This window comes from Oncorhynchus mykiss, chromosome 6 (assembly GCF_013265735.2).
Source record: "Oncorhynchus mykiss isolate Arlee chromosome 6, USDA_OmykA_1.1, whole genome shotgun sequence".
In the NCBI taxonomy this organism is placed as follows: domain Eukaryota; kingdom Metazoa; phylum Chordata; class Actinopteri; order Salmoniformes; family Salmonidae; genus Oncorhynchus; species Oncorhynchus mykiss.
Genome location: NC_048570.1, coordinates 28,276,400 through 28,383,302, shown reverse-complemented (window position 1 = coordinate 28,383,302; position 106,903 = coordinate 28,276,400). Strand labels below are relative to the sequence as shown.

At 41.9% G+C, this 106,903-nt stretch overlaps 3 protein-coding genes and 1 long non-coding RNA gene across 8 annotated transcripts; 3 read left to right on the top strand and 1 right to left on the bottom strand.

Annotated features, from left to right (window-relative positions):
* Nucleotides 1–10,035: 10,035 nt before the first annotated feature.
* LOC110525669 lies at nt 10,036–12,602 on the bottom strand. The gene is made up of 4 exons (XR_002473807.2): nt 11,906–12,602; nt 11,492–11,812; nt 10,747–11,321; nt 10,036–10,628 (listed from the first exon to the last, which is right to left on the bottom strand). It is a non-coding gene; the product is annotated as an uncharacterized LOC110525669 (long non-coding RNA).
* A 684-nt stretch (nt 12,603–13,286) lies between these two features.
* On the top strand, nt 13,287–27,265 carry LOC110525668 (DNA-directed RNA polymerase III subunit RPC4). The gene is made up of 9 exons (XM_021606003.2): nt 13,287–13,468; nt 20,312–20,480; nt 20,579–20,622; nt 25,044–25,201; nt 25,330–25,454; nt 25,551–25,719; nt 25,809–26,059; nt 26,140–26,292; nt 26,615–27,265. The coding sequence occupies exons 2-9, from the start codon at nt 20,313–20,315 to the stop codon at nt 26,732–26,734; spliced, it is 1,188 nt and encodes a 395-aa protein (XP_021461678.1). The 5' UTR covers nt 13,287–13,468; nt 20,312; the 3' UTR covers nt 26,735–27,265.
* Nucleotides 27,266–30,553: 3,288 nt separating this feature from the next.
* LOC110525666 (glycerol-3-phosphate acyltransferase 4) lies at nt 30,554–69,990 on the top strand. 2 transcript variants are annotated; one of them, XM_021606002.2, is made up of 13 exons: nt 30,554–30,848; nt 38,567–39,258; nt 45,879–45,948; nt 46,057–46,357; nt 56,705–56,779; nt 56,905–56,994; nt 58,637–58,730; nt 58,962–59,077; nt 59,631–59,686; nt 59,824–59,909; nt 63,483–63,611; nt 66,306–66,385; nt 68,144–69,990. In XM_021606002.2, exons 2-13 carry the CDS (start codon nt 39,085–39,087, stop codon nt 68,250–68,252), a joined length of 1,380 nt encoding a protein of 459 aa, XP_021461677.1. In that variant the 5' UTR covers nt 30,554–30,848; nt 38,567–39,084; the 3' UTR covers nt 68,253–69,990. The 2 variants fall into 2 exon arrangements, with proteins under 2 accessions (XP_021461677.1, XP_036835671.1); XM_036979776.1 differs by lacking the exon at nt 38,567–39,258 and having other exon boundaries at nt 30,557–30,848.
* Nucleotides 69,991–73,575: 3,585 nt separating this feature from the next.
* On the top strand, nt 73,576–106,640 carry LOC110525665 (inositol polyphosphate-5-phosphatase A). Of its 4 annotated transcripts, none has more exons than XR_005052052.1 (16): nt 73,576–74,350; nt 80,508–80,549; nt 80,896–80,996; nt 81,314–81,401; nt 88,195–88,258; nt 88,884–88,987; nt 89,233–89,285; nt 91,673–91,792; nt 91,995–92,079; nt 92,224–92,319; nt 92,417–92,491; nt 92,745–92,818; nt 92,903–93,014; nt 99,658–99,715; nt 100,478–101,711; nt 105,265–106,640. XR_005052052.1 is itself a non-coding variant. In XM_021605999.2 (16 exons), exons 1-15 carry the CDS (start codon nt 74,291–74,293, stop codon nt 93,368–93,370), a joined length of 1,185 nt encoding a protein of 394 aa, XP_021461674.1. In that variant the 5' UTR covers nt 73,576–74,290; the 3' UTR covers nt 93,371–93,386; nt 94,159–96,795. The 4 variants fall into 4 exon arrangements, 2 of the variants coding, with proteins under 2 accessions (XP_021461674.1, XP_021461673.1); XR_005052051.1 differs by having other exon boundaries at nt 100,474–101,711; XM_021605999.2 differs by lacking the exons at nt 99,658–99,715; nt 100,478–101,711; nt 105,265–106,640 and adding exons at nt 93,133–93,201; nt 93,329–93,386; nt 94,159–96,795.
* The last annotated feature ends 263 nt before the right edge of the window (nt 106,641–106,903 follow it).

Below are 106,903 nucleotides of genomic sequence, written 5' to 3'. Positions count from 1 at the left end.
GTCATACCGCTCAGGAAGAAGACGCGTTTTGTCTCCTAGAGATGAATGTATTTTGGTACGAAAAGTACAAATCAATCCCAGAACAACAGCAAAGGACCTTGTGAAGATGCTGGAAGAAACAGGTACAAAATATGTATATCCACAGTTAAACGAGTCCTATATCGACATCACCTGAATGTCCGATTAGCAAGGAACAAGCCACTACTCCAAAACCGCCATAGAAAAAGCCAGACTACGGTTTGCAACTGCACATGGGGACAAAGATCGTACATTTTGGAGAAATGTCCTCTGGTCTGATGAAACAAAAATAGAACTGTTTGGCCATAATGACCATCGTTATGTTTGGAGGAAAAAGGGGGGAGGCTTGCAAGCCGAAGAACACCATCCCAACCGTGAAGCACGGGGGTGGCAGGATCATGTTGTGGGGGTGATTTGCTGCAGGAGTGCTCCTCACAAAATAGAGGGCATCATGAGGGAGGGAAATTATGTGTATATATTGAAGCAACATCTCAAGTCATCAGTCAGGAAGTTAAAGTTTGGTCGCAAATGGGTATTCCAAAATGGACAATGACTCCAAGCATACTTCCAAAGTTGTGTCAAAATGGCTTAAGGACAACAAAGTCAAGGTATTGGAGTGGCCATCTCAAAGCCCTGACCTCAATCCAATAGAAAATGTGTGGGCAGAACTGAAAAAGCATGTGCGAGCAAGGAGGCCTAAAAACCTGACTCAGGAGGAATTGTAAAAATGTCAGGAGGAATGGGCCAAAATTCACCCAACTTATTGTGGGAAGCTTGTGGAATGGATCAAAGTACAGAGAGATCCTTGATGAAACCCTGCTCCAGAGCACTCAGGACCTCGGATTTGGGGAAAGGCAATGCTACCATTCCTTCCGCAGGCAATCAAACAAGCTAAGCGTCAGTATAGAGACAAAGTACAGTCGCAATCCAACTGCTTAGACACGAGAAGTATGTGGCAGAGTCTACAGTCAATCACGGACTACAAGAAGAAAACCAGCCCCGTCGCGGATCCCGATGTCTTGCTCCCAGACAAACTAAACAACATCTTTGCTCGGTTTGAGGACAATACAGTGCCACCAACACGGCCCTCCTGCGGGCTCTCTTTCACTGCAGCCAACGTGAGTAAAACATTTAAACGTGTTAACCCTCGCAAGGCTGCCGGCCCAGATGGCATCCCTAGCCGCGTCCTCAGAGCGCAGACCAGCTGGCTGGTGTGTTTACGGACATATTCAATCAATCCTTATCCCAGTCTGCTGTTCCCACATGAGGGCCACCATTGTTCCTGTTCCCAAGAAAGCTAAGGTATCTGAGCAAAATGACTATCGCCCCATAGCACTCACTTCTGTCATCATGAAGTGCTTTGAGAGACTAGTCAAGGGTCATATCACCTCCACCCTACCTGATACCCTAGACCCACTCCAATTTGCTTAACACCCCAATAGGCACTACAGTGGTAGGCTTGATTACCAACAACAACGAGGGAGGTGCGGGTTCTCGGAGTGTGGTGTCAGGAAAATAACCTCACACTCAATGTTAACAAAACAAAGGAGATGATCGTGGACTTCAGGAAACAGCAGAGGGAGCAGCCAGCCCCCTATCCACATCGACGGGACAGCAGTGGAGAAGGTGGAAAGTTTGAAGTTCCTCGGCGTACACATCATGGACAAACTGAAATGGTCCACCCACACAGACAGCGTGGTGAAGAAGGAGCAGCAGAGCCTCTTCAACCTCAGGAGGCTGAAGAAATTCGGCTTGTTACCAAAAACACTCACAAACTTTTACAGATGCACAACCGAGAGCATCCTGTTGGTCTGTATCACCGCCTGGTACGGCAACTGCTCCGCCCACAACCGTAAGGATCTCCAGAGGGTAGTTAGGTTTGCACAACGCATCACTGGGGGCAAACTACCTGCCCTCCAGGTCACCTACACCACCCGATGTCACAGGAAGGCCAAAAAGATCACCAAGAACAACAACCACCCGACCCACTGCCTGTTCACCCCACTATCATCCAGAAGGCGAGGTCAGTACAGGTGCATCAAAGCTGGGACCGAGAGACTGAAAAACAGCTTCTATCTCAAGGCCATCAGACTGTTAAACAGCCATCACTAACGTTGAGTGGTTGCTGCCAACGTACTGACTCAAATCTCTAGCCACTATAATATTAAAAAATTGGATGTAATAAATGTATCACTAGCCACTTTAAACAATGACACTTTATATATTGTTTACATACCCTACATTACTTATCTCATACTTACAGTGGGGAGAACAAGTATTTGATACACTGCCGATTTTGCAGGTTTTCCTACTTACAAAGCATGTAGAGGTCTGTCATTTTTATCATAGGTACACTTCAACTGTGAGAGACGGAATCTAAAACAAAAATCCAGAAAATCACATTGTATGATTTTTAAGTAATTCATTTTATTGCATGACATAAGTATTTGATCACCTACCAGCCAGTAAGAATTCTGGCTCTCACAGACCTGTTAGTTTTTCTTTAAGAAGCCCTCCTGTTCTCCACTCATTACCTGTATTAACTGAACCTGTTTGAACTCGTTACCTGTATAAAAGACACCTGTCTACACACTCAAACAGACTCCAACCTCTCCACAATGGCCAAGACCAGAGAGCTGTGTAAGGACATCAGGGATACAATTGTAGACCTGCACAAGGCTGGGATGGGCTACAGGACAATAGGCAAGCAGCTTGGTGAGAAGACAACTGTTGGCACAATTATTAGAAAATGGAAGAAGTTCAAGATGACGGTCAATCACACTCGGTCTGGGGCTTCATGCAAGATCTCCCCTCGTGGGGCATCAATGATCATGAGGAAGGTGAGGGATCAGCCCAGAACTACACGGCAGGACCTGGTCAATGACCTGAAGAGAGCTGGGACCACAGTCTCAAAGAAAACCATTAGTAACACACTACGCCGTCATGGATTAAAGTCCTGCAGTGCACGCAAGGTCCCCCTGCTCAAGCCAGCAGGGGGAAAGTTGGCGGTTGCACAATGCACTGTTCGGATGCTGGATAAATTTGTGTGAAGGGAACCTAATTTTTGAAGTGTTTTGTTTTACAATCAGATGAAAACATGTTCATGGCACATAAACCTTTTCACACATACCAACAAATGGTACAGGGTGTATGAGTTGATATACACTGCTCAAAAAAATAAAGGGAACACTAAAATAACACATCCTAGATCTGAATGAATGAAATATTTTTATTAAATACTTTTTTATTTGCATAGTTGAATGTGCTGACAACAAAATCACACAAAAATTATCAATGGAAATCAAATTTATCAACCCATGGAGGTCTGGATTTGGAGTCACACTCAAAATTAAGATGGAAAACCACACTACAGGCTGATCCAACTTTGATGTAATGTCCTTAAAACAAGTCAAAATGAGGCTCAATAGTGTGTGTGGCCTCCACGTGCCTGTATGACCTCCCTACCATGCCTGGGCATGCTCCTGATGAGGTGGCGGATGGTCTCCTGAGGGATCTCCTCCCAGACCTGGACTAAAGCATCCGCCAACTCCTGGACAGTCTGTGGTGCAACGTGGCGTTGGTGGATGGAGCGAGACATGATGTCCCAGATGTGCTCAATTGGATTCAGGTCTGGGGAACGGGCGGGCCAGTCCATAGCATCAATGCCTTCCTCTTGCAGGAACTGCTGACACACTCCAGCCACATGAGGTCTAGCATTGTCTTGCATTAGGAGGAACCCAGGGCAAACCGCACCAGCATATGGTCTCACAAGGGGTCTGAGGATCTCATCTCGGTACCTAATGGCAGTCAGGCTACCTCTGGCGAGTACAAGGAGGGCTGTGCGGCCCCCCAAAGAAATGCCATCACACACCATGACTGACCCACCGCCAAACCGGTCATGCTGGAGGATGTTGCAGGCAGCAGAACGTTCTCCACGGCGTCTCCAGACTGTCACGTCTGTCACGTGCTCCGTGTAAACCTGCTTTAATCTGTGAAGAGCACAGGGCGCCAGTGGCGAATTTGCCCATCTTGGTGTTCTCTTGCAAATGCCAAACGTCCTGCTGTAAGCACAACCCCCACCTGTGGACGTTGGGCCCTCATGGAGTCTGTTTCTGACCGTTTGAGCAGACACATGCACATTTGTGGCCTGCTGGAGGTCATTTTGCAGGGCTCTGGCAGTGCTCCTCCTGCTCCTCTTTGCACAAAGGCGGAGGTAGCGGTCCTGCTGCTGGGTTGTTGCCCTCCTACGGCCTCCTCCACGTAGCGCCTCCATGCTCTGGACACTACGCTGACAGACACAGCAAACCTTCTTGCCACAGCTCCCATTGATGTCCCATCCTGGATGAGCTGCACTACTTGAGCCACTTGTGTGGGTTGTAGACTCCGTCTCATGCTACCACTAGAGTGAAAGCACCACCAGCATTCAAAAGTGACCAAAACATCAACCAGGAAGCATAGGAACTGAGAAGTGGTCTTTGGTCACCACCTGCAGAACCACTCCTTTATTCGGGGTGTCTTGCTAATTGCCTATAATTTCCACCTGTTGTCTATTCCATTTGCACAACAGCATGTGAAATTTATTGTCAATCAGTGTTGCTTCCTAAGTGGACAGTTTGATTTCACAGAAGTGTGATTGACTTGGAGTTACATTGTGTTGTGCAAGTCTTCCCTTTTTTTTTTTGAGCAGTAAATAAAACGAAGCAAGATTCAAGACTGTTCAGCTAAAATTATTATATTGAATTCTTGCCATCAACAAAATGTTTAATATTTGGGCCATAAAATCATCGAAGCTCTGCAGATTTTGTTGTGAGGATACATAATCAATAGACCATTTGTTTTTGTATTGCTCTCAGGTAGCCTGTTTCTGGTCTCAGGTTCAGGAAAGGCTGAAAATGTATAACATTGATCTAAAATTGACCCTAGAAATAGGGGGGTCTGCGGTTTGGGTAATGGAATCATTTTTATTTTTAATAAAAACATTCCTTTGGAGAGGGGGGGACTGTGGGAGGGGTCTCGGATGGTTGAGGGACAGCTCTTGGTGAACTGTGGGGGGGATCTTGGAGGGTTCGAATCTCCGTTTTTGGCCTTGTGGGAGATCTGTCGAAGTGCCCTTGAGCAGGGTGTGATTACAAAGTTATGTCCTGAATGTGACCAGTTTATTTTGGATGCAATGTTCAGACATGCACAGAAGTAGCGACAGCATACACAATCATCGAAACGGAAAAAGTAGGCTACATTAGTCCTAGCGTTAACTGAGGAAAGATAGACGTAACAGAAGCGGTCATATTTAGATAACTCTCGGCTGGCAGAAACCACAATATGAATTAGCAAATAGCAATTACTGTTTATAATTATTCACATCTCGGGTGAGCTCAACATTGATCTCAATAATTGAGTAAAACCCTTTCTAGAAATCGAAAGTAATCCTACGAGGGGTACTTTCTACGCACCACCATGTTTGTTTTTTCGTATCAACCAAAGATAAGAGTAGACAAGATGAATCTGGTCTGTTCGCAGTATTAATGTTAAAAGAGGTGTGTCATCTACAATCATTCACTTCCGGAAGTTTACTCGAAATATGAGTGAACCAATCTTTCACCTTACATCTTTGGTCTGACAGCCGTTTACGTAACACCCAGAATGCGTTGTTTATTGTCAACAAACATGGCGCAACACATAGCTGGAAAATAGCTCGACATTAACTTATTATAATCAGTACAACCTTCAAATAAGTATTTTACGCACATCATAGCTGTCCATTACAATCTATGCAGTAATCGGGATGAATTATTTGTCACCAGTACTTGAAAACATTAAAAAAACAAAAAATAAATGTGACAAATTAAATTTGACATCAGATTTCAAATAGCCTAATTACGCCAGCAAAATTGGTATTATTTCACTTACCAATTTTGCTGGCGTAATTAGGCTATTTGAAATCAGTTATGAACAAAATCTTATTTACAATGACGCCCTAGGAACTGCCTTGTTCAGGAGGCAGAACAACAGATTTTTACATTGTCAGCTCGGGGATTCGATCCGGCAACAGTTACTGGCCACACGCTCTAACCACTAAGCTACCTGTCGCCCCACATGCACCGTGAAATGCTTACATACAAGCTCTTAACCAACAATGCAGTTCAAGAAATAGAGTTAATCAAATATTTACTAAATAAACTAAAGTAAAAACATGTGGTCAATCAATACGTAACACAAGAAATGTACTAGTCAATCAATACGTAACACAAGAAATGTACTAGTCAATCAATACGTAACACAAGAAATGTACTAGTCAATAAGGAGGCTATATACAGGGGGTACCGGTACCGAGTCAATGTGCGGGGGTACAGGTTAATCGAGGTCATTTGTAAAGTGACTGTGCATAGATCATAAACAGCGAGTAGCAGCAGTGGGGGGGATTAAATCTGTTAAGGAGCCTATTGGTACTAGACTTGGCGCTCAGGTACCGCTTGCCGTGCGGTAGCAGATTGAACAGTCCATGAGTCTTTGACAATTTTTTGGGCCTTCCTCTGACACCTCCGAGTATATAGGTCCTGGATGTCAGGAAGCTTGGCCCCAGTGATGTACTGGGCCTTACGCACTACCCTCTGCGCCTTCCCAGTTGCCATACCAGGCGGTAATGCAACCGGTTATGATGCTCTCCATGGTGCAGCTGTATAACTTTTTAAGTATCTGGGGACCCATCACAATTATTTTCAGTCTCCTGAGGGGAAAAGGTGTTGTCGTGCCCTCTTCACATCTATCTTGGTGTGTTTGGACCATGATAGTTAGTTGGTGATGTGGACACAGAGGAACTTGAAACTCTCGACCCACTCCACTTCAGCCCGTTGATGTTAATGGGGGTTTTACAGATACAAGTATCCTGTGTGTATTTCTTTTCTCTCCTTCTCCCCTACTCACAGCTGGCAATCATCATTCCCTAATCGGTTTAAAATCGGTTTAAAAGTATCCCAATCAGTTCTCTCTGGAGATCTCTATTTTGTTTTTGCACCTACATGTCACTTTGTCTGTGATCATTGCATTGTTATGGTGTATGGCTGTTTGTTGGTGGGAAAAGGGGATAACCAGACAAGTTGCCCATGGGCCTACATTACCCGCAGGAAAACAGTGTCTACATACCCTAGTTAGAACTGGGCAGACCACCCACTGTATTTTTGGTTAGTTAGCTGTTCTTAAAGCAGGCTAGACCAGCTTAGGGGTTTGTTTGGATATTTTATTTCTTTCCTTGGGTCCAGCTCGGCCCCTTTTTTCCCACACCCCAATTTACTGTGTGTTTGAAATAAACCTGAAGTGTTTGACAGATTTATGTTGTCTGTGGCTTTTCGTTCTCACGGTTACTTTTTCACTGGTGTGATTTGCATGAGATATGTTACGGGTCTTGTTTCCATCCCCCCTAGACTACAGGAAAAAAGGGGTTCGTAACAGGGGGCCTGTTCGGCCCTCCTCTTCCTTTAGTCCACGATTAGCTTCTTTGTCTTGCTCACATTGAGGGAGATGTTGTCCTGGCAGTCTCGGACCTCCTCTCTATAAGCTGTCTCATCATTGTATAGGCCTACCACTGTTGTCAACAAACTTAATGATGGTGGTAACAGGGAGTACAGGAGGGGGCTAAGCACTACCCCTGAGCAGTCCCCGTGTTAAGAATCAGTGTGGCAGATGTGTGGTTGCCTACCCTTACCACCTGGGGGCGGCCCATCAGGAAGTCCATTTATCCAGTTGCAGAGGGAGGTGTTTAGTCCCAGGGTCCTTAGCTTAGTGATGAGCTTTGTGGGCACTATGGTGTTGAACGCTGAGCTGTAGTCAATGAACAGCATTCTCACATAGGTGTTCCATTTGTCCAGGTGGGAAAGGGAAGTGTGGAGTGTGATTGAAATTAGGTAAAACGGATTTAAATTTGCCTGCATTAAAGTCCCCGGCCACTAGGAGCACCGCTTCTGGATGAGCATTTTCTTGTTTGCTTATGGGCTTATACAGCTTGTTGAGTGTGGTCTTAGTGCCAGCATCGGTTTGTGGTGGTAAATAGACGGCTACAAATAATATAGATGAGAACTCTCTTGGTAGATAGTGTGGTCTACAGCTTATGAGGTATTCTACCTCGGGCGAGCAATATCTCGAGACTTCTTTAATATTATACATCGCGCCCCAGCAGTTATTGACAAATAGACACACACCCTCGCCCCTCGTCTTACCAGACGTAGCTGCTTTGTCCTGCCGAAAAACGGAGATAGCCAGCCAACTCTGTCGTCGTTCAGCCAAGTCTCAGTGAAACACAAGATATTCGTTTCTAATGTCCCGTTGGTAGGATAGTCTTAATCGTAGATTGTCCAGTTTGTTTTCCAATGATTGCACGTTGGCCAATAATACAGAGGGTAGTGGTGGTTTACTCACTCGCCGACTAATTCTCACAAGGCACCCAGACCTCCGCCCCCGGCATTTCCGTCTTTTCTTCACGCGAGCGATAGCAATTTGGGCCTTGTCTTGACAAAGCAGCATATCCTTTGCATCGGACTCATTAAAGAAAAAATATTTTTCTAGTTTGAGGTGAGTAATCGCTGTTCTGATGTCCAGAAGCTCTTTTTGGTCATAAGAGAGCAACATAATGTACAAAATTAGCTACAAAAAAATGACAAAACAAACAAAATAGCAGTTGGTTAGGAGCCTATAAAATTGTAGCCATCCCCCTCCAGCGCCATTAGCGGTTCAGTGTATCTTTGAAAATAAATGTAAAGTTCAATGAGGGCTATGCATTACTGGACAGTGTTGAATATAGGCTAAGTCATAAAATGAGAATAGGCTATAATGAAATGCCCCTTGACAAAAATAATCACATTTTGTCATGTTAGCATTGTGCTCACGCTGCTAGGCAAAAACAGTAGATCTTGCCTATGTAGATTAAGATGATGGAAAGGTTTTGTAAATCAGCTTCAACCACCTGAAGATTGATATTCATTTGATTATTTTTTTTTAAATGTGGGGTAATTTGTAGAATGGGAAATATAGATCAGAGATGGGTGGTTAACTACCTCTAGGCAGGTCCTATTTGTGACTGACCAGCTAAAAATCTGTTTTATGTCGCAAATTTTGCAATAGTTTTTAAATATTTTTTTTTTACATTGGATAAAAGCAGAGACTCAGAGCTACAAAATGGTATATCATACACTGCATTTTTTAGGAGCAATGGGAAAGTTGAGAAAAGGGCCTTTGAAAGTTGTTACATACTGGAGAGCTCTACTTTGTCTACACCCATTCAGCATTGTTCACACCCTCTTAAACCAGCCCCACCCATCTCTTTAAGGATTCACATGTGAGGTCATGTGCTAAACAGTGTGTAGTAAAGATTAAGACTAAAAGTGGTAGTAGCCTAGATTAAGACTAAAAGTGGTAGTAGCCTAGATTAAGACTAAAAGTGGTAGTAGCCTAGATTAAGACTAAAAGTGGTAGTAGTCTAGATTAAGACTAAAAGTGGTAGTAGCCTACAATGAGGAACAATTCCATGTAAACAGTGTCCAGATAAAAATGTTCTAAATATTAGATGATACGTTCCCAGAGACACTTGTCTAAATTGATGGGTCATGCGAAATAAATGCTATAACCCCCAGCCACATCTAGTGGTGGAAAAAGTACTAAGTTGTCATACTTGAGTAAAAGTATAAATAACTTTAAATGCCTCATAAAACCAGACGGCGCAATTGTATTTTGATATTGACGGATAGCCAGGGGCACACTCCAACAATTTACAAAGTAAGCATTTGTGTTTAGTGAGTCTGCCAGATCAGATGCAGTAGGGATATTCTCTTGATAAGTGTATGAATTGGACAATTTTCTTTTCCTTCCTTTCCTTCATTTTGGGTGTCAAGGAAAATGTATGGAGTAAAAAGTACATTCTTTTCTTTACGAATGTAGTGAAGTAAATTGGCCAAATATAAATGGTAATGTACAGATACTACTTAAGTAGTACTTTGAAGTATTTTTACACCACTGCCCAAATGCCTTCACACCAGTACATTAGCATACTTTATATACTGTTACACATATCACATAAGTTAAGGACATGCAACCTGAGTTGAAACCTGCATGAGGTGCACATGTACAGTACATAAACAGATTCATGCGCCATATTTGTGGTGGACATGTGATACGGTCACATATTTTTGTGGTATGTCAAATCATGTTACGACCACACATATCAATATTTTGCTAAGTCTTGCTAAGTGACTGGTCTCTACAGAAGGTGTACACGGTACAGCCAAATGGTTACTTGCAATATCAGAAATAGATATATTGTCAATATACATAAAATATACAGTATGTACAAGAACAATACCAATAACGATATCAGTGATAGACAAGAGTTAGCAGCAGGATAAAAAAAATTGTAGCAGCAATGGACGGCGTGTGTTGAGAGTCATTTGAATAGAGGTAGTGCTAATGACTGGTCCATCCGAACCACGCATGAACAAAGGAATCTATATTCAGAGAGCCCGTTCCTTCCTATGGGAGGAAGAATGTCAGCGTTGGAAACCTGGTCCCAACTGAGCGCTCCAACCAAACGCTCCTTGGCGACAACACCAGACTCCAGAGCATCGAAGCTGTAAAACAGGAAATAAAAACTATTAGAAGACATTACAACCTTGCACAACATCAATGCACCTCCCAATTTTAGATAATAAGAATAACCTCATACAATGCAATGAAAATTATATTCACCTGAAGAGCTGGTACTGCTTGATCTGTGGCAGTGGCCTGAAGTATGGAGTCGTACGAAGTTAGGTGTTGTTGCCAGCCATAGCTTTCCACCAGCACCGTACCATCCTCCAGTCCAACCAGCTGTGGGATGTTGACCCGTCACAGTGCTGGTGTTGTGAAGGACAGCAATCTCAGACAGTGTTCACTCTGGTCTTTCTGAAGCGCTGCTTGATGAGGTCGAAGCAACAGTCGGGGGCAAACTTGGTGTGGCCTGTGATCAGGAAGTGAAGGTCCAGACCGTGGTGGAGCTAGTGCATGGTCCACCAGGCACAATACCAGAGCACAAACTTGTTCTTGTTTTGGCCACTGCAGTTATCACAATTCAGGTCCACACGTGTTTCCTCAACTCTGTAGTTGGTGAAACAATGGTGCATGTAGTTGATGAATGTACTGCTGCCTTTACTGGATGACATGCATTCATCAATCAAGTAGTTGACTTGTGGTATTCCTTCACAGCAGACACCAAACAAGCCACACTTGCGAAGAGTTAAAAAGTAGATTGGACCTGGCTGCATAGGGTCAGAAGGATAGTGCACCTGCAAACAACAAAAGAACATTAAGATAAATTGCAATTAATTGTCTCACCTCTGTCATTGTCTTTACATGTTGAAATGTATTTGCCTGCCTCCCATATTATATATTTATTATCTGTTTTTTGGTGTATATCTATGTCCTTAATCAGTATAAAGGAGGACATGTTGCTTACTTGTTGAGCAAAATTAAAGATGCAATGCATCCTGATGTCTTTGCTTCCTGGTTCAGTAGGGGCCCACTGAGACAACTGCAGGTCTTGACAACTGGTCTTGCAGTCAGCAACCACCTACTGGTAGACAGACCGCTCACTCTGAACAAGTAGGAGATGCTGCTCTTGCTTCTTCAGCTTGGCTGACTTAACAGCTTCTGGCAGATTTGATAGTTGTTCCTCTGGCACTGCCAGCACAGGTCTGCCCTCGGTTTAGTGCTTGAGATGTGGGGCAGCAATTTCTACACAGATTCCTGAAGGAAGACAGCCCGACTACATGTACCTCTGGAAAACAGACAAAATGTGAGATCAATAAAAGTAGTGCTAATCATGTTGGAGGTCAATTAAATAATCAAAATGTGTTTATGTTTTACATACCAAGTGTTGTCATCGATTCCTTGTAGAGACACCACACCACTGCCTTTGTCACATGAGATGGCAGCAGCTTTCCACCAAAGTGTTTGTGTCCTGGGTGGCATCCTGGTAATACTATTGCATTATCCTCTGCATAGTTGTTGATGAAGTTCACCACTCGCAGCAAGTCCTCATGCTTCAGGTGTAAGCAGCAAGCTTTACCTTGGAGTCTTTTGTTTAGACATGTAATATTAGCTAGCTAAAAAAATGAACAAAAATCCCAATCCATAAAGTAACGTTAGCAAGCCAGCCATCTAACCTCCGCTAACGTTAGCTAGTTTACAGCACGCTTTAACTTGGACTCTTTTGTTATTAACACATGTAACGTTTTTACCTAAATCAGGGATTTCCTCATCGTCTGATTCATTTTCAGAGTCAGAGAGAGTTAGCATGGCACAATCGTCCTCCAGAAAGTAGTCCATCACAACTTTTTCCCACTGACCTTTGTTGATAGCGCCTGATAAATTCAGGGCAGAAGTGTTATTGAGAGCAGTAGTAACATATTTGCAGTTCTCCATGGCTAATGTTATACGGTATCTTTCAAGAGACACAAGTACAACACCGCAGATCAATCCAAACTCCTCTCTCGGCATGTCCAGCCCACTCATTATCTCAGCCAATCATGGCTAGCTGGAAGGTTCCTGCTTTCATTGTGGCTAAACCAACTAGGCTCGTATTTTAGCCATTTTATTTGTATTTACAGATTATATAAAAAAGAAATGATATTAAGGCACATGAAAGTTCACATGTTCGAGAAGGCATTTCTGCTAAAAAAAACGCATTTTGATAAAAACATATTTTTTATGTCCAAAAGGCTCTCCTGTGAAGTCGTGATTTGCGACATATGCCTAGTTTCCTGAATTGGGTCACATTTCAGAGGGATAGTTCAGCCAAATTAGTAATATGTTGGTTTCTTGTAGACAAGAAGAGACTGAAATAAATCCTATGGCTACAGTATCATTAATATTAGCATGTTCTAATGAAAGAACAATCTAATTCAATGTCCCCCAGTTAGCATACTATAAAGCGCATGCCCAAATAATCTCAAGGTAACTTCAAACCAAGTCATCGGGTTTTGAGTGTGTATTACATTTTAAAAGAATCGTGATTTTAAAAAAATGCTAAAATGTTTTGAAATCTATCTCACCTAGGTCATGGGCCTAAACCATATGAAAATATGTAGAATTGTAGAATCCCCCCCCCTCACAATAGAAAATATCACTCCAAACTACGGGATCTTCAAAAATTAGCAGCACTGGTGATTGATTTACACACTCCAGTACAGTAGGTGGCGACATGCACCCCCAACCAACCGCCATATTGAAGTAGAAGAAGAATTCCGCGCACGTGATCCGTGAATAACACAAGTCTGCCAGGACTAGCAGTCATGGCGCTGTACTGCAGATAATGCCGACTTTTCTTGTTGACCAATGACGTAAGAAATCGCCACGGATTTGCTTATTGAAGGGGTGCAGTCAATTTAAACGCAATTCTCTTGGTTTGGTGAACATCTAAAGAAGCAATCAGGTAATTTGAATAAGGCAACAATATCGAAAACGCATTGTCAGAGTCATAGCTAGCTAGATAATGTAACCAGCATGCATTGCTGACATGTGTTGACAGTAACTCCTTGATTAGCTGTTATACCAATGGCCTAACAAAAAGGCCCTGTAAAACTTGAATCATTTGGTATCAAAGACAAACATTAAAGGCGCGCTCTGTATTAGCGCAAAAAATACTTTTTATGTAGCCTAACTTTACCCTTTACTCCTTAAGGTCCAAAGACCTTGTACGTTAGACGTGGACTGGTTCTGGCAGCCAAATACTTCATATAAACGTAAATCGATTCTTTCAATTGCGATACGCCTATGGCGTTGTTTCTAGAACCGTATCGCAATTGAAATAATCGATTTACGTTGAGTCAAGTTTGGGGGAGTACATTTTCACCATAAAAATAAAGCATTCCATGTATCATCGCATTTGCTGACTTATGTAAAAGAGCCTACTATTCGTAATGTGATGAATAGATTGGATCGTCCTGATTTAGGCTAATAATATAACTCAATCACTGTTAGTTCTGTTGGTTCCTACAAGAGTACAAAACATGTACATTCTAGCCATCTTTGAAAAGCAAGTCAGGTAAAGAGCTTTTTTTGTTTTAAAGGGGCAGTGTTAAAATCAAATTGTAATTGTCATTTGCACCGAATACAACAGCTTTAATAGACCTTACCGTGAAATGCTTACTTACAAGCCCTTAAACAACAATGTACTTCAAGAAGTAGAGTTAACAAAATATTTACTAAATAAACTAAAGTAAAACATTTAATCAATAGGTAACACAAGAAATGTACATAACAATAACGAGGCTATATATACGTATATACTGGTACGAGTCAATGTGCAGGGGTACTGGTTAATGGAGGTAATTTGTAAAGTGACATAGATAATAAACAGCAAGTAGCAGCAGTGGGGACAGGGGAACACAATAAAATAACAATAACGAGGTTATTAACAGGGGATACCTGTTCTCTTGCCATAACTGATTTGACTGAGAAATATCAGGTAGATAGGATAGCCAGCTGCAGCCATAACCAAGCTATGCCAGATAGCTTCTGTCAGCTTGGCTAAACACAAGGTCAGCGCAGGCTTTAGCCTAAGCATAGAACTGAATCACACCATCCCCAAACCGGACACGCGCAAATTGATTTTTGTCCCCCACACCAAACATGATCACGACACGCAGGGTGAAATGTCAGAACAAACTCTGAACCAATTATATAAATTTGGGGACAGGTCGAAAAGCATTAAACATTTATGCCAATTTTGCTAGCTAGCTTGCAGTTGCTAGCTAATTTGTACAGGGATATAAACGTTGAGTTATTTTACCTGAAATACACAAGGTCCTCTACTTCGACAATTAATCCACACATAAAACAGTCAACCAAATCGTTTCTAGTCATCTCTTCTCCTTCAGGCTCTTTCTTCTTTGGACTTTATATGGCGATTGGCGTCTAACTTTCATAAAGGTGTATTACCACGATCGACCGACCTCCGTTCATCTTCCAATCATCCACGTGCCATCTCCTCATTGGTTATCTGCTTCAATAAACCAATGAGGAGATGGGAGAGGCAAGACTTGCACCGCGTTCAGCGTCACAAATAGAACTGACTTCTATTTTAGCACTTGGAAACGCAGACGCTCGTTGGCAAGCGCGAGCAGTGTGGGTGCAATGATTGACTAACATGTGTGTGTACATTTATTTTGCAATGCTCACGCACGCGACGTGATCGGTGTGGTCAGCATGTCAGGGTCCTCAGCTTCTAAACTTGGTTCTTTCCATTGCAAAGCTAACTTTGCTTACCTTGCTGTACTCACTACTGCCCTTGTGTGTATCTTTGCCATTCAATCACAAGCATCAAACAACACCCCCAAGACAACTCTTGTTTGCCTGCAGTCTTGGCCTTTCTTAATGAACATGGATGAAAAATGAGGCCAAATCAGGAAGTGCAGTCGCCCTTTAACAAAACTTGCCCGGCCAGAAGAGATACTATGGTCTATAGGCGCTAAAGATAGTAGCGTCGATAAATGGGTTACATGCATATACACTCCCCGTCATATTTATACTCCAACATTTTGGATGTCGGATACAATGTTTAATATGAGAGAACAGTGTTTCCCAACCCAGGTCCTCGAGTTGCCCCAACAGTACACATTTTTATTGTAACCCTGGACAAGCACACCCGATTCAACTTGTCAACTAATCATCAAGCCCTCAATGAGTTGAAGTACTTTTTTTTTATATATATAAGTATTTGGACAAATTCACTTAGTGTATTAAAAGTTTAGTATTTTGTCTCCTATTCTTAGCATGCAATGACGACATCAAGCTTGTGACTCTACAAACTTGTTGGATGCATTTGCAGTTTGTTTTAATTGCTTCGGATTATGTTTTGCTCAATGAGAACTGAATGGTAAATAATGTATTATCATTTTGGAGTCACTTTTATTGTAAATAAGAATAGAAGATGCTTCGGAACACTTCTACATTAATTTGGATGCTACCACAGTGGTTACCTTAGGATTTTCTTCGGCAGCAGTGTCAAAGTTGGCGTGGGGGGTGGTGGGCATAGCTAATGGCATAGTCTCCGACCAAAATTTGAGGCCCCCTCTTGGCCGCAGAGGCAAAATGTTGCTGTTACAAAGTTAATTTCCTTCAATTCAACATGTTTTGCATGCTTTTAAATTGTCAGCAAAAAATATATATATTTATATATACAGTGCATTTGTAAAGTATTCAGACCCCTTCACTTGTTCCACCTTTTATGTAACAGCCTTATTTTTAAATGGATTAAATAGTTTTTTTCCCCCTCATCAATCTACACACATTTTTGCAAATGTACTAAAAATAAAAAAACATATCACATTTACATAAGTATTCATACTAGGGATGCACTGTATATCGGTGAACATATCGGAAGCTTCCGATATTAGCTAAAAATGCCAACATTGTTATCGGCCCGATGTCTAGTTTAACGCCGACGTTAACTGATGTCATAGATGGCGTGCATACCTATATAACGTAGGTACATTACGTAATGACGGCACGTAACATTTTGCATTACACGTGCAACACAGCATTCCTAACCTAGCCCACACAATGTTGACTGCTCGATCCACACAGTCAACAAGTCGAGCAGTCATTTGAAAGAGTAAGAATTTCAGCGAGACATCTCAAAGGCGAAATCCATTAAAGCCAAGATAATGGAATTCATTGCCCTTGACAATCAACCATCCTCTGTCGTGGGTGATGTTGACTTTCGCTGACTGGTCGAACACAGGTACACACTACCAAGTGAGCTATTTTTCAGATGTTTCCCTACCGGAATTATTACACTGTAATAGCGTCACTGCTATTAGCTTCACGACATACATACTATGGAACGCTGTTTGGGTCTTTGCGTGTCAAAAAAGATACAGTAGCACTGTCGAAGCTGTACAAAAAAGTCTGCAAACACTGGCCACGAACGATGTGTTTACAATACGACGTTGGTAATAAAGCATAATTTGTTTGACCGCAACTTCTGGGGTAGCTAGATTTAGCTCGGTACCAAGCTAGCACCATTACAACCAGCCTGAAAACAGTGACCAGTAGAAACTGCAGTCATTTTCATTATTCTTATTAATGATTTAGGAATCCTTGTAAGTCTTAGCTAGGTTGCCACTTGTTGTTCGCCTATTGAAATTAAACTTCAGTTCCTGAAAATAAATAGCTAGCCAGCTACTTAACCCTGCTGCCCAAAACTAACATTATAAGCAGCCAGCTAGCTTGGTCTGGCTAGTGAGACTCGACCGGACAGGGTTACGTGTTGTGAATCTACCACAATAAAGATAAGCATAATAGTGGAATTTGCGGTTTGCCTTCAAAATTAAAGTATGTCATTGACAGTGATGCAAATTAATACAAATAGTAGAATTATGCCATACTTTTAATTTGAAGGCTACCCCCAAAGTCCACTATTGTGGCTAATCCTTATTGTGGCTAGCTTCACACAGATGGGTCCGACCACCATTAATCAAATAAGAACTGTCTTATAAATTAGGGTTATTTTAATGACACCTAGCTATATAGCTACTGAAACAGATGATGTTGTGTATTTGACGCGTGTCGTCAAACATACACAAAGACCCAAACGGCGTTCCATAGAAATCCTGGTTGAGAATGAAATGACTGAACAACGAAACAGTACAGCAAATAAGTGAAAGAAATTGGTTTTGATATATGTTTTACTGGTAATGGGGACATATGTAAATGCCAACAAAATAACTTTTTGGTGTGTCTGTGTAACCTTTATTTAACTAGGCAAGTCAGTTAAGAATAAATTCTTATTTACAATGACGGCCCGGACGACGCTGGGCCAATTGTGTGCCGCCGTAAGGGACTCCCAATCACGGCCAAATGTGATACAGCCTGGTTTCGAACCAGGGACTGTAGTGACACCTCTTCCAGACGCGTCCGTCTCTGTGTGTGTGCTAACTATTTAACTGTACTAGAATGCTTAAACGGCCACAAAAAAAATAAATATCAGTGATCGGTATCTGGGTTTTTTTGGCAAGGAAAATGTCATATTGGTGCATTACTAATTCAGACCCTTTACTCAGTACTTTGTTGAAGCACCTTTGGCAGTGATTACAACCTCGTCTTCTTTGGGTATGACGCTACAAGCTTGGCACACCTGTATTTGGGGAGTTTCTCTCATTCTTCCCTGCAGATCCTCTCAAGCTCTGTCAGGTTGGTTGGGCAGCGTCACTGCACAGCTATTTTCAGGTCTCTCCAGAGATGTTCAATCGGGTTCAAGTCCGGGCTCTGGCTGGGCCACTCAAGGACATTCTGAGACGTGTCCCGAAGCCACTCCTGCGTTGTCTTTGCTGTATGCTAAGGGTCGTTGTCCTGTTGGAAGGTAAACCTTTGTCCCAGTCTGAGGTCCTGAGCGCTCTGGAGCAGGTTTTCATCAAGGATCTCTGTACTTTGCTCCGTTCATCTTTCTCTCGATCCTGACTAGTCTCTCAGTCCATGCCGCTGAAAAACAACCCCACAGCATGATGCTGCCACCACTATGCTTCACTGTAGGGATGGTGCCAGGTTTCCTCCAGACGTGACACTTGGCATTCAGGCCAAAGAGTTGAATCTTGGTTTCATCAGACCAGAGAATCTTGTTTCTCATGGTCTGAAAGTCCTTTTGGTGCCTTTTGGCAAACTCCAAGTGGGCTGTCAGGTGCCTTTTTTACTGAGGAGTGGCTTCTGTCTGGTCACTCTACCATAAAGGCCTGATTGGTGGAGTGTGCAGAGATGGTTGCCTTTCTGGTAGGTTCTCCCATCTCCACAGAGAAACTCTGGAGCTCTGTTCACCTCCCTGACCAAGGCCCTTCTCTCCCGATTGCTCAGTTTGCCTGGGTGGTTCCAAAGTTCTTCCACTTATAAATTATGGTGGCCACTGTGTTCTTGGTGACCTTCGATGCTGCAGAAGTTTTTTTTTATACCCTTCCCCTGATTTATGCCTCGACACAATCCTGTCTCGGAGCTCTACAGACAATTCCTTCGACCTCAGATGTTGTTCCACTTTTATCAAGGGGCCCAATGTGTGCCATGAAAAAGCACCCCACACCACCACCACCAGCCTGCAACGTTGACACACAACATGATGGATGCATGTATTGTGGTTTCTGCCATACCCTTGTCCTCCCATCAGCGTAAAACAGCAGGATCCAGGCTTCCTCAGTCCAGGCAATGTTTTGGTTTTCATTCCTTAGCCCACTACAACCGCAGTTTCAGCAAAAAAAAGAACGAAGTGGAACTCTTTGGCTGCCATACCCCATTTGTGTCAAGGTACGATGAGTTGTGCATTCTTTTATGGGTCTTTGGTCACCAATGTTGTACTGGACTGTCAGTTGACTAACTAGTCCATCTGTTGCTCTGAACAAGTCAGCCTCCTTTGTCCTTTTTCATCAGTGAACTGTTTTTCGACCACTGGTCTTGATTGATTTTACAGGTGACATCGATAATGGATCATAGCTTTATCCCGCATTCACCTGATCAGTCTGTCACGGAAAGAGTTTTGTTTTGTACACTGTGTACATCATTGGTTTTGCCAAGGGCCGAGAAGATTCTTAGTTTGAGCTAGTTTCCTGCAATCCTACACATTTGCCATGAGGTTGAGAGAAAATTTGCAGTTTTTTTAGAGACAAATTTCCTGAAATTCTATATCTGAGTGACTAAAATATAATAACAAAATCAATGAGGCCTCATGCCATGACATTATGGGAATTTTAGATTCTCCCTGGCAGTCTCTAGTTTTTTTATTTTGGTGATTGTAGGTTCTCAAAGATCTTATTGAAAAATAATTAACTCCAATATATTTTCTACTTTATATTTGGTTTGAGTCGTTTAAGTTTACACTGAATGTGTTACCATCCGAGTGGCCTGCCACTGCTAAATGAATATAGGGGAAAAAATGTACCATGAATATGGATAATTATGAATGAATCCAGAATAATGATGAATGACAAAGTAAGAGGAACAATGATCATACCCCCTAAAACATTGTGACCTCCACTCTTTTTGGCAATGGTGAGAGGATAGCAGTTTTGGAGACGCATGATCTTCAGATAAAATCGGCTGATATGAAACATTTGATCTCAAATCCAAAATGCTGGAGTATAGAGCCAAATCGGCACATTTTTAGCTTAACTATCCACATAAATACAGAGGGGAGTATAGGTGTTCTTATGAAGACTTCTTGAATAAAGGTGTGTGGATAGTTGTCATCTGTTTTTAACTTTTCAAATAAATAATTTCTAATTGCGTTGTCCAGGATGGCTGAGCCAGGCTCAAGCAATCCCGGTGGCCCTTCTCACACTCCGGCAACGCCCGGAGGGAGTGGCAGGGGTTTGGTGATGGGACGCCGGCTACCAGCTACTATCTCCCCTGGCCGTCTCCCTTCCATGCGCTCCAGAGACCTCACCCTGGGAGGTGTGAAAAAGGTAGGCTCAGTGAATTGTATACCGTGTTTAATGGTCCCACCAGAACTTTTGTATTTGTTTAATGAAGTAAATCTTGACTCCCATGTTTTATCTTTCAGAAAACTTTCACCCCTAACATTATTGGCCGCAAAGCTAAAGAAGAGTAAGTTCAGTTGTTCAGTCTGTGACGATATATGAAGCTCTTCCTTTGTCCTGGGTGGAACAAGAAATTGCCAAGAAACTGAAGATGTTGTACAACGCTGTGTACTACTCCCTTCACAAAACAGTGCAAACTGGCCCTAACCACAATAGAAAGAGGAGTGGGAGGCCCCGGTGCACAACTGAGCAAGAGGACATGTACATTATGACTCTGGGATGCTGGCCTTCTAGGCAGAATTCCTTTGTGCAGTGTCTGTTATTTTGCCCATCTGAATCTTTTCTTTTTATTGGCTAGTCAGAGATATGGCTTTTTCTTTGCAACTCTGCCTCGAAGGCCAGAATTCCGGAGTCGCCTCTTCACTGTTGACATTGAGACTGGTGTTTTGCGGGTACTATTTAATGATGCTGCCAGTTGAGAACTTGAGGCGTCTTTCTCAAACTACACACTCTAATGTACTTACTTGTCCTCTATCTCAGTTGGGCACTGGGGCCTCCCACTCTTTCTATTCTGGTTAGAGACAGTTTGCGCTGTTCTGTGAAGGGAGTAGTACGCAGTGTTGTACGACATCTTCAATTTCTTGGCAATTTCACATGGAATAGCCTTAATTTCTCATAACAAGAATAGCCTGACCAGTTTCAGAAGAAAGTTCTTTGTGTCTGGCCATTTTGAGCCTGTAATCGTACCCACAAATGCTGATGCTCCTGATACTCAACTAGTCTAAAAAAGGCCAGTTTTATTGCTTTAATCAGAACAACAGATTTCAGCTGTGCTAACATACAATGGGGCAAAATATTATTGTCAGCCACCAATTGTGCAAGTTCTCCCACTTAAAAAGAAAGATGAGAGAGGCCTGTAATTTTCGTCATAGGTACACTTCAACTATGACAAAATTAGAAAAAAAATCCAGAAAATCACATTGTAGGATTTTTAATGAATTTATTTGCAAATTATGGTGGAAAATAAGTATTTGGTCACCTACAAACAAGCAAGATTTCTGGCTCTCACAGACCTGTAACTTCTTCTTTAAGAGGCTCCTCTGTCCTCCACTCCTTACCTGTATTAATGGCACTTGTTTGAACTTGTTATCAGTATAAAAGACACCTGGCCACAACCTCAAACAGTCACACTCCAAACTCCACTATGGCCAAGACCAAAGAACTGTCAAAGGACACCAGAAACAAAATTGTAGACCTGCACCAGGCTGGGAAGACTGAATCTGCAATAGGTAAGCAGCTTGGTTTGAAGAAATCAACTGTGGGAGCAATTATTAGGAAGACATACAAGACCACTGATAATCTCCCTCGATCTGGGGCTCCACGCAAGATCTCACCCCGTGGGGTCAACATGATCACTAGAACGGTGAGCAAAAATCCCAGAACCACACGGGGGGGGACCTAGTGAATGGCCTGCAAAGAGCTGGGACCAAAGTAACAAAGCCTACCATCAGTAACACACTACGCCGCCAGGGACTCAAATCCTGCAGTGCCAGACGTGTCCCCCTGCTTAAGCAAGTACATGTCCATGCCGTCTGAAGTTTGCTAGAGAGCATTTGGATGATACAGAAGAAGATTGGGAGAGTGTCATGGTCAGATGAAACCAAAATATAACTTTTTGGTAAAAACTAAACTCGTCGTGTTTGGAGGACAAAGAATGCTGAGTTGCATCCAAAGAACACCATACCTACTGTGAAGCATGAGGGTGGAAACATCATGCTTTGGGGCTGTTTTTCTGCAAAGGGACCAGGACGACTGATCCGTGTAAAGGAAAGAATGAATGGGGCCATGTATCGTGAGATTTTGAGTGAAAACCTCCTTCCATCAGCAAGGGCATTGAAGATGAAACGTGGCTGGGTCTTTCAGCATGACAATTATCCCAAACTCACCGCCCGGGCAACGAAGGAGTGGCTTTGTAAGAAGCATTTCAAGGTCCTGGAGTGGCCTAGCCAGTCTCCAGATCTCAACCCCATAGAAAATCTTTGGAGGGAGTTGAAAGTCTGTGTTGCCCAGCAACAGCCCCAAAACATCACTGCTCTAGAGGAGATCTGCATGGAGGAATGGGCCAAAATACCAGCAACAGTGTGTGAAAACCTTGTGAAGACTTACAGAAAACATTTGACCTCTGTCATTGCCAACAAAGGGTATATAACAAAGTATTGAGAGAAACTTTTGTTATTGACCAAATACTTATTTTCCACCATAATTTGCAAATAAATTCATTAAAAATCCTACAATGTGATTTTCTGGATTTTTTTTTGCATTTTGTCTGTCATAGTTGAAGTGTACCTATGATAAATTACAAGCCTCATCTTTTTAAGTGGGAGAACTTGCACAATTGGTGGCTGACTAAATACTTTTTTGCCCCACTGTAATTGCAAAAGGGTTTTCTAATGATCAATTAGCCTTTTTAAAATTATAAACTTGGATTAGGCAACATAATGTGCCATTTGAACACAGGAGTGATGGTTGCTGATAATGGGCCTCTGTACACCTATGTAGATATTCCATGTAAAAATCAGGCATTTACAGCTGCAATAGTAATTTAAAACATGAACAATGTCTACACTGTATTTCTGATCAATTTGATGTTACTTTAATGGAATTTGTTATAGCTTTTCTTTCAAAAACAAGGACTTTTCTAAGTGACCCCAAACTTTTGAACGGTAGTATGTGTGTGTATATATACAGTTGAAGTCAGAAGTTTACATACACCTTAGCCAAATACATTTAAACTCAGTTTTTCACAATTCCTGACATGTAATCCTAGTAAAAATTCCCTGTCTTAGGTCAGTTAGGATCACCACTTTATTTTAATAATATGAAATATCAGAATAATAGTACAGAGTGATTTATTTCAGCTTTTATTTCTTTCATCACATTCCCAGTGGGTCAGAAGTTTACATACACTCAATTAGTATTTGGTAGCATTGCGTTTAAATTGTGTAACTTATGTCAAACATTTTGGGTAGCCTTCCACAAGCTTCCCACAATATGTTGGGTGAATTTTGGTTCATTCCTCCTGACAGAGCTGGTGTAACTGAGTCAGGTTTGTAGGCCTCCCTGCTTGCACACGCTTTTTCAGTTCTGCCCACAAATTTTCTATAGGATTGAGGTCAGGGCTTTTTGCTGGCCACTCCAATGCCTCGACTTTGTTGTCCTTAAGCCATTTTGCTACAACTTTGGAAGTATGCTTGGAGTCATTGTCCATTTGGAAGACCCATTTGCTTCAATATATCTACATAATTTTCTTCCACATGATGTCATCTATTTTGTGAAGTGCACCAGTCCCTCCGGCAGCAAAGCACCCCAAAAACATGATGCTGCCACCACCGTGCTTCATGGTTGGAATGGTGTTCTTCGGCTTGCAAGCCTCCCCCTTTTTCCTCCAAACATAATGATGGTCATTATGGCCAAACAGTTCTATTTTTGTTTCATCAGACCAGAGGACATTTCTCCAAAAAGTACAATCTTTGTCCCCATGTGCAGTTGCAAACCGCAGTCTGGCTTTTTTATGGCAGTTTTGGAGCAGTGGCTTCTTCCTTGCTGAGCGGCCTTTCAGGTTATGTCAATATAGGACTCGTTTTTACTGTGGATATAGATACTTTGTACCTGTTTCCTCCAGCATCTTCACAAGGTCCTTTGCTGTTGTTCTGGGATTGATTTGTACTTTTCGCACCAAATTTCCTTCATCTCTAGGAGACAGAACGTGTCTCCATGCCTGAGCGGTATGACGGCTGCGTGGACCCATGGTGTTTATACTTGCGTACTATTGTTTGTACGGATGAACGTGCTACTTTCAGGCATTTGGAAAATGCTCCCAACCATGAACCAGACTTGTGGAGGTCTACAGTCTTTGCTGATTTCTTTTGATTTTCCCATGATGTCAAGCAAAGAGGCACTGCATTTGAAGGTAGGCCTTGAAATACATCCACAGGTACACCTCCAATTGTCTCAAATGATGTCAATTAGCCTATCAGAAGCTTCTAAAGCAATGACATAATTTTCTGGAATTTTCCAAGCTGTTTAAAGACGCACTCAACTTAGCGTATGTTAACTTCAGACCCACTTGCAATTGTGATACAGTGAATTATAAGTGAAATAATCTGTCTGTGAACAATTGTTGGAAAAATGACTTGTCATGCACAAAGTGGATGTCCTACCCGACTTGCCAAAACTAGTTTGTTAACAAGAAATTTGTGGCGTGGTTGAAAAACAAGTTTTAATGACTCCAACCTAAGTGTATGTAAACTTCTGACTTCGTGTGTGTGTGTGTATACACACACACACACAGATCTCAAGATGAATGCGCTAGCTGTAGGTCTGCTAAGTGACAAATTGAAATACAGTGCATGATTCTAAAAATGTTCCAGCACATACTGGATCTTAGGAATGACCATATGTTGAGAGTTTGACTTTCGTCTACCATAGGCAGAAGGTTGAGGGTGGACAAAGGAGGGAGAGGAGGGAGAACGATCGGGGTCGTGAGCGAGGTGGTAGGGGCGGTCGTGGCCGGGGACGTCCAGAGGTCATCCAGTCCCACTCTATCTTTGAGCAGGGGCCTGCAGAGATGATGATTAAGAAAAGAGGTATGGCCGGGTCATTCATTCAGCTGGGATTCCATTACATGTTATATGGTGTAATATTTTGTGTAGACCATATTGATGTATTGTGATTTGTGTTTTAACCCATGAGTTTCTTCCTGTGCTCCAATCAGGTGGCTATGAAGGTGAGAGAGATGCACCAAGTGTGGGTCCCTCACCCATCATCAACATCAAGAAGGAGAAGAGGGAGACCGAGGAAGAGACCAAAGAAATTTTGCGCGCTCTGGAACGAGACAATGTGAGTCCTCCATGTACTTATGTCTCATCATGCTGTCTGCCTGTGCATTTATTCCTTGCCCACTTACTTAAAAGTAATTTAACTAATTCCCACCAGTTCCTGGATGACCCTCACCTTAGGAGTGATGTAAGGAGCTGTCCTGTCCAGCTGCCCCTGGCTGTGTCAGGGTGGGGATTCAAGGAGGAAAGTGATGTGACAGCCTCCTCCAAACCAGACAAGTCTGAAGAGGATAGTGAGGCCATGGATGGCATAAATGCAGTCAAAGGTAACAATAATACATGTCAGTTAAAATGAAACAATATGGCAAAACAATGGGCTCCAACTGTCTAGCCATGTGTCTCCCTCTCTCTTCAGTGAAACAGGAGCCAGAAGATGCGCTAGAGGTAAAGAAAATGGAACCCACTTTCAGACCACCACCTCTCCCTGAGCCTGAAGTTTTATCTGAGCTGCTGGAGAGCTGGAGTCAGACCAAAGAAGAGGAGCTGTTCTTTATTCAGCTTCCTGACTCCCTACCAGGGCAGCCGCCCACCCAAGAGGTCAGGCCAGTGAAGACAGAGATGCAGTCAGAGGATGGACAGTCCATGCTTTTGAAAACGGAATCTCAAGTAGGTATTTAAATATGTGGTTCAGAGAGCAAGACTACTGTGTATACGATCAGTTTCCATGTCTGTCCTCTGTGGAATAGGAGGAGCAGCAGGAGGAAAACAGTTGTCATCTGAGGGACCTGCAGGAGGGTCTGGTTGGACGGCTGTTGGTGCGGAAGTCTGGTCGGGTTCAGCTCATACTGGGGCATGTCACACTAGATGTGGCTCTGGGAACCTCGTGTGCTTTCCTCCAGGTCAGAGAGAACAACTTTTGGCTTCTCATAGTTGGTTAAAATCATATGATGCACACCAGATGATCAGTATCAGGATGATGTCACTGGAAATACTTATCTTCCATCTTTTTTACTACAAAACATAGAAACCTGCCGTTTTCATGTTGATGTTGGGGGTGGTGCTGATGTTCTTTCAAGTTGATGTTGAAAGAAGTTGAATTTCCCTTTAAATCTTCACTTCTCTGTAGTTTTATAGTTGTACAGTATGTAAACATATACATATTATTTTATGTTTGCCTTGTATGTCATTGTCTGACAAGCCCCCCCCCTCTAATTCCATTAGGAGCTGGTGTCAGTTGGAACAGGAGAGGGCCGGACTGGTGACTTGTCAGTGCTGGGACACATCAAACACAAATTGGTCTGCTCGCCAGACTTTGAAGCCCTGTTGGAGAACAGAGTGTGACGAACCATTAGGCAATATCTACACTACAGTGGGGACCTAATCCAGAAAGACACACAGACCATGCAGTGCTGTATCAGGTCTATAAGGACAGTAGTACCACAAGCAGACAACACCCAGCTTTTTTCAGGTGTCCAATGTGGTTAATTGGTCCTGGAAAGTCGCAGAATGTGTAATAGAAAGTCAGAGCTCCTACCACTATTTTGTAAGAATAGACAGCTTGTTTACGGAACATTGTATTTATTTTTCTCTCTGCAGAAAGTGATAGGAGAATATATTTTGAGATGTGTTCTAAAAAAAGATGTGCTAAGTGACTCCAATAAATGGAAGGTACAGTATTCTCTTCATGAATGTGCCAAATTCTAAATGGCCTATTCCAGTGTTATAAGCAGATCCCTATCAGTTCTCTGCTCGTGAGGGATAAGTGGGAAAAGTAATATTGCCCCTGTAGTATCCTGTAAACGCATACCTAAATTACTGGATGTAAGATGACATTTTACTTGGATGTAAGATGAATAAAAAGAACAAAGAAAAGTTCCTGTGTGCTTTATGTATTCTTCAGACCCCTTGACTTTTTCCATATTTTACGTTACAGCCTTATACTAAAATGGATTAAATCCAAAATGTTCATCAATCTACACACAATACCCCATAATAAAAATAGCAAATTTATTAAAAAGAAAATTTAATTAAAAATAAACATACCTTATTTACATAAGTATTCAGACCCTTTGCTATGAGACTTGAAATTGAGCTCAGGTTCATCCTGTTTCCATTGATCATCCTTGATGTTTCTACAACTTGATTGGAGTCCACCTGTGGTACATTCAATTGATTGGACATGATTTGGAAAGACACACACCTGTCTATAAGATCCCACAGTTGACAGTGCATGTCAGAACAAAAACCAAGCCATGAGGTCGAAGGAATTGTCTGTAGACCTCAGAGACAGGATTGTGTCGAGGCACAAATCTGGGGAAGGGTACCTGCAGCATGGAAGGTCCCCAAGAACACAGTGGCATCTATCATTCTTAAATGGAAGAAGTTAAATGGAAGAAGCCACCAAGACTCTTTCTAGAGCTGGCCGTCTGGCCAAACTGAGCATTCGGGGGAGAAGGGCCTTGGTCAGGGAGGTGACCAAGAACCTGATGGTCACTCTGATAGAGCTCCGGAGTTCCTCTGTGGAGATGGGAGAACCTTCCAGAAGGACAACCATCTTTGCAGTACTCCACCAATCAGGCCTTTATGGTGGAGTGGCCAGACGGAAGCCACTACTCAGTAAAAGGCACATGACGGCCTGCTTGGAGTTTGCCAAAACGCACCTAAAGGACTCAGACGATGAGAAACAAGATTCTGTGGTCTGATGAAACCAAGATTTAACTCTTTGGCCTGAATGCCAAGCGTCACATCTGGAGGAAACCAGGCACTGCTCATCACCTGGCAATACCATACCTACAGTGAAGCAGGGTGGTGGCAGCATCATGCTGTGCAAATATTTTTCAGTGCCAGGGACTGGGAGACTAGTCAGGATCGAGGGAAAGATGAACGGAGCAAAGTACAGAGAGATCCTTGATGAAAACCTCCTCCAGAGGACTCAGGACCTCAGACTGGGGCTACACTCGCATTAACATCTGCTAACCATGTGTGTGACAAATACAATTTGATTTGAGGTTCACCTTCCAACAGGACAACGGCCGTAAGCACACAACCAAGACAACGCAGTAGTGTCTTCGGGACAAATCTCAATGTCCTTGAGTGGCCCAGCTAGAGCCCGGACTTGAACCAGATCAAACATCTCTGGAGAGACCTGAAAATAGCTGTGCAGAAACGCTCCCCATCCAACCTGACAGAGCTTGAGAGGATCTGCAGAGAAGAATGGGAGAAATTCCCCATATACAGGTGTGCGAAGCTTGTAGTGTCATACCCAAGAAGACTTGAAGTTGTAATCACTGGCAAAGGTGCTTCAACAAAGTACTGAGTAAAGGGTCTGAATACTTATGTAAATGTGATATATCCGTTAGATTTTTTTATACTTTTGCAAAAATGTCAAAAAAACTGTTTACTTTGGCATTATGGGGTATTGTGTGTAGATTGAGAGAGGGGGAAAAAACATTTAATCAATTTTAAAGGCTCTAATGTAACAAAGTGAAAAAAGTCAAGGGGTCTGAGTACTTTCTGAATGCACTGTAGGTTGGTCATTTAGGTTTGTACCTGTAGACTTTCCATCACCATGGAGAAAAACGATGCACGATATAGTAATTGAGTACATTGAGACATCAAATCTATTTATATAGCCCTTCTTACATCAGCTGATATCTCAAAGTGCTGTCCAGAAACCCAGCCTAAAAGCCCAAACAGCAAGCAATGCAGGTGTAGAAGCACGGTGGCTAGGAAAAACTCCCTAGAAAGGCCCAAACCTAGGAAGAAACCTAGAGAGGAACCAGGCTATGAGGGGTGGCCAGTCCTCTTCTGGCTGTGCCGGGTGGCACATAAATGACCAGCATGGTCAAATAATAATAATCACAGTAGTTGTCGAGGGTGCAGCAAGTCAGCACCTCAGGAGTAAATGTCAGTTCGCTTTTCATAGCCGATCATTAAGAGTATCTCTACCGCTCCTGCTGTCTCTAGAGAGTTGAAAACAGCAGGTCTGGGACAGGTAGCACGTCCGGTGAACAGGTCAGGGTTCCATAGAGAGCATACTTAAAATCACGCAGGACACCGGATAAGACAGAAGTACTCCAGATATAACAGACTGACCCTAGCCCCCCGACACATAAACTACTGCAGCATAAATACTGGAGGCTGAGACAGGAGAGGTCAGGAGACACTGTAGCCCCATCCGATGATACCCACGGACAGGGCCAAACAGGCAGGATATAACCCCACCCATTTTGCCAAAGCACAGCCCCCACACCACTAGAGGGATATCTATCAAGTGCTTTGTGAAGTAGCTCAGTTAGTAGAGCATGGTGCTTGCAATACTAGGGTTGTGTTTTTCAAGTCCCATGGGGGAGCATTATGGAAAGATGTGTGCACTCAACGCTGTGAATAAGAGTGACTACTAAAATGAAACAGGAATTAATAGACAATTTCAGTTTCACATAGAAATAAGTTGCATTTGCAAACTATTTCAAGAAACTGGAAAACATATCAATCAAGCAAGTATTTATATATTCCACAAGTATTATCAGACTCAAATTTCAAATCCTGGTAAACACTCAAATACATTTAGTTTAAATATTTTTTTTCTGAAAAGTTGTGCACTGGGCCCAGACCAATATAGGCATCATCGGCATTGCAAAGAAGTTGCAGCACTCCCACCCCCAAACTACTTCCCGTGGCTATTTGGTTAGCTCTTGTGCTATGTGGTAACCTCTCGTCTTCCATAAAAAGGCGCTGTAACATATGGCCATGTGGGAACACTAACTGTATCAAGGCGTATATCAATTTAACCTTTTGTATTTTAGACAATTATTTCTCTCTGATATGAAAGATCATTATGCTTCCAAAACCGTACCGTAAGCAACGCGTGTTAATGTTACATTTGAGAATCGAGGCTCTTAACAAATCTCCCCCATACTGAAGACGCCTTCGTCCAATGACTCTCCTGTGTAATGTAATGGAACTCAGTCATCAATGTTTGGATCGCTTGTTATACTTGATACATTTTTAGTGTAAACCATATATGTTCAACTGTAAATCATGATGTGAGATTATGATTTATATTGAGTCTAGCGTGGATTGCTTTAACTAACTAAATCAGATGTATGATTGCCCTCAATATTGGACCTACTGTTACGCGTTGCAAATGTGTCTTTTGTGGTCAGTACCCAGCCATGCTTCAGTGTTTCCACGTCCCACCACCAGGTGTCAGTTTAGAGACACTGAGGGAGGTGTTTTTGTTCTTGCTGATAAACACGAGACACCAAAACCAACGAGATTATCGCAGGAACATCTGATGTGCAGCATCATAGTTCGTCCAGAAATACTTTCATCACGTTGCATCCACGCAACTATCCGATAGCCACCGGGTGGAGACAACAATGTGAGAGGTCCGAAACAAAGCCCGATACAAAGACGGCTAACATCGTTGCTGATCGGACAACCTTGGGTACCAGTGAGTACATTAATTGTAACTAAACACGTTTCAGTTAATTGTTCTTATCGTGTCAACGTCGTCTTCCATGATAGAAAGCTAACGTTAGCTAGCTAGCACTCAAAACCCGACAGTTTAATATTAGCCTAGCTTGCCAGCTAGTAGTGTGATGTTGATATATGGGGATGGATGCATGAATCGTGACACATTACTGTAGCTAGCAACTCTGTAAAATCTTAAAGCCTATCTGTTACTAATGACATCACTTTTTTGTTAAATGTACCTGCATCATTTTATCGATTATCATACGGTACAATAGCAGCCCCCTCTATTTCTACACCCCAAATAATGTAATTATACTGTAAATAGCCAGCCAGCCTAGCTAGCTATATAGCTTTCATGGCTAGCTATAACACCAGAAACGGCTGGTTAGCTGTACGTTAGTCTGATTTGATCTGGCTGTGTAAACACAATTAATTGGTATGTAACTACACCCTGAAACGAATACCTGTAAAATCGTGTAAATATTCATACAAGCCATAATGTTAAATACAATTACATTTAAACGTACTATATCGGTTGTCTGTGCGGTCTGTCCGAAGGTTCAAACAATATCCAAAGGAAAGTAAACTTTTAGAGAGCATATATATATATATATAGGTATATGGTTCGGTTAGGCACTGAGGTAAGAATTTGTTTTATATTTGGATATTCGGTAACGTAACTCTCTCTTAGACAGCTATTTTAACCAAGCATGACAATGAACATTTTATATTCGGAATCGGGGGAGGATGGAGAACAATCAACAAATTGTTTTTATGTCCATAAAAATAAACGATTTCAAACTTTATTAAAGGTGCACTATGCAGAAATCGCTCCGCCATTACCTGGTTGCTAGAATTCTAATAGTTTGCCCAATTTCAGTTTGTGACGAAACAAGCAAGTATAGTGTAGATAATCACTGTACCATTTAAACCACTGTGAAATATATTTTCCATAAACAAAAATATTTTATTTTCAGTTGTTTGAATCTAGTGTATAAAACTGGAAGTAGAAGAGCAAAAACAAAACTTAAGAACAGGAAGCATAGAACAGCGCACATAGAACAGATCTACCACTTATTATGCTTGCTTTTAATGATTGACTGATCTACAACACATTCCTATATGAATTTGGTCATATTGCCCAAAGATGTACATATGGCAGTTTTCATTATTATAATTTTTTTCTCCAAAAAGTGTAGATAGTTCTCCATCCTCCCCTGATTTAAAATATACTATTTTCATTGTTATGGAATGCTTGGTTCAATTGTCATTGAGGAGATAACCAAATATACAATATAAAACACATTTTACCTAGGTGCAGAATCAAACTGTATAGATAGATAAAGTGCCTTCAGAAAGTATTCCCACTTAGTTACTGTGTTTTGCATTTGTAGGGCATTACACACGATACCCCATAGTGTGGTGGAATTTTGTTTTTCGAAATTTGTACAAATTAAGCTGAAATGTCTTGAGTCAATAACCTTTCAACCCCTTTGTTTATGGTAAGCCTAAATATAATCAGGATAAAAAATTTGCTTAACAATTCACATAATACACTATATATACAAAAGTATGTGGATTCGGCTATTTCAGCCACACCTGTTGCTGACAGGTGTATAAAATCGAGCACACCGCCATGCAATCTCCATAGACAAACATTGGCAGTAGAATGTCCTTACTGAAGAGCTCAGTGACTTTCAACGTGACACCGCAAGTGCTGTTATTGTGACGTGGAAACGTATAGGAGCAACAACGGCACAGCTGCGAAGTGGTAGGCCACACAAGCTCACAGAATGGGACCACCGAGTATTGAAGTGCATAGCATGTAAAACATAGTAGTGAGTGTTGCAACCGAGGACAGACTGAGTTCCAAACTGCCTTTGGAAGCAACATCAAGAACAGTTCGTCGGGAGCATCATGAAATGGGTTTCCATGGCCAAGCAGCCGCACACAAGCCTAAAATCACCATGTGCAATACCAAGCATCAGCCGGAGTGGTGTAAAGCTTTCCGCCATTGGACTCTGGAGCAGTGGAAACTTGTAGGAGAGCGCTTCCTGCTCCAATGCATAGTGGCAACTGTAAAGTTTGGTGGAGGAGAAATAATGGTCTGGGGCTGTTTTTCATTGTTCAGGCTAGGCCCTTTAGTTCCAGTGAAGGGAAATGTTAATGCTACAGCATACAATGGCATTCTAGACTATTCTGTGCTTCCAACTTTGTGGAAACAGTTTGGAGAAAGCCCTTTTCTGTTTCAGCATGCCAATGCCCTAGTGCACAAAGTGAGTTCCATACAGAAATGATTTGTCGAGATCGGTGTGGAAGAAATTGACTGGCCTGCACAGAGCCCTGACCTCAACCCCATCAAACACCTTTGGGATGAATTGGGACGCCGACTGCGAGCCAGGCCTAATCGCCCAACATCAGTGCCCGACCTCATTAATGCTCTTGTGGCTGAATGGTAGCAAGTCCCTGCAGCAATATTCCAACATCTAGTGGAAAGCCTTTCACAGAAGAGTGGAGGCTGTAATAGCAGCAAAGGGGGACCAACTCCATATTAATGACCATGATTTTGGAATGAGATGTTCAATGACCAGGTGTCCACATACTTTTGGTCATGTAGTGTATGTTGGATGGACTCACTCTGTGTGCATTAATAGTGTTTAACATGATTTTTGAATGACTACCTCATCTCTGCAGCCCACACATATAAATTATCTGTAAGGTCCCTCAGTCGAGCAGTGAATTTCAAACACAGATTCAACCACAAAGATCATGGAAGTTTTCCAAGGCCTCACAAATAAGAGCACCTGTTGGTAGATGGGTCAAAAACAAATACACATTGACAATCCTTTTGAGCATGGTGAAGTTATTAATTATAATTTGGATGGTGTATCAATACACCCAGCAATACAAAGAAACAGGGGACCTTCCTAACAGTTGCTGGAGAGGAAGGAAACCGATTAGGGTTTTCACCACGAGGTCAATGGTGACTTTAAAACAGTTACAGAGTTGAATGGCTATGATAGGAGAAAACTGCAGATGGTTACCCCACAATACTGACCTAAATGACAGAATGAAAAGAAAAAAGCCTGTACAGCAGGGGTTCCCAAACGTTTTTGGCTCACGATCCAATTTTGATATCTGAAAATTCTTGAGACCCCAACTATGTGAAAAAAATGATGTAGCCTAATTATCAGCCAATGTTAACTTTTTTTATTTGGTGCTATGGCAGTCAATTAAAAAACATTCTGACCATATTTCTGATTGCAAATTAGTCAGACATAAGATACATTATCTCACCAACACTAATGAGATGGGTGTGCTTGATGCATGTCGAGTCGGAGATTCTGAAAGTCAGGGGGCGTGGTCGACAGTGCGCACCTCATCTCTGCTGTCAAATCCAACTTGGATCGATATTTGGTTTTAATGCAGACAAGAGCACTGAATCTAGCTTCCCACAGATATGAGCTGGCGAAGGGTACCAAGAGTTTTATGGTGCTTTCAAAACAAATGGCAACTTGGAAAAATACAAGGTGAAATCATGACGTCAGTGATCTTCAGGTCGGAAAGTCTGAGCTCTAAAGTCGTGTCCAAAAGTTTTGAGAATGACACAAATATTAATTTTCACAAAGTCTGCTGCTTCAGTGTCTAGATATTTTTGTCAGATGTTACTATGGAATACTGAAGTATAATTACAAGCATTTCATAAGTGTTAAAGGCTTTTATGCAAAGAGTCAATATTTGCAGTGTTGACCTCTGCAATCCGCCCTGGCATGCTGTCAATTAACTTCTGGGGCAACATCCTGACTGATTGCAGCCCATTCTTGCATAATCAATGCTTGGAGTTTGTCAGAATTTGTGGATTTTTGTTCATCCGCCTCTTGAGGATTGACCACAAGTTCTCAATGGGATTAAGGTCTGGGGAGTTTCTTGGCGATGGACCCAAAATATCAATGTTTTGTTCCCAGAGCCACTTAGTTATCACTTTTGCATTATGGCAAGGTGCTCCATCATGCTGGAAAAGGCATTGTTCTTCACCAAACTGTTCCTGGATGGTTGGGAGAAGTTGCTCTCGGAGGATGTGTGTTGGTACCATTCCTTATTCATTAGGCAAAATTGTGAGGATGCTTTACTGTTGGCATGACACAGGACTGACAGTAGCGCTCACTAGAGGTTGACCGATTATGATTTTTCAACGGCGATACCGATTATTGGAGGACCAAAAAAGCTGATACCGATTAATCAGCCTATTTTTTTATTTGTAATAATGACAATTACAACAATACTGAATGAACACTTATTTTAACTTAATATAATACATCAATAAAATCAATTTAGCCTAAAAAATGTGAAACGTGTTCAATTTGGTTTAAATAATGCAAAAACAAAGTGTTGGAGAAGAAAGTAAAAGTGCAATATGTGCTGTGTAAAAAGGATAACGTTTAATTTCCTTGCTCAGAACATGAGAAAATATGAAAGCTGGTGGTTCCTTTTAACACGAGTCTTCAATATTCCCAGGTAAGACGTTTTAGGTTGTAGTTATTATAGGAATTAAAGGACTATTTCTCTCTATAAGATTTGTATTTCATATTCTCATAGGCACTTTACTATTGCCAGTGTAACGGTATAGCTTCCGTCCCTCTCCTCGCCCCTACCTGGGCTTGAACCAGGAACACATCGACAACAGCCACCCTCAAAGCAGCGTTACCCATGCAGAGCAAGGGGAACAACTACTCCAAGTCTCAGAACGAGTGACATTTGAAACGCTATTAGCGTGCACCCCCGCTAACTAGCTAGCCATTTCACATCGGTTACACCAGCCTAATCTTCAGGAGTTCATAGGCTTGAACTCATAAACAGCTCAATGCTTGAAGCACAGCAAAGAGCTGCTGGCAAAACGCACGAAAGTGCTGTTTGAATGAATGCTTACGAGCCTGCTGGTGTCTACCATCGCTCAGTCAGAAGTCAGACTGCTCTATCAAATCATACACTTAATTATAACATAATAACACAGAAATACGAGCCTTTGGCCATTAAAATGGTAGAATCCGGAAACGATCATTTCGAAAACAAAACGTTTATTCTTTCAGTGAAATACGGAACTGTTCCGTATTTTATCTAACGGATGGCAACCCTAAGTCTAAATATTGCTGTTACGTTGTACAACCTTCAATGTTATGTCATAATTATGTACAATTCTGGCAAATTAACTACGTTCTTTGTTAGGAATAAATGGACTTCACACAGTTCGCAATGAGCCAGGCGACCCAAACTGCTGCATATACCCTGACTGCTTGCACGGAACACGAGAGAAATGACACAATTTCCCTAGTTATAAGAAATACATTTTAGCAGGCAATATTAACTTAATATGCAGGTTTAAAAATATATACTTGTCTATTGATTTTAAAGAAAGGCTTTGATGTTTATGGTTAGGTACACATTGGTGTAACAACAGTGCTTTTTTTGCAAATGCGCTTGTCAAATCATCACCCGTTTGTCGAAGTAGGCTGTGATTCAATGAGAAATTAACAGGCACCGCATCAAATATATGCAATGCAGGATACGCTAGATAAACTAGTAATATCATCAACCATGTGTAGTTAACTAGGGATTATGTTAAGATTGATTGTTTTTTATAAGATAAGTTTAATGCTAGCTAGCAACTTACCATGGCATGCCTGCCACGCAGGCTCCTTGTGGAGTGCAATGTAAGGCAGGTGGTTAGAGCTTTGGACTAGTAACCGGAAGGTTGCAAAAACTAATCCCCGAGCTGACAAGGTAAAAATCTGTCGTTCTGCCCCTGAACAAGGCAGTTAACCCACCGTTCCTAGGCCGTCATTGAAAATAAGAATGTGTTCTTAACTGACTTGCCTAGTTAAATAAAGGTGTAAAAAAATGGGCAAATCGGTGTCCAAAAATACAGATTACCGATTGTTATGAAAACTTGAAATCGGCCCTAATTAATCGGCCATTCCGATTAATCGGTCGACCTCTAGCGCTCACCTTGTCTTCTCCGGACAAGCTTTTTTCCGGATTCCCCAAACAATTGGAAAGGGGATTCATCAGAGAAAAAACCCCAGTCCTCAACAGTCCAATCCCTGTACCTTTTTGCAGAATATCAGTCTGTCCCTGATGTTTTTCCTGGAGAGAAGTGGCCTTCTTGACACCAGGCCATCCTCTAAACCATCCTCCTCATTGTGCGTGCTGATGCACTCACACCTGCCTGCTGCCATTCCTGAGCAAGCTCTGTAATGTTGGTGCCCCGATCCCGCAGCTGAATCAACTTTAGGAGACGATCTTGGCGTTTGCTGGACTTTCTTGGGCGCCCTGAAGCCTTCTTCACAACAATTGAACCGCTCTCCTTGAAGCTCTTGATGATCCGATAAATGGTTGATTTAGGTGCAATCTTACTGGCAGCAATATCCTTGCCTGTGAAGTCCTTTTTGTGCAAAGCAATGATGACGGCATGTGTTTCCTTGCAGGTAACCATGGTTGACAGAGGAATAACAATGATTCCAAGCACCACCCTCCTTTTGAAGCTTCCAGTCTGTTTTTCAAACTCAATCAGCATGACAGAGTGATCTCCAGCCTTGTCCTTGTCAACACTCACACCTGTGTTAACGAGAGACTCACTGACATGATGTCAGCTGGTCCTTTTGTGGCAGGGCTGAAATGCGGTGAAAATATTTTGTGGGGATTCAGTTAATTTGCATGGCAAAGAGGGACTTTGCAATTAATTGCAATTCATCTGATCACTCTTCATAACATTCTGGAGTATATGCAAATTGCCATCATACAAACTGAGGCAGCAGACTTTGTGGAAATTAATATTTGTGTCATTCTCAAAACTTTTGGTCACGACTGTAGAATGAGGCCTGTGTTTCCGAGTTGGAATTCCGAGTTTGATGACTGTTCAAAAATAACCCATTACTTTTTTTATTTTTTTTATACATTTGCAAACATTTGTAAAATACTTTTTGCTTTGTCATTATGGGGTATTGTGTGTAGATTGATGAGGAAAACAAATAATTTAATACATTTTAGAATACGGCTATATTGTAACAAAATGTGGAAAATGTCAAGGGGTCTGAATACTTTCCTTATGCACTGTTTTAAGAAGCAGAAGAAGTGAAAACAGCATCATTGTCATCAACATTGACCATGCAGACTGAATGCAAGTGTCTCATGGTCAAGCATCAACAAATGCGCTCCTTGAGTGACGAGGCGCGGCTAGATCTGTGTGGAAAGCGGCATGAAGAGGGAGAGCGGAGAGAGATGACTCAGATAGCTGAGTAAACTATAAAAACAGACGTTACACACGGCGTATCACATTTAACAATCCAAACATTAAAATACCGTTATAGAAGGTAAAGTAAAAACCCCAACCGTTCTGTGCATCAATACCGGTTTACCGTAAAATACGGTATACCACCTAACCCTAGGCCAAGGTCCGGAGCCTGCTGGTTTTCTGTTCTACCTAATAATTAATTGCACACACCTGGTGTCCCAGGTCTAAATCAGTCACTGATTAGAGGGGAACGATGGAATGGAACTGGCTTTGAAGTGCAGAGTTGAGTTGAAGGCCTAATACCTTTGGGACACCTGGGAGTTTTCAATGGTTGCAACCCAGAGTCCTTTGCCTTTGTTAACAAACAGAGTAGACTAACCTTCCTTTTTTGTTTACATTTCTTTCAGGTGCATGGGATGCTCAACTGAAGAGGCTTGCTACTTTTGGATCATTTCAACACAATATTCTCAATCCCTTTCAGGCTCCAAAAACAAAGGCTTATGTTCTATTGTTGACACATTTGAAACAATTCTTTAAAAAAAAAATTTTTTTAGAGTAGTGCAGGATGGAATTATTATTTTTTGTTGAGTTCTTCTCAGTTTTTCATTGTCGACCAATGCACCACATTAAGTTTGAATGATAGGAAGCTAAAGAAAATAACTTGACTGGAAGGCCCAGTTGCTGTAACATATTTCTAAAGCTGGGAGAGGCAGTAGCAAGATGCTGTCCTCTACAGCCATGGATTCACTGGCCAGTTGGAGGAGGAGTCTGGTCCCTCAGACGTCTTAATGAAGGCCGTGTTCTGGCTGAGAACTGAGACCAAGGTCCTAAAAGGCTAACAAGTGAGGCACTGTCCTCTCCTGCTGTTGACTTGCCTTTATATTCTGTGTAGTAGGATCCCCACACTTCCCCCTAAAGCCTCAAGATGGGCCTGTTCTTAGACTTCAACCCCTTTGATAACCTGCTGTGCATTCTCCTGGGCATCTCCTTCACGGTGTGGTTCACCCTACTGCTGGTCTTCATCATCGTGCCTGCCATCTTTGGAGTGTCCTTTGGCATTCGACAGCTCTACATGAAAACACTACTGAAGATCTTTGAGGTGAGTGTGAACCACTTGAGTGTTTGCAGGGGTTCATTGATGTTATCAGTTTCTGGTCAGAGAGGACATCACATCTGACATTTGCACATGTATGATTAATATGAATGATCACTAATGGATGCTAGGCATATACATTTCACACAACATTTATGACTGAATTAGACTTGAGTGGAGTGCATGGATTATGCTCACCGTGCAGTGATGTGGCAGTTCCCCGTGTGAACGTGCACTTGACCTAAACTGGGGCTTAGGAATGGGAATGCAGTTTTCTGTAGGTCATGCGCTTACTCCCCATCTCCAATCCCTCACCTCCTACATCAAAGCTCCATTGTGTGAGTTCAGTTCAGGTCTGTATTTTCACTGTGCTTCATTTCCTTCCCATGAAGTCTTGCCAAACCCGTATGTTGTCACAGGGAGGCTGAGGCAGAACATGTGGTGTACACTTTATATAAGGAGTGTGTAATAGCACACAAGAATAATCAATGACTCAACAATGTCATGCTTGTCAATATAATGGGCTACTGCCAAAAGAGTAAGCTTTTGATATTGATTCGTACGAAACCTTCCGCACATATTTTCCCATTGTACAAGTGTTCAGAAAGTTACTTTTTGGACCTGAATGCCAAAACATTTGAGAGATAAAGATGCTCAAAGTTTACCATGAGACATGTCTAAATCACTGGAAAATATACATTTAGATTTATATTAGAGGTCGACCGATTAATCGGAATGGCCGATTTAATTAGGGCCGATTTCAAGTTTTCATAACAATCGGAAATCGGTATTTTTGGGCACCGATTTGCCCATTTAAAAATATATATATATTTTTTTATATACCTTTTATTTAACTAGGCAAGTCAGTTAAGAACACATTCTTATTTTCAATGATGGCCTAGGAACGGTGGGTTAACTGCCTTGTTTAGGGGCAGAACGACAGATTTTCACCGTGTCAGCTCGGGGGATCCAATCTTGCAACCTTACAGTTAACTAGTCCAACGCAATAACGACCTGGCTCTCTCGTTGCACTCCACAAGGAGACTGACTGCCTGTTACACAAATGCAGTAAGCCAAGGTAAGTTGCTAGCTAGCATTAAACTTATCTTATAAAAAACAATCAATCATAATCACTAGTTAACTACACATGGTTGATGATATTACTAGATATTATCTAGCGTGTCCTGTGTTGCATCTGACTGAGCGGTGGTAGGCAGAAGCAGGCGCGTAAACATGAATTCAAACAGCACTTTTGTGCGTTTTGCGAGCAGCTCTTCGTTGTGTGTCAAGCATTGCGCTTTTTATGACTTCAAGCCTATCAACTACCGAGATGAGGCTCATGTAACCGAAGTGAAATGGCCAGCTAGTTAGCGTGCGTTAATTGTCATTGTGTTGCTGGTTCGAGCCCAGGGAGGAGCGAGGAGAGGGACGGAAGCTATACTGTTACACTGGCAATAGTAAAGTGCCTATAAGGACATCCAATAGTCAAAGGTTAATGAAATACAAATGGTATAGAGGGAAATAGTCCTATAATTCCTATAATAACTATAACCTAAAACTTCTTACCTGGGAGTATTGAAGACTCATGTTAAAAGGAACCACCAGCTTTCATATGTTCTCATGTTCTGAGCTTGGAACTCAAACGTTAGCTTTCTTACATAGCACATATTGCACTTTTACTTTCTTCTCCAACACTTTGTTTTTGCATTATTTAAACCAAATTGAACATGTTTCATTATTTACTTGAGGCTAAATAGATTTTATTGATGTATTATATTAAGTTAAAATAAGTGTTAATTCAGTATCATTGTAAATGTCATTATTACAACAACAAAAAAACACAAAAAAACGGCCGATTAATCGGTATCGGCTTTTTTGGTCCTCCAATAATCGGTATCGGCGTTGAAAAATCATAATCGGTTGACCTCTAATTTATATAAATTAAAAGTTTATGAACAGGGTTGTCGAACTACTTTATAATTTCTTTCAATAGTTTAAAATAAAAATGGTGCAAAAATAAACGTGTAAACTCAAATTCATATTGACATATGTTGTAGCTTAGACCCTATTTTACATAATCTGTTTTTCTGTTGTGCCAACCATTTCTTTAGACACAAAATGCTCTTGAATGCAGGGTGGGCGTCATGTTTTGGCTGATAAATGTACTAAAATGGAATTCAATTGAAAGTTCAACTTTCAAATGGTAACACTAAGATGGTTAGAGGTCCACACATCAGAGAATGTTGACTTGAATGCCCTGGCAGTTTTGTATCCAAATATTGTTTGATTTGCTTGCCATCTACAGTGGTGATGACTGTATTCCGACTGACAACTTTACCCGGACGAGGATTCGCCGATGTCAAGCTCTTTCCAAAAGCCTAATCTCTGACTAAGTAAGCTAAATGACACATGTTGTTGGCTTAGCTAGCTAGCTACATGCCAAATGGATAGAATACCCAGCCTCATGTATCTGAAAATACATTGATGTTTACTGATCATGAAAAGCAGGCAGTTACTTGCTGTACAAGAATTTCGCTACAACCGCAATAACATCTGCTAAAAATGTGTGTGACCAATAAAATTTGATTTGTATAACTCTGATAGAACTTAATGTTGACTAATCGTTCTGACTATCCTTTTCAAGAGGGGATGATATTAAAAACCAAATATGTATAATATTTAACAATCCCTTAAATGGCATGTAGTTGTCAATGGTTTTAGCGGAGCTGGGGGTCTCCTTGCCCTCCCCAGCAGCTTAATTGAACGCTCTGCACCGTTTTGTGAAGTTTTTTTGATATCAACCTATTCAAGAGCATGTTTTGTCTCAACCTATGGCGGGCACAACACAAAACCCTTAGAAGATGTAAGGTCTAAGCTACAACATATGTGAATCTGATAATTGACGTTAAAGGGTTAAAGGGATAGTCAAAAAGTGATTGAATTCAAATGGACTTACCCGTTTTAAATTCTTATGTCAATCTCAATGTGACTCATATTTAAAAAGAATAGTGCCGAGACTGGAGCAAAAAATATGGTCATAGGAAACCTTCTCTAGCCCATGTTTACATAAATCCAATTATTTTTTAACTTTAGCAGTACATCTAAGAATCAAGTTAGCTACCTAGATAATGTTTAGCTAGTGATAGTGATCAGAGATTATCTATATGCTGACCATATACTGACCACTCTAACAATGGGAATAAATGTCCACAAAAGCGGAAGGCAGGCGGGATCAGGCGAGACATTCTAGATGTTCGATCGGGTTCAAGTCCGGGCTCTGGTGAGCAGTACACTTGTAAAAAATATTATATAAAACACTGTTATATACATACAGTATGTACAGCAGCTAGCAATATCTATACCACAATGCAATTGTGACCATACTAGGAATTCTATATTATACTACAACATCAATGTAACTGAATATGGATGTTGTGTTGGTTGAATGTTCAAGGCAGGTTCTAGAATGTTCTTCATCTGGTGAATTTTTTTGTGTGTTTGGTAATAATGGCAGCTGGTTTAACAGGCTTTGGCACTGTGGCGATGTTGGCAGAGATGTTGGGTTTTGGGGGTAGTGACTCTGGCTTCTTGTAGACAACAGACTTGTCCTTTCTGCGCTCCACAGCCAGGTGGACAATCCTCTCATACACTTTTTTCATCACCCACTGCTTCGAACTCTTGCAGATGATTTATTTGTACACGCATTAGCTAAATGTAGCTTGCAAGACAAGAACACAGCTAGCTAAACAGTCTAACACGTAACGTTAACATATCAAACATGAACGTTTACACCTCTCATACGAATATAAAAGTATAGTTTCAGCTTATTAAAATGACCTTAAAACAAATTACTGTATGAATGTTGGGCTCAAAGAAACAACTGTTTACACTGCCCTGCTTTGAGGCGGGCAACTGTCGGGTGATTGTTGTGTGCAACCTCCGGAGGTAGCGTTCAAGATGTGAGAAATACGCACGTTAACATTGCAGTAATGTCTCTCGACAATCGATACCTCTCGAGAATCTCTAAAAAATTATCCTTAATTCTTGTCAATGAAAATAGACCCTTAGGCATGAAGTTTACTTTGTAGGATCTGTGCTTCTGACCCTACTTGATCAACCATTCTGGCCTTGTTTAGCCTACTGATGGGTTAAAAAGCATCTCTCAATATGATGAATCTGAAGTTTCAATGGTTGGTGGGAGCCTAGCTGCCTGGTCACATCTCACTAGGAGCCCTTGCTAAAACTGAACTAGAGCTGAAACCAGAGAAGGTTATCACCCTCTTTCTTCCTTTTCTTTCTTAAGTGTCGAAAGTAAGCCTGTCAGCAGTTTCCAGCGAACCCCTTTGAGAGTGAATTCTAGTGCCAAAAATAAATGGTCCGGAGGGAGATGGCAGGGGCTTGATATATGAGAGCTTTTCAGCTCGCAGTAGTGCCTAGTCTAGTCAACCAGCATTTGTATGGTAGAAGTAAAGGGTTAAAATGACAGATTGTTGGAAACTAGGTGATTGTATGACAGGTTATATTTCACTTGGTTTCTGCAAATACAAGACCTTGGTATTGCTTCAATGATTAAAGTCTCCAACATGTGGAAATCACATCCTGTGCTGCTGGTAACTTGAGTCACGAATGTAACCTCATAACTGGTATATGTGCATGTAGCAGCCTATGTGTGAGCTGGGCTCTGGGAATCGTCTTGCTATCCAGGGAAGGATCTCCCAACTGGCAGCTGGCGGGTGGTTTTATCAAAAAAACGTTTATTTTATTATTATAATTTTTGGGGGACATAAAATACTTTTAAACACCAGGAAATCAGCTCCAAATTATTTTAATTTAAGAAATCTATTCCCAAGTATTCCCACACATAATAGAGAGACACATGATCGTATACAAATGTAAGCAAGGTTTGAAAATATTATTTATGTTTTGGCTTCTGGCGGTCAATTTGTAGTCTACAAATGATTTATAATTAAGTTCCGGCCCCTCGATCATCCTCTCCAGAAAAAATTGTCCCGCGGCTGAATCCAGTTGATGATCTCTGATCTAGGGTATGGACAGGAACTTACTCTCCATGCTTAGTATATCAGATCTCATGCAGAGAAGGGTAATATTGCAAAGATATACCTGACTCTCTTGTATACCAGACTGATGACATAGCATCAGCAAGATTACATCAACTGCAGAGTAGAGAATGGACAAGGGAGCTTGGAACTCAATCTAGCCTATGCAGTGAGTATGTAGAGGTATCAAACACCAGCAATGTTTTTGCATAATCCTAATCATGTGCTACCACACCCCTCTGCCGTAATTGATGTGTTGGCCTTGCTTTTCCTTGTTCCAGTTTACTGACTCAACAGGATTGCTATGCTCCTCCTTTACTAGCCTACACCCAAACATACACATTGGTGTCCCTATAAGCTGCCCTTTAGTCTTATGATTCACATGTCATGGTATTTTGATGTCAGTAATGATTTTGTTGTAAACAACTGTAACATCTCCCGTCGGTGAACAGTGTTCTTTCAAAAGGCATAACGGTCAGTTTCAGTTTCTAAAGAGAACTGTGTCCGTCTGTAGCGCTGTTGACATTGGCCTTGCACCACGTAGTAGCAAAGATGCTTCGCCTCTACCTCTGTTGAAATGATCTTCTCCACAGGTGGTCAGTCTAGTAAATGTCCAGTCCTGTCAGAGGAATGTTGTGCAGCAGTTGATCAGATGAACCTCACCTACTGGCAAGGCCAGTTGCCTGGTAGAGCCTTTTAGAATGTGAACACCTTCTTTTCTTAGCATTTTTGTTAGCTAGGTGCTCTGAGCTACTTCCATTAGCCATTTGGCTCTCAGAACTGTATTGGAGTATCGTGGATGTATAAGATGGATGCTTGAGCAGATTGGAATGTTCTGGCAGCAGAATTCTGCTCTGTTGTCTGTCTGTCTTTATGAACATCAGGATCTTATAATGATGTAATGTGTTGTGTGAACTTGCTCAGTGCCTGGGGTTGAGTGAAGGTTGAGAACAGCAGATCCCCTCCCACTTCATCCTTCCTGTTCTGACTGTTATTGCCAAGGCATGGGGAACACTCTGTTCTTTTCCAGCCTCTTACTAGATTAGTATTTGTCTTAAGTGTGCACATACAGATACAATTTTCACATCTGCAGTGCGTTCAGCTTAGGTGACTGTTCTTTGAGGACTACATAAAACGAACAACAAATATGTGTCCCTCACAATATCTGTCTGCCTTGGAATTGTAACACCAGCTAATATCAATAACTTATCATCATAGTAGCGTTAACAGATTTGATGTTCTACTGTTTCAGTTTCTGAAATATAGGCCTATTGAAAATGGCACTTGTTGAGATAATGTCTGCAATTTATTGCAAGTCTTTATGAACTCAAGTGTTGTGGATAAAAGACAATGGACATATCTATATAGACCTAGCTGTCATTTTATTATCTAATCTGACAAACCAACATCATTTCTGTAATAAGGCATGAAGCTGTTTGTCATTTTATGACATTTTATTTGGTCAGTCTATTGTTTAGAATTTGATTATTGTCTGAATGAGCCAGAAAGTTTTTTTTCTCTGCAAAATGTAAGCTAACATCTGTCTACTTTAAATGACTCTGCTTGTAGTGGGCCACACATAGGATTGAAAGAGGAGCCAAGGACAACAACCATCTCTTGTACAAGCCTTACTCTAATGGTGAGTGACGGGCTCTGTGTATGAGTGTGTTGTTGTTGTTAATGAGTGTGTCTGATGGGTAAATTGGTAGTGGTTAACCATTTCTCATGTCTCCCCGGTGCATTTCAGCCATCATCGCCAAGGAGCCCACCTCCCTGGAGGAGGAGATAAAGGAGATCCGGCGCAGTGGCAGTAACCGGGACCTGGACCATGCCTCCGAGTTTGAGATGTCCGACATCTTCTACTTCTGCCGGCAAGGAGTTGAGAGCATCATGGACGACGAGGTGACCAAGAGGTTTTCTGCTGAGGAGCTGGAGTCATGGAACCTGCTGACCCGTAGCAACTACAACTTCCAGCACATCAGTCTGAGGCTGACTGTCCTGTGGGGGCTGGGGGTGGTGATCCGCTACGGCTTCCTTCTGCCTCTCAGGTAAGACCGGGTCAAGGTTAGGGGAAGGGATCAGACTGGTTGGTTCAGTAATAACACTCTCTGTTTTATGACATGTGTAACCAAAGATGTACAGGCTGACCTCAGAAACCTCTCCTTGTTTCTCCTAGAGAACATATGACACACTCTTATTATATCATGGGAATTCATTGTAATCTGTGTACAGTGCATTTGGAAAGTATTCAGACCCCTCGACATTTTCCACATTTTGTTACGTTACATCCTTGGTTAAATGTTTTTTTAACCTCATCAATCTACACACAATACCACAAAATGACAAAGCAAAAACAGGTTTTTAGAAATGTTTGCAGATTTATACAAAATTTAAAACAGAAATACCATATTTGTGACTGACCAGCTCGATTCGGTTTTATTCAGCAAAATTTGAAATGGTGTTTTTTACATTGGATAAAAGTAGAGACTCGGAGCATACACTACAGTTGAGGAATAATGGGAAAGTAATTTTGCTTTGAAAGTTGATAAACTTGTAACCTCACTTTTGAGAAAATGGCCCTTGAATGTTTTGGTACCTACAGGAGAGCTCTTCTTTGTCTACACCCATTCAGCATCGTTCACACCCTCTTAAACGCTTTAGCCCCACCCATCTCTTTAAATATTCACATATGAGGCTATGTACTAAACAACCAAAGACTTCAAGACACCTAGGTTGGTTTATACTACGGGTGTGTTCAAAAAATTAATCTGGAGTGCCAGTGTGCTCTGGGCTTTGATGTCGGATTCGCCGTTCGTAAATTCTGAGCATTTCGCTCTTGGGGCGTCCAGAGCGCACACTGGATGCTCTTGATGAAAAGTAGGGTTGATCCGAGCGTTCTGACCTAACAGCAACAGTCAAGCATTCAAGCTAACTGGCTAACGTTGGCTAGCTTGCTAGATACTTCTAGACACAAATAAGAGAACAGCTCACTCTGACCATTTTATTTGCCCTAGCAGAGCTGTTTAGGCTGTTTTTATGTTATCTGTTATCCGTTGGTGACTGCAACTGTGCTGCTGGCAACAATTTAATTACGCTTGTTTTAAAAAAAAAAGTACCAATTTCGTGGTATCGAGTTGGTAGTTAAAGTCTTGTCTCATCGAGAATCGTACTCGCTTTCCCTGAAACGCAACCCAACCAAGCTACACTGCTTCTTGACACAATGCCCACTTAACCCGGAAGCCAGCCGCACCAATGTGTCGGATGAAACAGCGTACACATGGCGACCGTGTCAGAGTGCACTGCGCCCGGCCCGCTACAGAAGTTGCTTGTGCGCGATGGGACAAGGAAATCCATGCTGGCCAAACCCTCCCCCAACTCGGATGACACTGGGCCAAATTCGCAACGCCTCATGGGTCTCCCGGTCGCGACACAGCCCGGGATTGAACCCGTAGACCGCTGCGCCACTCGGGAGGCTTGCCTGGTGGTTTTAATTAAAGTCATTGATTGGGGAGAGTCCTACCTGCCGCCCCATGGGTCTCCCGGTCGTGGCAGAGCCTGGACTCGAACCCAGAATCTCTAGTGGCACAGCCTTAGACCACTGCGCCACTCGGGAGGTCCCCTAAATACGCTTTTTTTGCCACGGTTTACTGACACAGGCCATATTCAACCGGTATTGAGCGTTTGTAAATGTGTCAGATATTCTGCGCTCTGGCACACTCAGACTAGAGTGCTCTGAAATCTGAGTAGATAGCTAGAATGAATTTACCAGCTACGTCTATCGACAGTTGTCGCAGTGACATCATAAACATTCTATGGAAATAGTTACTTGCATAGTGGAGTCTTTTTAGCTGACTAGCTAAACAATGAACCATAATTTCAACTCATAACGTTACTACCCTGCATGAATATGCAGGTAGCTAACCAATCAGGTTCAATGTTAGCTAGCTAACATTAGACTATAACTAGCAATGCAAATGGCTTTGCGATAAGAATAATATTACTAAACAGATCATACAAGTAACGTTAGCTAGCTAAACAGCCAGCTAACATTAGCTAGCTAGCTAACAGTACATTTTAACTTGAAATGAAAACGACTTTCTGACAAAATTAGAAACGTGTAATATCAGAAAATGGAGCTAGCTAGACTCTCTTACCCGTATACATGGATGGACGCTTCTCCCTCTGTCACGGATGCCATGGTTTCCCTTAGTTTGAAGATGTAATCCGGAGACAGGTGTTTTATACAACAGCCTTCTGGGTGTTCTCTTTTCGACTCTGTCTGCATATTTGCAATCAAACGCCAGAATTTTCTCAATTTCCTTAGCTACATAATTACATTGATTTCCAAACTCGGTCTTCCAGAAAGTGGAGAGCAAAACGTATGCAGTTCTACTATCTTTCAAAAAAGCAGTGTAAGAAAGGATTATCTACACATACTGACCAGCTCATATTATAAACAGAAGCATGCTTACATGGGAGACCAATCCAAACTAATCTCTCGGCATGACCAGACCACTCATTATCTCAGCCAATCATGGCTAGAGGTAATGTTGCTGTCTTTTTCCATGGCTAAACAAGCTAGGCTCGTAATTTAACCATTTTATTATTATTTACAGATGGCATACAAGTTTGTTATTAAGGCACATGAAGGTTCACATGTTCCAGAAGGCATTTCTGCCATTCCGTTCAAATTGTGCTCCTGTGATGTAGTGATGTGCGACATGCCTAGTTTCCTGAAACTAGTCACATTTACCTACATTTTCAGACCCTTTGCTATGAGATTCGAAATTGAGCTCACGTGCATCCTGTTGCCATTTATCATCCTTGAGATGTTTCTGCAACTTGATTAGGGCCCACCTGTGGTACATTCAATTGATTGGACATGATTTGGAAAGGCTGACACCTATCTATGTCAGGTCCCACAGTTGGCAGTGCATGTCAGAACAAAAACAAAGCCATGAGGTTGAAGGAATTGTATGTAGAGCTCCGAGACAGGATTGTGTCGAGACACAAATCTGAGGAAGGGTACCAAAACATTTCTGCAGCATTGAAGCTCCCCAAAAACACAGTGGCCTCCATCATTCTTAAATTGAAAAAGTTTGGAACCACCAAAACTCTTCCTAGAGCTGTCCGCTCGGCCAAACTGCGCAATCGGGGGAGAAGGGCCTTGGTCAGGGATTTGACCAAGAACCCGATGGTCACTCTGACAGAGCTCCAGAGTTTTTCTGCGGAGATGGGAGAGCCTTCCAGAAGAACAACCATCTCTGCAGCACTCCACAAATCAGGTGAGGGAAAGATGAATGGCGCAAAGTACAGAGAGATCCTTTATGAAAAGCGTCTCCAGAGGACTCAGGACCTCAGACTGGGGGTGACGGTTCACCTTCCAACAGGACAACGACCCTAAGCACACAGCCAAAACAATGCAGGAATGGCTTTGGGACAAGTCTCTGAATGTCCATGAGTGGCCCAGCCAGAGCCCGGACTTGAACCCGATCAAACATCTCTGGAGAGACCTGAAAATAGCTGTCCCATGCTTGCATTTGCAAGAAGTGAACATAGAGAGAAAAATCACTTTCCCATAAACAGCTGTTTTATATGAAAAACAATAAGCAATTGCCAAAGGTGCTTCAACAAAGTACTGAGTAAAATGTCTGAATACTTATGTAAATGTGATCGTTCAGTTTTTTTTTATGTGTTAAATTGTCTAAACCAGTTTTTGCTTTGTCATCATGGGATGTGTAGATTGATGAGTATATGAAAATATATATATTTCAGAATAAGGCTGTAACGCAACAAAATGTGCAAGAAGTCAAGGGGAATGAATACTTTCTGAATGCACTGTATGTACGTTTTCACTGCGTTCAGCTGAGAGGAAGCCATCACTTTCCATTAAGTATGGAGATATCCCCCCCAGGGCCAGGAGTGAGAGAGTTCGCTAGGCAGACAAAAGGGCAGTGACCCAGGACTAAACCAGTCTGGCCTGAGTCCAATCACCCATGAGCCAGCCAGGCCACCATTGTAGACCCAGACACACAGTCTCCCTCTCTATAGGCTACTAATAAGCCCCTGCTGCACACAGAGACTGAGCTGATGCACTTGGCCTCGCTGTCCCATGCTTGCAGTTGCAAGAAGTGAACATAAAGAGAAAAATCACTTTCCCATAAACCGCTGTTTTATATGAAAAACAATAAGCAACTTTCATTCTGATTGTATTTGTTTCAGATACAGCCATTTAGGGTTTGTTCTCATTGATGAGAATTAAGAAGAATTTTGATAGGTAGCGATTCTCAAGAGACATGTAAACTTCGGTATTTCTCACATCTCTAACACTACTTCTAGAGGTCTCATCCAACAGTTGACCCGCTGTAAGCAGGGAAGTGTTAACAGAATTGTCTCGTTAAGACCAACATTTATACAGCACAAATACTAATAGCAGAGCAATGTTTTTGAAACAGCAGAAATGTATAGACATTTTCATTATATTTGAGACTTGTTTTTATTGAGTTTTCACCTGAATCTGCACTAACAGCCTCTTACATTCTAAAAATGTTGCTGTATCTGTAAGAAATGGGAAGCACAACTGTGTTTTTCCCCACTTGGCTGCTCCAGGAAAGAAGTATGCAGCAAGACGCTGATCACCAGGGGAATTATCACCGTTTTCAAATCAAAATCAACGTATATTTGTCGCGTACACAGATTTGTGGATTTTATCACAGGTGCAGTGAAATGCTTATGTTTCTAGCTCCAACAGTGCAGTAATATCTATCAATACACACATTCTCCAAAAAGTAAAAAAAAAAAAAAAATGATTAAGCAATGTCAGAGTCCGGAATATAAATGTGTATATATAAATGGTGTGTATAGACAGTATATGAATAGAAAAGGTGTGTACATCAATAGTTATATAAGATGAGACATGAGACTAGAATAAAGTATATACATATAAAGTGGGCAAAACAGTAGGTAAACATTGCCAAAGTGATCCGTGTTCAATGTCTCTATATACGTACAGGGGGCAGCAGTCTCTTAAGGTGCAGGGCAGAGTACCGGGTGGTATCTGGCTAGTGATGGCTTTTCAACAGTCTGATTGCCTGGATATAGAAGCTGTTTTTCAGTCTCTCTGGCCCTTTGTTGTACCTGCCCTGTCTCCATCTGCTACATAGTAGCATGGTGAACAGGCCATTGCTCGGGTGGCTGAGGTCCTTGATGATCTTCTTGGACGTCCTATGACACTGGGTGCTGTAGATGTCCTGGAGGCAGCGTGCCCCCGATGATGTGTTGGGAGAGCCATGCGGTTGCGGGTGGTAGAGTTGCCCTGCAAGGCAGTGATGTAGCCCCTGGCACCACTCTGCCAAGGCACCAACCTCCTCCCTGTAGGCTGTCTCGTCATTGTTGGCTATTAGACCTACCACTGTTGTGTCGTCAGCAAACTTGATGATGGAGTTGGAGTCGTGCGTTGTCAACCAGTCATCAGTGAACAGGGAGTACAGGAGGGAGCTGAGCACACACTCCTGGGGGCACCCGTGTTGATATTCCTCTTGTCAAAGGTGGGATAGGGCAATTTTGCATTTACCTTATGGAATTACTTCCATATTGATAGCATTAAGCCTGGTTTGTTCGTATGTAACTTTAATACACTGAAACTGTACTTTTATATTCATATGAGAGGGGTAGATGTTCAATATGCTAACGTTACTTGCTAGCATAGCTAGCTAGCAGTGTTATTGTCTTGCAAGCTACATTTAGCTAATGCGTGTATAAACGAGAAAATAAACCCTTTAATTGTCTGCATATGCTTGTGAATTGTTGCATTATTCAAGAGCGTAATATGGTTTGGTTGCATTATTCAAGAGTGTAGCTAATATGTTTTAGAGCAGTTGCTCACGTAGTTTAATAATTTGCAAGCTTAGTGGCTACTGTAATGCTGATAATTAAAGTACATTTGGAGCTGCAGAGCAAGAATGTCACATTGCCAGACACAATGAAAGGTAAGGCAAAGATGTAATGTAAGATATTTAATGTAAAAGATGTAAATGTACGTCAATGAGAATAGCCTAGTAGGCTACAGTTTGTCCCATATGAAAAGTGTTGAGATTGCATTGCAAAGTATCTGGTCATAGTATCAAGTATTTTATGGCTTGACCATTGCCATGGAATTCCTGGTGATATCTCATAGGTGCCTCTTGTTGTTCCCACGGTAGTTTGTAAGTTTAGTCACTTTCATCTCACTGTCGTCATTTTGTGGTGAATCTCTAGAAAAATTTAGCTTTAGGCTAAGTAGCTCTGTCTAATGACTATTACATGGCAATAGCTTTTCATTTAAGCCCCCTAAAAGCATGCCCAACAGCTGTCATCTGGCTGTGGAGTGGGAAGAGGTAAAGGTGTCCTTTTACTTCTTTAGGACATCAGGGGTGAGTTCAGATTGTAATCTGGTTTATGCGTGGGGGGCAGGTAGGACTCTCCCCAATCAGTGACTTTAATTAAAACCACCAGGCAATCCTCCAGAGTGGCGCAACGGTCTGAGGCGTCAATACAGAGCCGGGTTCGATCCTGGGCTGTGTCACAGCTGGCCGCGACCAGGAGACCCATGAGGCGGTGCACATTTGTCCCAGTGTTGTCCGGGTTAGGGGAGGATTTGGCCGGCCGGGATGTCCTTGTCCCATCACGCTCTAGCGACTCCTGTGACGGGCTGGGCGCATGCATGCTGACACAATGGCCAGTTGTACGGTGTTTCCTCCGACACATTGGTGGGTTAAGCGAGCTGTGTGTCAAGAAGCAGTGCGGCTTGGCAGGGTCGTGTTTCAGAGAACGCATGGCTCTCGACCACCTCCTCTCCCAAGTCTGTACAGGAGTTGCAGCGATGGGACAAGACTGTAGCTACCAATTGGGGAGAAAAAGTGGTAAAGAAAATAAATAAACACCAGGCAGTGAGCCCCTACAACCACTGTGTTCTGAGTCTGTTAGCCTCGATCACCTCCTGCTTACACACTCACCTTTCCTCACATGCGATATGGAGCTAATGAGCTCTGCTAAATCCATATCTGCACCTTCTCCTCCAGCCCAGCCGTGTGTAGTTGGGATTCACCTGGATTAGACTTGCTGCCTGCCTGCCAGCTTTACCACACATGGCCACATGGTTCTTATTAATGAGAGTAGGCTTCACTTGGGTAATCAATACATTTATGTGTATCCAGAGAGAAAATCTGTGTCCAATTGACACCTACCGTTAGTAAGAGGGTAAATCCATTTTAATTCAATCACTTTTTGACAGCACCCTTTTTGATATGAACGAACCCTTCAATACATATTTTTACATTGTATAAGTGCTCAGAATGTGACCTTTTGGACCTGAATGTCAGACTATTCAATAAATAAAGATATATTATTTTGCATTCCCCAAATAATATGCATATCTTATATTCTTGGCATGAGTAGCAGGGAGTTGAAATTGGGCACGCTATTTATCCAAAAGTGAAAATGCTGCCCCTTATACCTTAAGAAGTTAAACAACATGGTCATTACTAGGGATGCACGATATATCGGTGAACATATCGGAATCGGCCGATATTAGCTAAAAATGCCAACATCGGTATCGGCCCGATATCTGGTTTAACGGCGATGTTAAAAACCGATGTCAAAGCTACTGTGCATACCTATATAACGTAGGTATGTGACGTAATGACGCCATGTAAAGTTTTGCGCTGCACGTACAACACAGCATTCCTAACCTAGCCCACACAATGTCTGCTATGTGGATCGAGCAGTCAACAAGTCGAGCAGTCATTTGAAAGAGTAAGAACATTTCAGCGAGACAACTCAAAGGAAAAAATCCATTAAAGCCAAGATAATGGAATTCATTGCCCTTGATAATCAACCATCCTCTGTCGTGGGTGATGTTGGCTTTCGCCGACTGGTCGACACACTACCAAGTGCGCTATTTTTCAGATGTTTCCCTACCCGAGTTGCATAGTAATAGCGTCACTGCTATTAGCTTCACGACATACATACTATGGAACGCTGTTTGGGTCTTTGCGTGTCAAAAAAGATACAGTAGCACTGTCGAAGCTGTACAAAAAAGTCTGCAAAGACTGGCCAGGAACGATGTGTTTGCAATACAGCGTTGGTAATAAAGCATAATTCGTTTGACCGCAACTTCTGGGGTAGCTAGATTTAGCTCGGTACCTAGCTAGCACCATTACAACCAGCCTGAAAACAGTGACCAGTAGAAACTGCAGTCATTTTCATTATTCTTAGCAATGATTTAGGAATCCTTGTAAGTATTAGCTAGGTTGCCACTTGTTGTTCGCCTATTGAAATTGAACTTCAGTTCATGAAAGTAAATAGCTAGCCAGCTACTTAACCCTGTTGCCCAGAGCTAACATTATAAGCAGCCAGCTAGCTTCATCTGGCTAGTGAGGCTCGACCGGACCGGGTTATGTGTTGTGAAGCTAGCCACAATAAGTATTAGGCACAATAGTTGACTTTGCGGTTAGCCTTCAAAATTAAAGTATGTCATTGACAGTGATGCAAATGAATACAAAAAGTAGAATTATGCCATACTTTTATTTTGAAGGCTAACCGCAAAGTCAACTATTGTGGGTAATCCTTTTTGTGGCTAGCTTCACATAGATGGGTCCGACCACCATTAACCAAATAAGTGCTGTCTTATAAATGAGGGTTATTTTAGATGACACCTAGCTATATAGCTAGCTAGCTAACTATAGCTACTGAAACAAATTGTCGTTTTGCTATGTTTTTGCTGAAGAACATTGTTTGCATCCATGAGCCAGCTAGCTTTTTTTTGTGACCAGCACTGTAGGTGCACGAGACAACTTTACCAGCATCATAGCATATGTATCGATGAATCATTGTGACATATGAAATACGAGTGATAGTGTAATCAATGTGTAATAACTACGTAAAAAAATAAACGTGTTAAATTATTATGTGACGTGCAGTCATATTCAGGTCCTGATTGGTCAACAAGCTTATCTGACACGTCAAATAGTGTTATTTGACTTGTATCTTTTTTGACACGCAAAGACCCAAACGGCATTCCATAGAAATCCTGGTTGAGAATGAAACGACTGAACAAATCAACAACGACACAGCACAGCACAGCAAGTAAGTGAAAGAAATAGGTTTTGATTATGTTTAACTGGTAATGGGGACATATGTAAATGCCAACAAAATAACCTTTCGGTTATTGTGGTGTGTGTGTGTCTGTGTAACCTTTATTTAACTAGGCAAGTCAGTTAAGAACAAATTCTTATTTACAATGACGGCCCGGACGACCCTGGGCCAATTGTGTGCTGCCCTATGGGACTCCCAATCATTACCGGTTGTGATACAGCCTGAATTTGAACCAAGGACTGTTGTTACGCCTCTTGCACTGAGATGCAGTGCCTTAGATATAATCTGAGGTTTTTCTGTTGTGCCCACAATCGGTTGAGACACAACATGCTCTTGAATACAGATCAGGTGTCATGTTTTGGCTGATAAATGTACTAAAATGGGAATAAAATAAAAATGTCTACTTTCAAATGGTACTACAATGATGGTTGGAGGTCCACATATCAAATAATGTGTGGACTGTTTTAAATGATACTGTCAATTCTCCATAGGAAACCTATTAAATAATATAAAGATAGATAATAGAATAAACATGACCATTTTAAGTTGGCATTTGACATTGGGGTGACCCGCGGCCATCTTTGTGGTAGTATTTAGAAGTTACAATTTTAATTCAATTTACATTTCAATGGTATACCAGCCAAATTGCAGTGGTCTGAAGGGATAGGTCCATTCTATGAATTATATTTCTATGATTTGAAATGACATCCACTGTATTCAAGAGCATGAACAAAAACCAACGATGATGTAAAGTAGGGTTTAAGCTACAACACATGGAATTTACGCGTTTTAGATAACTGACGTTGATGGTTAAAACGTTTCAGAGTTTGTATTTAAAAAAACGGTATTAAATTATAAGATAGTTTGACAACCCTGTTGTAAGCTTTTAAATTCTATAAAACTCAACCGTTAATATTTTCCAGTGATGAAGACATGGTATGGTCTCATGGTATGGTGGGGTATTCAAAATGGACCAACTTTGAGCATCTTTATCTCCTGGATGTTTTGGCATTGTGGTCCAAAAAGTATCTTTCTGAACACTTCTTCCATGGGCAAACTTGTATGGAAAGTTTTGTTTAAATCAAAAGGGATGCAATCAAAAAGTGATTGCATTCAAGAGTGGAAAGCACTGCCAGCTGTCGGTTTAGAAACCTTGAATAGGCCTATACTCTGTATGTTCTCTGATATGCACAGACGTCTATGATTAGACTGGGTTGTAATGGGCTGTGTTTGACTGGAGCTCTGTGTGTGTTCTCTGACAGGGTAACTCTTGCCTTCACCGGGGTGGGTCTTCTGGTCGTACTCACCTCCATCATCGGGTTTCTTCCAAATGGGAGGTAAGACAGGATTTCTCATAATTGTAACACTTTCCTTATTACCTGAGTAGTAACATTGTAATTAGGGTAGGAACAACATAGTAAGTGTTGAGACTCAGGCCCTGTTTTCTGTGGTTTTCCTGAAGGATGAAGAACTTCCTCAGTGAGCAGGTGCATCTGATGTGTTACCGGATCTGTGTAAGAGCTCTCACTGCCATCATCACCTACCACGACAGGTAAGCAGCAGAAACGACACTCAACACACAGAATATTCATGCAAAACACGTAGAAAGCATTATTAGGAACGACATGCACTATATACCTTGGTTGAAAGATGAACACTACTGGTCTGTGTACTAGAGCCCACATCAATAAATCAGTTTGAATTCTTGAGCAATGAGTGGAGTAGTCGCTGAGAGCCAGTAGCAATCTACATTCATGTCCACTGTGCTGAGCAGAGTCCGCTTAGGTGAAGTTCAAAAGCCTGTAGCCACGACCGCCCGGCGCCCACACACACAAAGCAAGGGCTGCTCCAACAAGGCCATCTCATTCCATTTAGGTCTGGGGTAGAGTACCCTTAGAGGCATCCAGCACAAACTGCTGCCCTGGACATTACCAGGCTAGGTGTCACCAAAGGGACAGGGCCAGAGAAACATGCAAATCTATCATTCTTCAGGCATTAACATCCACAGTGTGATAGTCTGTGCTGTGGGAGAACAGTCCAGACACAGCTAAGCAGGAAGTAGTACTGGAAGTTAATTGGACTAATTATATTTACCCAGACTACACTACACCACTCTACCCTAGACAGTTTATGCTACAGTGGACATTTCCTTTGACATGATGCAGGCAGTTTTCTGTCAGGTTCAAATGTCATCTGATGATGAATTTGTATTGATCCTCAGTTGTTGTGGTGCGAGACAATGCCATACACTGCCCCCTGACCTGTCTCGATGTGTTGATTTGAATAAGTGCCGTAGAGCACCGCCTTTACAAAACCACTAGTCACATGTTTGTTTGACAAAGCCCTTACTAGCCAATGCTGATTCAAATGAGATAAGGTAAAGAAGAATATTTGAGGAAATGTTGCAAAAAGGGAAACGTCTCTATCGAATTGAAAAAATACAGTCCTTCTCATCCCCAACTCTAGGTCAGAGAGGGAACTTGTCATATGAACTTGTCAAGATACCCTTTGTTTTGCAGTTAAAGAAAATAAAAAAAAGAATATGAGCCGTCATAGTCGGGGAGTGTAATTAAACAATAGGCCTAGTCATTCAAATAAACCGTTAAGTCCAAGACCAGAAGGGTTAAGATAATCTCTGTCTGTGAAATTGTCCTTCAGAGCAAATGTTTTGAAAGACTTATCCATTAGGATGAAAATAACTGATCATAAACTAAAGACGTTTACTACTAATAATAATAGACGTTTCTTTATAGGAATGTGGTGTATTCAGTATGCATTATGTCCCGTCTTGCTCTGCCTGTTTGCCCTGAAGAAATCTACATGTAGTGCTGGGCCTGTTACACCATGTGCCTCTCTAGTCTGGGTGGGGCTAAAAATACAGAAGTGGTGTAAGATGGGCTCTCTCTTTTGGTAACACGATCAGCAACGTTATCTCTTCGGAATTTGGGCTCCTACCAGAGTCCAGCATGCTCAGGGGGTCTGGCTTTGAACTCCAACATCATTAGCCTCCTCCCACTTTCATGTTAATTAGGGAGAGGTGAAGGAGAGGGCGCTGAGTTTCTCCCTCAAACCCATTAGGACTATATTTTCCATCATCTACTGAGTTGCTAGGCTCTAGCTTACACTGGAATAGTAATTTCCTGATACTCACTTGTCCCCTGACACTCATCCTGTCTCTCTCTCGATCCTCCCAGTGAAAACAAGCCCAAGAATGGAGGGATCTGTGTGGCCAACCACACCTCACCCATTGATGTCATCATCCTGGCAAGCGATGGCTGCTATGCAATGGTAAGGCCCAACACCCATGATAAATGGCACAACAGTCAAACACAAGGCTACCTACTACAGCACTGAATTACAGAATGATATGTGTCGTATTTAGAAAGTTTTTGGTGTGCTACTACCATAAAACAAACATTTAGACAGCTGAAGCAAGCACTCCAATTCTGTGAGATCTGAGACCTGTCTCATCAGATGTTTGTTAAACCACACCTGTATGTGTGTCTGTTTGTGTTCCAGGTTGGGCAAATCCATGGTGGTTTGATGGGCGTGATCCAGAAGTCTATGGTGAAAGCCTGCCCACATATTTGGTTTGAACGCTCTGAAGTCAAAGACCGACATCTAGTGGCCAAAAGGTAGTAATGCATATGTGCACTATGTTTAATGCTTTTTAGCTGGAAGTCTCTCAGCTGTAGTCTGGCTGATACTAAACTCAAAGTCCTTTTGACTTCAGAGTCTGGGGAGGCTGTTTAAAGTTGACGGCACGATGTGTTGATAATGAAGCTGTGCTTTTACTGGTTGGTTCTCCTTTGTGTCTTTCTCACTTAAACACAAACATGTACAACCACACACAACTGTTGGATTTTCAAATCCAAATAAGCCCCTAGGAAATAATTGTTTTGTTGAAAGAACCAATCAAAGCTTGCTTTTTTCTAAGTGAATATTGCACCAACAAACCAATCTCCTGACCAGACAAGTGGGGCACAACACTCCCACTCCACATGGGTCGCGTCAGCCAGAGACATTTAAAGAACTTAAATGGATAATTGACAACTTTCAATTAAAGGTTACTGTGACCAAGATGTTTGGATTAGACTTCATATGGGGATTAGTGTTTGTGTATTGATAAAGCTAGTCAAACTGGATTGAATCAATGTACTGTAAACGTACAAAAATATATTGTTGCAGATTGAGTGATCATGTAGAAGACAAAACTAAACTGCCTATTCTCATTTTCCCTGAAGGTGAGTAGTTTTAGTTTTTTTCCTTAGTTACTGCTTTGAACATTACTACGGTAGTTTCTATTACTTGGTTTTTACTGTTACGCTTCCTTAATAGAATTTCCTATCCCCATTTGTAAACACTAACCTTTTCCCCATAGGCACCTGCATCAACAACACTTCAGTAATGATGTTCAAAAAGGGCAGCTTTGAGATTGGCTCCACAGTCTACCCTGTGGCCATCAAGGTGAGAGAGTGTGTGTGTGTGTGCGCGTGCGCGCGTGTGTGTGTCAGTAGGGCTGTGGCGGTCACAACATTTTGTCAGACGGTTATTGTCAAGCAAATAACTGTTGGTTGCACTGTAATTGCTCGTTAATTAATTAACATAAACACATTTAGCATCTCCTGGCTTCCACACAAGCCACTGATGCAGACCTTTGGAACATCTATGTTTTAAAAAGTCTAATAAATCCATGTAACATAGCCTTCAACTTCACAATAAATCCATTATTTATTGTAGACAGGTCTAAAGAAACATGATATGAAGAAAATGTAGTCTATTTCAGAAGAACAGAATAGCATACCATGAGTTGTCCTTCTGTTAGGTCCTGATCTGGCTATGTCAAATGGCTGTGGGCTACATTAGTTAATTTAGCAGACAAGATTTGTTTAGAATTCCGTGGCATTATTTTATAGTATGAAGAATACAATTGAACAAAGCTGAATAAAATAGAAAGGATATTTTCTACAAACAATTTGAGTGTTAAGCGGTTAACAAAGAAATACGTACTCCTATCTGCTTAATTTTGAGTTATAAATGTAACGTTAGTTGTTCTACAAACGTTGGCCTATATGTTTAGATTTTTAATACATTTTAAGGCTGCATGATGGATGACTCTAATGATGATTTGAAAAAAATAGCTTGAAAAGAATGAGCTCTGCTTTGTTTTTTGCGCCAGCTGTACACACTACATAAATCACTCATTCTCAATTTGACAAGCACTTGATAATGCCCAGAATTTTAGGGTGGCATCCCCTTTGTGTGGCCGTAATGCATCCTAAAAACATCCATGCCTTTTGCGGCCAACGGCCGTTGTGCGCTTTTCCCTGACTGCTGAGCTCTCTGAATCACCTCTAACTCACATGGCTCACCATCACATGATCGGGTCTTTCTCACAGGCTACAAGTGAAGACAGACACATCGGGGATGCAACTGCGCGCGTCTTTATCCAATTCCAAGGTGCATATTGAAGATATTGGAAGAACTATCCACATTTACTTTTCGTCAGCCAACAAGATGAGGAGGCCTAACGAACAGCAAAAGCACTAGCCTATGTCAATATACTATCCCCCATAGTACAAAAATCGACGCAACAGATCAGAATATTTAGCTTAAAATGTTGATAAACTATTAGGCTATTTCTTCACATTATAAGCAGAGCAATACGCACACAGCAGTAGGCTAAAAACGCAAATGTCCCATTAGCGGAAAACATTATCAAAGTGACCGCAAATGCAATTATTCATGTAATGCTTTTATTATAAAGGTGAATTTTTATGGTGAAAATTATCTTTCCCAAACTTGAAACTCACGTGCTGCTTATGTATGCCAGTTAGACTCTATGCCCGTTGTAAAGCAGATTAATGTGCTCAATTTTAAGAAGTTATTTGGCCACTTTATTTGTGATACAAACCTTATCAAAACATATAGGCCTATGGGCTAGGCTACATGAGGTGTGTGACTATGATTCAAAAAAAGTCACACAAAAAAAAGGCATTATTTCTTATGCTGTGAATAATTCACGAGTGAGAATATATCATTCACAAGTGATAGGCTAATATTGTCACTCATCAGACTATTCTTGATTTAGTCTTGTCTTTACATATACTAAATAATATACAGTGGGGCAAAAACGTATTTAGTCAGTATTTAGTCAGCCACCAATTGTGCAAGTTCTCCCACTTAAAAAGATGAGGCCTGTAATTTCCATCATAGGTACACTTCAACTATGACAGACAACGAGAGAAAAAAGTCCAGAAAATCACATTGTAGGATTTTTAATTAATTTATTTGCAAATTATGGTGGAAAATAAGTATTTGGTCAATAACAAAAGTTTCTCAATACTTTGTTATATACCCTTTGTTGGCAATGACAGAGGTCAAACGTTTTCTGTATGTCTTCACAAGGTTTTCACACACTGTTGCTGGTATTTTGGCCCATTCCAGAAAATCACATTGTAGGATTTTTAATGAATTTATTTGCAAATTATGGAGGAAAATAAGTATTTGGTCACCTACAAACAAGCAATATTTCTGGCTCTCACAGACCTGTAACTTCTTCTTTAAGAGGCTCCTCTGTCCTCCACTCGTTACCTGTATTAATGGCACCTGTTTGAACTTGTTATCAGTATAAAGGACACCTGTCCACAACCTCAAACAGTCACACTCAAAACTCCACTATGGCCAAGACCAAAGAGCTGTCAAAGGACAGCAGAAAGAAAATTGTAGACCTGCACCAGGCTGGGAAGACTGAATCTGCAATAGGTAAGCAGCTTGGTTTGAAGAAATCAACTGTGGGAGCAATTATTAGGAAATGGAAGACATACAAGACCACTGATAATCTCCCTCGATCTGGGGCTTCACGCAAGATCTCACCCCGTGGGGTCAAAATTATCACAAGAACGGTAATCAAAAATCCCAGAACCACACGGGGGGACCTAGTGAATGACCTGCAGAGAGCTGGGACCAAATTAACAAAGCCTACCATCAGCAAGGGCATTGAAGATGAAACGTGGCTGGGTCTTTCAGCATGACAATGATCCCAAACACACCGCCCGGGCAACGAAGGAGTGGCTTTGTAAGAAGCATTTCAAGGTCCTGGAGTGGCCTAGCCAGTCTCCAGATCTCAACCCCATAGAAAATCTTTGGAGGGAGTTGGAAGTCCGTGTTGCCCAGCAACAGCCCCAAAACATCACTGCTCTAGAGGAGATCTGCATGGAGGAATGGGCCAAAATACCAGCAACAGTGTGTGAAAACCTTGTGAAGACATACAGAAAACGTTTGACCTCTGTCATTGCCAACAAAGGGTATATAACAAAGTATTGAGAAACTTTTGTTATTGACCAAATACTTATTTTCCACCATAATTTGCAAATAAATTCATTAAAAATCCTACAATGTGATTTTCTGGACTTTTTTCTCTCGTTTTGTCTGTCATAGTTGAAGTGTACCTATGATGAAAATTACAGGCCTCTCTCATCTTTTTAAGTGGGAGAACTTGCACAATTGGTGGCTGACTAAATGCTTTTTTGCCCCATTGTATGTGTGAAATTTGTTGTGATTTAGAATAGACCATTATCATATATCGAAACAGGGGCGGCGGGAAAAACTACATGTCATCTATGCACTCAAATAGCGAATGGAGGACGCGTTTCACTTGGTTAATTTTCATGCCAGCCAGGTAGGCTATACTCCTGTTGTAAATATAAGCAATATGCTTAATATTAGGAAAGTTGAGAAATAGATATAGTAGGCCTAGCCTATAGAAAGCTAATGAGTGCTGAGTACCAGGCAGTTAGCACGTTTGGTAGGCTACTAATGACCAGCAGCAGCATCAGAGCTTGGAGAAGCCTAATTACCTTGGCTAAACGGTCACATGGAATTTGACTGCCTTCATGAGTCGTGACCGCCGGTGTGGCGGTAATACGGTCACCGCAACAGCCTTTTGTATGTGTGTGCGCATGTGTGCATGTACATGTGCGGTGTGTTTTCCCCTCTGTCTTCCAGTATTAATCAGTATTACGTTCCTGTCCCCAACAGTACGACCCCCGCTTTGGAGATGCCTTCTGGAACAGCAGCCAGTTTGGGATGGTCAACTACCTGCTGAGGATGATGAGCAGCTGGGCCATTGTGTGCAGCGTGTGGTACCTGCCACCCATGACCAGAGAGGTTAGTTTGGGAAAAAACTCACCTTTTTATTTTAAATTCTATTTTTCTCAGAAATATCACTGACAGGTTGGAGGATAGCTGTGACATTTATTAAACACCCTAACAGGCTGACCACACCACTCGCGTCGTAAATTTAGGAATCAATGTTTTTCAATTATTGCACCCACAATGCTTGCGCGCATCAACGAGCATCTGCGTTGCCAAGTCCTGCCTCTCCCATCTCCTCATTGGTTTATAGAAGCAGGTACCCACGTGCCATCTCCTCATTGGTTATACCCACGTGGGTGATTGAATGACGAACTGTGTTGCCAGTCAGTGTAGTAATACTATGAAAGTTTAGATGCCAATCACCAGATAAGTTCAACGATGAAAAGGCCTGGAAGGAGGAGAGATGACTAGAAACGAGTCAGTTGACAATTTTATGTGTGGATTAACTGTCGGAGTAGAGGACCTTGTTATTTTACCTGAAATGCACAACTCAATGTTTATATCCCGGAACAAATTAGCTAGCAACAGCAAGCTAGCTAAATAGGACAAATTAGCTAGCAAGTGCAAGTTAACTAGCTAAATTGCCATAAATGTTTAATGCTTTTCAACCTGTCCCCAAATTAATGTAATTGGTTCAGAGTTCGTTTTGATATTTTAACCTGCGTGTCGTGATCGCGTTTGGCGTAGGGGGACAAAATAAATTGATGCAAGGTGGCGCAACGCGCAGCCGGTTTGGGTTCCGTGTAAGAGCTTTTGTTTTTTCCTGGCCATTGTGCATTGTTTGATGGCAGTTAAATGACATTTTATTAGCACGCTCTAGCCCCAGTGAAGTTAATACCGTAGTCAAGCTAACCTCCCTGAAGTTAGCTGTTTCGTGTGGTTAATATTAGTACCATTGCACAGCCTCTCATTTCAATCCACCAGTGTTACTAATATTGAATGGATGCATATGTTGCACTCCTTTCTTTGACCTCATCTTGGCATGTTTTACCTAGGACATGCTCAAGTCACCCAGAGTTTGCATTTCTGATGCAAATAAATCCTGGTTTGAGTCGGTTTTCAAATCAGCATTCACCTCCTTTAATATTTAAGGTTGAGATGGCCTCTCCCAGCTCCCACCCCTGATTTAAGGAAATGTGATTCAAAACAGTATTTTGAGAGGCTAGTATGGCTGCCTCCTTTAGACATGCAGGCTTATACACTTGCTGGTTTGTCTCATGTTGGGTTGTCTTTCAATGTTATTTGTCACATGCACCTAATACAACAGGTTTAGACCTTACCTTGAAATGCTAACTTACAAGCCCTTAACCAATAATGCAGTTCAGGAAATAGAGTTAAGATAATAATAATAATAATAATAATAATAATAATGTAAATATTACAGGTGGCCATTTGATTAATTGTTCAGCAGTCTTATGGTTTGGGGGTAGAAGCTAATAAGGAGCCTTTTGGACCTAGACTTGGCGCTCCGGTACCACTTGCTGTGCGGTAGTAGAGAGAGCACTCTGACTTAGGTGACTGTCTTTTTGGGCCTTCCTCTGACACCGCCTAGTATATAGGTCCTGGGTGGCAGGAAGCTTGGCCCCAGTGATGTACTGGGCCGTACGCACTATCCTCTGCAGTACCTTACGGTCAGATGCCGAGCAGTTGCCATACCAGGAAGTGATGCAAACAGTCAGGATGCTCTTGATGGTGCAGCTGTAGAACATTTTGAGGATCTGGGGACCCATCTTTTCAGTCTCCTGAGGGGGAAAAAGTGTTGTTGTGCCCTCATCAGGACTGTCTTGGTGTGTTTGGACCATGATAATTTGTTGGTGGACACCAAAGAACTTAAAACTCTCGACCCGCTCCACTACAGCCCTGTCAATGTGAATGGGTGCGTGTTCGGTCCTCCTTTTCCTGTAGTCCACAATCAGCTCCTTTGTCTTGTTCACTTTGAGGGAAAGGTTGTACATTAAGGCTGATTGCACAACCAGAGCTTGACAAAGCCATCTGTGCCAGGATTGTGGATGTGCACTTAATGTATGTGACTTGGTGCAAGGAATTTAGATAATGATTTTAGAGTCTTTTGAGCCGGGTGTGGATGTGAACTTGGTCAGGCCTCGCTCATGAAAAACAGGAAAGGGTTGTGTACAACCACCCACTTCTAAAACATGGTGTTCAGAGGCAGGGGTTGGCCAGCTTTGGGGCTCTGGCCATTGACTGATCGACCATCCCATCTTGATGTAGAAAGCAGGAGGGAAGTTTGGGAAGTTTTCCTTTCTCTAAATGTCAGAGTGGAAGGAACTCAGTGGGCTAGGATCCAACTGGTCCTCAGAGGTGTCCTGCCCTTTGATCAAGTGTTCCACCTGCTGTTTGAACTAGTACTTAGAGCAGGCTTTTGGAGCAGCCTCCAGTCTCTCTGTCACCAGGGGATCCTAGTTACACAGCATCAGATCAATCCATATTTAGAGATTATTCTCTTTCCTCTGATGCATGGCCCATGAAATGCATTGTGCTTTATTCAATATCCCAGTTTATCAAACTGTACTTGAAACTGCACTACATGCCAATTTAGCCCATTAGTGGCTGTAGCCAATAGAAAGGATTTATACAATATGTGCAATAAGACCCTTTCCAGGACATGTCTGATGCTCAGATGGGCAAGCCCCCTTTGTGTGTCGAACTGGTCATTCATCTATGATCTTTGTTTTCCTTTCTGAACAGGAAGGAGAGGATGCAGTCCAGTTTGCCAATCGGGTTAAAGCAGCTATCGCCAGGCAAGGAGGGCTGGTGGACTTGCTATGGTGAGTAACCCATAGCAAACATCTGAGAACATATGTTCACATGGGTTATACAGTGCCTTTGCGAAGGTATTCACCCCCTTGGCATTTTTCCTATTTTGTTGCCTTACAACCTGGAATTAAAATAGATTTTTTGGGGGGGGTTGTATCATTTGATTTACAAAACATGCCTACCACTTTGAAAATGCAAAATATGTTTTTTTGTGAAACAAAAAAACTGAAAACTTGACCTCGCTTAACTATTCACCCCCCCAAAGTCAATACTTTGTAGAGCCACCTTTTGCAGCAATTACAGCTGCAAGTCTCTTGGGATATGTCTCTATAAGCTTGGCACATCTAGCCACTGGGATTTTTGCCCATTCTTCAAGGCAAAACTGCTCCAGCTCCTTCAAGTTGGATGGGTTCCTACTGGTGTACAGCAATCTTTAAGTCATACCACAGCTTCTCAATTGGATTGAGGTCTGGGCTTTGACTAGGCCATTCGAAGACATTTAAATGCTTAAACCACTCAAGTGTTTCTTTAGCAGTATGCTTAGGGTCATTGTCCTGCTGGAAGGTGAACTTCCATCCCAGTCTCAAATCTCTGGAAGACTGAGACAGGTTTCCCTCAATAATTTCTCTATTTAGCGCCATCCATCATTCTGACCAGTTTTCCAGTCCCTGGAATGATGCTGCCACCACCATGCATCACTGTGGGGATGGTGTTCTCGGGGTATTGAGAGGTGTTGGGGTTTGTGCCAGACATAGCATTTCCTTGAAGGCCAAAAAGCTTAATTTTAGTCTCATCTGACCAGAGTACTTTCTTCCATATGTTTGGGGAGTCTCCCATATGCATTTTGATGAACACAAAACATGTTTGCTTATTTTCTTCTTTAAGCAATGGCTTTTTTCTGAACACTCTTCTGTAAAGCCCAGCTCTGTGGAGTGTACGGCTTAAATTGGTCCTATGGACAGATACTCCAATCTCCGCTGTGGAGCTTTGTAGCTCCTTCAGGGTTATCTTTGGTCTCTTTGTTGCCTCGCTGATTAATGCCCTCCTTGCCTGGTCCGTGAGTTTTGGTGGGCAGCCCTGTATTGGCAGGTTTGTTGTTCTTTCAATTTTTTAATAATGGATTTAATGGTGATCCGTGGGATGTTCAAAGTTTTGGATATTGTTTTATAACCCAACCCTGATCTGTACTTCTCCACAACTTTGTCCCTGACCTGTTTGGAGAGCTCCTTGATCTTCATGGTGCTGCTTGCTTGGTGGTGCCCCTTGCTTAGTGGTGTTGCAGACTCTGGGGCCTTTCAGAACAGGTGTATATATACTGAGATCATGTGACAGATCATGTGACACTTAGAAATAGGAAAAACGCCAAGGGCGGTGAATACTTTTGCAAGGCACTGTACATATCAGGTCTGTATCATTGTTAAACCCAGCTCAGTTTTGCTCTAATGTATCACCTTGTGGGCATCACAGAATACTGTGTAATGCAGGGTTCCCCAAAATAAGACTGTAAAAACACCAGCGATTGGAATTTTGGAAATCTTTTCCAAATTATTCCCACATATAATGGAGAGATTTGAAATGAAATTATTATGTTTTTGTCAAATATTATATCTGTTTTGGCTTCTTGTGGTCAATTTGCAGTCTACAAATGATTTGTAATTATGTTCCGGATCGCTTTACCCCATACTCAAGAAACAATCGTCCCTTGGCTAAATCTAGTGGATGATCCCTGGTGTAATGGATTTGTGAATTATGTTGTTGTTTCTTTGTAGGGATGGAGGTTTAAAGCGAGGGAAGGTAAAAGACACCTTCAAAGAGGAGCAACAAAAGTTATACAGCAAAATGCTAGTGGGAACCCAAGAGGACCGCAGTCGTTCTTGAAGACAAATGCAAGGAGTTTAAGATGATCAAGACCCACTTGGGGACCACCGAATGGACAGTAAAGGAGTTTTTGACTTGGAATACTCCCACCCTCATGTCAGGAATATTTCACTTGGCTTTCTCGGTCACTGCCTCAGCTTGGCATTTCAAGTTCTCATCGCTGTTACAGCCCATTCTGGGCCTTGTCTCTGTTTCTAATGAACTGGCCTCTACTGTACCAGTGTGTCATGAAACTGCTCACTAAGATGGTTTGTTGTCTTCCCTGATGGTGACAAAACTGTCTTTTGAGTGACTAATGTATGTATGTCCTTCATTGAGTTAATGTATATGTCTTGTTCTTAACATTTCTCTTTTTTTTGTATTTTTTATTTTTTTAATTAATAATGACAGTTATTATCATAATTGTTCTTTAAGTTACAAGAGATATGTGTGGAGATGTACTGTAGCAATGCAACATAGAGAAGTACTGTCAAGTTTGTACTGAAGGGGAAAACTGTGACCATGTTGGGAAATGCATGAATGGCTTGTTCCCAACACGACCAAGATGGTGAGGTGCCACGGTAAACATGTTTCTAATACTTTTTTATTGTTTGTTTTTTTAGATGAAAAAAGCCTTTTGTTTTAAAGGTCCAATGCAGCTGTTTTAATCTCAATATCAAATCATTTCTGGGTAGCAATTAAGTACCTTACTGTGATTGTTTTCAATTAAAATGGTCAAAAAGAAACCAGGAAAGCTTCTTAGCAAAAAGCAATTTCTCAAGCAAGAATTTTGCTAGGACTGCCTGGGAGTGGTGAGTGAAAAATCGAAAACTGCCTGTTATTGGCAGAGAGGGCTAGAACTCTTATTTATTGGTCTATTAACTGATTTACCTCCTAGTGATGTCACCAGGCAGGCCAAGACTCCATCCTACCAAAACTTCAGGCGGTCTTTTGAAACAGCTTACACTAAAAGGGCATTATTATCATTGTCACAATTTCACAGTATTATTCCCACCTCATAATGTGGAAATATATATAGAACACAGGGAAATCACATTTGACTGCACTGGGCCTTTAAGCATTGTATTCATGTGTAAAATATAGGAGTTGTGTTAAAGTGGAGCTTGTTTTGTTTTTCTTTGTTTCTGTTGTGAAGAATATACATTCTCAGTGACTGGTGGGGGTTGTTGAAATGTAGTAGATACTCAACTTTTGTCACATCTAAACTAGCCTACCTTATCTCAATTAACACTTACTTCTGCCTCCCACCCTTATCTACCGTGAAGCTACTTTCTGAGCTGTGTAAAGACTGAGGCCCCTGCCATCGACACCTCACGATAGCTGTGGTTTAAGCAGCATTGTGTGCTTTTAATTTGTTTACTTACTAATTATTTGTTATAACATGGTTAAAACGTGATATCATACCAGGCCATGGATGTGAAAAGTATGCCTTGTTCCCTAGCTGCTCTATTAATACTTCCATGAAGGCTTCTCATCATCTACTGTGGGAATTCTCATGCCAAATGCACTCCAGAAAGTGAGGGGGCCTGAAGGAGAAAATGAAAGTACAGCTGCAGAGTTAGACTGATTCCCTGCGCAGCTGCAGTGCAAGCCTAGTGGAAATCCCTGGCCATCGCCTTCCTCAAACTCCTGTTTGGTTCTCTCATCCCTTTATACATTGCTGTACCAAGGGTATAGACGTTTAGATCAAAATCTGTCCAATGTTGACCAATAAAAACCCAAGGATGAAGATATCAAAGTTGTGCAAGTTTCATTGATGTAAAATTAGATGCTAAGAGCTCTGTCAATGCTAGCCATTCTTTTCAGTACTCCTCATTAGTATACAAAACACACTTGGCTTGTTGAAAAGAGTGGCCTTTGTGACCTCTGGAACTCATAAGAAGAAGGATTCCATCAGCATTCAAAGCATGAAGCTTGTATTCAGGTAAGGACGGTTGCCAGTTGTTGCTTAGTTGACCTTACCTTTTATCCTGTACCAGGTTCCTTTCAATATTTTGTTGGCTACTTCACCACTTTTGCTTGGTGTGTTATTGATGGGATATTTGGTGTTCCTTCATACAGTATGTTCAACGAGACCCTTTCCAGAACATGTCTAATACTCCGGGAGCCAAGTCCCCTTTTGTGTGTGGTCTTCATCCATGATCCGTGTCTTCCTTTCTAAGCAGGAAGGAGATAATGCAGTCCAGTTGGCAATCATGTGTTACATGAAAACACACCTTGATAGGCATGTTGAAAAGAGTGGCCTTTGTGACATCTGGAACCCCTAAGAAGCAGCATTCCATCAGCATTCAAACCATGAAGTTGGCATTCCATTATGAAACTTTGCCAGCATTGGGCCTGCTGGCCGGGTGAGGCTGTGCTGCTTTAATAATGGTTGATTGGGTTGAATAAATACTTTTTTTTGTGGGAATCTGAATGGTTGATAGGGTTGTGCTAATCCTTGGCTTACTGAACAATATTCTGTGCCCAGTTGTCCACTGCGGGAAGAGTGCCTACCTACTGTTAATTAACCTTCCTTTTGAGGGTGATATATTCTATATCAATCCAATATCTGACCATGCACTCAGGGACATGTTGTCCAGCCAGGACTCCTTTCTGCCAGGGTAAATTATTGCCAGTGATTTTACTGAGTACCCAGCCTGCATCCCAACAGTGAGGAACTGCCTCAGTAGCCTTTCAGGGGGAATTTCCCTTTTAGGTGGCTTTGTTTACACTGCTGATGGACAGGGCAACATAATGCTCTGCCAGGCTTCAAATGGATTTATTGACACGGCTGGACAAAGCACACAATATGCAGAGGAGCAATAGGAAGCAGTGTGCAAACCTCAAAGGTTGGTTGTGTAAACCATGACATGGTTTAGCAACTCGCGACAAGCACTATTAAGGATCCTGGGCCTCTGCCCCCTTTCTGTGCTTTGCTCGGAACTATCTTTACTCTTTCTATGCAGATTCAGACCGAGGCTAGTTCAAGACCAAAATAATGCAACCCCCCTTGTAAGCAAATTACATGGTAAGGACAGTGGCGGGCATATCATTAGGCAGAAGAGGCAATTGTCTCAGACCTTGCATCATCATGGAAACTGGGCATAATAAAAATATACTAGTAATTTTTTCCTAATATCTCAGCAGCAGCTAAATATGCAAGAAGCTTCAACGTTGCAAAGGAAATGGGGAGGGAGGAGGGTTTTGCCTGGCCGCTGTACCCAGGTTAATGAGGCCACATTGTTGACACAAAAGGCCCCCAAAAAGTAAATGAATCCATACAGCTGAATAATAATTCATAATAGATCAATTATTTATTTATTTCATAGTAATATTAATATAATCCAAGTTTTTCTCATAACAGTAGAAACAAGTAATGATACATGTATATTTAATTTTAACAGAAAAATGACCTAATGCATTTAGTAAAAAGAACGGTGCTGCTGATAATACTGCCATCGTCATCGGGGCAGAGGACATGTACAGTGGGTACAGAAAGTCACCACCCCCTTTCAAAATGTTCACCTTTTGATGACTGAAATGAAGGAGCTTCAGGCCTTTATGGCAAAGACTGGTCAATGTGTTCATGTGACAACAATATCACAAGCTCTCCACAAATCTGGCCTCTATGTGAGGGTGGTAAGAAAAAAAACACTCCTCAAAAAAAGCCACTTCAAGTCTCATTTGAGCTTTGCCAAAAAGCACATTGTAAATTCTGAGGCTAAGTGGCAAAAAGGTGCTGTGGTCAGATGAGAACAAAATGTAACTTTTTGGCGTGAACGCAAAACGATATGTCTGGCAAAAACCCAATACATCTTTCCAGTCAAAGAACACAATTCCTACAGTAAAGCACAGCGGTGGCAGCATCCTGTTGTGGGGGTGTTTCTCTTCAGCAGGGACTGGAGCACTTGTCAGGATAGAATGGAAAATGGACAGTGCAAAATACTGACATATTCTTAAGGAGAGCCTGCAGCCCTCTACAAGGAATTTTAAAATGGTTCTCGTTTCAACATGACAAGGACCCAAAGCACACCGCCAAAGCAACCAAACAGTGGCTGACGGACAAGAAGGTGAATGTCCTTGAGTGGCCTAGTTCGAGCCCCGACCTAAATCTCATTGAGAATCTGTGGAATGACTTGAAGAGTGCAGTCCATGAGCTGTCAACATGCAATTTGACTGAGCTTGAACAATTCTGCAAGGAAGAATGGGCCAATATTGCATGTCTGTAATTCAAGCAAAAGGTGGTTCCAACAAGTATTAACTCAGGGGGGTGTTCACTTATCCAAATAGGGTATTTTACTGTTGTAATACGAAGTTTTAAAACAAACTGTAAAATAATTCACTAGATATTATGGGTTACTGTGTGTAAATAAAGCTGAAAAAAGTTTGATTTGATGTGTTTTCATTTCTGGCTGTAAGGCAGCAGAAGGTGAACACTTTGAAAGGGGGTGGAGACTTTCTATACCCTCTGTATATGTAGCCCATGTTTCCGATACTGTCTGGCACAGCAACGATACATTGGCTACATATATGTAGTGAGACAGAAGTTTGCTGTTTCGCTCGCTCAGATGCTTTCTCTGGTGAGATAGTTTCAGCCACTTGAAGTGGCTGTTGGGATGCTGGAATTATTTTGGATGAATGTGTGAAGATAACCTACTGTTTGAAGTAATTTGTTTGACACAAGTGAAAACATCATGACTGTGTCATTGAAAGGTATTACATTTTTACAGTTAAATTGCATCTTTACTATAAAATAAGGTCTGACCTGATTGTTCAACAGCTCACCATAATAAGTGGTCTGTAGTTTGTCCTGTTATCAAGTAACAGAGTAGGCTGTGAGGTCAGTGAAAAGCTGAATGTGGAGTCAGAATTATGATCTTCACAATATCAGTGTATCACTAAAAATGTGGATGTTCTAGTGCAGCACTGTCAATGTAGTGTCTGCTCAAAGATCATAGCATAAGTGTAAAACAAACATATTTCTATCTTGTCAAGCATGGTGACAGACAGTGGTGGGCACACATCCAAATGGTGCAGGTTACGAATAAAGGATGGTGTGATGGGGTCAATCCAATTAAATCACACAGCTCTGCTCTTTTGTTTCCAAATGAGTCAACCAGTTATGTTTTACAACAGCAGTGTCAGAGCTTGATGGAGTAGTTAATCAGAACTGTGCTTGGTCTTTTATCTTGTGGTCTTTGAACATTTTGCGTAGAGCAAACTGTTGCCAGCCCACTGACAATAACAGATTGAACATGATACACAATCTCTATAAATGAATAGGCTACGTGTTTTTTTTATTTTTATTTTTTTAAATGTAGTTTGTTTTATTATTTGTGAAGTAGCCTAATATCTGGTATTTGGCAGGCCCAACCATTCATAATCATTCCGCCCAGTCTCAGACAAGTCACAGACGTGGGCTATAATTAGAAGGTATAACATCTAGTTGGCTACACTAGCCATAACTTGTATATAAACGCTACTAGCCTATATATTTCGGTGTTTGGATGTTTTTAGGTCTGGATTAGGCGTCTGTGGTTTTTCATAGTAAAAGGTAGGCTTATTTGTCAAATATAAATACCAGTATAAAAGAAACTGAGCGCCGTGGGAGGAGCTCCGGAGTTCATGACACAACATTGACAACAAGATCTGGTCGCGCGGGGCAGGACGAACTGTTCTGGCGCAAGCAGCACATGCACCGTTCCAGGTTTAAATCGGTTAAGAACCTAGTCCAGTTATCATGAAGAGATATACAAATCATTTCCTGCCTGCTCTGCCATTTCTTAGCAGACATGGGAGATAACTCCTTCCCAAGGATACAGAATCAAGACAGCGAACGACACCAGCCATCAACAAAAAGCGGGCAAGAGAAGAGCAGAAATAAATGATCAGGATTAATTAATTATACAACCGACTCCTTAAAGGCAGATTATAGCGACCTATACAATACACCACCATAATCAGTAAACTGTTTGTAGCTAACACACGTACAACATTTTACCATCGCGTGTACAAGAGTTCTTCCTGCAGACTATTTCTGGAATTCGATCGTAATCATGGAAACGTACACTGACGTTCTACTTGTCACCGCAAATGTTGGGTCATTATTCGACAATGTAAGTATTAACACCATTTCACCTAACGATATCCTATTTTAAGTCACGTTGAATGGTGATTCAAAATGTCCAAGTGGAACAGCGAGATTCCTATGTAAGCAGTTACTACACCTGCCAGAGAACACCAGAACCGTTGCAAGACCAAACTCTACTACCTGTAACATTGTAGTTAACTACATTCGAATAGAGAGAGACCAGTTCAACTCCCACAGGCTGGCATCGGGCACGCAATCCAATATTTAATTAGATTATTATAGACCCTATAAAATAATATATATTTTTTTACATTAAGCTACTTCTTTAGACTATTAAATGTAATCATGACAACCATGATTTCTGTAGCCTAAATGCTTTCTTCTCAAACTTTGAAGTAAATTGTTTAATGTTATTGTGGCTTCTAACGACACATTGTTTTCACTTCGATGGGCCTATACAACTGAAAGTCCTCTGTCTATAGTTATACTCACCCCGTATTTATCGTGAGCTGTTGCGGCATGATTTTTGATGCGCGTGCGTGTTCTCACATCATATTGACAGATTCGCGGAGGGAATCTATCTACCTATCAAGCAACAACGGGTCCCAGTTCAAATCAAACAGGAAATTGATGGCGTGCATCAACAACACGTTTGAAGTTATTGCCGCGAAAGTGCAGTGCGCAACTTTTTATCATTCACTGAGCTCCCGCTCGGCTACTGCAGAAACAAGTGATTTGACATCATTTGTAGCCTAGGCTACATTGTTGGCAATTTGATGTGTATGCCTATATTGTTTCAATACTGTGGGCCTAACACCTGTTATTAGTTACTACGGGTTAACAACATATATCAATACAATGCTGGTACCACAGTAGGCCTTACTACATAAGTATTTTACACATGATGACTGAAATAGGCCATGCTCATGGTCAGCATGGAATTGTCCATATTTGGGTGTAATTTTAAATAGGCTGCACAATAAAAACTCACATTATGCACAGTAGCCTAAAGCAGGGTTTCCCAAACTCGGTCCTGGGGCTGGCCCGCTTGTTTACATGGTCGGACAGGGTTCCAGTGTAGATTCAATTACAGCAGAGCCAGCACAAGATATGGCTTGGAAAATGTACCTCAATCCATGGATCAGAAATGCGTTGTACTCAGAATTGTCCCATGATTCCAGTTGAAGATTAAACAACTGGTAGTTTTTCCAGGAAACTGGCCTTTTGGTCCTCATGCTAGGTAGCAGAAGCCACAGCAGGCATTTTGGAATGCATTTGTCATCCCTGGATTGAGATACGTTTTCCGAGCTACATCTCGCGCCTGCTCCATGGTGTGTTAATCTACACAGGAATGCTTGTTGGATCTGCTGGCTACCTAAAGCAATTACCTCATGGCCCTAGACAACATTGTGCATTTACTTATTTCATTTCATTCCGAGGAAGTCCTTGTCTGGCTGTGAGGCTGAAACGTTTGCACAAAATACAAGTCAGCTTGTTTTCTTTCAACTAATTGTCATTTTCCATGAAATCTGGTAAAATATTTGAAGAGGCAAGTATTGTGAGTTGAGATCATGGAGACGGTTGCCTTGATATAGTAATTTGTGTATGTGGTAATAACAGGACGAAATCAATAACATATGAGTAGACCTACTTTAAGTGGTTGTGATGTGATGAGAAATGCAAACACCAGTGCATTAGTTTTGTACTGTGGTGTCTGGGAAATCGGGGCTTAGCTGTCATTGTGACTGAGGGGGAGGGGGGTTACACTAATGGAAATTTGGCTCAGGACCATGTTTCCGGTTGCCCTATCTGGCCCAGTTGAAAACATGTCAGATCCCATTGTGGGTTCAAGAGATCTGTAAACAGATGATTATCTTCCCAGGGGTTTCTTCATGATTTTCTTATATGGCCGCCTAATACGTTTAAACAAACCCTTCCAAACATGGAGAAAAGGTTATGCCTCACATTTTATGGCCTTTAGTCTCACCAGAGACTAGTAATCTTGTAGGCATATTTACACAAGAAAGATGGAAATCCAGGTTTTTTTATTAAAAGGCTATACTTCAAGATAAAATCAAATCTAATTTTATTGGTCAGATGTTATTGTGGTGTAGTGAAATGCTTGTGCTTCTAGTTATGACAGTGCAGCAATATCTAACAAGTAATGTCTAACAACTTCACAACATATACCCAATACACACACATCTAAGTAAGGAATTGAATTAAGAATATATAAATATATAGACCAGCAATGTCAGAGTGACATAGACCAATATACAGTAGAATAGTATAGAATACAGTATATACAGTTTAAGTCTGAGGTTTACATACACTTAGGTTGGAGTCATTAAAACTAGTTTTTCAACCACTCCACAAATGTCTTGTTAACAAACTATAGTTTTGGCAAGTCGGTTAGGACATCTACTTTGTGCATGACACAAGTCATTTTTCCAACAATTGTTTTCTGACAGATTATTTCACTTATAATTCACTGTATCACAATTCCAGTGGGTCAGAAGTTTACATACACTAAGTTGACTGTGCCTTTTAAACAGCTTGGAAAATGTCAGAAAATTATGTCATGGCTTTAGAAGCTTCTGATAGGCTAATTGATATAATTTGAGTCAATTGGAGGTGTACCTGTGGATGTATTTCAAGGCCTGCCTTCAAACTCAGTGCCTCTTTGCTTGACATCATGGGAAAATCAAAAGAAATCAGCCAATACCTCAGAAAACAAATCGTAGACCTCCACAAGTCTGGTTCATCCTTGGGAGCAATTTCCAAATGCCTGAATGTACCACTTTCATCTATACAAACAATAGTACAAAAGGATAAACACCATGAGACCACGCAGCCGCCATACCGCTCAGGAAGGAGACGTGGTGTGTCTCCTAGAGATGAACGTGCTTTGGTGCGAAAAGTGCAAATCAATCCCAGAACAACAGCAAAGGACATTGTGAAGATGCTGGAGGAAACGGGTACAAACGTATCTATATCCACAGTAAAACAAGTCCAATATCGACATAACCTGAAAGGCCGCTCAGCAAGGAAGAAGCCACTGCTCCAAAACCGCCATAACAAAGCCAGACTACGGTTTGCAACTGCACATGGGGACAAAGATCGTACTTTTTGGAGAAATGTCCTCTGGTCTGATGAAACAAAAATAGAACTGTTTGGCCATAATGACCATCGTTATGTTTGGAGGAAAAAGGGGGAGGCTTGCAAGCCGAAGAACACCATCCCAACTGTGAAGCACGGGGGTGGCAGCATCATGTTATGGGGTGCTTTGCTGCAGGAGGGTGGTGCACTTCACAAAATAGATTGCATCATGAGGCAGGAAAATTATGTGGATATATTGAAGCAACATCTCAAGACGTCAGCCAGGAAGTTAAAGCTTGGTCGCAAATGGGTCTTCCAAATGGACAATGACCCAAAGTATTCTTCCAAAGTTGTGGCAAAATGGCTTGAGGCAGCCTACAAACCTGACTCAGTTACACCAGCTCTGTCAGGAGGAAGGGGCCAAAATTCACCCAACTTATTGTGGGAAGCTTTTGGAAGGCTACCAAAACGTTTGACCCAAGTTAATCAATTTAAAGGCAATGCTACCAAATGCTAATTGAGTGTAAGTAAACTTCTGACCCACTAGGAATGTGATGAAAGAAATAAAATCTGAAATATATCATTCTCTCTGCTATTATTCTGTACTTTCAGTGCAGCAAAGTCTCTCCAGAAGTTCAGTGAGGATCTCTGAATGATCCAATGTTGACCTAAATGACTAATGATGATAAATACAATCCACCTGTGTGTAATCAAGTCTCCGTATAAATGCACCTGCACTGTGATAGTCTCAGAGGTCCGTTAAAAGCCCAGAGAGCATCATGAAGAACAAGGAACACACCAGGCAGGTCCGAGATACTGTTGTGAAGAAGTTTAAAGCCGGATTTGGATACAAAAAGATTTCCCAAGCTTTAAACATCGCAAGGAGCACTGTGCAAGCGATAATATTGAAATAGAAGGAGTATCAGACCACTGCAAATCTACCAAGACCTGGCCGTCCCTCTAAACTTTCAGCTCATACAAGGAGAAGACTGATCAGAGATGCAGCCAAGAGGCCCATGATCACTCTAGATGAACTGCAGAGATCTACAGCTGAGGTGGGAGACTCTGTCCATAGGACAACAATCAGTCGTAAATTGCACAAATCTGGCCTTTATGGAAGAGTGGCAAGAAGAAAGCCATTTCTTAAAGATATCCATAAAAGTGTTGTTTAAAGTTTGCCACAAGCCACCTGGGAGACACACCAAACATGTGGAAGAAGGTGCTCTGGTCAGATGAAACCAAAATTGAACTTTTTGGCAACAATGCAAAATGTTATGTTTGGCGTAAAAGCAACACAGCTGAACACACCATCCCCACTGTCAAACATGGTGGTGGCAGCATCATGGTTAGGGCCTGCTTTTCTTCAGCAGGGACAGGGAAGATGGTTAAAATTGATGGGAAAATGGATGGAGCCAAATATAGGACCATTCTGGAAGAAAACCTGATGGAGTCTGCAAAAGACCTGAGACTGGGACGGAGATTTGTCTTCCAACAAGACAATGATCCAAAACATAAAGCAAAATCTACAAAGGAATGGTTCAAAAATAAACATATCCAGGTGTTAGAATGGCCATGTCAAAGTCCAGACCTGAATCCAATCGAGAATCTGTGGAAAGAACTGAAAACTGCTGTTCACAAATGCTCTCCATCCAACCTCACTGAGCTCGAGCTGTTTTGCAAGGAGGAATGGGAAAACATGTCAGTCTCTCGATGTGCAAAACTGATAGAGACATACCCCAAGCGACTTACAGCTGTAATCGCAGCAAAAGGTGGCGCTACAAAGTATTAACTTAAGGGGGCTGAATAATTTTGCACGGCCAATTTTTCAGTTTTTGATTTGTTAAAAGAGTTTGAAATATCCAATAAATGTCGTTCCACTTCATGATTGTGTCCCACTTGTTGTTGATTCTTCACAAAAAAATACAGTTTTATATCTTTATGTTTGAAGCCTGAAATGTGGCAAAAGGTCGCAAAGTTCAAGGGGGCCGAATACTTTTGCAAGGCACTGTACAAGGGTGCCTTAGGATGGAGTTACCCAAAGCAACTTTCACGCAACTTTGTCTGCTTGCACCCTAAGAAACTGAAAGGAATGGCACTGTAATTAAATATTTCAGACACTAAGCCCTTCAATAAAAACCTTTGCAAATAAAATGGCATCTCAGCATCTGTTTTAGGCCTAATCATGCTTTTTTATGGATAAGATTAATTGGGAAAAGACGGTACAGGACACATGCAGTTGGGTTTCTTCAGTCAGACACCTGTATTATGGATGAGCTGCTCTCCCGTCAGGCCATGGTGCCTGGGCAGCCGGGCATGGTGGGCAGCAGCAGTCATTTGGCCATGCAAATGCACTATGCAAAGCCACTGCTGTGTTGCTACAGCTCTGGCAGATTGGCCTGCATCCGGCTGGCCCTGGAGAATACAGCACAGTCTGTATTCTGGCCGGGCACTGGGGGAAACACAAACACACACTGTACTCTGGATACTTAGTAGCTCACAGAGGTTCCCTGGAAATATTTAGATGAAGAACAGACATTAAACAAAATGGAAGGATACATGTTAATTCAATCTCACATTGTTACAGTGTATATACATCAACAGGCAGGCTTGCTAATAATGTTACAGTTTAGAGTCTGATTCTTTATGCCACTTATGTAATAAACATATTACAACCGTTCCAGAGGGACATTTGTTTTTTAATTGCATAGGTTAAGCGTTTAACATATAATTGTACCTGTTGGTGTGTGGGTGTTTATCTGTGTAAATCTTACTGTATATCCCAACAAAACATTTGACAAGACTGTCATGTTGTGCTTATCCGCCTGCCTACCTCATGCATGTTTTATATCTTCCACTGTCAAGTGCTAATATATAATTAAACATGGCCTTTGGTCAGTGTATAGGAAAGGTGCCTGGCAGGGTTGATTGGTAAACCTGGGTTGACAAGATAGCACCCTAGGATCTCATTTAAACCATTCTGTTTATGCCGTTTGTTTTCAATATCTCAACTGTTCGGTTATTATTTTTGGTAGAAACCATGTGTGAACTGGTTTTTTTTTTCTTTTCTTTTTTTCAACCCACAGGTGGGTGAGATTGAGAGTGACTGGCTTCGAGAATTATTTGGGGTGAGTTTGGGATCCCTCTCAGGTGTCCACTATGGATTCTCACATTTTACTGTTGACATGCAAACACCTTAAGCCATCCTCTCATGTTGAGACTGAACCATGAACCCTCCTGGATGGTGGACTTATAAATCGATTAGATACTGTCTCCATTCCCAAAGAGGTGAAGAAGACACATTCCACCATTTAGCCAACACATTACACAGTCAAATTCCAAAGTTGTATGTCATCTTAAGAAATAACATTTACTTGACATTAGAATTCACTAGGATGCCCCACATTTGACCACCATTATGGCACATGGTTGTGGTAGTTTAATGGCTTGCCTGATGTCTATGTCTTGTCACAGACTGTCCAGAGTCACAAACCACGCTTCATCGCCCTGCACTTCCAGGAGGTTGGAGGCAAAGACTACATGGTCAATATGGGCCATGCGGAGAACTTCTTCTGGTAAGACATCACTGTGCCAAACTCCCAATGGGACACTTTCAAAAGTATCCACAAATGCTGCCCAGACTCCTTACAGTTTTATGACCAACAGATACAGTATAACTTCATGATTCATCTGGCAGGTAATGTGGTAGAAGGGTTTTTAGCTGTGGTCATGAAATCTGTGTCAAAGACTGTATAATGTTATCATAACCTCAGGACATCAACTGCCATTATCTGTATAAGAGAGGGTCCAAATACAAGTGTACAGTGTTAGAGACAGTTACTTCAGTGTTTCAGACTTTCAGTTGTTCAGTTTATCCTCTTCTGGGCTTTAGGAACATTGAGTCCAGTGAGGAAATGAGGGACTTTGACAGGGTCTGCATCTATGTGGACAACCACTTTAAGAACGTGGACAGCTTCACGGTGAGTACAACAGGACTGCACTGGTCAACTGACAGAAGTTGAATTGAAAGACTCTATAACCACCATGTCTGGTTACGCTAGCTCAGTCAATAACATCGATATAGTGGAGCTTGATGTACAGGAGGCTTAGGTAAAGCAATAACATGTTGTGAAAGTCCTTACGAGGGTTACCATTGGTGTCTTTGCCTTTAGAATACCTAGTGTATCGCCTACAGCAGGGATTCACAAACTTTTTTGCATAGGCGACCCCTTTTATGATAGCAAATTCATCAGGGACCCCCTCATAATATCAGAACATAACTCCTACTTTAGAGTGCGATTAAAAATATAATTTCTTGCACTTTTACTATGATTTCCGCAGTGCATGGTTGAACTAATCAAGTTTCGGGCCTTAGGAAATATTAAAGCTCCCGCACTTGGCATCAGAGAGAACATTTATAAGTGCATTAATATTTTGAGATCTGGCCATGGACCCTGCAGTGCCTCCGCAGACCCCACTTTTTTTAGACAGCAATATATCTCTGTGACCACAAGGTGGGGCCCTGCTCCACGCTAGAGCTTTATTGAGGGCCAGGGCTTCTCATCAATGCTATGTTGGGTATTTTTAGACTGAGAAACAGGGATTCTTTGGTAAATATAGCATAATAGAACATTACAAATACATGGTACTGTACATACACATGATACATTTACATGTTCTGCTTTCCAATGCAAAATGCTATGTTCAGGAGGACATCCATTCTGTACAAGTTATGGTCTAATGCTTTTTGGTTTTATTGAAATAATATGACATTTAAGTATACCCAATACAATGTGTTTAACATGATCATAGGGTGAGGCTTTAAATTATTGTTTCATCACAAAGACAGGGTAGCAAACAATTTGGCCTGACAAAGTGCATGTATCCATGTTGTGACACGCTTTTCTCAATAGTACAGTACAAAGGAGGACCAAACTCCTACAACATGAATGAAGTGCATGGTAGACCCTAACCCACTGGACAGTTCAGATGTATCATTGACTTAGGAGATCATAGTATATTTGACCGTTGGAACTAGGGTGATATTAGTTTGACCTCAGTGTGAATGTCACAGGGCAAGACTTTAGGTTACGTGCTGAGTTTGTTTCACCTGTGAAAGGACACTTGTATCCTCCCATGTAGTTAATTACAACATGACAATGTGTGAGGGGTATCTCAGAGAGTATAATGTACAGTACACTCTGAAAGTTATAAAGTGTGAGTACGGACAGAGGTGATGTGTTTAAAGGCTGGTTTATACACTTGCTCTTGGCTCTCCGCTAGTCTTATATCCTCATCTATCCTCTGGCCCCCCAACTCTCTCTTTATGTGACTACAATATATACGGCTGTGTGTCTGTGCAGCGCTAAACTATCATTATAGAGTTGTCAGGAGGCTGTCTGGGTCCTGGACAGTGTCTCAATCTCCACACCTGTCCAGACCAGCTCCATCTTCAGCCTCCCCTCTAATGGCCTCTGTACCTGGAATAAAGACTGTTTCCAGTGTTGCTTGTTCTGAGCCACCTTAGTTCTAAATGAGCCATGTCATATCGAGCCTGGTTCATAAATGGGCTGGTCAACACAACACACAGGTCTAGTTGTTGCTTTAATCCAATCTTGGGAGGGTCCATCCCCATCATGTGCAGAGTTTCACAGGATTAAACCCACCCAAGCTAGACCCCAACACTGGAGCCATGACAGTGGGGTCAATGGATCTGTCTACACTCGGAGGTGTGTGAAGTGGAGGGGAAAGTCAATGTCCAGGTGTGGGGAGACAGGCCAAAGTCAATAAATGTAACTCTAGATTAAAACTATTGATCCCAGCCCATTTGTAAACAATAAATAAGGGCTGAGGGGAGTGGCGGACATCTGGGACTACGTTTCCCCTGTGCTTGGTTGTCTGTGCCCCCCCCCCCCCCCCCCACCTGCCCTAAGAGGGCTGCAGCCCCCAATGCCACATTCTCATTTTGCCTGTGCCACCAGCATTGATTTTCAATTTGTTTCCCCTCGGCTGTGGATCAGCAGCTCCCTGGTCAGAGGGAGGGGGGGGGGGGGGGGTCTATGTTCAGAGGGGCTGTGAGGAGGGGGGCAGTCATGCATGCATTGCCTGTATAAATGGTGTTTTGATAAAAAATCACTTGTAAGTCAATCGTTTTTTATTAAACTGTGCACAAACCTGATTGATGAAGATGGGTCCTTGGCAGAGTATGTGGAGGAGAACCTTTCTGTGTGTGTTTAAAAAAAAAAAAAGTCACAGCAGACTTCTACAGTCATAAAATAGTTTTACAGTTTTAAGAATATCCCCCCAAAATGTAATTGCTATTGGTAACATCACTATATAGACATTAGACAATGTTTATTAGTTGGTAAACACACAAACCTGCCTACCATGTTTTCTTTCAAACTAATGCATTCGATTTGATTTAATAACTGCTATAACTCAGGTTAGCGATTCAGCTGAAGTCAGCCGATGTTAGATTTAACTTGCAAAACCGTCACTTTAGTCCGAACCTCCTCTAACCCCCGTCCCCTCCTTCTCCAACTTGGACAGGTCTGTCCCTAATCGTTGGTCACCCTGACTGGTCGTAATAGGGACAGCTCCATCCCATTAAATGAGGATCGCTCTGGCTGTGAAGATGAATGGTATCTTCAGGGAGCGATCTCTCATGCAGGAGGGGTATAGAGCGGCCCGTCACACCTAGGGTTGCACGTTTTGGGGAATATTTAGAGGTGGAAACTTTCTGTGGGAATATATGGGAAATAAATGCAAATTTATATTAATACGATTTAAATATAGATTTTTTTTGCATTGGATATATTTACCATATCATATGGAGACAGAAACATAAATCTTTTACCTTATCATAAGTAGACATAATTGCAAATGATTGAATCCTTCCAATATAAATAAAACAAAACAATTTAGTTACGAATTGGACTTTAATTAAATGAGTTGACTATTCACACTATATGAACAAAACAAAAAGGGAATATTGAATGATCTCCAATGATCCATCGCATCTCCCAAAAGTGTTTTCAAAATACATCTGTAAAATGATAGTCTAGAAACTAAAGCTTTGGTTGTCTTCCTCTCAGGCTTCCATGTCTTCTCCCTGGACTTCCTCAATGTCCACCTCTTGAACATCAGAATCTGAGGCCTCATCTTCACTGTCACTTTCCAACCTTGTTGAGGATGGCTCGTTGTCAGGCTCAAAAAGCCTCAAATTTGCACGGAGGGCCACCAATTCTTCAAGCCTTGCATTGGTCAGCCTGTTGCGTGCTTTGTTGTGTGTGTGTTCCCAAACAAGGAGCAGTTGCGCTCTGAGGCGGCTGATGTTGGTGAGATTTGGAGGATGATGGAGGAATCAGGGGAAAGAGCCTCAGATCCACAAAGTCCCTTCCACCAGGTGGCTGATGAGAAATGTTGGCACGACTGCCATATTGCATCTCAATCCCAAAGCCCTTGCTTGGAAGTGTACTTCGCCAGACTGCCAAGAACCTTGCCCTCATCCAGGCCAAGGAGGCGAGACACGGTAGTGATGACACCATAGGCCATGTTGATCTCTGCACCAGACAGAATGCTCTTGCCAGCATACTTGGGATCTAACATGTACGCGGAGGCGTGTATGAGCTTCAGGCAGAAGTCTTCACGCTTTTTGATGTATTTTGGAACTGCCGTTTCCTACGCTTGGAGTAACAGTGAAGTGGGCAGGGCCGTATGGATTTCTTCTCTTACATCTGCAAGCAGAGTCTGAACATCAGATAGGATGGCATTGTCTCCCTCAATCCGTCCAATGGCTAGTGTTATAGGTTTCAGGGTGCTTGCCACCCTCTCCCAAAATACATCATCCAGGAGGATCCTCTTGATGAGGCTGTCCACATCGGCAGACTGTGATATGACCACTTCTTGGAGATACTCCTTCCCCTCCAGGAGACTGTCAAACATGATGACAACACCACCCTGGGCAGGGTGGGCAGCTTCAATGTGGTGCTCTTATTCTTCTCACTTTGCTTGGTGAGGTAGATTGCCGCTATAACTTAATGACCCTTTGCATACCTAACAATTTCCTTGGCTCTCTTGTAGAGTGTGTCCATTGTTTTCAGTGCTACTTCAGTGCTCCTTGAGGAGCAGATTCAATGCATGAGCAGCACAGCCAATGGGTGTGATGTGAGGATAGGACTCCTCCACTTTAGACCAAGCAGCCTTCATGTTCGCTGCATTGTCTGTCACCAGTGCAAATACTTTCTGTGGTTCAAGGTCATTCATGACTGCCTTCAGCTCATCTGCAATGTAGAGACCGGTGTGTCTGTTGTCCCTTGTGTCTGTGCTCTTGTAGAATACTGGTTGAGGGGTGCAGATGATTTAGTTAATTATTCCTTGCCCACGAACATTCGACCACCAATCAGAGATGATTGCTATACAGTCTGCTTTCTCTATGGTTTGCTTGACCTTCACTTGAACTTTGTTGAACTCTGCATCCAGCAAATAGGTATAAGTATATCTGGTTGGAAGGGGTGTATGCTGGGCAAAGAACATTCAGAAATCTCTTCCAATACACATTTCCTGTGAGCATCAGAGGTGAACCAGTTGCATACACTTGAGCAAGACATTCATCAGCATTTCTCTGACTACGTTCCTTCACCTCAAATACAAGTAGAGGGACTTTTGTCAGAGGTTGCTTGTTGTGAGCACTGAGGTAACTTTATGCACTTGGCTAGATAATTCTGCATCTTTGTTGCATTCTTCACATATGATTTGGCACAGTATTTGCAAATGTACACAGCTTTTCCTTCTACATTAGCTGCAGTGAAATGTTTCCACACATCAGATAGTGCCGTGGCATTTTCCTGTAAAGATTAGGGGAAAACATTGTAAAAAAAAAAAAAAACTCCAAATACAATTCCATGTGCAGATATATAGTTAAGCAGCTAGATTAAACAACTCCTTTGTAATATAAGTGTTTTAAAATGAAACATGGCAACAGTTGAACTAACACTCCTCAGTTAGCAGGCTCAATCAAGCTAAAATACACATGGTAGCAAAAACTAACTAGCAGAAATGGTTAACAATTTAGAAATGATTTAAACACACTTTGCTGTAGGCTACTATTTACTAGTTGACAAAAAATATATTCACCCCACCCAATATTGTAATCAAAACTTAACAGAAAGCATGTAGTCCTTGGCTCACAGTGTAGTAGTGTGCAAGATCTGGAGAATCATCTGCGCATGTGATGATTCAATTCCATTGAATTGGGGATAGTTTAACCAAAATATGCCAAAATATGCCACAAGACCTAGAATTGCCTTATGTGTATCCCACAAAACTTTTTTGTTAAATTTAAGCAAAATTCCCCAAATTCCAAGGCTTAACTTCCCATGGAAAATTTCCGGGAAAATTCCTGAAATTTACCGGAACGTTTCCGACACTTAGCAACCCTAATCACGCCCGAGACCCTCTGGGTGCCGGCAAATTTTTCTTCGGCCCGCAGCCGGCGCTGCAGCCCTACTGCTTAATACATTTTCAATCGTTTTAATTTTCTGTCTTTATTGAACTCAGAAGGCATGATTATTCAGAGCAGGCAGTTAGTACATTAAAAATGGTCACATCGGGATGATTGGGTGCTAAAGTGTGCGTGTGGGTGGGTGCACGTTTGATTGTGTACTGTGTACATGTTATTGCAGTAAAGCTATGTGTTTCTGTGGACAAGAGTGAGTTGAGCATAATATAATTGCTTGAAAGAGGGAAGGTTTGAGATACTGGGTAGGTGTGTGGCTGTGTGTGAAAGGAGACTAGAACTACTGAAGATGATAATGATGTAAATATTATGGAATCAGATCATGTTGCATGATACTCCTTGATGAATCAGAAATTAAGTTGTTTCTTTAAGTCATTATGACCAAAGGTTTCCAGTGAAGCCTAAATGTGCTATATCGGACCAGCATGCCCAAGAATGTCCCATGAGCATGTTGCAGTTAGTCAAGCTGTTTCGCAAGAATTGATGACGTTGATATTTTAAACCGAAACAAACTTTGAGGGAAGTCTGTGCAAGGTACAGTTGAAGTTGGAAGTTTACATACACTTAGGTTGGAGTCATTAAAACTCGTTTTTCAACCACTCCACTAATTTCTTGTTAACAAACTATAGTTTTGGCAAGTCGTTTAGGACATTACTTTGTGCATGACACAAGTAATTTTTCCAACAATTGTTTACAGACAGATTATTTCACTTATATTTCACTATATCACAATTCCAGTGGGTCAGAAGTTTACATACACCAAGTTGACTGCCTTTAAACAGCTTAGAAAATTCCAGAAAACGATGTCATGTCTTTAGAAGCTTCTGATAGGCTAACTGACATCATTTCAGTAAATTGGAGGTGTACCTGTGGATGTATTTCAAGGCCTACCTTCAAACTCAGTGCATCTTTGCTTGACATCATGGGAAAATCAAAAGAAATCAGCCAAGACCTCAGAAAACAAATTGTAGACCTCCATAAGTCTGGTTCATCCTTGGGAGCAATTTCCAAATACCATGTTCATCTGTACAAACAATAGTACAAAAGGATAAACACAATGAGACCATGCAGCCGCCATACTGCTCAGGAAGGAGACGCGTTGTGTCTAGAGATGACTTCAACTGTATTTCTGGAAGAATGCAATATTGGAACATGAGAGAACTTGATAAATTCTCTATACTTTATCATCACTGCAGCAAACTGACATTCTCAGCAATTGTTTAAAGGAGCTTGTATTGTATTCCTTGTCCTTACAGGCCCTGGGAAGCATGTACTTCATCCACAAGTCATTGAAAAACATCTACCAATATGATTTTAATGGTAAGAACAGTACAATCATATCTACATCAAGTCACTATTGACTTTGAATAACAAAAGATGAATGACATTTTGTTATCACTTTATGATTTATCACTTCCATTCGGGCCCTGCACGTGGCGATAATTTCAGAACATCTGTATCAGTCCTGGTGTGCAAACTTGGCCCTTTGTAATGTATCATTATTATAATATAGAGTTTGGCACAAAACAGTTTAGGAGGTAAGAGCAATTTGGTATGTCAGTCTGGAGATTCCCATCTGTGTATTTTGATAACAAGTCTGAACATCTTTTAAACACTGCAGTGTGATGGCCACCTCTTCTGGCTAAACATATCAGGGAATCTGAATTGAAAATGGGATGTGTTATTTTCTTGTTGCATAGTCCAGTCACGTTAGGCATGACAAATATCTTAAGAAAAGGCTTATGGAAAAGCCATAAAAATCCCAGGCCTGCCATGTTCTGTGTCGCCAGTCAGATTGGTGCACAGCGACCAAACAATGCCTAATGGCCTTATTATAGATCCTCTGGTCACGTATGCTGCTGTGATCAGCTTAACATCACTTTATTGATTGGTGTTTGCATGTTTTCTCACTCTTTTACCCTTCCTACCTCTCTCCCCCTCACAGTTAAAGATTTTAAAGCAGTGTCTGGACAAAACAAGCATGTGGGATCCCTGGATGGGGTAACCACAATGGAGAAAGAAAAATTCCCGAAGAATTTCTGGCCCGATGTGAGTGTGTGTAGGGTGGGGTGGGGTGGGATGTTCAGGGTGACCCAGGAGGTGTTGGAACAAATATGTGAGTAGGGGATAAAGGGGTCTATCTGACAGGGATATGAGACAAATTGTATGGAATAATCAATAATTACCAGCATGGCCCTCCAATTAGTTAGCTAAATGGTGGTACAGTATTTGGTGAACATTTAACATACAAAACATTCATCTGTATACATTTTTGTTTGTGATGTGTTTTGCAGTTCAAATGGTCTAGGAAGGGCTTCATGAGGACCCGGTGGATCATTCACAACCAGTACGTACTCTAGTCTAGTGGTTCCCAAACGGTGGGTCGGGTTGCCATTTTTTTGTGCATAGAATTTATATATATTACATTTTTTACATAATGTTCAGAATGGAAAAACGCTTTCCTTGTGAACTTAAATGACTTAAACCAAATAGAAAGTATGTAGAAAAGATAAAGGACCTATATACAGTGCATTCACAAAATATTCAGACCCCTTGACTTTTTCCACATTTTGTTACATTACAGCCTTATTCTAAAATGGATTAAATAAAATCATCCTCATCAGTCTACACACAATACCCAATAATGACAGAGAAAACAGGTTTTTAGAAATTTAGCTAATTTATTACAAATAAAAAACAGAAGAAACAAATGTACATAAGTATTCAGACCCTTTGCTGTGAGACTTGAAATTGAGCTCAGGTGCATCCTGTTTACATTGATCACCCTTGAGATGTTTCTACAACTTGATTGGAGTCTACCTGTGGTAAATTGAATTGATTGGACATGATTTGTAAAGGCACACCACTGTATATATAAGGTCCCACATTTTACAATGCATGTCAGAAAAAAAACTAAGCAAAGAGGTCGACGGAATTGTCAATAGAGACAGGATTGTGTCGAGCCACAGATCTGGGGAAGGGTACCAAAAAATGTCTGCAGCATTGAAGGTCCCCAAGAAGACAGTGGCCTCCATCATTCTTAAATGAGATAAGTATAGAATCACCAAGACTCTTCCTATAGTTAGCTTCCTGGACAAATGGAGCAATTGGGGGAGAAGGGCCTTGGTCAGGGATTTCCTCTCTGGAGATGGGAGAACCTTACAGAAGGACAATGATCTCTGCAGCACTCCACCAATTAGGCGTTTGTAGTAGAGTGGCCAGACCGAAGCCACTCCTCAGTAAAAGGCATATGACAGTGTGCTTGGAGTTTGCCAAAGGGCACCTAAAGGCTCTCAGACCATGAGATACAAGATTCTCTAGTCTGATGATTGCCAAGTGTCACGTCCAGAGGAAACCTGTGAAGCATGGTGCCTTTTTCAGCAGCAGGAACTGGGAGACTAGTCAGGATTGAGGGAAAGATGAACGGAGCAAAGTACAGAGAGATCCTTGATGAAAACATGCTCCAGAGCACTCAAGACCTCAGACTGGGGTGAAGGTTCACCTTCCAACAAGACAACAACCCTAAGTACATAGCCAAGACAACACAGGAGTGGCTTCGGAACAGGGTTCTGAATGTCCTTGAGTGGCCCATCCAGAGCCTGGTCTTGAACCTGATCAAACATCTCTGGAGAGACCTGAAAATAGCTGTGCAGCGATGTTCCCCATCCAACCTGACAGAACTTGAGAGGATCTGCAACCAAGAACTTGAGAAATGTTCTTCAACGAAGTACTGAGTAAAGGGTCTGAATACTTATTTAAATGTGATATTTCAATTTTTTTAATGGGGTATTGTGTGTAAATGATGAGGGGAAACAACTATTTTATCAATTTTAAAATAAGGCTGTAACGTAACAAAATATGGAAAAAGTCAAGGGGTTTGAATACTTTCCGAATGCAGTGTATTTAAAAATAATAGCCTATAATCTTTGAGAACTTACATCAACAAAATAAAAGCTAGACAATCAGGCCCTCATTGATTTTGTTTTAATGCTTAAGCATAAGAACACAGCATTAGCCATGGCAAAATGTGTAGAATCTCAGGAAAGTAGTTGTAAAACTGCACAATTTTCTCCTCAAACAAGATGATATTCTTTTTTTTTTTGTCTGTGTATGTTTTTTCACCGCTCAACCCTCACGGTGGGTCACGACTCAAAAGAAGCCTCAATTGATTGGTCACGAAGCGAAAAGTTTGGGAACCCCTGCTCTAGTCTACTGACCTACTGCTCTACTCTTCTCGACTCTACGTACTCTACTGTCTACTGTCACAGCTCATTAATAGATAGAGAGCCGGCTGTCATCCCGTTACTCAATGAATGCAGTGGTTTAAGCTGAAGCTCAGCAAACACCCTCTGTTTCCTCTGCACAATAGTTACTGCTTACTCTCCTGTGTCACTACCACCAGTTCTTAGACAAAAGGAGTCTATGGGCAGAGTGCTACAAGGTCACCCTGTGAGTCAACATAGCCCGCCTGTTGGATGCACATTCATTGTTTTCAGGTGGCAGCAGCAGAAAAGGAGTGAATGCTCGGCACAGAAGACTAATGTGTTTGTTTGTGGACTAGCATTACCTCAAGTGCCCTCACTAATAACTAAACTCTTCATAACTGGCATCACTGAACAGCACACACACAGACACGCTTCTAAATCAAATAGGAGGACAAATATCTTCCCAATGCTTCATTTTTTCATAGATATGTCTGCCAATTCTCATTTTGTGTGTGTGTGCTCTCTGCAGGGGTCTGGACCTAGTCAACGTACACCTTTTCCATGATGCCTCCAACCTCATTGCCTGTAATGCCAGTCCCTCCATCTACTCAGCCAACCGCCAGAAGGCCCTCAGATATGTCATCAATAGGTTAGCCTGCCCATTCTCAGCTTTGAAGAACAACTCAAGTGCACCTACTTGAGAGATATACTGTAAGCCCACTTGGGAATCTAGATAAAGAAAATAGTTGGTTTGCAAGTGTATGTAGATCTGCGTTTACAATCATTTTAAAATAGAGGACTCAATTTATAGGCTTAAACATTTGACTCATACCCGTGTCATTTCCTTCCAGGATATCAGAGACCAGCTACACTCCACTCCCCTTCTTCCTGTTTGGGGATTTCAACTTCCGCCTGGACACCCTTAGCCTGGTCCAGGTATTATATGACACACTTCCTCAAGAATTGAATTAGAATCAGAAAATCAGGAAATCTTACTAATGGTCAGCTGACTGTTGACTTTAAAAAAAAAACTAACTGTGTGTGGTGTGTTTGTGTGTGGTGTGTTTGTGTGTGTTCTAGAACTTGTCCACTTCAGCAGAGGTGCAGACAGTGAAGAAGGACAGCAGTAATGAGGTGGAGAAAATAATCTGTGAGGAAAAGGACAATGACCACAAGGTGAGCCTCCCCATCCATCCACGTCTTCCGTCCTACTGCCTCCTTGTTGTTATTCAGATTCAGACGTTTACTGTATCCCCAATTCCTTCATCTCAAGATTCTTCTCCATATTGAGACCAAGTTGTTTGCCTACCTGCACCAGGCAGTGTTCAGAGAGGACAACGGCAGAGCGGTGAGAACATTATCTACTGTACACATCAACTCATTTACACCCCACCCATATTAATATCATTATCTACTGCTCACTGACTTGACAACAATCATAACTAAGCGAAGGAGCCAGGGACTGAACACCTCCGTCTGCAATTGGATGCTGGACTTCCTGACGGGAAATTGAATTTTCACATTATGCATATGTTTATGGTTTGCAGATTACTACATGTTTTGGGTCCTCCAGTAATTGTTAATCCTTCTATATCGCTCAGATTTTGAAATATGACAAGGAGATTGCAGCCTTTCAAGATGTCATTGCCGAGGAAGAAATCCTGTTTCCACCCAGGTAAGCCTCATCCCTGACAGCCCTGTTACTATTACTGTCACTATTACTACTACCTGAAGATGCCATGTTGTCTGTCTCTGTCAGTTACCCCTACAGTGAAGACTACACTAAACCCACCCAGTACATGAACACCCGCTGCCCCTCCTGGTGCGACCGTATCCTCATGTCTCACACTGCCCAAGACATCATCCACAGGGTGAGTAAGCTGGCAACGCTCTGCCATCCACACTTACTGACTAGTTGATTCATTTATTTATTTACCATGGAGGCTCTTTCTGTAGGCCTATTAAAAAAAAAAATGTGTTTCATTTCAGAGGGATGAGGGAGAGAGCAGTGTGGTTTACAACATACTGGGCCCTAATGTCTGCATGGGTGACCACAAAGTAACCTTTATACATACATACATACATACATACATACATAAAAATGTAACATGTCTGCTCTTGAAAATGGCCCTTGATAAACAGGACTTAACTGATGAACCATTGTGTATTCTTCCTTTTTCCCCAGCCTGTTTTCTTGTCCTTTGCACTGAAGACAAATGGCCATTGACAAGGATCCCTCTGTGGTAAGAGTATATGTGCTAGTGAGTGTGTAGTGTATGTTCTGTAGGTTTACAGGATTATATCCAGGGGGTCTCTGAAATAGCGATCACAGGCCGTAATCTTGTCCAGCTCCCGGGCCTTATTCTCCAGAGAGCCATAGACCAGGCTGGCCCAGTGGAGTGCTGTTGGGATATAAACTAAGATGAAGTGCCTCTGTGGACAAACTGCATCCTTTGTCCATAATGTAGCTGGGCCATCTATGTCTATAGAATCCTCTCCACTGTCGCTGTGTGTGGCTACACTAAGCCCAATGTGGGCCCTCTTTTCATTCATTACCAGACAGATTGCCGCCCAGAGAGACATTCATTGTGCAGGGCAGTGCATTGGCATTTTCACGGCTGTGATTTTGTTTTGCTGCCATTTCTATGACTTTTTCATTTGATGGTTTTCTCCTTAAAGAGGATTCCTCTTCAGAAGGTTCTAACAGTGATACAAGCCATGGTTCAGAAGGACTTACGGCTGTCAATTAGCTTTTCAATGAGGGGACAGCATACCAAAGCATATAATATGTGATTCTCTGGTCTGCCATGGCTATCCTGGTTCCGTCTATGAATCCAGCAGGATTTCACCCAATTTGGACTTGTATCTTCTTTTGTTTTTTAGGAACTCCTTTAGCAATCTGATATCATTAATTTACACATTGAAACAATTTCTAGATGATTTCTAGATGTTGCTGTATGTTTTCCCTGTGTTTATGGTAAAGAGTATTATATTTTCTCCCATTATCTAAGCCAGTGTCTATCCAACATTGGTCATCACCATCACACACTCCCACTCCGCTAGCTGTACCAGAGGATAAACAGAGCAGCTCCTACCAAGTCACGGCACCCAGCCTCTCACCGAAGTGCATGCAATTCAGTCAGTTTTCACCCAACCAAGTCTCTCATTCTATTCTCCTCTCACTCCAAGTTATTGATTGCCATGACTTGGGTGACATCATCACAGATTTGATCATCAGCATTATGGATTTTTTTGACAGACAATTTGCCTTGTCCTGTGCTTGGCCATACGTCTCGCCATCCATACCCCAAAATGTACATCGGGACAGGGTATTTTCTGGGAGTCCTCTCTTCAGTGATGGATCGTTGGAATAGGATTGCTGGATGGAATAGGACCAACGTAAAGACAATCGACTATGTGACCGTGGGACTGCTGATGTTTAGGCCATGGTCTTGTCAGGGAGGGACCAGCTCTCACCCAATGGGAGGAAGGAGACATGTGAGGACACAGACATATACACACTCTGGCACTCTGCCAAGTAAATACCCTGACTTCAGCTGGTTAAATGGTTTTAAAGTGTCAAGGGTTTATAATTAAGTATTGACTTTCATTCCGTCTGACATCCCTGAATGGAATATTCATGCATGCTTTTAATTTGTATGTTAGTAGTCTTTTATTTTCCTTATTTGTCTGACTGTTTTAACTGTTTACCATCAACATAAGCATGCTAAAATCAAACACTCACAAACACATTAAACAAAAGCTGCTACAGTATTTCAATGCACCGTCAGCATGTTTGTCAGAACAGAGCAGTAGTGTACATTTCTCTGTGCATTATTATGTTGTGCAGTCTTTTGTTGGAAATATACATTTCACCAGTATGTACATACTATCCCAGCTCATCCTTGGAACAGTGAACTCCAACAAAACGCTCCATTTGCCCCCTAATGCCACGCTGAGGTCATTTTTCCTAACCTACTATCTCAATGGTGTTATAGACTCAGCTTAAATCAATAAAATGATGTAAAAGACCAGTGGGCCAGATTCAGGCTGGGAGCCCATAAGGTCAGTATGAAATGTGGAAATGCGCCTTCCTTTCCCATCAGACCTCTGCCTTGGATTCCCTCAGCCTCTAAAGTCTAACATCTACATGCTGCTGAATGCTGATGATCACAGCTCTGCCTGCCTGCTACCACACTCTGCTGGGTATACTCTCTGGTGGCTTGTACGTTGACATATTATGGGGTGGGCCTATGTAATGTACAACCATATGGTTCAACTGTAAGGTTAGTCTACTCTATCGGACATCAGAGCAGACATGGGTGGCTAAATGTTGTGTCAGCTTCTGTGAATATTCAATTAAATGGAAATGTTCCACATTCAGACAATATCAGCACAAAAAGACACCAAGCTTGCTAGATCAGTCACCAAATGGTAGTTGATTTTTTTGCTCCCTTATAAGGACATCACGATTTATGTAGTCTATTTTAATTAATGATGCGTATTGCCGGTGGTACAGTAGGTAGTTACATTCTTGTTACCATGAAGTGCTTTATTCCACAAACTATGACTGGGTCCTCTAATGTAGCTCCTAAGAGATTCATAAATATGTTTTCATTTGTTTTTAGAGAATTGAAGAGTGTGCTAATAGAGATTTCTCTTGTTCAGGCGAGCTGACACAATGTTATTCTGTTTTTAATAATGCATCCATTGTTTTACAAGGCAGCATCTTCTGGACTGTTTCAGTTACTGTGATCAGTTTGACTGTTTTACCAAACAATAACTTGTTTACCATCCTACTCTTTAATTTGAATGTGGATGTGTCTGGAATGGATGTTTGATACCACCTTCACACATGCACATCCATGCACATCCATGCACACGTTCACGCAGGCGAAGTTTGAACAATTTGAAGCTTGACACCTACGTATTATTTTGGTTGCAGTTATTTTATTGGGTATATCTATTTTTCTATGTTTTATGTTTATTTGTGCTGTAGCAACCTCTTCAGATCTTTGTTCATTGTCCATGTTCTGTTTTGTAGGAAATGGTGGCTAGTTTGCATCATTTTGCTTTGATAAGGACTATTTCAAAGACATTTAAAATATAATCATGGATTTCTTATTGATTAATAGTTGTATCAAATATTCAGAATGCACTTAAATGTTCAATGCCTATTAATGAAGTTATTCAAATGTTGTACTCTTATTTTAAGGTAGAAAATGCATAATTTGTCATCAATCTTCCTCTGTAGTATGTGTTGATTGACTGACACTCAATCTGCTGTGAAGTAATTATAGACTGATATGACAAGGATTCATTAGTTCAAATGTATAGATAGATTATCCTTGTAATCTGGACCCTGTCAAATGTCCTTAATTAGTTTACAATCAATAATGTATGGGTCTGCGTGGAAAGTGCAAGGCCCACTCAATAATAATATACTTATACTAGTTGATTCATGGTATTGTCAACATATTGTAATGCCCTCCAGGGATTGCTCTTGGTTTAGAGTTCAACATGAGGCCAGTAGTATTGTTAGATGGAGTGGACTAATGCTGTTTGTTAAATTTTCTGGTTGAACACAAAAAAAACACTACATTCATGTAATGCTTCCAGTTTTGTAAATAAATGTTGACCACTGCAATTACATTACCGTATTATTCTCCCTTAATGAGATTCTACCTGCTGGACACACTGGTTGAATCAACTCTGTTTCTACGTCATTTCAATGAAATTATGTTAAACCAACGTGTAATATATGTTGAATTAACTTCTGTGCCCAGTGGGTACCTTTTAAAGTCAATGTCAATGTTATTGCAGCTAGCTTGATTCTTCTCAGCTGGCATTCTACTTGCACCTCTCGCAGGGTCATGCAAGTGTTTTTCTTTGGGTAGCTAACTATGATCGCTATTTGTCTTTCTCTTTCTGTTACACCAGTAATGGCATGCCCTGCATGACACAAACAACTGCTTCACTCCGATGTTTACAGCCAAACCTGGATGTTTTCGTTTTCGTTTCCCAAACATGCCAACACTGACACCAGTGTTGCTCTTCAGCTTTCCTCCTAGATTCCTTGTCTCTTCTGTTTACAGTATTTCACTTTCAGTGGTAGAAAGTTATCTGATACAGTATGCATTATTCTGGGAATATTTCTAAAAGTTTGTAGTCTGTAGAATGTGTCTGTTAACATATCCTCTTTATCTGGTGATGTAGACATTTCTTGGTTGTAAAGCGTCATAACGCTTGATATTGCATTATCATCAATAGCATCATTGTTTCAACAGGAAGCAAGCACAATGCAGATTTTCCTTGGTGCTGGGAACACTCTCACACACTCCTTTAGCATCTGTCCTAATGACAAACAGCACTGAGCTGCTGATGAGTCTGATTTCTTGGTCTTCTACACAGAACACTCCAGCCAGTTCAGCCACAGCACCCTGGTAACTATATAGATCACAGTGGGATTGGCCTTTGACCCCTCTCTTCTACTCAATGATTGTGCCTCCCTACCGCCGATCTGTTTTAATTGTCACTTGTAATCTCTATTGGCAGTGCCTGTTTTAATGTCAGATCCAGTGTGCTATTAGTAGTTTGTTTTGGGGCCTTCAACTGTCTGGGTTCTGTTTCTTCCTTCAGGGGATTTGGTATAGCATATTGTACTGACCTGTAGTTGTTTTATCATCTGTGTATGATGCTTTGCTCTGGCAGTGAGCTACCCTGAAGGAGCAGAGCCTAACGCCTAGACTATGCATTGTAATTCTATCTAATAAATGGTTAAACTTGGCATTTCCTTTCTGAAATGAAGTTGCTCCAGAACGGCCTAAGGTGTTCTGAGACTTTCCTAGATTCGGTGACAGTTAAAGTACAAGTCAAATGTTTGGACACACCTACTCATTCAAGGGTTTGTCTTTATTATTACTATTTTTTTAGAATAATAGTGAAGGCATTAAAACTATGAAATAACACATGTGGAATCATGTAGTAACCAAAAAAGTGTTACATCGAAATATGTTTTATATTTTAGGTTCTTCAAAGTAGCCACCCTTTGCCTTGATGACAGCTTTGCACACTCTTAGAATTCTTCCAACCAACTTCATGAGGAATGCTTTTACAACTGTCTTGAAGGAGTTCCCACATATGCTGAGCTTTTGTTGGCTGCTTTTCCTTCTCTCTGCGGTCCAACTCATCCCAAACCATCACAATTGGGTTAAGGTCGGGTGATTGTGGAGGCCAGGTCATCTGATGCAGCACTCCATCACTATCCTTCTTGGTCAAATAGCCCTTACACAGCCTGGAGGTGTGTTTTGGATCATTGTCCTGTTGAAAAACAAATGATAGTCCAACTAAGCACAAACCAGATGGGATGGCGTATCGCTGCAGAATGCTGTGGCAGCCATGCTGGTTAAGTGTGCCTTGAACTCGAAATCACTGACAATGTCACCAACAAAGCACCATCACACCTCTTTTTCCATGCTTCACGGTGGGAACCACACATGCGGAGATCATCCATTCACCTACTCTGCGTCTCACAAAGACATGGCAGTTGGAACCAAAAATCTCAAATTTGGACTCATCAGACCAAAGGGCAGATTTCCACCAGTCTAATGTCCATTGTTCATGTTTCTTGGCCCAATTAAGTCTCTTCTTCTTATTGGTGTCCTTAAGTGGTGGTTTCTTTGCAGCAATTCAACCATGAAGGCATGATTCATGCAGTCTCCTCTGAACAGTTGATGTTGACATGTGTTTGTTACTTGAGGTCTGTGAAGCATTTGGGCTGCAATCTGAGATGCAGTTAACTCTGATGAACGTATCCTTTGTAGCAGACGTAACTCTGGGTCTTCCTTTCCTGTGGCGGTCATCATGAGAGCTAGTTTCATCATAGCGCTTTGCGACTGCACTTGAAGAAACGTTCAAAATTATTTTTCTGGATTGACTGACTGTCATGTCTTTAAAGTAATGATGGACTGTCGTTTCTCTTTGCTTATTTGAGCTGTTCTTGCCATAATATGGACTTGGTCTTTTACCAAATAGAACTATCTTCTGTATGCCACCCCTACATTGTCACAACACAACTGATTGGCTCAAACGCATCAAGAAGTAAAGAAATTACACAAATTAACATTTATCAAGACACACCTGTTAATTGAAAAGCATTCCAGGAGACAACCTCATGAAGCTGGTTGAGAGAATGCCAAGAGTGTGCAAAGCTATATTGAAGGAAAAAGGTGGCTACTTTGAAGAATCTCAATTATAAAATCTATTTTGATATGTTTAATACATTTTTGTTACTACATGACTTGGCATGTGTTAGTTCATAGTTTTGATGTCTTCACTATTATTCTACAATGTAACATTTTTTTTAAAATAAAGAAAATCCTTTAAATGAGTAGGTGTGTCTAAACTTTTGACGGGTACTGTTTATATATAATGTAACATGTCTGCTCTTGAAAATGGCCCTTGATAAACAGGACTATACTGATGAACCATTGTGTATTCTTTATTTTTCCCCAGACTGTTTTCTTGTCCTTTGCACTGAAGACAAATGGCCATTGACAAGGATCCCTCTGTGGTAAGAGTAAATGTGCTAGTGAGTGTGTAGTGTATGTTCTGTAGGTTTACAGGATTATATCGAGGGGGTCTCTGAAATAGCGATCACAGGCCGTAATCTTGTCCAGCTCTCGGGCCTTATTCGCCATAGGCCAGGCTGGCCCAGTGGAGTGCTGTTGGGATATGAACTAAGATGAAGTGCCTCTGTGGACAAACTGCATCCTTTGTCCATAACGTAGCTGGGCCATCTATGTCTATAGAATCCTCTCTACTGTTGCTGTGTGTGGCTACACTAAGCCCAATGTGGGTCCTCTTTTCATTCATTACCAGACAGATTGCCGCCCAGAGAGACATTCATTGTGCAGGGCAGTGTATTGGCATTTTTACGGCTGTGATATTGTTTTGCTGCCATTTCTATGACTTTTTCATATGATGGTTTTCTCCTTAAAGAGGATTCCTCTTCAGAAGGTTCTAACAGTGATAAAAGCCATGGTTCAGAAGGACTTACGGCTGTCAATTAGCTTTTCAATGAGGGGACAGCATACCAAAGCATATAATATGTGATTCTCTGGTCTGCCATGGCTATCCTGGTTCCGTCTATGAATCCAGCAGGATTTCACCCAATTTGGACTTGTATCTTCTTTTGTTTTTTAGGAACTCCTTTAGCAATCTGATATCATTAATTTACACATTGAAACAATTTATAGATAATTTCTAGATGTTACTGTATGTTTTCCTTGTGGATGGTAAATAGAGTAAACTTTTCTCCCATTATCTAAGCCAGTGTCTATCCAACATTGGTCATCACCATCACACACTCCCACTCCGCTATCCGTACCAGAGGATAAACAGAGCAGCTCCTACCCAGTCACGGCACCCAGCCTCTCCCTGAATTGCATGCAGTCAGTCAGTTTCCACCCAACCAAGTCTCTCACATTCTATTCTCCTCTCACTCCAAGTTATTGATTGCCATGAGTTGGGTGACATCATCACAGATTTGATCATCAGCCTTATGGATTTTTTTGACAGACAATTTGCCTTGTCCTGTGCTTGGCCATACGTCTCGCCATCCATACCCCAAAATGTACACCGGGACAGGGTATTTTCTGGGAGTCCTCTCTTCAGTGATGGATCGTTGGAATAGGATTGCTGGATGGAATAGGACCAATGTAAAGACAATCGACTATGTGACTGTGGGACTGCTGATGTTTAGGCCATGGTCTTGTCAGGGAGGGACCAGCTCTCACCCAATGGGAGGAAGGAGACATGTGAGGACACACACATATACACACTCTGGCACTCTGCCAAGTAAATACCCTGACTTCAGCTGGTTAAATGGTTTTAAAGTGTCAAGGGTTTATAATTAAGTATTGACTTTCATTCCGTCTGACATCCCTGAATGGAATATTCATGCATGCTTTTAATTTGTATGTTAGTAGTCTTTTATTTTCCTTATTTATTGTCTGACTGTTTTAACTGTTTACCATCAACATAAGCATGCTAAAAGCAAACACTCACAAACACATTAAACAAAAGCTGCTACAGTATTTCAATGCACCGTCAGCATGTTTGTCAGAACAGAGCAGTAGTGTACATTTCTCTGTGCATTATTATGTTGTGCAGTCTTTTGTTGGAAACATACATTTCACCAGTATGTACATACTATCCCAGCTCATCCTTGGAACAGTGAACTCCAACAAAACGCTCCATTTGCCCCCTAATGCCACGCTGAGGTCATTTTTCCTAACCTACTATCTCAATGGTGTTATAAACTCAGCTTAAATCAATAAAATGATGTAAAAGACCAGTGGGCCAGATTCAGGCTGGGAGCCCATAAGGTCAGTATGAAATGTGAAAATGCGCCTTCCTTTCCCATCAGACCTCTGCCTTGGATTCCCTCAGCCTCTAAAGTGTAGCATCTACATGCTGCTGAATACTGATGATCACAGCTCTGCCTGCCTGCTACTACACTCTGCTGGGTATACTCTCTGGTGGCTTGTATGTTGACATATTATGGGGTGGTGTAACGCTTCTCCTCTTCGTCTGAGGAAGAGTAGTCAAGATCGGACCAACACGCAGCGTGGTAAGTGTCCATGTTAATATTTTAATATAACAGAACACGAAACAAAAATGACAACGAGGATGTAAGAAACGAAACAGTCCTGTCAGGTGAAACAACACAAAACAGAAAACAACTACCCACAAACACAGGTGGGAACAGGCTACCTAAGTATTGTTCTCAATCAGAAACAACGATTGACAGCTGTCTCTGATTGGGAACCATACCAGGCCTGTCACACCCTGGTCAAAGTATTTTGTGTTTATCTTTATTTATTTGGTCAGGCCAGGGTATGGCATGGGTTTTTGTATGTGGTGTGTATGTATGGGGATTGTAGGTAGTGGGGTGTTCTAGCTAAGTCTATGGCTGTCTGAAGTGGTTCTCAATCAGAGGCAGGTGTTTATCGTTGTCTCTGATTGGGAACCATATTTAGGCAGCCATATTCTTTGAGTTTGTCGGGGGTGATTATCCTTAGTGTCCTTAGTGTCCTTAGTGTCCTTAGTGTCCTTAGTGTCCTTAGTGTCCTTAGTGTCCTTAGTGTCCTTAGTGTCCTTAGTGTCCTTAGTGTCCTTAGTGTCCTTAGTGTCCTTAGTGTCCTTAGTGTCCTTAGTGTCCTTAGTGTCCTTAGTGTCCTTAGTGTCCTTAGTGTCATTGTTCTGTGTTAGGTTACACAAGTATAGGCTGTTTCGGTTTTCGTTAAGTTTATTGTTTTGATAGTGTTTGTGTTTAGTGTGTCACTTCATTAAACATGGATTGCAATAGACACGCCGCATTTTGGTCCGACTCTCCTTCTCATCAAGAAAACCGTTACATAATCACCCACCACAAAGGGACCAAGCAGCGTGTCAACAGGCAGGAACAGCCCAAAGTGGAGTACAGTATGGACTATACTTCTTGGGAGGAGATAGACAGGTGGGCGGTCGACCCAGGGAGAGTGCCGGAGCCCGCCTGGGATTCGATGGAGCAGTGCGCGGAAGGATATAGGAGAATGGAGTTTGCGAAGCAAGCAAGGCGGCGCGGACGGAGGCCCCATAGTCAGCCCCAAAAATTTCTTGGGGGGGGGCTCAGGGAGAGTGTGGCAGAGTCAGGAGCCAGACCTGAGCCAACTCTCTCTGTTTATCGTGAGGAGCCAAGGAGGAGACCAGAACCAGAGCCGGTGTTGGAGGTGAGCGAAACAGAGACTGTGAAGGAGTTAATGGGGAAATTGGAGGAGAGAGAAATGAGGGAGTTGCTGTGTTGGTGTTTTTAACATGGAATTCGCCCGACGGAGCGTGTCGGGGATTTGATGGCACCTGGGTCAGCGCTCCATACTCGTCCTGAGGTGCGTGTTAGTCGGCTGGTGAAGATGGTGCCAGTCTCACGTACCAGGCCTCCTGTGCACCTCCCTAGTCTTGCACGTCCTGTCCCAGCACCGCTCTCAAGATCTCCAGTACGCCTTCACGGTCTAACCCATCCTGTGCCACCTCCACACCCCAGCCCTCCGGTAGCAGCTCCCCGCACCAGGCTTCCTGTGCGTGTCCTCGGCCCAGTACCACCAGTGCCAGCACCACGCATCAAGCCTACAGTGCGCCTCGCCTGTCCAGCGCTGTCGGAGCCCTCCTCCTCTCCAGCGCTGTCGGAGTCTCCCGCCTGTTTAGCGCTGTTAGAGCCTTCCTTCTCTACAGCGCTGCCGGAGTCTCCCGCCTGTTCAGAACTGCCAGTTTGCATAGACCTGCCAGTTTGCAAGGAGCTGCCAGTCTGCATAGAGCTGCCAGTCTGCATGGAGCTGCCAGTCTGCAAGGAGCTGCCAGTCTGCAAGGAGCTGCCAGTCTGCAAGGAGCTGCCAGTCTGCATGGAGCTGCCAGTCTGCAAGGAGCTGCCAGTCTGCAAGGAGCTGCCAGTCTGCAAGGAGCTGCCAGTCTGCAAGGAGCCGCCAGAGCTGCCAGTCTGCAGGATGCCGCCAAAGCTGCCAGTCTGCAAGGAGCCGCCAGAGCTGCCAGTCTGCAAGGAGCCGCCAGAGCTGCCAGTCTGCAAGGAGCCGCCAGAGCTGCCGATCAGCATGGAGCAGCCAGGGCCGCCAGTCAGCATGGAGCAGCCAGAGCAGCCAGTCAGCATGGAGCAGCCAGAGCAGCCAGTCAGCATGGAGCAGCCAGAGCTGCCAGTCAGCATGGAGCAGCCAGAGCTGCCAGTCAGCATGGAGCAGCCAGAGCTGCCAGTCAGCATGGAGCTGCCAGTCAGCATGGAGCAGCCAGAGCTGCCAGTCAGCATGGAGCAGCCAGAGCTGCCAGTCAGCATGGAGCAGCCAGAGCTGCCAGTCAGCATGGAGCAGCCAGAGCTGTCAGTCAGCATGGAGCAGCCAGAGCTGCCAGTCGACCAGACTCTTCCAGATCTGCCAGTCGACCAGACTCTTCCAGATCTGCCAGTCGACCAGACTCTTCCAGATCTGCCAGTCGACCAGACTCTTCCAGATCTGCCAGTCGACCAGACTCTTCCAGATCTGCCAGTCGACCAGACTCTTCCAGATCTGCCAGTCGACCAGACTCTTCCAGATCTGCCAGTCGACCAGACTCTTCCAGATCTGCCAGTCGACCAGACTCTTCCAGATCTGCCAGTCAGCCAGGATCTGCCAAAACCGCCAGCCAGCCAGGATCTGGTAGATTCATCAACCTGCCTGAGCTTCCTCTCACTCCTGAGCTTCCTCTCACTCCTGAGCTTCCTCTCACTCCTGAGCTTCCCCTCAGTTCCGAGCTGCCTCAGTCCCGAGCTGCCCCTCAGTCCCGATCTGCTCCTCAGTCCAGTGGGGTTCTGGGTGAGGACTACTAGGCCATGGTCGGAGGCGAGGGTGGACTATCCAGGGACGCGAGGAGAAGGGACTAAGACATTGATTGAGTGGGGTCCACGTCCCGCGCCGGAGCCGCCACCATGGACAGACGCCCACCCGGACCCTCCCTATTGTTTTGAGGTGCGTTCGGGAGTCCGCACCTTAGGGGGGGGGGTTCTGTCACACCCTGGTCAAAGTATTTTGTGTTTATCTTTATTTATTTGGTCAGGCCAGGGTGTGGCATGGGTTTTTGTATGTGGTGTGTATGTATGGGGATTGTAGCTAGTGGGGTGTTCTAGCTAAGTCTATGGCTGTCTGAAGTGGTTCTCAATCAGAGGCAGGTGTTTATCGTTGTCTCTGATTGGGAACCATATTTAGGCAGCCATATTCTTTGAGTTTGTCGGGGGTGATTATCCTTAGTGTCCTTAGTGTCATTGTTCTGTGTTAGGTTACACAAGTATAGGCTGTTTCGGTTTTCGTTAAGTTTATTGTTTTGATAGTGTTTGTGTTTAGTGTGTCACTTCATTAAACATGGATTGCAATAGACACGCCGCATTTTGGTGCGACTCTCCTTCTCATCAAGAAAACCGTTACAAGGCCAAACACATAGAAGTACAAAACCTAGAACAAAACATAGAATACACACCCCAACTCACGCCCTGACCAAACAAAATAGAGACATAAAAAAGGAACTTAGGTCAAGACGTGACAGGTGGGCCTATGTAATGTACAAACATATGGTTCAACTGTAAGGTTAGTCTACTCTATCGGACATCAGAGCAGACATGGGTGGCTAAATGTTGTGTCAGCTTCTGTGAATATTCAATTAAATGGAAATGTTCCACATTCAGACAATATCAGCACATAAATACTTATAAGTATTTATAAGGACATCATGATTTATGTAGTCTATTTTCCTTTCTGATGCGTATTGCCGGTGGTACAGTAGGTAGTTACATTCTTGTTACCATGAAGTGCTTTATTCCACAAACTATGACTGGGTCCTTTAAAGTTGCTCCTAAGAGATTCATAAATATGTTTTCATTTGTTTTTAGAGAATTGAAGAGTGTGCTAATAGAGATTTCTCTTGTTCAGGGGAGCTGACACAATGTTATTCTGTTTTTAATAATGCATCCATTGTTTTACAAGGCAGCATCTTCTGGACTGTTTCAGTTACTGTGATCAGTTTGACTGTTTTACCAAACAATAACTTGTTTACTATCCCCCTCTTTAATTTGAATGTGGATGTGTCTTGAATGGATGTTTGATACCACCTTCACACATACGCACATCCATGCACATCCATGCACATCCATGCACACGTTCACGCAGGCGAAGTTTGAACAATTTGAAGCTTGACACCTACTTATTATTTTGGTTGCAGTTATTTTATTGAGTATATCTATTTTACTATGTTTTATGTTTATTTGTGCTGTAGCAACCTCTTCAGATCTTTGTTCATTGTCCATGTTCTGTTTTGTAGGAAATGGTGGCTAGTTTGCATCATTTTGCTTTGATAAGGACTATTTCAAAGACATTTAAAATATAATCATGGATTTCTTATTGATTAATAGTTGTATCAAATATTCAGAATGCACTTAAATGTTCAATGCCTATTAATGAAGTTATTCAAATGTTGTACTCTTATTTTAAGGTAGAAAATGCATAATTTGTCATCAATCTTCCTCTGTAGTATGTGTTGATTGACTGACACTCAATCTGCTGTTAAGTAATTATGGACTGATATGACAAGGATTCATTAGTTCAAATGTATAGATAGATTATCCTTGTAATCTGGACCCTGTCAAATGTCCTTAATTAGTTTACAATCAATAATGTATGGGTCTGCGTGGAAAGTGCAAGGCCCACTCAATAATATACCTATACTAGTTGATTCATGGTATTGTCAACATATTGTAATGCCCTCCATGGATTGCTCTTGGTTTAGAGTTCAACATGAGGCCAGTAGTATTGTTAGATGGAGTGGACTAATGCTGTTTGTTAAATTTTCTGGTTGAACACAAAAAAAACACTACATTCATGTAATGCTTCCAGTTTTGTAAATAAATGTTGACCACTGCAATTACATTACCGTATTATTCTCCCTTAATGAGATTCTACCTGCTGGACACACTGGTTGAATCAACTCTGTTTCTACGTCATTTCAATGAAATTATGTTAAACCAACGTGTAATATATGTTGAATTCACTTCTGTGCCCAGTGGGTACCTTTTAAAGTCAATGTCAATGTTATTGCAGCTAGCTTGATTCTTCTCAGCTGGCATTCTACTTGCACCTCTCGCAGGGTCATGCAAGTGTTTTTCTTTGGGTAGCTAACTATGATCGCTATT

Coding starts and splice junctions, on each gene's coding strand:
- LOC110525668 (XM_021606003.2), top strand. CDS start 20,313: ATGGCTGAGCCAGGCTCAAGCAATCCCGGTGGCCCTTCTCACACTCCG. Junction 20,623..25,043: donor GGCCGCAAAGCTAAAGAAGA/GTAAGTTCAGTT, acceptor CGTCTACCATAG/GCAGAAGGTTGAGGGTGGAC. Junction 26,060..26,139: donor TTTTGAAAACGGAATCTCAA/GTAGGTATTTAA, acceptor TCTGTGGAATAG/GAGGAGCAGCAGGAGGAAAA.
- LOC110525666 (XM_021606002.2), top strand. CDS start 39,085: ATGGGCCTGTTCTTAGACTTCAACCCCTTTGATAACCTGCTGTGCATT. Junction 59,910..63,482: donor TCTACCCTGTGGCCATCAAG/GTGAGAGAGTGT, acceptor TGTCCCCAACAG/TACGACCCCCGCTTTGGAGA. Junction 66,386..68,143: donor GGGCTGGTGGACTTGCTATG/GTGAGTAACCCA, acceptor GTTTCTTTGTAG/GGATGGAGGTTTAAAGCGAG.
- LOC110525665 (XM_021605999.2), top strand. CDS start 74,291: ATGGAAACGTACACTGACGTTCTACTTGTCACCGCAAATGTTGGGTCA. Junction 92,320..92,416: donor AAAAGGACAATGACCACAAG/GTGAGCCTCCCC, acceptor CTTCATCTCAAG/ATTCTTCTCCATATTGAGAC. Junction 93,015..93,132: donor CCCAAGACATCATCCACAGG/GTGAGTAAGCTG, acceptor GTTTCATTTCAG/AGGGATGAGGGAGAGAGCAG.